Here is a 143870-nt window from a genome sequence, read left to right as displayed (position 1 = left end):
TGCAGTTGTTTCAAGAGCTCACTTGGAGAAAACAAGACCCGATGGCCTCAGAGAGGATGTGGCTCTGACCCCTCAAGGTGGACAGTGGAACTGGGAGGTGTACCAGTATTCCTCGTCCCTTGCAGAAACAGTCAACCACTTTGGGGCATAGTTTAGCTCTGGTTTAGATGGGAATGAATCACGAGGAAGTGGTGGAGGCAAAGGGAATGGTACATTAGCATCTTAGAAACCAGCAGACGCTCTCAAGGTGGCCTTTGCCTTGGTTGTTAGGACTTGTTAAATAGGACCGGAGTTAATGCAGGTGTATTGTCTCCCTGGGCGGAGATGGATCAGTACCTCCCATCAGTACTGCTCTTATTGGCAGACACAGGGAAAGAGCTCAGATCTCCCGATTCCCAGTGTAATGGTTCTCCCAATGTACCATGTTGTAGGTAACTGCATATTTAGTAAACTAAAGGACTGAGGGATTATTAACAGTAAGTTTCTAAAACTTCTTACTTAGCCAGAGCAATGATACAGTTCCATTATAGACTGAGATTCCTACTCTAATGAAGTTAATGATAAAAATTCTAAGAGCCCTGGCGGTAAAGTCCACGTAATCCAGCCCACTGCACGGCGGCTGGATGCTCGGTGGCAACCGGAAGGGAGATGGTGACATCGATGCTGTGCTGTGCTTCTCGGAGGATGCCACTCTGCCCTGCCCAGGGACTGTAAATGGCTCTCCCAGGTGTTGCTGGGTTTCTTTCCTTTCCACAATCAGCCAACGGTCCCTGGACTACAGAACTGTGGACTGAGTCAAAGGAGGAGAGGAAGACAATGTTGGGCTAAGAGGGTGGTGTGGGAATGAGAGGGGCCCGGGCACACATCCAGACTGACAGGGTGCCCTGCGTGACCTGACTTGCCGTATGACTTCTCTATGCCTGTTCCCTTATTTTTAAAATGATGATGAGGTTCGTGATGTTAATGATACCTTCCTTGCAGGATTGTTGTAAGGTTTAAATTGATTTACTTGCTCAATAAATTATTTATTATTGATTGTGTTCCAGATCCTGTTCTAGGTACTGGGGGTAGAGCAGCAACTGAGACAGGAAAAGGCCTGTCTTCATTTGGGGGGATGGACAATATGCAGATAAGTGTATAATGAAACTTCAGATGGTGATGAATGTGGTAAGAGACATAAAGCAGGTGCAAGGCACAAAGGAGTGGGGTAGGCTATTTAGGTAAGGAATTCGAGGAAGATGTCCCTGAGGAGGTGAGACCAGAGCAGAGACCAGGAAGAAGTGAGAGAGTGAACAAGACAGTGGGTGACAGTCCTGGCTGTCAAATGCGAACAGAAGGACCCTCCAGGGTGGCCATTCCTCACAGGCCTCTGGACCCTCTGACAACTAGCAAAGAAGTGGGAAGCCACAGAAAGACAGTGTTCAACTTGACATTTCCAAAGGTCTGGGTCCCACCCTTGAGCACCACTGCAGGAAGAGGCAGAGAGAAAAAGAGAACACTTTCTTCCTGCTTCTGTTAGAGCCAGGAAAACCTTACGTTTCACGATCTGTTTACAAGCCCATCTCTCCCCTGGGATGTGGCTTCTGTAGGTAGGACTGCCTCTCACTTCTCAGGTGCCCCAAGGGGCCGTGGTGAGCCACACAGCCACTGGAATCCTGATTCTGTCAGGTACTTGCTGTGTGAATTCAGGCATGCTTCTTACCTTTCTGAGCCTCAGTTTCCTCATCTGTGAAATGGGGCATTTTTATAGCTAACCCACAGGGCTGTGGTGAGAATGAACAGGTCCTACATAATAAGTGCAAAATTATAAATTGCTCATTGTCAACGCCGGCACATAGTAAGTGCTCAATACATTTTGTGGAACGAAAGCTCTAAAGTAAGAAAATGCTGCGTGAAGAATTTCACATTAAGAATCGTGCCTTGGGGACTTCCCTGGTGGTCCAGTGGTTAAGACTCTGTGCTTCTACTGCAGGAGGCACAGGTTCGATCCCTGGTCAGGGAACTAAGATCCCGCATGCCCGTGCAGTGCAGCAAAAAAAGAAAAAAAGAAGAATTGTGCATTGCTCCCAGGAGGGACACAGCCATCATCTTGGAACACCTGTGAGACAGGCAAGTGAGCTAAACCCTGAATCTAACTCCTTGCTTCCGAGCCTCTTTTAATGTCTTGGTCTCAGATGGCAAACATGTCAAGCCATTAACTTGATAAGAACAGATATAGCACCTGACCTTGGCCTGAAGCTAAAAAGTGGCCCGTTTGCTTCGCGTCCTAGGCGTTGACTGTCTTCCAGCTCCTGCACATGGGGTCTCCCCCACCCCTCTCTGGAGCCATGTGTGGGCCCTGTGCTCCCCCCACCTCCACTGCTGGTGCTTGGTTGTAGTTGTTGCTGTGATTTATGGAAAGTGGTCTGAGAATCAGGTGAGCCAGGTAGAAGATAAAGCAGAGATCTGAGGATTTAGCCAGAGGCAAAATGTACCTTAAGTTCACGTGTTGCAAAGGTGAGACCAGCAAGAACCATCTTGGTTCACAATTACCCATGTAATTGTATAGGTTAGAAACAAGCAGCTCATGGTCCTGGCAGAGAGAGAATTTGAGGGGACAAGGGGAGAACACCTTAAGTGGCAGAACTTGTTGCTTGTGTGGGCTGGGCCTGTGGCTGGGGAGTGGGAGTGGATTTTGAGGGGCTGGCAGGAGTATCTGGTGGCCGAGGCCTAGGAAAGTGCCTCCCAGGGATCTCCTCCTTGCCTTCTCTAATTCCAAGCAAGCAACAGCATTTTATTTGCTTTCCTAAGACTCGACCCTGGCATGAAGAAATAATGGTGACCTTGAGACCCTGCGCTCACTCTGTCCGCCTTTATCTTGCTGTGCAAGCTGATGTAATGCAGATCGAATGTGTTGTCCACCTCCTGGCAACCCAGGCCCTCTCTGAGTCGGGGGGTGGGGGAAGCAGAGAGTGTTTACTGTCTTCTAAAAGATGGGGAGGTGACGGGAGGGCTGGTCCCCTCTACTTCTGCTCCTTGGGCACCTTGTCCAGGCAGTCCAGACTCAACTGAGTGACCCTGAGCAAGCTGAATTACTAATAAATCAATGTCAGGAATTGGTGTGTTTAGCTGGAGTGGGCAGCAGATCCAGGCCAAAGTGGTGTTTTACACTGGAGGTCTCTTTTAAATTTAACACTGTGTCTGTGAAATCAGCGTAAAAGTAAGGTGTCAGGATCCAAAGAGCTGGCTGACACTCCTTGGCTGTGTGGCTGTGAGCAAGTGCCTTAACCTTTCTCAGCATCCGTTTTCTTATCTGCAAAATGGGGATCATAATTCCTGCCACACCTAACACACAGGGTTCTTACGAGACTCACGTTTGGGCAAATCCACAACACATGATACCAAGTTAGAAAGTACATGGCTTCTCATGTATTTCCCTCAGACAGTGGTTGTGAGGTTCACCTGAGCTGTTAATGCAATGAGCAGCACATAGTAGACACTCGATAAATCATTATAAATAATTCTCATTGTTGTTTGGAAGAATTCTGTATGTGCAAATGTGATCTTGCACATGAGATGAGATGAGACCACAGAGCCATATAAAATATAAATCATTATCTTCATATTTTATTGATCTGCTAGGAGGTAGGGTGAACAGATGGGCACACTGCCATCTGTCTCAGCCCAGGCAAATGTCTCCCATCCAGGTGAATTTAGAAATCCCCCTGCCATCCTCCTTGCATTTGGTGGGTCGCTAATTCAGACCTACACACAGTCTCTTCCTCAAATATCATTTCCATCGCATTGTCCCTCTTGAAGCACAAGTGTCTTTTATGGGATATGACCTCAGCACCTTCCAATGTGGTGTTTGAAGAAACCTCCCTTCTCTGCGCCCAGGATCAGCACCTCTTCTCTATACCTCTGCTTATTCCTGGAGCCATCTCTGCTGGGTGGAACACCCTTGTCTCCTCTCTTTTTTCTTCAGACTCAACCCTTCTTCAACGTCCATATCAACTCCTTCCTTTAAGGAAACTTCCTCTAACTTCCCCGCCCCACAGATCACTCAGCTCGTATGGGGGGCTCAGTTTGTGTTCTGTGACTTTGCCTTTGCCTAAACATAACTTTCTAAACATTCTTTGAACCACGTGGCAGGGACCAGGTTTTCCATTTCTTTCGGATTCCTGGCCAGCGCTTAGTGGGATGTGCCGTGCAGAGGAGACCCACACTTCATTATCTACCTCCTTAGGCTCCTCTTTAGCAGCAGAAGCTCCCTGAGGAGCGGTGCTGTCCTTCAGTGAAACATCCTGTGTCAGATGCCAAAGTAGGTTCCTATACCTCCCGCCACACGCGGGTGGGGAGCCTGACCGGGACAAACCCTGCGTGACACACAGCTTCCCTACGCAGGTGTAATAGCTCTGGTTCTCCAATTTGGCAGAGACCTTGCAGCCAAAAGAAACCCATGCAAGGAGTACATCGGAGTCTTGGGTCAGCGTCTCTGCAGCAAACTAAAATTGTTCCCCTAGTTTATGTTTCTGATGTACCTGTAGACCAATGCGCAGGCTGTGTATCCCCTGCACACACATCTCCAGTTCTACTTCGTTTCTAGGCCGCCCTGAGAGTCCCAGAATCTAAGACATCTGAAAGGATGCTATGTTGTCACTGGTGGGCAGGCCCTTAGGAAGAAAGAGCAGTCCTGAGCTTGCTTCAATGTGCACATTTGCTCCCAAGTTTCTCTTCTCTCCTTTGGGTCTGTTCACTCAGCATTTGTGTGTGTGCTTGGCAACCGGGGATATAAGATAAATAAGATCCTATCTCCTCTGGAAAATCTCACAATCTAGTGGAGCTTCCTACCCCACTGGTAGGAGGCCTCTAAGAGGGCCCCTGGGTTCCTGTTCTTCTCTCTTGCTCCCCTAAGTATTTGGGGTTAAAGACCATTTTGAGAATTTTCTTTTTTGGCCATGCCATGCGGCATGCAGGATCTTAGTTCCCCGACCAGGGGTCAAACCTGTGCCCCCTGCAGTGGAAGCTCGGAGTCCTAACCACTGGACCACCAGGGAAGTCCCCAGAATATTTTTAAAGCTATGGATTCTGCCCCCAGAAAAAAGTGCACACATAATTTGCATAAAACTCCAGTGGCTTTACAGACCTCATGATGCCATCCATAAACCCTACAGGCCCTAGGCGAGGAATACTTCTACTAGTATTCCTAGTGAGGAATCCTAGTGAGGAATACTTCTGCTTTTTTAAAAAAATCAACAAGGATGAGGAGAGGAGAAACATACAAATAGGAACAGATGAACCTAACTCTATTTCAAATAAATCATATTGCCACACTGAAAGGAGAGTAAATAAACAAACAGAAATGAACAAATATTGAATTCTAGTTAGAAGGAATTTTTCCTGTAGTGGTATGGGTTAGCAGTTCTGAAATACTTTTTGTGTGTTGTAGAACTGAGCAAATGAATAATATACTGGGGCTAATGAGAGCCACTTCTTGCTGTTAGAGAAGAGAGTTACAAACATGGAGAAAGGGAAGATTAAAATGAGTCTTGTGGTGCTGAATTGGAATGGAGGTATCTGTATGAGTTCATGACTGTGTGCATGTGTGTGTGCGTACAGATAGAGAAATAAATTAAGATATAAACTTATTATTTATATTTCTTAGTTCTGTGTACTAAAGGGCTTAGAAGAATACCCAGTAGCATTGAGCACACCTGGCACCCAGATCTTGGTTTCTAAATACCATTCTCCACTAAAAGGAACCAGGGCTCCTTGGATAAATGGCTGGTTTTAGGGCTGAGAGAGGGAAGGTGCAGATGAGCCTAGAATATCATGAGCCTAGAATACCAGAAGACAAGGAAGTGCTAAAAATGTAATGGCGATATGTCAAAAAGAACAGAGGAGTCAGAAGGGGCCCTCATTGATCAAATCTTGGACCATCTGAACATCGACATAAATAAGAATGGCACCGGAAATTCCCTGGTGGGCCAGTGGCTAGGACTTCATGCTTCCACAGCAGGGAGCACAGGTTCGATCCCTGGTTGGGAACTAAGATCCCTCAAGCTGCATGGTGTGGCCAAAAGAAAAAGCATTTTTTAAAAGTAAGAATGGTACTATTACAGTACAATATTCATAGAATAAAATAAAAACCTATGAGCTCATACTAATGTAAATAATTAAATAGAGAAGAAGGGATAGCTCTCCCTTATAGCAGAATAGCAACTAATAAATACAGAGACAATGATGAAGTTAGAATATTATCATTGTGCAACCATTAGTAGTAAGAATTGATTCAAACAAGAATTATCAATGGATCATAAAACTTGGAAGTTTGGTGAAGAATAGGATACCTACATAAACTAAAAGCACCTCCCTGCAAATTACTTATTAACTACAAAGGGAAAATTAGTAATTCTACAATGGTTTAGCCTGGTGAACACAACCATAAACATTTAATTAAAGTTAACAATACCAATAAAGACACAAACTGACCTCATATGCCTCCTGCTATATTGCTCTGAGGACTCGGAGTCATTTCCATGGTACACCTGCCAAAACAGCACAACCTGAATCTAATTGTGAGGAACCATCAAGAAAACCAAACTGAAGGGTGTTCTACAAAATAACTAGCCTGTAATATCCACACACACAAAATCAGGTTCATAAAAGATAAAGGAAGGCTAAGGACCTAATCTGGATTAATGAAGACTAAAAAGATATGGACAGTAAATGCAATGTGTGATCCTGGATTGGATGCTGGATCAGAAAAGGAAATAGCTCTAAAATAGGACATTGTCAGAGCAGTTGGTGAAATTGAACATGAACTGTGGATCAGGATAATAATTTTGTGTCAATGTTACATTACCTGATTTTGATAAATGTGCTGTGGTTAATATAAGAGAAATTTCTTGTTCTTATGAAATATACACTGAAGTATTTATGAATAAAGGGGACATAAACGGTTCAGGAAAAAATGTATGTGTGTGAGTAGATTAGATACATAGATATAGCTAGATAGATGATATATATCTATATCTATATCTATTCATCTATCTAGATGAATAGATAAAATGATAAACCCCATGGGAAAGAATGTTAGCAACTAGAGCATCTGGGTAAAGAATATATGGGAGTTCTTTATACTTTTTTTTGCCAACATTTCTAAAATTGTGAAATTATATACAAATTAAAAGTAGAAAAATATTTGCACTAAACTGGAACTCTCATGCATTGCTGGTAGGAGCATAAATTGATACAACTTTGGAACGAAAACTAAACATATACATTCCTAGGACCCAGCAAGTCCACTTTTATGTTTTACAGAAAAGAGTGCTTATGTCCACTAAAGGACAGGTACCAGAATGTTTATAGTAGTAAAAATGAGCAATGGAAAAAAATTAGAAGCAAGCTAAACATCCGTCAACAAGAGAATGGATAAATCCATTGTGGTGTATCCAAACTCCACAGCAATGGAAGAACCAACAGCTGACTGCAACAACACGGATGAATCTTCAAGACATCATGTTAAGCCAAAGAAACCAGACACAAAAGAGTATATATACCATGAATCTGTTTTCCTGAAGTTCAGGCACAGGCAAAACTAATCTATAGTAACAGAAGTAAGAATAGTGGTTACCTTTGGGAGATGGTACTGTGAGAGGACACGATGGAACCTTCTGGATTTTTGGAAACATTCTCAGTGTAGTAGTTACACAGGTGCATACCTATGTAAAAATTCATCAAGATATGCACTTTATGTGTATTATTTAAGCATTTTACATATGCTACTTTGAAAGGTTTTAAAAAAGAAAGAACTAAGTAAAGTCAGAAAAAGACAAATACCATATGATATCACTTATATGTGGAATCTAATATATGACACAGGGACTTCCCTGCTGGTCCAGTGGTAAAGAATCCGCCTTCCAATGCAGGGGATGTGGGTTCGATCCCTGGTCGGGGAATTAAGATCCCATATGCCTTGGGGCAACTAAGCCTGTGTGCCACAACTACTGAGCTCCCACCCCTCAGTGAGACAGCCCGCATGCTGCAAACTACAGAGCCCACGCGCCCTGGAGCCTGCACGCCACAACTAGAGAGAAGACCGCGCCACAACAAAGACCCCGCATGCTGCGACTAAGACCCGACGCAGCCAAAAAAATAAATAAATAAACAAAAACAGACACAAATGAATACATCTATGAAACAAAAACAGACTTACAGACATAGAGAACAGACTTGTGGTTGCCAAGGGGGAGCATTGGGGGAGGGAAGGACTAGGAGTTTGGGATTAGAAAAGAAAAAAGAAGAAAGAGTACTTACTCTAACTCTCACTTTCTCCACCCAGTCTATGGCTTTAGCTGTAACCTCTGTGCAGTTAACTCATTAATCCATATTGCAGATCCCCAAAATCTACTCAGGCCTCAAATACATGTTCATAACTATATTATTCCTCCCCAGAAAATTTGCCTTCCTTTCCAGAAATGTGCAAGCTGTTCAAGACGACTCCTGTCTGGGACCCTAAGCACCACTGATCTCCAGGTTCAGTCCATTCAGCTCCCTGTATGTCCCTCCAGTTTGTCTCTTCCTCTCCTCACCGTCAGTGCCTTCGCTTAGGCTTAGGCTCCCATAATTTCCACTTGGGCCCCATCATCAGCCTCCTCACTGGTCTCCTTGCCTCCTTTCCTACAATCTCTGTATTAACTCCCCGAGGCTGCTGTAACAAAGTACCACAAACAGGGTGGCTTCAGAAATGTACTCTTTCACAGTTCTGGAGGCCAGAAGTCTGAAAGCTAAGGTGTCTACAAGGCCACGCTCCCTCTGAAAGCTGGGGAAGAATCTACCAGCCACTTCTGGGTTGCGGCCGTCCATGGCTTCCTTGGCTTGTAGCTGCACAACTCCACTCTCTGCCTCCGTCTTTACATGCCTTCTCCTCCCTGTGTCTCTGTTTCCTTTTCTTAAAAGGACACGAGCAATTTAATTTAGGGCCCTCCCTAATCCAGTATGATCTCATCTGAATCCTAACTAATTACATCTGCAAAGACCCTATTTCCAAATAAGGTCACGTTCTGAGGTTTTAGGTAGACACAAATTTTAGGGAGGACACCGTTCGACCCACTACACTCCCCCTTCATAAAGCCATTCTCTGGCTTCCAGAATAACCTTTTAAAAACCCAAAGCTGACTATGATCCTCCCTGCATTAAATCTCTTGGTGACTTACCATTAGGCCAGATGACAAAATAAAACCCAGATTCCTTAATATTAGGAAACGAGCTCAAAAAGACTTTGGCTTCTGTCCTCAAGAAGTCTATAACCTGGGGCTTCCTTGGTGGCACAGTGGTTAAGAATCTGCCTGCCAGTGCAGGGGACACAGGTTCAATCCCTGCTCCAGGAAGATCCCACATGCCACGGAGCACCTAAGCCCGTGTGCTATGGCTACTGAGCCTGCGCTCTAGAGCCTGCATGCCACAACTACTGAAACCCGCGTGCCTAGAGCCCGTGCTCTGCTACAAGAGAAGCCACCGCAATGAGAAGCCCACATACCGCAACGAAGAGTAGCCCCCGCTCGCAGCAACTAGAGAAAGCCCGCGTGCAGCAACAAAGACCCATCGTAGCCAAAAATAAATAAATTAAAAAAAAAAGAAGTTTATAACCTAATTGGTAGACAATCGTTAACATACCATGGAGTGAATAGTGAGTCTAACATCTAGTTATAGGGGACACTAGTAATAATAGCACATGCTTACACAGTGCCTGCTGTGTGTCAGGCCTGGTTTTAAACACTACCTACATTTTAGCCCCGTTAATCTTCAAAAACAGTATCATAAGATAATACAGCTATTATAAGATAGCTACTGTTGTTACTTCCAGTTCACAGATGAGGAAATGGAGGCAAGAGGGGCCAGGACCTGTCCAGAGTTACACACTCATCAGTAAAGGGTGTGCTGGGAGTTGAACCCAGTAAGAGCAACACCAGAGAGTGTGCTCTTAACCACAATATTACACAGCCCCAAGGGCATCACGCCTGATTCAAAGTGAGCATTCCGACTTCTGTGAGCATCACGACTTGCATCAGATCTCAGTTTCCCACTGCACAGTTTCCATGTTGCTATTTATTTCTCTCTATTATCCAGTGGACTTTGAGTTCTTTGGCAGCAGGAGTTGAGTCCAGTTAAGGAATTAAATCATTTATTTAACAGTTTTTCAGTGCTAGCCTACTAAGTGTGCAGCACTGTTCCAGGCCCCAGTGAAGTCACGAAGAATAAGACCAGAGTAAAGAAAGCACCTGCTCTCATGAAATTGACATCCTGCTTGGGAAGGAGGCTGGTGCTGAAACAAGGAACGGTTAGAATGACCATCATATAGTCAAATACCCTGTTTTATTTTATTTTTCGTACACGTTATTACTATTTGATAACGTGTATGAAAAATAAAACAGGGTGACATGAGAGTGACTGAGGACATTGCTTTAGATTGGGTGGCCAGGGAAGACTGTTTGAGGAGGTGACATCTGAGCACAGACTCAAACGCTCAGAAGCACCCCACCATCCAAAGGTCCAGGCAAAAATGTTGTAAATAGAGGAAACAGGATGTGGGAAGAACATGGGACGGGCAAATTACCAAACTCCTTCAAGTCTCAGTATTCCCATCTGAAAAATGGGAACAATAGTGCCCGCCTCTTAGTATTGTTAGGAGGATTGTGTGAGGACTGAGTGAGCCAGAGGAAGTGAGGGGTCTGGCCAGCAGTAAGTAATGGTTTCTTCTTGTGTGTGTGCACACTTACACACTGCATCAGTCAGGGCTCTACCAGAGAAACAGAACCAGTAGGAGATGTGTGTGTGTGTGTGTGTGTACACACTCTTGAGCACAAGCTGAAGCTACAGCCCACACGTGGAATTTCTTCTTCAAGGAAACTTCAGTTCTGCTCTTAAGACCTTTCAACTACTTAAAGCAGTGCCTCCCCCCCAGATTATCTAGGATAATCTTTCTTACTTCAAATAAACTGATTATAGACTTTAATCATATCGTCATATCCACAAAATACCTTCACAGCAATGTCTAGATTAGTGTTTGATTGAAAACCTGGGGACTGTAGCTGTACCATGTTGACACCAAAAGCTGACCATCACATTGGCCCAGCATCTACCCCAGTGCCCCCACCTGCTCAATACACGTTTGTGAAGTGAAGTGGCTCATTCCTAACCCTGGTACCATCATTCTCCCAGACAGACCTCAGTGTGTGACCACAACCATTCCATTGTCAGCAGGTAGTTATCAAGCACCTGTTATGAGTACTGGGGTGCAGGGGGTAATACCAAAAAGGCACAATTCTGGGCCCCAGTCTAACGAAGGAGATGAAACACAGCCAGATGAGTGCAAACAACCTATAGGTAAGTTCCCACGTGAATGTCTAAACCATCATCAAGTCCCTTTCATCTTCCAGTAATGAGATTTCTCAGGGTCCTCTTTTTCTTTTTAAAAAATTATTATTATTATTATTACTATTTTTTGGCCACGCCACACAGCATGTGGGATCTTAGTTCCCTGACCAGGGATCGAACCCGTGCCCCCTGCAGTGGAAGCACAGACTCTTAACCACTAGACCTGCAGGGAAGTCCCGAGGGTCCTCTTTTTCTAAATGGGGACAGTAGCCCCTCAGCTAGAGTCCCTGTCTCCAGTGTCCTACCCTCCAGGTTGTCCTATATCCGGGCTGTTGCTTGCATCATCCTCAGACATTGCTTTAGTCATGTCCCTCCCTGCTTAAGAACCACGAGAGCTCCTCATTAGCTGCCAGGTCTAAACTCCTCTGCCTCGCTTTCAGCCTCTCCAGAATATGACCCTCCCCGAGTGACATGATAGCCGTCTTAATATTTTTGAAGGGTTGTCAGAGAGAAGGATTAGTGTGATTCTTTGCTGCTCCAGCAGGCAGAAGGAGATCACAGGTGGAAATTACAGGGAGACCTATGTGCCTCAATAGAAAGAATTGTTCTTTCTTTTCAGTGTGTGAGTGTGGGCAGCGGGAGTGGTGGCGGTGAAAAAAGCTTGCGTTACGGAACCCTGATAATGCAGGGAGTATTGTGTGCGGCGCTCATAGCATTGCTCTCTGCTCACCAAGCTAAGGTAGCAGGAGGTAACAGGTATTGCACATCCAGTCTGAACAGCGATCGTGTGAGGTTTCTGATAGTTTAGACAGAATATTGTTTATCAAGCCTCCTATATCAGTGACCGAAGGCAACAGAAGGAATATTTTAGATTTTCACGAAAATATGTGTTTGTTTTGAATGCCTCATGTTCATGTTGTAGGTTTGGGTTGGAAAGACAGGCAGGGGCCAAATTATGTAAAGCCCTGCGGCCGTAAGTGAGGAATTTGGCCACAGGAGCAGAGGAGTGACATGATTCTAGAATGGAAGCAGAAGACTAAAGAATGAACTTTCTAACCAGCGAACTTTGCAGCGATGACACAGATGGCTTTGGGCAGCAGTGTGCTCCCAGACCCGGGAGTGGGTCTGTCAGGGATGCTGTAGAGTGAAGTGGGGCTCAAGGAGGGATGACTTCTAAGAACCCTCCTACCTCTGACATTCTCGCTGGCCAGCCTTACCCCTTCCATCCCTTAACTTGCACCCTGGTCTCCAGTCAGGATCTCTTCAGCTCCTGCTGGGAGGTGGCACCAAACTGTCTCCCCACTCTGAACCTTCTCTCTGTAACTACCCTGCTCTCCTTTTTGTCATTCATATTCTACCTCCCATGGCAATGCTCTTGAGAATAACTTAGTATAAAGGCACACCAAGGGACTGACTGAATAAGCCACTGTACATTTGTACAATGGAATGTTGTGTGGCCATTTACATTGAGGTGATGGAAGAAAATTTAATAATGTGGAAAGATGGGCATCATATACTGTTAGTAGAAGAAGCTGTTTACGGTGTGGTCCGATTTTTGAAAATTAACAAAAACTAATGCATAGAAAAAGTACTAGATGATGTGCACATCAAAATGTCATATTCTCTGGGTAATAGGATTGGAGGTATTTTCTTTTACTCTATGTTTTCTAAATTTTATAAAATTAGCGTGACCTTTGATTGGCTTTTACAAAAGTTTTTTTTTTTTTTCATTTTACTATTCATCGAAGCCACCTCTTCCTCATTAACTCTGACCTACACTAATCTCATCTTTTCTGTCTCTCAATCTCATTGTTGATTCCATGTAGTCTAGTATTGGGTTGGCCAAAAGGTTCCTTCGGTTTTTAAAGTAAAAATAAAAGACACATTTTTCATTTTCACCAAGAACTTTATTGAACAACATATTCACCATTTTGTTCCCCTACCTTCCACCATTTTTCAGGCAGCTTCATAATCCCATCTTCCCAAAACTTTTTATCTTTTTGAGCAAAGAACTGTTCCAGGTACCTTTTACAGTCTTCCAGGGAATTGAATTTTTTTCCGTTAAGAGAATTTTGTAAAGACAGAAGTAAATGGAAATCCAGAGGTGCAATGTCTGGTGAATATGGCGGATGAATCAGAACTTCCCAGCCAAGCTGTAACAGTTTTTGCCTGGTCATCAAAGAAACATGCAGTCTTGCAGTATCTTGATGGAAGATTATGTGTTTTCTGTTAACTAATTCCAGGTGCTTCTCGTCAAGTGCTGCTTTCAGTTGGTCTAATTGGGAGCAGTACTTGTTTGAATTAATCGTTTGGTTTTCCATAAAAAGCTCATAATAGAAGACTCCTGGGACTTCCCTGGTGGTGTAGTGGTTAAGAATCCGCCTGCCAATGCAGGGGACATGGGTTCAATCCCTGGTCCGGGAAGATCCCACATGCTGTGGAGCAACTAAGCCCGTGCACCACAACTACTGAGCCTGTGCTCTAGAGCCCACGAGCCACAACTACTGAAGCCCGCGCGCCTAGAGCCTGTGCTCTGCAAGAAGAGAAGCCATCGTGCTGAGAAGCCCACTTGCTGCAATGAAGAGTAGCCCCCACTTGATACAACTAGAGAAAGCCCACGCACAGCAACGAAGACCCAACACAACCAAAAATAAATAAATAAAATCGATTCTTAAAAATAAATGCCTCCCTTCCAACTCCACCATATATACAACATCACCTTCTTTGGATGAAGACCGGCCTTTGGTGTGGTTGGTGGTGGTTCATTTCGCTTGCCCCACGATCTCTTCTGTTCCACATTATTGTACAGTATCCACTTTTCATTGCCCGTCACAATTTGTTTTAAAAACAGAACGTTTTCCTTCCGTTTAAGTAGAGAATTGCATGTGGAAACATGGTCAAGAAGGTTTTTTTCACTTAACTTATGTGGAACCCAAACACCAAAGCGATTAGCATAACTAAGCTGGTGCAAATGATTTTCAGCGCTTGATTTGGATATTTTGAGTATGTCGTCTGTTTCCCGTGTGATGTAACGTTGATTATTCTCAACTATGTCTCGATTTAATTGCTATCAACTTCAACTGGTCTACCCAACTCTGGAGCATCGTCCAGCAGGAAATCTCCAGCACGAAACTTCACAAACCATTTTTGACATGTTTGATCAGTCACAGCACCTTCTCAATACACTGCACAAATCTTTTTTTGCATTTCAGTTGCATTTTTACCTTTCTTGGAATAATAAAGCATGGTATGCCAAAAACGTTGCTTCCTTTCTCCCTCTTCAATATGAAAATGGCTACACAAAAATTCACCAATTTTGATAATTTTTTTTTAAATGCACACTGATATGACAGCTGTCACAATACAGTCTAACAAAATTGTTTCGAATGAAGTTAAAGACAACTAAGCACTACTGGAGTCATCTTATGGAAAAAACCAAATGAACTTTTTGGCCAACCCAATACATGACTATATACTGCTTTGTGTTAATACAAGACTGTTTCATTCACATTGGTCTTGTATGTCAGATTAAGAAAAGTTTTCTCTGGCCAAATTGTGACTTATTTTCTCACTTTCTGCTTCGGATGGCACTGTGCAGGAATTGACCCCTTGATGGTGGTTTGGAGCTGGGTCTTCCTGGTGCCACAATAACCTACCTGGCTTTCCAGGAAGACTCTGGGCTTGGAGATACCCCCAAAGCCCACAGTTCTCATGGGTGTGGTGAGCCCATGAAAGTGAGGCTTGGTTCCTGACCCAGGTACCCATTCACTGGCATCCAGACTCTCGAGTCCATCACGGTGTTCTGCCTCTGTCTTCTCTAGTGATTGGGCCCAGAGACCTACAGAATCTAATGCCCTGTCCAAATTCCAAACTCATCCAGCAGCTAGAACACAGTTGGAGACTGGAAGGTCACTTTGCACTCTTTTCTCATTATTTGTTATTAAAGCATTAGAGCTGAGGGGGTCTTTAGTGACTTCCATTCTTTCTGAAAATACCCCGTGTCCTTTTCTTGAAAAGTGGGCCTTATTGCCACAGTGTCTGCTGTGGTCCGGGTACCACGCCAGGCAGTAACTCTGGACAGCTCACTACAGGGCTAAGGTTTGGGGAAGCATCCCTTTGTTCTCATGCTTACTCCATGCTGGGAGGCAGCTGTTCTCTTAAACTTTACAAGCATACCCTCTGAAATGACCTCTGCAATGACTTCATCACGCTCTTGTTACTCCACAGGCGATTCAAACTCCAGTGGCCACCGTTTGGCACTGTTAACATTTCTTCAGCGCTAAATCAGAGGGCCAGGAGAGCTTACTTAAGGCTTAGAAATGGAGACCCTGCTGTTTTCTTGACAGTTTGTTTCAAGTGCATTCAGACATGATTCTCCATAGATACTTGAAGGGCTGTCAGGTGGAAGGAGAACGAGATTTACTCTGTAACCGAACCCTGCTGATCTGCAACCCTAACCTAGCTCCAGTCAGGCACTTTTCTCTGTCTCCCTCACCACCGTCCCTGCACAGACCACCATGCAGCCTTGCCTGGATGCAGACTGCAACAGCCTCCTCCCCAGGTCTGCCTGCCTGTCCAGTCTTGCTCCTATAATCCTTTCTCAGAGCCTAAGTGATGTTTCAGTTGTAAATCTCATCACACCACACCTCTGCTTAAAGCCCTGTAATGCCTCTGCACTGCCTTCAGGATAAAGTCTAAACTCCTTAGCATTGCTTTTAACACCCCAGCCCCCACTTGGCTTTCCAGCTGCATGCGTTGCCCAGGCTGTCAGCCCCACTGAACCCCTTGCACACTGAACCCCAAATGCTTCTCATTCTCTTACCTCCAGGTCTTTGCCTAGAACATCTCTCCACCCTCCTTCACAGTTAGCTCATTTGCCTTCCAGGTGTCACCTCAGATGTCACTTTCCTCCAAAAGCCTACCCATCACCCACGGCCAGGCTGGGTATTCTTCTGTCCTCCAAACGGCTGTCTAGTTTTACCCTATCACATTTCTTGTCATTTTATCTTGTAATTGCCTGTTTATATGTATCTTCCACGCTCCTTGAGGGCTGGAATGTTGTTTTTTGGATTTTTTTAAATCTTTTTTTTGGGGGGGCGGTTATTTATCACCGTGTGCCCAACACCAGCGCCTGACGCAGACACTCAGTAGTTACTGAATGAATGACAGATGCAAAGACGATAGAAGTTTCAGGGGGTAACTTCCACTCTATGTACTGAAGAACTTGCCAATAACTGGTTCAGTTACACAAAAAGGAACAGACTGACCCCCAAAGCACAGTGAAAGCCCCGTGCCTGTAAGTACCCAGAGCCCAAGTGGCCGTCGGCAGGGAGCTCCTTCAGATGGCAGGTGGAGTACATGCCCTCTGCTCATTTCCTATCTGCAGGAAGGCACAATTAGATTCACTTCTGGGGACAAAAGATCTGGGTCGGGGTCCCAGTTCTGTATTTACTGTGAGACCTTGAGCCAGTCACGGCCTCTCTGAGCTTTCCTTACCTGTAAAATAGAGATGACACCTGCACTGCCTACTTCAGATTTTGTGAGAACCAAAGGAGATCACGTATATGGGAGTACTTTGTAAAAGCCTTAAAATGAGAGGTACTGTTATTATTTACCACAGCATCTTCAGGACTTGCAGCTGCACTAATCTTAGCTTTACAACTGCATTAGAAAACCAAGAGCCATGTGGAAAGTTTTACTGCTGCAGGCAGAGCTGAGAATTAGAGCAGAGAGATCTCCCTCTTCTGTGCCACGCCACTGCCCTAGGGAAAAGGCAATAGTGGGGGTCAAGAGCACCTGTTTAGCTGGGATCTGCCAAAGGCCCATCGTTCCTGCCGTCAGGGAGACTCCTTGGAGCCTATTACTAAATAAGGGGGAGTAGGGCCCAAAGTCTTAAATCACCATGAAAACAGCAGAAACAAAAACTACAGACATACGCAATAAACCTTCCCCGTGGGCCCCTTGATTTACGCTTAGGCAAGAACAGTTGACAGCATTTCACTTCCCCTTTGGCAAGACAAACCCAATGAAACCGTTTAATTTAAAGGCTTTTATTAGGAACCAGGGGAATGAGCTGCTTATCCCTCTGTAACAGTCTAGAGCAGGTCACCAGGCCCAGGAAGGAGAGAGTGTCAGAGATGCTGTGCTGTGACTTGCTGCACTTGCTTAGGGCCCGGAAGGAAAGGCGGCGACGACGGAGGGCGGCAGGAACTGGCGTCAGCCAACACACCAAGAGCCTGGGGGAGAGAGCCCTCTGCCTTCCTTCCCACCCCGCTCGAGGCTGGAGTGTGCCGGGAGACAGAGAACGTGGCTGGAGTGGGCAGAGCAGCAGTGCTGGCCGAACCCTGGCTCCACTGAGTGCCGCTTCACTTGGCTGCCCTCCACTCTTCTTGCCGTTTAGTGATTAGGTATTTGAAGAACTCATACACAGACCATGCGATGGCTGTGGAGGGGATCTGGTAAATTACTCTCGCCTGCACCCCTCGGAAGTAGGCGGTCACCCCGCCGACTTGATACACCGTCCTGAAGGCACTAGCCATGCCTGTGATGTGTCCTGTAATGTTTGAGTTCAAAGCCAGGGATTCCTGGGTGTTGAGCAGTGTTTTGCAAACGTCCAGTGGGGTTGTGGCAGCGGCAGCTACAGCTCCTGCACAGGCTCCGGAGAGGACATGGGAGCTGGGGTTGTACCGTCTCTGGGGGTTAAAGTGCTCCTGCAGGAATTCATAGGTCATGAAATGAATGGCTTGGAAGGGAACGTTCATGGTTAGCTGCGTGGTGTAGCTGCGGTAAAAGGCCCCGGCCCCTTCATTTTGCCACACTGCCCGTACACAGTCTGTCACCCGGTGGTACGGTGAGTTGTACATTTGCATCCTCTGCTTCACCACTGGCGGTGCCGTCAATGAGAAGAAGGGAACGGTGACAGCAATCAGCCGGTGAGCAGGAGTGTCCAGATTCGGAGTCCCAAGTCAGTAGATCAGCCAATGGATTGGAGAGAGGAAAAAGTATGAGTGAATTGTCAGTCTGATTAGTGAAGGTTTCCCTTTTTTGAGAGGAGGGGATAGGAGAGGGTGATAAAGGGCTAAAAAATAATGGACCCAATTCTAGTAAGATTTCTTTAATACCGGCCAATTAACATACAGGATATATCTACAGTTTAGACTCCAGAGGGTTTCCTTGAAATAAGTACCTACCTATTATTGTTACCATCTTACCCTTTCGTAACTCTTAAGACAAGAAGTGATTCAGTGGCAGTGAACATAATAATGAACACATAGCCCTAAAATCCCAGTCGTCAGGTACACAACACTGAACTCTTACAACATGAGGATCTCATCCTTCCATAGGAAGAGGAGAAGGGCTACCAAAAACACAATTCTTAGTCAAGAAGGGTACGGCTTTAGTTTCCAGACATCTCCTACCCCCTCAAGTAGATACATGTATAAGCTCAGGTATAATCTTCAGTTTAGCTTTGGCTCTTTCCTTGCCATGGCCTTGCCCAGACAGGTAAAGAACTGGAACTTTAAGGAACCTGGCAACTGTGCTATCCTTTCATATTTGTTTGGGTACCTCATTCTCCAACTGAAAAGCCAAGATCCAAGCAGCAGTGCAGGGACTAAGCTCTACCAATGTACCTTTCATTCCTATCTCAACCATTCTTCATTCCAACAAGATAGGCAGTATTTTCAAATGTCAGAATCCATCTTCACCTTTTTGAAGAAAAGTGAAATAATCTGCTAAATTTTTTACATCAAATCCACTATAAAGCGGACTTCCAGGAAGGCCCAGGAATAGGCCACATAGAGCCATACCTTTTTCCAGGGAAGCCCCAGGTGAATAAATCTCACTGAATATGCTTCCTGTCTAAGGGAATCCTCCTAAGCACGGACAACATGCAGGGAGTGCCCTCTAGTGGTAAGACAATGTAACACGCCAGGATTTCCCACCAAAACTGATGGGGTGCTCCCTGGCTTTCTCCTGCAAACCAAAAATAAAGGAAAAGCCCAGAGATGTAGATGCAGCTGCCCATAGAGGGAAAGGGTGAGGAATCATTACCTTCTGCTGGATTCATGGCTGCATCATGAAGTAATGTTGCCACACACCCGGCCGCGCCTGCAAAGGAAAAAACAACTGCCACATGTAAGGCCAGGAAAGGGTGACTGACTCATGGAGGACCCAGAGTGAAGGGGCGTAGCTGTGATAAACCACAGCAGGGAGAGGGAATGTTAAGAGCCAGTTTTAAAGATGGAACCCACTGCTTCTAAATGCCTGTTCAGAGAAATGAAGATACTTGTTCCCTCTAACTTAGTAAGGCCATCAATCTACCTTCCACAGCTACGATAGGAAGGCCAGGAAGAGTCTGAGAAACAGCCCAGACTTTTTTCAACAAAGATGGCTCTGAGAATAAGTGCAGTTCATGCTCCAGACAGGAAGCAGATACACTGTGGCCAAGGGATGCCAGCACATCACCTGCTTCCAGTGGCGGGAGAGCACGAGGGGCAGGTGGTTAGATCTCCACCACAGAATCTCACCTTCTATCCTGCTGCCGCATGCTGCCCAACCCCAGTCTCCAAATCCTAACATCTGTCCATCTAGACCTTTCCCTCAGGTCCTGAACTACCGTATTCCTCACCCTCTCCTCTCCACTTTCACTTTGGTTTTCTCCAGGCTGCCATCCCTTCCATTACTTCCACACAACCTCCAACCCTCTGGTTTCTTTGTACAGAAGCCCCCCGGCCCCAGCACCATTCACTTGTTGAGGGCTTGTCCTGTCCTCCATGATACAAACTGCCTGTGGGCAGCTGGGATCCTGAAAAGGTGAGGCGAAGAGCTGAAGCTCCACTGATGTCTTCCTTGGGTGGCTGGGTTACCTCCAATCCTGCCCCGAGGAGCGGGATACCACCCAACTACCAAGAAACACACAACGGGGGCAGTTCAGTGTGTGTCTCCACATTACCAGGGCATCAGAAGCTGATACCAGGGAGAGAATGAGAGGAAAGGGTCAAGCTGGTACGTAAGGGAGGATATTGTAACCCTTTGCTGAGATGCCCCAAAGAAGAGGTGGGGTTGACGCAGCCCACTGTCTGAGAACATCAGGTTTGGAAGTCCCTCCCCTATAATCTGGCCTACTCCAGCCCAAAGCTTCAGCTTCAAATCATGCTGAGACTGGAAAGCACTGACAACAGCAAAGCCCAAAGAGTTGGGAAAGTGGGAGAACCAGCACAGGAAGGCTCAATACCATTGGCAATATGGCTATTGCCCCCAGGGTGGATTACATCACTCAGTGTCTTTTTTAACTTTTCATAGCAGGCAAAATAGAGGGCGTGGGCGGGCCCTGCGCCAGTTGCTGTGACGTTCAGGCCTCGCATGGGCCTCCACAGCCCCTCCGTTCTTATAATCCTCCAGAGGGCCTCCAACACGTTGCGATAGCGGGCAGCTGGATCAGGCTGTAGGCTCTGCATCCGAGTCTGAAAGTACAGAAGGGAGAAGTGCAATGTCAGTGGTGCTGACTGCGCACCCAATCTCAACACTCAGGCTTGGGCACTGGGCAGACCTACGTGAAATCACGCCAATATGCGGAAGTGACACCTGGCATCCAGTGTTACTGCCTTCCAAATCTATGTGCCGTCTTTCCAAGCCTCGGCTGGACCTTTCTTTTTCTGGTCACCTATGACCCTACGGGTGGAACACCATTATTTTCCCTCAAAAAATCGCCCCCTGGTAAGCGTTCTTGAACCCAGCAACAAATATTAAGCCTGTGTTTCAGGAGAAGTTGCTTTTGTGTCTTAATAAACTCAGGCTAAGAGTTCTTTACAAGTGGATTCTAAAGTCAACTATTTACTGTCTACAACATACTTTATTACTTCTGAAGACTGATCCTGGGCCTGCTTCCTGGCCACATACTACACTGACTAATGAGATGACAGCTCATCCTTCGATATAACCTTGATGATAATCTGGCTTCTTCAGACTATTTGGCATTGGCAGCTGGGCCTGTAAGTTAAAATTTTGGCAGAAGTAGTACTCCTAATAGATGCTGCTCTAATTTCCTGGAAAAGAAAGTTTACCCTCAAACTATGAAGGTGGAAACCAATCTATTCTCTAAAACTGAGGGAGATTCCAGATTTCTAATCTAAACTGACTGAATCCCAAAACTGGCATCAATGAATAAAATTAGTCTCAGTGAAACATAACCCTTGGAATCTCTAGAGGATTCAGTGACTGGAATGAATGTATATGGTAGATACTGAAATTTGGGAAATTAATCTTACTTGAAATACTTCCCAAATCACAGACCTTCTCTGAAGGATGAGTCTCCAATGCAGATCTCTTGTCTATTGATCTATTTCAAGGTTAGGGTGGCATGGAGACTACCAGATAGTATAAAATCAATGTCCAGGGACTTCCCTGGTGGTCCAGTGGTAAAGAATCCGCCTTCCAATGCAGGGGACGCAGGTTTGATCCCTGGTCAAGGAACTAAGATCCCACATGCCGCAGGGCAACTGAGCCCACGCGCCTCAACTAGAGCACCCATGTGCCACAAACTAAAGAGCCCATGTGCTCTGGACTCCGCGCACCACAACTATAGAGCCCACGTGCCCTGGAGCCCGCGCACCACAACTAGAGAGAGAAAACCCGCACGCCACAACTAGAGAGAAGCCTGCATGGCAACAAAGAGCTTGTGCTGCAACAAAAAGATCCCATGTACCACAACTAAGACCCGACGCAGCCAAAATAATTAATTAATTAATTGATTAAATACTAAAAAAAAAAAAAATCAATGTCCAGTGCCTGGACCACAGTAGGCACTCAAGATTTGTTTGTTGAATGAATGAATGAATGAATGAATGAATCTTAGCTTTGTCTGCACCAGTTCAAAAAGGCCATTAGTGAGCCAACAGGGGCAACTAACGCCCAAGTACAGTTTAAATTCCTACTTCATTCCTGTCACTGATTCAATCTGGATTTAAAAGCTTGAACCTTCCTGTTGGCCATCTGAAATCCAAGAGTAATGCCTCTTCTCCAAAGCATGGGAAAAAAAGAACTAACCAGATTAATAAATCCTGGTTAGCTGCAAGCAATCCACATTCCTCTAGTTATCTTCCCCTTCCTGCTACCAACAAAGAACTGGTAGCCTAAAAGATTACTGAAGTTCAATCAGAAATATACAATATCACTTATCACAATGTGACACATTCTTTTCTACTTCTCAATTTTAAAAAAAAAAGGGACTTCCCTGGTAGTGCAGTGGTTAAGAATCCGCCTGCCAATCAGGAGACGCGGGTTCGAGCCCTGGTCCGGGAAGATCCCACATGCTGTGGAGCAACTAAGCCCGTGCGCCACAACTACTGAGCCTGCGCTCTAGAGCCCGCACACCTACAGCCCGTGCTCTGCAACAAGAGAAGCCACCGCAATGAGAAGCCTGCACACCACAATGAAGAGTAGCCCCTGCTCGCCGCAACTAGAGAAAGCCCACGCACAGCAATGAAGACCCAAAACAGCCAAAAATAAATAATTAAATTAAAAAAACAACAACTAACTAATCTTGTATTGGGGGAATGTTTAGAAATTGCACTGTTCTGCTGGAGTCAATAGCATATTTGGGTAACTAGTCTTAAAGGTCTGGCCTCAGAGTCCTGGAACCGTTTACCCACAAGAGAAACCTGGACTGTGTGTAAGTTACAATGAAAATTTTACACACACGTCTAAATCTAACTCACAATTCTAACTCAATGAAAATACACCCTCATGGAGAGGACCCAGGCATAAGCCACACCAAATATACAAATATGGCTCCCCAAATTTGTGGGCCAATAAATCTCTTTCACAGAAAGATGAAAACCTCTTAAGGATGAAATCTCTAAGTAAGAATTAGTGAATAGTCTTCAACATAAAAAATACCACTGCCCGACTTTGAAGAAAAGCCAAACGGGGCTTCCCTGGTGGCGCAGTGGTTGAGAGTCCACCTGCCGATGCAGGGGATGCGGGTTCGTGCCCCGGTCTGGGAAGATCCCACATGCTGCAGAGCGGCTGGGCTCCTGAGCCATGGCCGCTGAGCCTGCGTGTCCGGAGCCTGTGCTCCACAATGGGACAGGCCACAATAGTGAGAGGCCCGTGTACCGCAAAAAAAAAAGCCAAACAGGTAAGTAGTTTGGTGAGACAAGTCACATTTGAGTCAGAAAGGCTGAGTGGGAGACCCAGCTTTGCTAGCTATGTGGTCTTGGGTATGTCACTTAACCTCTGAGCTTCAGCAATGTCATCTGTAACATGAGACTAAGAATGGCTGACTCAGAGTGCTGTTGTGGAGATTCAGAGTTAAGGCAAGTAAAAGCCGTTGCTAATTTATGTGGTGCTAGAAATATAAGGCTTTTTATTGTATTCAACTATGTTTCTGAGAAATATTAGTTCATATCTCAGAATTTACAGATCACAGCAGTGTTGTCTCGTGTATAAGTCATTTTGCAAATATGCATGGGCAACTAACTGGTCTTTAACCACTAACAAATCAGGATTGATTTTGTATTTTTTGTTTTCATTTTAAAGTTCCTCTGTGTCTATGATTTATATGTCCAGCTGTTCATCTAAAGGTCATGTTTAGGAAGGAGCACAATTGTGAAATTCTGTGCCTTGCTTGGTTCTGGAAATCTGCTTTTGGGCGCCTGTATGGAAGGCTTGGGAGTCAGACTGGGTTTAAATCATGACTCTGCCACTAACTATGTGACCTTGGGCAAGTTACTTGCCTGTTTTCTTCATCTATAAAGTAATGAAAATGGTATCTACTTCATGAAGTTGTTCCAGTGATTAAATCAGTAAATATTAAGGCACATCACATAGTGCTTGACAAACATGAGCAATTGCCATTTACTGAATGCTCATTATTAGATATAAGAACATCAAATAAGCCAATGTTTCCATTTCCTAGCTGTCCACTGGTGAATGTATATAGATAACCATTTACATCTGGAGTTTGGAAAAGATTTACTTCCCTTTGTTCTTTCCCTCCTTAACTTATTATATAAGTAGATTATTTGCTTCACGACTACAAAGCCAAAAAGCAGCACCTTGGTGACAGGTGCTTAGCCAGATGATTTTGAGAAGAGTTTTGACTGCTTTACGCTGTAGAAACTATCCCTTTAGATAAAGTCTGGTGCTTGTCTCTGAAGCCCAGAAAAGGAATACTGGGATTCACTTGGGCTCCCAAACCTCCCTATTATGACCATGAAAATCACTGGTTGACTAACTATAGCCTAGCAAGGCTATGCTGACTTCCCATGGTCCTTCCCAAGGATATTTTAAGTCGACTTGACCCTGATAAGCGGTTTGGGGGTGCACAGGCTTGCATGCCAAGAGTCACTATCAGCTTTCACTTGCAAACACTGTGGTTGACCTTTAGGCTCCAACACAGATACCTGCCTCTAGTCTTAGGGTATGTTGGGCTGCTCTTCCTCTCCACCACCTATTTATGGTGGAAGAGGAAGAATAGCTACGCAAGGACAAGTGAACTGCAAAGCCCTTTCTGAAGGAAGAGATTTGAATTTTACTTTCATGCCTGCACAACAGTGTCTACTGTAAACAGTGTTTACTGACACTAAATCTTGATAGGCTCACCTACTTTTTCCCTCTAATCATTTAAATGCCAGCGTTAATGGCAAATGAAAATGATTCTTCTAAAACACGCTTTTGTGTTTTTGAAGACTCCTGAGCATTTTTTCCTCCAGATGAAATAATTATTTCTTTAATGTAGTGCTTTGAGGCATGACTGTAATGTTGTATTAGTAATCTTTTAAAAACAAAAATTCCAAAGCTTATGCAAATGAATAAGAACTGTTCTTCAAAACAGTTATCTTGAAAGGCTACAAGCGACTTATTCCAGCAATGCTGCTGCAGTTATGCAAAACATTTCTGGAACTCCTCTTTCCAAAATGTTCCCTCAGTGGGTTTATCAAGCTCAGGAGTAAATCAGTCTCCTTGCTTTCTCCAGTCCTACCTTATCTTTGACCCCAATCATCATTACCCATTTTGATCTCCCACCTGAGCTGCCATATTTGATTCTGAATGGTCTCAATTACTAAAACATCAACTCTGTCTTGTCACAGGACAAACACTTGCCCCATTTAAGGATACGTAGCCAAGTATTCTAGAGGCATTTCTAACAGAGTAAGTTATAAAATGTTCACAACAACATTAGCATTATGTAAATATATGGAGTAAGGAGATAGTCTCCTAAGGTAGTGGGACAACATTTAAATTGATAAGCTGAGGTAATATTTCTGAGGTAATATTTCTAAGTCAGTCACATTATTACATTGTACTTTTCAAGCCATTCAATAATTTTCATTACTCTCCTTGATCTAGTTTTCATTTGATACCCATCCTGAAAGACAGCACCCTAGACTATCTTGGACTTTACTCACAGTCCAAGTATAGTGAGGTTACTTTGCAGTTAGATCATGTTAACTTTTGGATATACAGCATTAACAACTCACAGTTGGATATACAGCATTAACGACTCACAGTCATTCAACCTAGACTCTGTTACATACATGTCTGAATCTTTTTTATTTGTACTTATACATATGACATTTCAATATTGTTAGAGCATTAGCCATCCTCTTATTTCTCTCTCATGGATTTTACTATTTATTTCTATTCCTCACAATTGACATGCGTATTTAAAATTCTAGGAACTTCCCTGGCGGTCCAGTGGTTAAGACTTGGCCTTCCAATGCAGGGGGTGCAGGTTCAATCCCTGGTTGGCGAGCTAAGATCCCACATGCCTCGGGGCCAAAAAACCAAAACATAAAACAGGTGTGATATTGTAACAAATTCAATAAGGAATTTAAAAACGGTCTACATCAAAAAAAAAAATCTTAAAAAAATAAAATAAAATTCTAATATCCATTTTAGCCAAGTGCATTTACCACAGTTTCAAGGGTATGAACCTTGGTAGGAGTTACCTTGCAATGTGCTAGGATACTCCTACCAACTCGGTGTCATTCACAAAGCTTAAGGAGCACTTTCTCCATTTCCTCATCCACCTTACTAATGAAAACATGAAACGGTACTGGAACCAGGGAGCAGAAGAGAAAGACTTTGCATCTTCCAAGTAGATATTCTCCTCCTGAATATGTAACTTTTTCCTAATTTGAGAAGAAAGCATACATCCAAGAGCTGTGAGGATATTGTTTAACTATATTACCCTTAACATGTAAATGAGGAACCAGTCTGTCATTATATTTATTTCAACAGTCCCCTTGGTTGTTCCTTTGCTAATGCACAAGAATAAGAACTGTAAAGAACAATGTGTTCCCCTCGTCACCCAGCTTTCTTCAGAAACATGACTTCTTGTACCCACTCATCAGCCTGCTTGGTGTGGCTGAAATTAGTTTTACTTTCACATGAATCACGCCCTCTTGTTGATCCCATTTTATTTTCTTCACAGTAACATCTACTTTCCAGTATTGTCATGCTTCCCTTCTAGACAACTTTTGCCTTTTTGTCAACTTCAAGTGGCCAAAGAAATACACTATGAGGTCCATCTCTCCTTGGAGGGCTGATGTGCTCCCTGCATTTACACAATCCCAATCCCAGCTCAATTTTCATGTTCAGGAAATAGGTGGAGTATCATGCTTGCTGCACAGAGAAACCGAAACTTTTTCCTGAACATGGTCTTTCCCATATTATTTCCAGTCAGGAACTCTGAATTCTGACTGCACAATCATTTCCAATCACTCATGGGTTAAGATTTAATAAGTAAATACTTCCTCTAGCTGAGAGATCCCAGATTCTGGTTCCTGCCCCATCACTTTTAAGGGAAAACACAGCAAGGAGCTTGTAAAAGCACTGGCCAGAGAACATCTCTAGCCATTAAGATCCTTTTGAGGGTGTTCAGTAAGCTTTACCTTAATCAAGTTAGTAGCACTTACCTGTTCCCTTCCCATCCCACCCTATTCCTATTTAGTCCCAGTTGGGATCCAGGGTTCTGGCTGACAGATTTTCTTTCCAGAGTCCCAATTTAGATCTCACTGACGGTGAGAAATTGGTCCTGGCTTCTGAGTGGGATCAGTTCCCGGCCGGGACCTTTCTTGCATAGGTGTGTGCTTCGAATAGTGTGGTGGCAGGAGCCAGAAAGGGACTTTGGTCGGCTCCGGCTCTCGGCTGGGATCCTGGCTCCGGGCATGGCCCAGGGGTCGGGTCAGCCCCAGGTGAAGTTCGGAGCAGGGCCAGGTCTCACCTTGACGCAGTCGATGGGGTACATCACGCAGTGCTCCAGGATCCCTGCCACGGCGCCCGCCACCATGTGCGTGGTGACAGTGGCTCCAGCCGGCAGCGCCTCGTAGTCCGGGCCGGAGTCAGGATCCTGCCGTACCGGGGGCCTGCAGGCCCCGGCCTCCCCGCCGCTGGCCCCCCGGCCCACGCCCCGCTGCAGCCACCCGTCCAGCAGCGCCGACTCCCCGGGGCTCCGCCCCGGCCCAGCCGCCGGCCCCCCCGCCACACCGCCAGCACCCCGCCCCTCCAACTCCATCCACCCGGGCCAGCTGCAGCGCCCACCCCCGCCGCCGCCGCCGTCGCTGCCGCCGCTGCCGTCGCCGCCCCCCAGCCCCGTTGCGTCTGCCTCAGGCGCGGCCCAGAGAGCCCGGGGCCTCGGGCTCCCGCTTGGCCCCGAGGACACGCCCCTCAGTCAGCCATTGGTGCAGCCGTCAATATAGCCCCGCCCCCAGATTACGTAGAAAATATAGGTCTGTGGTATTAGTGAATTTGCCTGTCATTCCTCCGCCCCGCGGCGTTGAGACAGCTTAGATCCCACCCCTTCCCCTTTGATCTTGGAAGCGTCTTGTTTATTGGCTACTTGATTGGCCAACATGTAAGATCAACCCGCCCTCCGACTTTTCTGGAGGGCGGGAGAGACTTAAGGCTGAACTTTGATAGGCTCAACGACTCTTGATACTTTGAGCGCGGGCATTGGCCAGTTTTATGTCGGGATCCGATTGGCTACAGGAAGAGAGCGAAGCGCCCAGGGGCTATCGAGGGGGAATTTCGGGCCCTGAGTGGCGCCAGTAGAGCTGTGGGTGCTGCAGGCTGGATCGTGTCGGGGGAGGAGGGGAGGGCGGTGCCTGGCCTTCAAGGTCAAACCGCTGACGGATGCAGTTAGGCCCCTTCTAGAGCGCCCACCCCGAATCCCGGGACTCGCGGGTCGTATGCTGGCGGGTGGCCTTGGCCCGAGAACTCTGTTCCCGCGGGATCTCGGACTGGCGTTGGGTGGAGCGGGCCGGGGCCGGGCATCCCCTGGCGAGGCCCGCCGGCATGTCGGGAAAGCTTGCGACATGCAGGAGGAGGCCCGTTAAACTCCGGTCAGGTCGGGAGAATTGACCCCTCCGTGCTGCGCGCGGGCGGACTCCTTAGGGCCTGATGCTCCTCAGGCCCTAGCGCCCGGCACTGGGCTTGCCCCGGAGTCGCCAAGCAAACCCCGCAGTTGTTGAGTGAACGAGTTCTCCGGGGGCATGCTGTCGCTCGGCCCTCCGCCAGGCCGAGAGCTGGAGGCGGGGAAGGGAGATGTCGAAATGGGGCGGGACGATTCAGAGACGATGACAGGTGGGGAGGCTGGGCAGGAGGTAGCTGCCCAAACACAGCAGGAAAGTACGGCAAATTTGGGGAAGCTTGTCGGACGCACAGCTTGTCCCTGAGCTGACTCACTGATGAGCTCCCCTGCCCGGTGATGATGCTTTTTGTGGTAAGACTGCTCTCGATCCCAGGCGCTTCGGCTGGGGTCTCAGAGGGGCGCTTACTGATTAAAGAACAATACCAGCAGTTCCCAGCCTTGAGCACCACCTCCTGGGCGGTGACGTTGCACAGATGGTGCTTTGCTAGGGCCGCGGGCTCGGTTGAGGAACACAGGCTTTCCCCACTCCGTCTTCCCGGCGTCTTCAGTCTCCCTTAACTGGAGCGTGTTTGCACAAGTCTCCCCAGTGTTTCCAGATCTGTCTTTACTCCCCCTTTTACTGAGATGATGATGTAATTGTGAACTTTTAAAAATCTGTTTCTAGCTTTTCCTTAGATAAGAAAGAGGTTTTTCTTTTTCTCTCTAAAGCTTAGCCCTTTTATGGGTCTCCGTTTTTTGTTGTTTTTTTTTTAAACTTATTTTCTTCCTATTCAGCATTGGCTATTTAACCTTTGGGTCTCGACCTTTTGGAAAATAATGAAACTACAAATCCTCTTCCCCCTACCCCCATGCACACACAAAATTTTGCCTATAATTTCTAAATTTGCAGTGTCCCTGACAGTGACTCGTGGACCCCCTAGGGATCCATTAACTTAAAGTTAAGAACCATAGGTTTCACAAAAAGAAACCCACTCAATCCTGCTGGAGTACTAATTCCCTTTACTGCCAAACCTACTCCAGTAATGAGCTATACCTGCCAAGTCCTTTCTCTCCTTAAGCCCTACATTTTTACTCCTTTATTCTTTGGTCACAAATGACCTTTCCAAATCCAATGGTCTTTTTCTTATTCCCATTTTTCTTGACTAAGAGATAACACTTGCCCCCCATTGACCCATCCCTCACTGAAACTTTTTCCTCGCTTCAGGAGACACTCTGTTCTACCCTTTAGACTTCTGAGTCTGCTACGCTTCTCTACCCACTGAGGGGGGAACATTCCTGAAGGTTTAATGCTTCTTGTTCATCTTTAATACTTTAGAGAACTTCACTACTCCAAATCTGTTTTCCTCATTGGAGCCCTATCTATATGTCCCTTATTGCATACCTGTTAACTGAAATTTCCATGTGAATATTCAGTTAAGTATTTATTGAGTACCAACTTTGCTTGGCACTGTACTTGAAGCTGGTGATACAGGATAGACAGAGTCTATGACCTCATGGAGCTTACTTTTTAATGGGGGGAGAGGGATAGACGAATAAAAATATCGGTTAGCTCTAGGTACTATGCTGATAACTGTAGTAAGGAGGTGTGATAACGTATGACAGGGTGGCTACACTTGTATGACCAGGAAAGGCCTTTCTGAGGAGGTGACACTATGGTTAAGTTCTGAATGACAGGCAGGAGCTCATGTTAGGCCCAGAGAAGAGCATTCCAGAAGGAACTGTAGGTACAACAATCCTAAGGTGAGAACAAGGTTGGTGTATGAAGGGACAGAAAGGTCAGTGTGGCCGGAGCACGGTGGGGGGTTGGAAAGATAGGCAGAGGGTGAATATCCACCTTAATTTCTGATTTAGCACGTCCGTTCCAAACTCAGCCTTTCCACTCCCCACTGCAACCAATTCCTCCACAATTTTTCATTTCTACCCAATCAATCAGACTCTAAAGCTGGGAGTCTTCCTTGACTACCTCTTCAGACTAATTATCCTGAAATGTTTTTGTTGTTGTTGTTCATGCTCTTCTCCTTCCTATGGATATTATACTCTCCCAGTGTCTGATAATTTTACATCTATATTGTGATAACCTTTGAAAGGCCACCCTACCTCTGGTATCTCCTGGCTTCACCAGTATTTTGAGTCCTCTCCTTCCAGGGACATGGTAGAATTGTTCTTCCCACCTCCTTGAAGATAGGCATGGCCATGAGATTTGTCTGACCAAGGAAGTGTGGGCGAAGCATGAGAGCCACACATTACCTTCTCTTGCCACCTGACTGGTGACGTTCAGATGGTAGAGGCACCGTCAGGCTGGGGCCCAGGTGAGGATGATGAAGCAGTCACGTATTTGCCACCCTCTTCCTCCCAGATGGACTTTCAGCATGAGTAAGAAAGAAATCTCTGTGGTTTTAAGATACAGATTTTAGGATTATTCCATACCATAACATAATCTAGCACAGCACTTCTCAGACTTTAATGTGATATTAATCACCTAAAGAATTTGTAAAAATGCCACATTATAATTCTGTAGATCTCGGTGGGGGGCTGAGATTCTGCATTTCTGACAAGCTCCCAGGTGATTCTGATGCTATGAGACCCTGGACCACACTTCAAATAATAAGGACCTTACCCATCCTATCTGATATACCCTCTCAACACATCTACACACACTCTGTCCTACATCTCACCAGCACTTAAACCCTTCTAGAAAACAAACAAATTAGCAAGCAAAGAAACGACTTCCTTGGTGATATTCTTTTTTTTTTTTTAATATTTATTTATTTGGCTGTGCTGGGTCTTAATGTGGCACGCAGGATCTTCGTTGCCGCGTGCGGGATCTATTTCCCTGACCAGGGATCGAACCCGGGTCCCCTGCATTGGGAGCATGGAGTCTTAACCACTGGACCACCAGGGAAGTCCCTCTTGGTGGTATTCTTTTTTTTTTTTTTTTTTGCGGTACGTGGACCTCTCACTGTTGTGGCCTCTCCCGTTGCGGAGCACAGGCTCCGGACGCGCAGGCTCAGCGGCCATGGCTCACGGGCCCAGCCGCTCCGCGACATGTGGGATCTTCCCGGACCGGGGCACGACCTCGTGTCCCCTGAATCGGCAGGCGGACTCTCAACCACTGCGCCACCAGGGAAGCCCAGTGATATTCTTTATAAACCCTGAATAGCTTCCCACGCCTGCAACTCCTCAGTCGGGCACTGTAGAATCTTAATTTCTTATATTCTTAGGACAGTTGTTTTCCCCATTCTCCCTTCTATCTCCTGGCATTTTCTTTTCTGCATTAATCTATGAGACCACTAGTTCTCTCAATGTTGTCTCAGTTATTTTCTTTAGTAATAGAAATTGCAAGTTTTAGCTTGGGCCCATGGCTTCCCAGCAGAAGTCTATACTTTCCCCAGCTTCTCTTACAGCTAGCATTGTCTGTGTGACTAAGTTCTGGTGAGTGGGATGTGAGTGTAATTGATATGAAACATCTGGGTTCTGCTTTAAAAGGAAAGATTATGTCCTCTTTGAGTATTTTCCTCATTTTCTCCCTTCTTGTCATCTAGCATACAGACCCAAAATGTCAACCATTTTTGGCCATGAGGACAAGGCCTCTACCTTAGCAGGCAGCAGAGCAAAAGGTAAAGGAAACCTGCTACCTTATGGACTACAGTAGTACCTCTGGACTATGCATGCTCTGGTACATGAGAGAACCTGTTTAGGTAGTTGCTGTTAGTCTGAATCTTTATTACAGCAGCTGATTTGTATCCTAACCAGCATATGTTCTTCCCGAGAATGCATTTCTCTCTTATAAAAATCTCATCTTGAAGGTCTAAAACAGGTCCCACTACTTATTCCAGCTTACATTACCCTTTTTCCCTGAACTGCCATTGTACATGACCAGACATGAGGTATGAGTATAATATAGAATGGGGTTGATTCTGGCAGCCACACTTGAAAATAAGACTGATTTCTTTACAGTCACTTAAAGAGAAATTGATTCCTAAATTATCAAGAATAGACAATAAGAGCTGTAGGAATTCAGAGAGGGGGCAATCAGTAAGGGCTGAAGGGATAAGAAGATAGAATTATTTTAGCAGTTTCAAACTGGAGAATGTGTATAGGAAGACTTTCCAACAGGTATGTGGGGAACAGTTTAAGGGAATCAATTTGCTGTTCCTCATTTTCCGTATCTTTCATAAAATTCATCTTCCTAAGAAAGCTGATGAAGCAGTTCTCCTTTCCTTCCTCCCGTTTCTCACTCTGTCCTCCCACCTTATGAAAGACAAGTGTGGGCTTCCCTGGTGGCGCAGTGGTTGAGAGTCTGCCTGCCGATGCAGGGGCCACGAGTTCGTGCCCCAGTCCTGGAAGATCCCACATGCCGCGGAGCGGCTGGGCCCGTGAGCCACGGCCACTGAGCCCGTGCGTCCGGATCCTGTGCTCCGCAACGGGAGAGGCCACAGCAGTGAGAGCCCTGCGTACCACAAAAAAAAAAAAAAAAGACAAGTGTGCCTTTGCCAGTCCTATATCTTGTTATAATTCATTGCCCTGGTGTGTAAAAACCTCCAGGTAGCCAGATGACCGAAAGAGCATCTTCTTTTGGAACTTTAGTTAGTTGCATCATCCTTTAAGCAATAAACTGTTTCCCTTTGCACATTTTTTTTTCGGGTGGTGGCAGTTACTGCAATCACACCACCTTTTTAAATTTTTTTGTTTGTTTGTTTCTCCTAAAGGGTCTTATTTCTAAAAGAAAAAAAGGCAAAACAAGGAAAATCACTAATTTTGATCAGGCTAAGAAACAAACATCATGTCATCTCTGGCTCATAGGCAAAAATCCCCCCAAATTACTTTAGCTTCACTGGTTCTTGTCTAGTAGGAAGTTTCAGTTCATTTCGTACTCAAGTTGAAACAGACACAGGAAAAAAATATTATTTGATATGGTAAATCCATATTATTTGGGCACAAATCTCACTGCCACTCATTTTCCCCCTTCATTTATGCATTTCTATTATATCCTTATTACCTTGACAGGAACATGTTGTAAATAATCCCCCTAAACAATTATTTTTACACCATTTTGTAAACTCTACCTACTAGTCATATAAAACCTTCTCTTCTTTTTGCTGTTTATTTTCACAAACTAGATAAAACTGCACTCTTTTTTTTTCTTGGCTGCATTGGGTCTTTGTTGCTGCATGCAGGCTTTCTCTAGTTGTGGCAAGCAGGGGCTACCCTTTGTTGTGGTGCGCAGGCTTCTCATTGCTGTGGCTTCTCTTGTTGTGGAGCATGGGCTCTAGGCATGTGGGCCCAGTAGTTGTGGCACGTGGGATCTCCCCGGACCAGGGATCTAACCCATGTCCCCTGCATTGGCAGGCAGATTCTTAACCACTGCGCCACCAGGGAAGTCCAAAACTGCAGTCTTAAAAGCATCTACTTATGTACCTGGTAAAATAAAAATGTTCCCAAAATATAACCTAAGATATAATGCCCTGAGCTTTTGGAAACCATTTCATTTAATTAGAATTAATATCTTCATCTCAGATGGTGACATGTTCTTTTAATTCTGTCAAATGTATAATTTTAAACTTGTTTAAATCTTGAAATGAGATTAAAAAACCTGTATATAATATTTTTATTATACCAATTTCTGCCCATCTGTAATGTCTTCTTACGGCACTTTAACATGACCTAAATAATTGAAGTAGGTCTTTATTCACAATCAACAAGAAAAATCATGAAACACATTTTTAAGGGGTTTTCAGCTCCAAAACCAAAATGCCTTTAAGTGAAAGAGAAATAAGAACAATTAGTAGTCACTTGATAAGCCTTTTTGGGTTTATTTCCAGAGATTAAGTGATTACTCAAATGAATAACACATCCTTTTGCAAATGAGATGGTTTCTAATCCCTTAACAAATCTTAAGGATATGGAAAAATTGTGACAAAGATTTGGCAAAATGCCATTCATTTATTTGTGTAAAAAATTCTTTGGTACCTACCTATAATAATAAAATATAGGAGTAGAATTGGTGATGATCTCTATTTCACTTTACCAAAAAATGAGTCATCTAGTGATCTAGTCATCTAATTACATTAAATGATATAATTTAAAATGTTTTTAAAGCTCCATCCATCTATTAAGAGGTACAGTCCAATAAAGTTTTACTTTTTATGTAGGTAGTGATTCATCAAAATCTAATTTATAGTTATATTGTTTTCATATCCCAGTTCAATAATTATTTCCCTGATCTCCCTGACTTGATCAGTTCCCCCATCATGTCTCAGGTCCTGTATCTTACAGAGCTTAGATAGTTGTAATTTTGCATATGTTTATAAAATTATTTCATTACTGTCTATATCACCGGTAGATGGTAAGCCCCATCAGAAAGGAGTATCTTTTTTACTTTTTTTCCCTGTGTCATTATATTTTCAGAATAGCTTAGTACCTGAAACACTAAGAATTTGGTAGAATTTATTTGCATAAATAAATAAATAATGAGTGAGACACTCATGAATCTTGGGCCTGAGCTGCTATTCCTCCCCTTAGGCAGTAGCAGTGACTGACTCATCCAGTAAGTTCCAGTTCCTTCACCCCTCAACCCTCCCCAGTGTCCTACAGTTGTCACCAGAGACACCACCCAACAGGATGCTAGCAAAGCTCATCCCTTTCCTAATCATGGCCTTGATTCTGGGAAGCTGCCTCAGAAGCAACAAGCCCAGCAGTGAATTCAGAAGCCAGGACTGGAAACAGTCCTGTCATTACTTTATCAGAGTTTACTAAGGTAGTGAGACTATGAATTAGCTTCTTCCTCTCCTTTCCTTTCTTTCCTTCCTTTCTTACCAGTGGTTCTCAAGTCACCCTGAGGACTTGTTAGACATGCAAATTCCAAACCCTATCCTAGACCTATCAACTCATATCTCTGAGAATGAGGCATGGGAATCTGCATTTTCCAAGCAGATTCTCACTGTTTGATAAATACTGCTTTGTTATCACCATACTAATTCTAAACACCTAGGTGGTGCTTGTTTCATAGGCTAAAATTATACTCATAGCAGGGGCAGTGAAGCTTAATAGTGCTAGCCAATTCAAGTGTTCTTTCAGATGATATGTGCCAGGCCCTGAACTAGGTGCTAGGGAGACAAAGATGAGTAAAACTAGACATGGTCTCTTTTCTGGTGGCGCTTAGGGTCTAGCGAAGAGCACAGGCATTAACCAGAGACTCACAAATGTAACATTACAACTGGGATGTATGCTATGAGGGGAAAACACATGACGCGCTAAAAGCATATGTTAGAGGGACTTGACTTAGTCTAGGGAGTTATGTTACACAGGGAAAGTGGCATTTGAAATAAGATCTGAAAGATAAGAGTTAATTAAGCTAAGTCAGATGGCGAGCAGCAGAAGGGGTAAGGGAAGCAGAACTTTCTGGACAAAGAGACCGTCATATTGCAAAAGTCCTGTAGTGAGAGGCTTAAGCCAGTGTTTGGGGTAGAGGAAGCATAGATTGAGATGCAGCCTGGGAGGTGAATTAGGGGCCAGACCATGAGAGGCTTTGAAAGTCATGTTAAGGGTATCAATTTATATATCTTAAGAACAATGGGATCTCATTTTGAGTTGAAATTAGATAACATGGTCAATTTTGCATTTTGAAAACCTCTCTGGCTGCTGTGGAGAAAGATTGAGGGCAGCAACCCTAGAAGTGTTGTCATTATTGTTATTTTATGGATAAGAAAATGAGCTTTAACGAAAATAACTTCCTCAAGGTCACGCAGCTAGTAAGTTGTGAAACCAGCTTTCAAACACTTATCTCCCTGACATCGGAGTATAAACTTAACCACACAGTGCTGTCGCTCCAGATCAAGGTAATAAACCCCAAAATAGAGTTAGTTACAATGATTTAAGAAAGGAAGAAACAAAGAGACTTATCTCTGACTCATTCTGACATTGCCTTGGTCATGACTGTCAGAGATCAAGGAGGGAAGCATAGGGTAGCTGAAGTTCCATGACTTAATCCAAACTTCAGTTACCTAATCTGTAAAATGGTAATAGTAATAATATGTACTTCATTGCATTGTTTCAGGATTCAATCAGAAAAAGAAGGTTAAATTCTTACTATACTATAGGTTAGTTAGAAGCCAACAAATGTTGATTATTATTACTATTATTATAATTATTATTACCTATTTTTCTTTATGACTGTCCACCCACCCACTGCAGAAATCGATGGCATCATGTTACCTAACTGCCAGTCAAGAAACCAAGATGCCCATGACTAGTTACTGTCCTTTGCTTCTTTGCACAATCAACTTGTTTCTAGACTAGCACACCAAATTTGGGATATCTCACAAATAAGCCTGACAATAATATCCTGACCTCAGGTCCATGGCATGTATGACTTCAATTACTGTATGAGCTTTGTATCATAAAGAGTAGATTTAAATATTTTTAATTTCTTAAGTAAAATTACAAAACTTTCCTTGAATATTATCAAAGACTGTAATGGTCTGTTGTCTTTGACATACAAAGAAGATAAGCTATTAGCAGGGAATGACACTTGGGTTATTTATCTAAGTAGATGTCATGTATTTTTAATGCTCTGTGGTATTGAATCCTTTATAAATATGGGATATCTTCTCAAAGCAACTAGCCAGAGTTACGGAGGCAGCAAACATTATGAACAATAAAAACATCATCATTAGCAAAAAACAGCAGATGTGGGCCTCAAAACCATGAACCTTGAAGCCCTGAATTATATATGTAATTTTCCTGGCTGTTCTCCAGGTCCAATTCCCATTTTTACTCTTTTTATTACAGGTACATCCCTGACCGTCTTACCTGGTCCTCTGCCTTATCCAATGTGCATTTCTTCATTGCCTCCTTTTAGTCAACCAAGCCTTCCCTTTACACCCCTTGGCCTTTACAGCTTAGTCATTACAAACTAGCATATAAAAGTCCAAGCATTTACATTAACTGCACCAAAAGGTAGTCAGATATTTTAGGAAGTGGAAAGTTATCCTCACGGTGACAAAGGGAAATTGTTTCACCTTCGGATTTAACTCCCTCTTTGAGAGTTACTTACTGGGCTTCTGTTGTATGTGTGCCCAGCACTATGCTAAAGGGCTGAGAGGGCTGAGGAGAGGCAGAGAGTGCAAAAACGGGAATGAGCTGCAGTCCTTTTCAAGAAGATTGCAACTGTTGGTGAAAAGGACATGCATGCATTTACACAACAACAGTTATAACAGCTAACTTTTATGAAGGGCTTACTGTGTGCCAGGCAAGGTATATATTATTTCTTTTAATCCTCTTTGGTTGTTTATTAGTTATCTACTGCTCAGTGAACAAATTACTATAAAACACAGTGGCTTAAAACAGCAATAAACATTCACTATCAGTTTCTGCAGGTGAGGAATTTGATAGTGGCTTAGATGAGTGGTTACGGTGTAGGTTATCTCATGAAGTTGCAGTCAAGAGGTTGGCTGGGGCTGCAGCTATCTGAAGGCTTGACTGGGATTGGAGAATCCACTTCCACAATGGCTCGCTTACACAGCTGTCACGTTGTTGCTGGCTGTTGGCAGGAGGCCTCAGATGTTCTCCTTGTGGGTTTCTCCAGAGAGCTGCTTAAGGGTCCTTATGACATAGCAGCACATTGTACCACATTCTTGGCAAATTATTTTCTGCCTTTTTGCTTATAGCCATACTAGTGGGTATATAGTAGCATCTCATTGTAGTTGTTTTGTTTGTTTGTTTGTTTGTTTTGCAGTACGCGGGCCTCTCACTGTTGTGGCCTCTCCCGTTGCGGAGCACAGGCTCCGGATGCGCAGGCTCAGTGGCCATGGCTCACGGGCCCAGCCGCTCCGCGGCATGTGGGATCTTCCCGGACCGGGGCACGAACCTGCGTCCCCTGCATCGGCAGGCGGACTCCCAACCACTGCGCCACCAGGGAAGCCCCTCGTTGTAGTTTTAATTTGCATTTCCCTAGTGACTAATGATGTTGAATACCTCATTTGCTTATTTGCCATCTGTATATCTTTTTTTGATGAGGTGTGTAAATCTTTTGTCCGTTTATAAATGTTTTTTGTTGTTGTTGTTTTCTTATTATTTAGTTTTGAGGATTGTTTTTATATTCTGGATACAAGTCCTTTAACAGATAGATTATTTGCAAATATTTTCTCTGCCAGTGTGTAGCCCATCTTTTCATTTTTTTCAGTGTCTCTTGAAGAACAGTTCTTAGTTTTAGTGAGTACCAATTTATTAAGTTTTTCTTTTGTAGATCATGCTTTTGCTGCTGAATATAAGAAATCTTTGCTAAGCTCAAGGTCACTAAGATTTTCATCTAGTTTTTTCTTTTACAAGTTTTATAGTTTCACCACTTACATTTAGGACTATGATCTATTTCAAGTTAATTTTCATATGTGAGATGAGGTTTTTTGTTAGCTGTCAGTTTATTTCACAATATTTCTTAGAGATCTTCTCATATCTGTACATAAAGAGCTTCTTTATTCATTTTTTGAGCCAAATTCCTGCTCTGATGGAGCTTATATTCTAGTTGCAGGAAGATAGACAATAAAACATATTGTATGTAAAATGGTGATACAGGAAGTGTGGGTGGGAAGGACAGTTATTATTTTTTTTTTAACATCTTTATTGGGGTATAATTGCTTTACAATGGTATGTTAGTTTCTGCTTTATAACAAAGTGAATCAGTTATACATATACATATGTTCGCATATCTCTTCCCTCTTGCGTCTCCCTCCCTCGAAGGACAGTTATAATTAGGGTGGTTAAGTGAGTCTCACTGAGAAGTTGATATTTTAATAAAGACTGAAGGAGGTAAGGGTCTGGGTAAAGCACTGGGTAGGGAGAACAGATGCATAAAAACTCTGGCAAAGGGAACACTAATTACAAAAATCTTAAATCAAGACAGGGCCTGTCGTAAGGTAGAAACTGTAAGGAGGCCCCTGTGGCTGACGTAAAGTGAGTGAAGGGAATAACAGTGAGAAGTGAAGTTAGAGAGGTAAGAGGTATGTGACTTGTAGGCTATTGTGAGGACTAGGGCTTTTCCTCTGAGATGAGGAGCTACTAGAGAGTTTGGAGGAGTGACAAGATCTGGCTTATACTTGAAAGGATCCCACTGACTGCAGTGTTCAGAATAGACTATAAGGGGCAAGGGTAGAGACAGAAAGACCGGGAAGAAGGCTACTGCAATAATTCAGTAAGAAATGGTATAGACATTTCTCCAAAGAAGATATACAGATTGCCAACAAACACATGAAAGGATGCTCAACATCACTAATCATTAGAGAAATGCAAATCAAAACTACAATGAGGTATCACCTCACACCGGTCAGAATGGCCATCGTCAAAAAATCTACAAACAATAAATGCTGGAGAGGGTGTGGAGAAAAGGGAACCCTCTTGCACTGTTGGTGCGAGTGTAAATTGATACAGCCACTATGGAGAACAGTATGGAGGTTCCTTAAAGAACTAAAAATAGAACTACCATGTGACCCAGCAATCCCACTACTGGGCATATACAGTGAGAAAACCATAATTAAAAAAGAGACGTGCAGGCTTCCCTGGTGGCGCAGTGGTTGAGAGTCTGCCTGCCGATGCAGCGGACACGGGTTCGTGCCCCGGTCCGGGGGGATCCCACATGCCGCGGAGCGGCTGGGCCCATGAGCCATGGCCGCTGGGCCTGCGCGTCCGGAGCCTGTGCTCCGCGGTGGGAGAGGCCACAACAGTGAGAGGTCCACTTCAAATAAAAAAAAAAAAAAAAAAAAAAAAAAAGAGACGTGTACCACAATGTTCATTGCAGCACTATTTACAATAGCCAGGACATGGAACGAACCTAAGTGTCCATCAACAGAGAAATGGATAAAGAAGATGTGGCACATATGTACGATGGAATATTATTCAGCCATAAAACGAGACGAAATTGAGTTATTTGTAGTGAGGTGGACGGACCTAGAGTCTGTCGTACAGAGTGAAGTAAGAAAGCAAAACAAATACCGTATGCTAATGCATATTTACGGAATCTAAAAAAAAAAAAATGGTAGTGATGAACCTAGGTGCAGGACAGGAATAAAGACGCAGGCGTAGAGAATGGACTTGAGGACATGGGGAGGGGGAAGGGTAAGCTGGGATGAAGTGAGAGAGTGGCGTGGACATATATACACTACCAGATGTAAAATAGATAGCTAGTGGGAAGCAGCCGCATAGCACAGGGAGATCAGCTTGGTGCTTTGTGACCACCTAGAGAGGTGGGATAGGGAGGGTGGGAGGGAGATGCAAGAGAGAGGAGATATGGGGATATAGGTATACATAAAGCTGATTCACGTTGTTATACAGCAGAAACTAACACAACAATGTAAAGCAATTATGCTCCAATAAAGATGTTAAAAAAAAAATGGTAGTAGTTCAGACCAGTGTGGTAGCAATGAGGTTAGTGAGAAATGGCTGGCTTTTGGATGCATTCTTAAGGTAGCGCTAATGGGCTTTGCTCATGGTCTCGATGGAGGGTGGGGAGTGGGTATGGGAGCAAGAGAAAGGTTAGGGGAACTCCAAGCTTTTGGGCCTGAGCATCTGGAAGAATGGAGTGTTTCTTACTCCTTTACTACCATAGTGTGTCATCAAACATTTTAATCTTTGCCAGATTGGTAGCTGAAAAAATGGTATCTAATGTAGTTTTTCCCCTATATTTTAACTGTGAAAATTGTCAAACATACAAAAAATTGAAAGAATAGTACCCACTTCATACTGACTTAATAAAGGATATTTATTAGCTCAAATAATTGGCTATCCAGAGATACAATGGAATTCAGGTTTCATTTGACTCAGTAACTTAACCATGTCATCAAGAATTTAGGAAGGAGGGGAAAGAGAGAGAGACAGACAGACAGAGAGAGAGATAGAGAGGCTCCCTCACTACACTCCGTAAGAAAAGCGAATAAACTTTTTATTTGCCCCGGCAAATATGTCTCTTTATCTGGAACTGGACTATATGCCCACTCCTGAAAACACAGCTGTGGCCAAGGGATAGGATTTTGCCCAATACCTTAGACCTGGCTTGCATGTCCCACTCTAGAGCCAGGGTGAAAGAATCCTCAAGTACACACGGCCTATGCCTGGGGAAGGTGCCCACACTCAAAATCGGAATGGATGCCAAGAGAAAGGGATCAGTATCTTCCCCATGCCTTCGTCCCAAGTACTATGGGAATTTTAAACTTTGCCATACTGCACCCCACCTCCCCAGCTGGAATCTCTGAAGAGTGGCCTTTCATTTCTCTGAATGACCTATGGCATTGATTTCCTGCGTTTGTCAAATTTTCAATCATCCTACTTGTTAATTCACTTCCTACAGTTGCTGTCATCTTTTTTGCACTGCTATGCCATCATTTCTCAAGATACTCCGACACATGGCAGTAGTGTTATCAGACTTTTACTGAAGGTTTAGGGTCATGGAGAGGATTATAACATAGCGCAGAATTCAAAATTGAACCCTAGATGTCAATGCTATTATCTGAAATTTCCCTGACCACCGTGTCTTGGGGACTAGTGATTTAAAAATATGTCTGCAAATTGTTTGATACTTCTCTCTTCAAAAAGTGGAGCCTAATTGCCCTACCCTTGAATGTGGACTGAGAGTTAGTGACTCGCTTTTAACAAATAATATGTGGCATAAGTGAAGACATGGCTTCTGAGGCTAGGTCATCAAAAGAATAAAGCTTCTGGGCTTCCCTGGTGGCGCAGTGGTTGAGAGTCCGCCTGCCGATGCAGGGGACACGGGTTCGTGCCCCGGTCCGGAAAGATCCCATATGCCGTGGAGCGGCTGGGCCCGTGAGCCATGGCCGCTGAGCCTGCGCGTCCGGAGCCTGTGCTCGGCAACGGGAGAGGCCACAGCAGTGAGAGGCCCGCGTACCGCAAGCAAAAAAAAAAAGAATAAAGCTTCTACCTGGCACTCACACTCTCCCTCTCTCTCAGATCACTCTGGGAGAAGCCAGCTTCCACGTCATGAAGACACTCAAGGATCCCTAGAAAAGTCCCACGTGAGAAGGCACAGAGGCCTCCCACCAATAGACAGCATCAACTTGCCAGCCATCACTTAGCAGCGCATACTTCAGTGCCAGTTAAGATGTTAGATGACTAGAACCCCAGCTGACATCTTTTTTTTTTTTTTTTAATGTTTATTTGGTTGCACCAGACCTTAGTTGAGGCATGTGAACTCTTAGCTGCGGCATGCATGTGGGATCTAGTTCCCTGACCAGGGATCGAACCCAGGGCTCCTGCATTGGGAGCATGGAGTCTTATCCACTGTGCCACCAGGGAAATCCCCCCAGCTGACATTTTTTTTTTTTTAATATTTATTTTTATTTTTTAAAATTCATGTATTTATTTTTTTGGTTGTGTTGGGTCTTCGTTGCTGCGCGTGGGCTTTCTCTAGTTGCAGCAAGCTGGGGCTACTCTTCGTTGTGGTGTGCGGGCTTCTCATTGCAGTGGCTTCTCTTGTTGTGGAGCAGGAGCTATAGAGCGCAGGCTCAGTCGTGTGGCATACAGGCTTAGCTGCCCTGAGGCATGTGGGAATCTTCCTGGACCAGGGATCAAACCCACGTCCCCTGCATTGGTAGGCGGATTTTCAACCACTGTGCCACCAGGGAAGTCCCCCAGCTGACATCTTGATTGCAACCTCATGAGAGACACTGAGCCAAGCTGCTCCTAAATTCCTGACCCACGAAAACTGGGAGAGATAATAATTTGTTATGCAACTATAGACAAAGAATACAGGGACTCTCTCATGTGCTCTTCTCTCCAGTCCCAACTGTCACCATCTTGCAGAGGTCCCTCATCTTTCTTTTATCTCATTTGTTTTTTCCTTTACCAGAGCTCCCTGAACCTAGTTTCTAGAGGGAATGCTCAAAATTCCTGTATCTTATTTGGAGAGTAATTGAAGTCTTCTTGGTCTAAACCTCTCCCATCTAGACTAAGCCCAGGGGATCCCACTTTCCCTGACCAAACATACCCATTATGTTCCAAAACCTAGATATTCTGTCTTCCTACCTGGCCAGCTGGTATCAGGTCCACTCAAACAGCTGCCAGCTTTTAAAACAAGTATTCTTGCCCTAATAGAAGTATGCATGAGCAAAGTGCTACAAGAGCAGAGAGGAAGCACCTAAGCTGACTGGGGGAGCTCATAGAGAGAAGGTGACATTTGAGCTGAGTTTTGAAGGATAAGTAGGAGTTCATTTGGTAGAGAATTGAAAGAAAGTCATTTAAGCAGAAGTAATAACAAGTACAAGGGCTCAGAGGTAAGAAAAGGCATAATTCTGAGAGCTGTAAATATGTCAGGGTTGTGCATGAGAATACCTGTTGAGGAGCTTGGTTGATGTTGGGGGCTAGATCATATCAGGCATTGTATATGTATATACATATATACATGTATATGTATATGTTATACATATGTATATGTATAACATATATCAGTTAGGAGACCAAAGCTAACAGAATCCCCTGATTCAACTGACTTAAAAATAAGAACAATAATGAATTTAGTATCTCAAATAGTAAGTCCGTAAGTAGGGCTGCTCCCATGTTGGTTACCTTCACAGCTTAATGATGTTATCAAGGACCCAGGTTTTTTCCATATTTCTATTCTGTTATTCCCAGGCTTGTCCCCTATCCCCCACCCCAACCCTACCCCCGTGGTTGTAAGATGACTAAAGCAGCTCCAGGTACCCTTAAGATTACTTCTGGAGGTAGAAAAGGGGCCTTTTCTTCTCTCTCGTTATGTAAACTTTTGATTGACATACTCCTTTTAAGATGGAGAAAGCCTTTCCCAGAAATGTCTTCCCTCCTCCTCCCATTCCTCCCAACAGCTGACTTCCCTTTAGTATCATTGGCTAGAATTGCATCATATGCCCAGGCTCAGTATTTGGTAAGGGAATAGGCCACCATGATTGATATAGACCAGTCACAGTTTACTCCCTAGGGCTGAGGTGGGAGCTAGCACTCTTGAAGCACATGGTGAAGCATAGCAGTGTGGTTACTAGAATAAAATTGGGATTCTGTTAACAAGGTGGAAGAGAGATCGTTGGCGTTTTGGCTAGGCAGTCAGCAGAATCTGCCACACCATGCCAAGGAATTTGAACTATCTCCCACTGGGATGGAAAACCACAGAAGATTTTAAAACAGGAAATAGCATGATTATATTTCACTATGTCAGAATAGAGGGGTGCTCAAGAGGGGCATGGGTCTGGAGGTAGGGCCACCAGTTTCATCAGAAGATATTAGAGAGGATTTTAGGCATTTGAATTAAGAACACCTAGTGACTAATTGGAATGGGAAAAGGAAGTAGGAGGGATAGATTCAAGAATGACTTGCATGTAAACTAGACAGCTACATGTCAAAGAATGAAATTAGAACACTACCTAACACCATACACAAAAATAAACTCCAAATGGATTGACCTAAATGTAAGACCAGACACTCTAAAACTCTTAGAGGAAAACATAGGAAAAACACTCTTAGACATAAACCACAGCAAGATCTTTTTTGACCCACCTCCTAGAGTAATGAAAATAAAAACAAAAGTAAACAGCTGGGACCTAATTAAACTTAAAAGCTTTTGCACAGCAAAGGAAACCATAAACAAGATGAAAAGACAACCCTCAGAATGGGAGAAAATATTTGCAAATGAAACAACGGACAAAGGATTAATCTCCAAAATATACAAACAGCTCATGGAGCTCAATATCAAAAAAAACAAACAATCCAGTTAAAAAATGGGTAGAAGACCTAAATAGACATTTCACCAAAGAAGACATACAGATGGCCAAGAGACACATGAAAAGACGCTGAACATCACTATTAGAATCAAAACTACAATGAGGTATCACCTCACACCGGTCAGAATGGCCATTATCAAAAAATCTAGAAAAAATGTTGGAAAGGGTGTGGTGATAAGGGAACCCTCCTGCACTGTTGGTGGGAACGTAAGTTGATACAGCCACTATGGAGAACAGTATGGAGGTTCCTTAAAAAACTAAAAATAGAACTACCATATGACCCAGCAATCCCACTACTGGGCATATACCCTGAGAAAACCATAATTCAAAAAGAGACATGTACCACAATGCTCATTGCAGCACTGTTTACAATAGCCAGGACATGGAACCAACCTAAATGTCCATCAACAGATGAATGAGTAAAGAAGATGTGGCATGTATGTACAATGGAATATTACTGAGCCATAAAAAGAAACGAAATTGGGGCTTCCCTGGTGGCACAGTGGTTGAGAGTCCGCCTGCCGTTGCAGGGGACACGGGTTCGTGCCCCGGTCCGGGAAGATCCCACATGCTGTGGAGCGGCTGGGCCCGTGAGCCATGGCCACTGAGCCTGCGCTTCCGGAGCCTGTGCTCCACAATGGGAGAGGCCACAACAGTGAGAGGCCCTCATACCGCAAAAAAAAAAAAAAAAAAAAAAAAAAGAAACGAAATTGAGTTATTCGTAGTGAGGTGGATGGACCTAGAGTCTGTCATACAGAGTGAAGTCAGAAAGCAAAACAAATACCGTATGCTAACGCATATTTATGGAATCTGAAAAATAAAAAATGGTACTGATGAACCTAGTGGCAGGGCAGGAATAAAGATGTAGACATAGAGAATGGACTTGAGGACACTGTGGCGGGGAGGGGGGAACTGGGGCAAAGTGAGAGTAGCATGGACATATATACACTACCAAATGTAAAATAGTTAGCTAGTGGGAAGCCGCAGCATAGCACAGGGAGATCAGCTTGGTGCTTTGCAATAACCTAGAGGGGTGGGATAGGAAGGGTGGGAGGGAGGCTCAAGAAGGAGGGGATATAGGGATATATGTATGCATATGGCTGATTTACTTTGCTGTACAACAAAAACTAACACAGTATTGTGAAGCAATTATACTCCAATAAAGATCCATTAAAAAAATTTAAAAAAATAACTTGCAGATACCTGCTTGGGTGAATCACAGGGTATTTTGTCAAAGTTGGGAATATGCATGGAGGAGGTTTGGGTGGATAAGGTGAGAATGGAGAGACAGTGAATTTGGTCTTCGACAGTGAGGTACCTACAGGACACATGAAGAGAGATCAGTAAACTTGGAGGGGAGAGCAAAGACCACATTAAATTCCATTAGAGGTTAGGGCAGGATGGAGTGTGGAATGAAGGAGAATTGATGAGGAGAAATAAAGCGATGCAGACAATGGACACTTAGTGTGGGACTGGTTTGACTGATTTTGCTCAGGGTGGGTAGAGTCAAGGATGCCTTGAGAAAATTGCAAATGTAATTGTAGACAAGCCTTTAAAAAGCAGTTAAAAACCTGTTTTGAAATATGGATTTCTGTAATTTGTTTCAACATGTTGAATTACAGCAAATGAGATGGAGAAATGATCTCAACCCATTTTTTTTGGCCTCCCAACTGGAAACCTCAGAACTTAGCCCTGTAGGCTGTTAATCAGATAAGCACTGCAGGCTTTACCATGCCTGAGAGCATATGGAGTGATTGAAGGAATTATTGTCCAAACCAGATGGACAAAGAAGGTATAATGAGAAAGTGTTGGGATTAAAATGTAGGTTTCTTTTCTGTTTTATAACAGTAGTTACAAAATATAAATTAGATGTTTCAATGCACCTTCAAGTTCTAAGTTAATATAGTTCATAAACCATATGAAATAAGTACTATTTAAAACATAAATAGGAATTTTATTTCCACTCAAAACCACTCATTTAGTGGAACACTGGAGTTTGAAATATACATAGATTAGATTTAGAACTGCACAGTTGGCTGGCAACTTCAAGAATTAAAAAAAAAAACAAAGCCAAAACATTTGTTGAGCTTTTCCTATGTCTACCTTGTTCCAGGCACTGAACTGGGCTCTAGAATAAAATCACCTGGTATTTTGTAATTTTTTGTGGTTAATCCTAACTTTATGCAGCTATTATACTCGATGTGGTTTCTGGGGCCTGGATAAAATATAACACTTGAAGCAGAGTAGGGACTGAGGGACAAAAAGAAAATTGAGAATTGAAGGAGAAAAGCAACCTAGGAAACCCAACAAGGTTGGGAGGGTAATGGAGGAAAAAAGAAACAGTCATGAGAGACTGAATACGCAAACTGGATAATGGCCAGACCGTACATGACAATTAAAACTCTGACCCACAGCCTCTGCAGCAATCAGCCCAGAACCCTCATGACTGGTCAATAACTGTCAGCTTCCCTAATTTTTGCCCCTGCCCTTCCAACTCAGGACCAACTGGTGAAGGTCAAATATGCTCCCCCAAAACAATCACATTAGATGCCTTGCTTCTAGTTAGACTGCCTCCAGCTTCCCCATGCCATTCGGTGCATACATGAAATCTTCCCTTTTTGTTTTTCCACCTTAAACTTCCCCACTCCCTTGACAGCCTTTGATTCTCTGCCAGATGCCAAGTGATAGTGGTTGACTGCCCTGTTATAGCAGGCATAGAATAAATAGCCTCTTTGTTCTCATTTGGGTGGTCTTCATTTATTTCCACAGTCATTCATTCACATATTTATCATATATTAGTTGTATTTTATGTGCCAGGCAGTACCCAACATTGCTATGCAAGCAGATAGTCCTTGCCCTCAAGGATATTCTGTCTACTGGGATAGACAGATACGTAAATATAATTGTAATTCAATGTGGTAAGTGAAACAACATATAAAGGAGGTGTAGATCAAGTAAGGCTTTTAGGGGAAGTGACCCTTAAATCGAGTGGTAAGGGTTGAGGACGAGTTGACCCGGTAAAGAGGCAGGGAAGGATACTCAAGACAGGTGGAGGGGAGGGGTGGAGGAGGCAGAGTGAGCAAAGCCCAAGAAGGCAGAAACCACAGAGGTGCGTTGCTGGAGCATGATAAGGGAGGTGCGGAGCAGCAGCAGATGCTGCATGGTCAGGTCGTGGACGGCCACGTGTGTGCCAAATTTGTAAGGACTTGGATTTCATCCTGTCCAAGCGGCTCCCGCCTGGACATGAGAGAAGAGGCTGGTGTAAGCAAGGTACAAAAACAACATTCAGGAAACATTACCTTTTGTGTATCACTGTTAAGGTCTGGGAGGGCAGGGACACAGCCGCTCTTAATGTTTGGCTCACAGTAGACATTAAATGAATGTTGAATGAATGGATATAAGCGCTGCGGTGTAGTCGTCATTACCCCCCAACTTGTGGTTTTTTCTCATGGGACAACACAGTGGATCCGGGGCATCTGTTTGGGAGGCTGTAGGGAAGGTTTGTGGTGGGAGAACTGCCATTCTGCAGGGCAGGATTTGTGGACACAAAACCTCCGACTGGCTTTAGGCAAGGAATGCACTTGTGTCGCGAACACCCCGAGACCCACGCACCCGAGCCGCTCCGTCCTGAAAACGGCCGCAGAGAAAACAGCCAGCAGAGAACTAGCGCCCCCGAGAGGGTAGCAGCCGCAAGGTACCTGGGCGCCGCTCCTTACTGCTCACCTGTGAGCCACAGCCGGCCCCTCCAGGCGGAGCCCCGCACGACGCCCTTCCGGATTGGACGCGCTCGAAATCCCGGGGCGGGCATTAAGGCCTAGCGCTCTAGGGGACTGGCCACCCTGGCGGACCGACGTGCGGCCGACGGAGCTGGTTCGCCCGCGGCCCCAGCTGGGCGGAAGGCGGGCCCGTCTCCGCGGGTCCCCTGTCAGTCATTGGCTCCCTGCGGTTTCCTTGGGGACGTGGCGCCGCCGGCGGCCCAGGCCTCCTTCCGGCTCGGTTAGAGGCCGCGGGGATCACCTCCGGACCTAGCAGAGCGGAGCTGAGGGAGCCGGCGGGCAGCTCGACCCGTGAGTGTGAACTCGGGAGGGCTGCGGGGCCGGGAGGGGCGGACCGCGGGTTCCTCGAGGATGTCGCTGGCCCTCTAGAATACCCCGCACCCAGGGAGCCTGGGTAGGGTCCACTGAGCCCCAGGAACAAGAGCATACGGATCTGGAGTGGGAGCCCGGGGAGTGGGTGGACGCCATGAGCTTCTCGTGGTGGGGTATGGGGTCTAGTCTCGTGGGTACTGCTGGAGGTGAGCCGGAACCCCAACCAGCTCTTTCCAGGCTGCAGACTTCGGAGATGACTGGGACGAGGAGACCACCTTCTCAAGGCAAAAGGAAAAGGAGGTGACAGGCCTTGAGACCACTGAAGGGAACCCATGGCTAGGTAAGGTTGCAGACTTTATCCTCAGCTGGGAGCTCGGTGGGGGGTGGCTGGGAGATTGTTACGAGTGAGGTTTACTCTAGGGCTGCATATGGACTTCGCAGCCTGGTCAGATGGATGCAAAGATCAAAGCTGCATTCTTTTGAAGGCAGATTCAACAATACCTTACAGCCCAGAGCCCCCGGGGTGATAGAGTGAGTGCTTGCTCAGCTCTGGTAAGTGCTAGATTGTAATGTTCTTTCAAATTTCCACTTGAGTGAGGCTAGGTGCCCCTTGGGGAGGTTAAAAAAACCCCAAAAACAAAAACAAAACAAAAAAAATTTTTTTAATGAACTTTGAAAACAGACCGAGGTCCTTCTGAATTACTATGGAAAGTGAACTTCACAGTTGAGTATGCTTATCCATACATTATAACACTCTGAAGCTTTCAGAAAAGATTAATGTGGATCTGTGGAGCAACAGGTACCAAATGAGACAGTTGTCAAATAGAGTAAGTGGAGAAAGATGCAGAACAGTAGGTATGATGTAAAACCAAAGGAATGGAGATACACACACAGACACACACACAGATATATTACCTATATGGTATGTATTTATGCTTGTGTATACAAGAATATCCCTGGGTAACAGTGGTTGCCTCTGAGAGGGAAATGATGGGGTTAAGGCACAAGACTCACTTTCCACTATATATCCTTTAAACTGTTTGATTTTTTTTTTATTGTGTGCGTATGTTACCTATTAAAATATTTTTAAAAATCAGTTGAATAAATTTTCTGGCTATCCAGTTTTTTTGACAGCATTCTTGATGGGAATGTTACAAGTGCTCTGATTCTTCAGTGTTATGAGATTGCACAGGGAGACTGGTGATCTTTTCATTAACATGAAGTTGGTTCTTTGAACTGCATCCCAAAGTGCACTCTGAAAAAAGAGCAGAGAAGCCTTTTTTTATTTATATAGTAGAAGCTCCATGAACTATATATGTCCTTTTCTAAAATTCGAGACTAAATGAACATTTAGACTTCTGGGGGCATAAATTTTTTGCCTTTATCAGGAAGCGCTTTAATTCAGCTTAAAAACCGTTTTTTAGCACTGGATTGTAGAGACTTTTCTTACTAATGTTTGTCTCATTTCAGGATCAGTTTTTCCTACCTCTGCCCAGCCTCCTGGTACTTCACTGTGCCCACAGTGAGCCCATTTCCCCGGCAGCGGGTGGCACTCCTAGGACTCTTCTTCATATCCTGTCTCCTTTTGCTTATGTTAATCATGGACTTTAGACATTGGGGTGCTTCATTACCACGAGACAGGCAATACGAAAGGTGAGTCAGCTTTACATCGCTTCGATTGGCTTTGGTGTTGAAGTCATAAATATTTTGATAAGCTGTTTAACACACTACCACCTTTGACTCTTTTGGGGAATACCGCACTTTTATTAGTAAAACTGCATGCCACTTATTACATAAAGAAGTTCTTAAGCCCCATTTCGGCAATGTTCAGTTTTGATTCAGCAATGCTGTTACAGCGTTTTAACCATGAAAGACATCTTTCTGTTCTTTTGTCTTGGTGGGCTGACTTACTGGGTGCATAAATGTTTAGGATTGTTATGTACTCTTGATGAATTGACCCTTTTATCATTCTTAAATGACTCTGTTTCTCTTTGATTATATTCTTTGCTCTGAAATCTACTAGTCTGGTATTAATATATCAATAGCAACTTCAGCTTTCTTGTGTCAGTGTTAGCATGATAGATGTTTTTCCATTCTTTTAGTTTTAGCCTATTTGTGTCTTTATGTTTAAAGTGAGCTTCTTGTAGGCAGAGTTTAGTTGAGTCTTTCTACCCAATCTGACAATGTCTGCCTTTTATTTGGGCCCTTCAGGCTATTTACATTTATCAATTGTTTAGATTTTAATCTGTCTTGCTATTTGTTTTCTGCTTGTCACATCTGTTCTTTGTTTGTCTTTCCTCTTTTTTTCCCTTCTTTTGAATTGAGTACATTTTTTATGATTCCATTTTAGCCCCTTTCTTGGCTTATTAGCTATAACTCTGTTTTTATTTTTTCAGTGGTTGCTTTAGGGTTTAGAGTATACATCTTTAACTTATTACTTCAAGTAATATTATACCTCTTCACACACAGTGTAAGAACCTAACAACAGTGTACTTTCATTCCTCTCTTTCCCCTTGGCCTTGGTGCTATTGTTGTCATATCTTTTACTTCTACATATGTTATAAGCTCCACCATGTGTTATTATTTTTGCTTTAAGCATTCAGTTATTTTTTAAAGAGGTTTTTAAAAATAATAAAAAAAGGCTTGTATATTTACCATTTCTGGGCCTCTTCATTCCTTTGTGTAGATTTCATATTTCCATCTGGTATCATTTTCCTTTTGCCTAAAGGTCTTCCTTTAACATTTCTAGTAGTGTGAGTTTGTGGTTGGTGAATTCTTTAAACTTTTATGTGACTGGAAAAGTCTTTATTTTGTTTTCCCTTTAAAAGAAATGTTCACTGAGTATGGAACTCTAGGTTGATGGTTTTCTTCTTTCATTACTTTACAGACGATGCTTCACTGTCTTCTGGCTTGTCTTAGGAGAAGTCTGCTGCCATTTTTATCTTTGTTCTCTCTGTACATAATATGTCTTCCTCTGGCTGCTTTTAAGATTTTCTCTTTATCACTGGTTTTAAACAATTCGATCATGATGTGCCTTGGTGTAGTTTTCTCCATGATTCTTTTTTCTTTTTTTTAAGATTTTTTTAAAAATTATTTTTATTTTTTAAAATTTATTTTATTTTATTTTTGGTTGTGTTGGGTCTTCGTTGCTGCGCACGGGCTTTTCTCTGGTTGTGGCAAGCGGGGGCTACTCTTCATTGGGGTGCACAGGCTTCTCATTGCAGTGGCTTGTCTTGTTGTGGAGCATGGGCTCTAGGCACGTGGGCTTCAGTAGTTGTGGCATGTGGGCTCAGTAGTTGTGGCTCGCGGGCTCCAGAGTGCAGGTTTAGTAGTTGTGACACACAGACTTAGTTGCTCCATGGCATGTGGGGTCTTCCTGGACCAGTGAGTCCAGTAAGTGGTGATCTATATAGCTGGAGAGGTAGATCAGGCTGGGCCTATTAAGCCATTTTAGGGGGTTTAGACTTTATCTTAAGGGCAGAGGGAAGACTTTGAAAGGCTTTGAAAAGTGATATGATCAGAAATGCTTTTTACAGAAAGGTCATTTTGATGGCATGGTGGAGAATGAATTGGAATCCTCCAGTAGAGAGATGATGGTGGCCTAGACTTGGGTGGCAGCAATGATGATGAAGAGAAGTAAATGCATCTGAGGGATACGTGGGAGGTGGAGTGATCTGATAGTTCTTATCTACCACTAAACTCAGGTGGCCAGATTCAATAAATACTTATGCTGAATTAATTGAAACAAGTTAGCCACAGAGCTAAGGAACACACAGACTGTGCCTGTGTAATGAGCGTAACAAAATCCTCACACCCTGTAATGCTCTGGCTGAGCAGCCAGCAGCCATATAGCCTAGAGCTCCTTGTTCTTTAATGAAATGTTATGTGCATATGGCCACAAATTACCATGTGTCCTTAAACTTCACTCATGGCTGCCTACATGAGTCATTTAGGAAGCAAACATCTGTTGAGAGCTTGCTGTGTGTGTGACTCCGTGCTAGGCGCTAGGGTACAAAGATGAATAAAACGTGGCCCCTGAACTCATGCAGTTAATAATCTAGTTAGAGAGGCAGATGTGAAGGAATAATTGTTTCCTAATGAGATAATAGTTTAAGTATAACTATGTAGAATCAGGAATAAAGAATCAGGAACTGTACATAGTCAAGAATGAGGAATAAAGTTAAGAATCAGAACTTAATAAGAAGAGGCTCATGAGTAACCAAATTTTGTATCACTGAGTTCATGTACTAAGCGCTTATGTACTATACTGATAAGAAAGGCTCTCACATAGAGGCTGTTTACTTTTGTTTTACATACTGTTTTTTTTTTTCAGCTTTTTATTTTATATTGGAGTGTAGTTTGTTAACAATGTTGTGTTAGTTTCAGGTGTACAGCAAAGCGATTCAGTTATTCATATACATATATCTATTCTTTTTCAAATTCTTGCCCCATTTAGGTTGTTACATAATATTGAGCAGAGTTTCTTGTGCTGTATAGTAGGTCCTTGTTGGTTATCCATTTTATTTTATTTATTTATTTATTTTATTTATTTATTTTTGGCTGCGTTGGGTCTTCGTTGCTGCACATGGACCTTCTCTAGTTGCGGGGAGCGGGGGCTACTCTTCGTTGTGGTGCGCAGGCTTCTCATTGCGGTGGCTTCTCTTGTTGTAGAGCACGGGCTCTAGGGTGCGCAGGCTTCAGTAGTTGTGGCACACGGGCTTAGTAGTTGTGGCTCACAGGCTCTAGAGCGCAGGCTCAGTAGTTGTGGCGCATGGGCTTAGTCGCTCCGCGGCATGTGGGATCCTCCCGGACCAGGGCTCGAACCCATGTCCCCCGCATTGGCAGGCGGATTCTTAACCACTATGCCACCAGGGAAGTCCCTATCCATTTTAAATATAGTACTGTGTACTTGTGCATACTGTTGTAATTAGCTTGGTTCTCTCTCGTCTCAGAACACAGCAAATAATAGCAAGTTAGAATGGTGGTAGTGGGAAGGGTGTGATGGTCATTAGATGCGGGCACACTGATGACAGTAATTAATAACGTACTGACATCTTGACAGTGAGGCAGGAGAGGGGAAATTTATTAAAAGTAGACTCAGGGGCTTCCCTGGTGGCGCAGTGGTTAAGAATCCGCCTGCCAATGCAGGGGACCTGGGTTCGAGCCCTGGTCTGGGAAGATCCCACATGCCGCAGAGCAACTAAGCCCATGCACCACAACTACTGAGCCTGAGCTCTAGAGCCTGCAAGCCACAACTACTGAGACTGCGTGCCACAACTACTGAAGCCCGCACATCTAGAGCCAGTGCTCCGCAACAAGACAAGCCACCACAGTGAGAAGCCTGTGCACCTCAACGAAGAGTAGGCCCTGCTTGCCGCAACTAGAGAAAAGCCCGTGCTCAGCAGCTAAGACCCAACACAGCCAAAAAAAAAAAAAAGTAGACTCAGTAACTCAGAATTTCTACAGACCATTTCTATAGTGCTGAACAGTTCTACACATTTTGTTAAAACTATTTTATTATACAGTCTAATTATTTGTGTTAACGATGACCTTAAGTCAGTGGTTTTCAACTTTATGTAACCGAATTACTTGGGGACCTTTAAAAAATGCAAATAACTGGACTTTTTCTCAAGGTGATTCTAATATGCAGCCTAAGTTGGGAACCATTGCTCTACAGTTTAGTTATATTTATCTGGGAACGAAGTATTGTGGTATAGGGGAAAGAGATTGATTTTAGAGCTAATCAGCCCGTCATTCTCTAGTTGGGTTATCTCAGACAGGTGCTCTATTCTGGGATCTCATTTCTTTAAGTATAAAGTGGAGGTAAAATGCCTGCCTTGTCTTGTCATTTGGATTAAAAAAGAAAAACACCTAGCACTGCTTGGTACATCACAGATATTAGTCTTATTAGTATTATTTGGAATAATCTTGATTTTTCTGTTCTCTAATTCTGTTTTGTGCCCTGCAAATATGCAGTGAAGATAAGGGGAAGCATTATCTCCATTTAAATTTTTTTCCTTCCAGAATTTCTTTTCTGTGGCAGCTGTTACTACTTAGGCACTGGTAAGCACTAGCTGATGATAAAATGGTTAAACAAATAATTAGGAATTGATGAAAACACCTAGCACTCAAGTTCAACAGCTTATAAAAAATTAGGACAAGTGCTTGTGGTTGTGATTTTTATATTACATACATTGAATATAGTCTTATTTTTTCCAACTTAAATTGTTCTTAATTCACATGATGAAATTATATCAATATTTTATATAGAAAAAATGTTTTAATTTGAATTTTTTCAGCCATTGGTAGAACCTAGCATATCACTTCTTTTTTTTAATTTTTAAATTTTATTTTATTTATTTTTTTATACAGCAGGTTCTTATTAATTATCTATTTTATACATATTAGTATATATATAGCATATCACTTCTGAGGTGATATGGCCCAGGATTTTAGAAGCCTGCATGGGGGTTTTCCCTCAGTAGTTTCAAAACTGAAGAGCTGTTGTTTTACAAACATATACCCACATTGCTTCTGGAAGGAGAAAGCAGAAGGTTTGCATCAGAACTAGAATTTAGGAAAAGGTAAATTTACAGATTGATGGGTGTCAGTAAGGATAGAATCCAGAATTTTTTTTTAAATTTATATTTCTAAAACAAACTTTATTTTTTAGAGCAGTTTTAGGTTCACAGCTAAATTGAGCAGAAGGACAGAGAGGTTTCCCATAAACCTCTTGCCTTCCCCCCACCAACACACACAGCAAAGCTGTTTTTAAGAATAATTTTTGTTAGATGTGTTTTAATCAACTATTTATCTAGCATGTGGCATATAAGATGGGCTCCAACAACTTCATCATACTTAATTCATATTTTACACCCATTTATTCATTCATCTATTCACTTACTCAACAAACACTGTCTACACTGTGGTATCCAATAGGGTAGCCACTACCCACAGAGGCTATTTAAATATAAATTAATTTAAATTAAATAAAATAAAAATTCAGTTCCTTATTTGTACTAGTCACATTTCGAGTGTTCACTGGCCACATGTGGCTAGTAGCTATCCTATTAGACAGTGCAGAAAGGGGATATTTCCATCATATCAGAAAGTTCTGCTGGAACGTGCTAGTCCTGGATACTGGGTAAATTGTTAAAATTTATTAATAATTCTTAGTATAAGGGGTGCTTTTAGCATGTATTCATACATGTTGTGCAAGACAAACAGTGAACCGTTCTTACTTAAATGTTCTGTATATTCAGTACATTTCTTTTTCACCTTAATGTTTAATATTGTTCACTTTTTGGTAACCCCACTACTGTCTTTATTAGTGGGGAAATATTTGTCTGGTTGACTTATTGTCCTGAAGAATGTAGCTATTGAAAGGTGGTGCCTCATGTTCCTTTGCCATCTGGGAATAACTGAATGAGCGCTACTGTGTCAGCAATCAGCTCAATACTGACCTTCCTTAGGAGTTTTAATTCTGTTTAAAGCAAGTGAAAAAGAGCCATTACTTATGGTTAGAATAAAAATGATAAACAGATATACAGGTGAAGCTAAGGGTTCTTATGTACAGTGGAAAAATTCAGAGATTTTGCTGGTGAAATTGAAGGCATTTATTTGCATTTATTCGTTTACTTGTCCTTAATGGTGTTTATAATGTTTATAAGCAGAGCTTCAAATTATAAATGTTCCTGACTGCTCTGATTAATCTTGTTAGGAGATAAGTAGTAACCTTACAAGATGCTTTTCTGGGTATGTATTGCTATCATCAGTCATGCACAGCTACTTTGGCTATAACGTCATTATATTTGGTTTTGAGCCTTGAACAGAGTTGGGATATGATGACATTCATCAAAGAGGTGGTAGTTCCATGCTGATGGGGGACCACTTTAATGGACTTTTGGCATATTACTGAGTTCTTTTTGAACTCTAGAAGTGGTAATTAGTGTTGATTTTGTAAGCTAGGTAATGGTTTGGTTAGTTATAGCTCTAATGCTGTTAATGTCTTGAGGATAATGGCAATGAAAAGCAATGTCTTCCAGTTCTACCTTGGGTGATGTATATGTGGGTATCTTTCTTTTCATTGACTCAGCAGTGACCAGAGGGAAATCATGTTTCTCAAATAGAGGGGATATATGTGTGTGAGGCGGGGGTAAGTGCATGTGATGGTGAATCAGATCTCTCCTGGGATGGTGGATGTGAGGGATCCAAAGCTTTTGGAACTTTTCTCTTGGGCTTTAGGTCTTCTTTAGGGGTTGACAGTGCAGTATCAGCAAAGCAGAAGGATCCAGAAATGCAAGTAATTAACCATGATGGCTAAGGCTGGGACTGCAAATCAGAAATGAAAATATCCGAGAAAGGACCAGTGATCCATCCACGTTAGGAGCCTAGACAGAGGAAGACCTTCAGGTGGTTGAAAAGTGTAAGAAGCCTGATTAGGTCATAAGAGGTCAGAATTCCAGAACTTTCTGCGGCCTGAAGCAACTGATCAAGGATTCAAGTGGGAAGTGTAACATAAATGTCATCTGGTCCTATCTTTCTCCCTTGTATTCTAGTGTCAGCTGACTTTTTTCTGCCAATGCACACATGGCGACTTCTAAGAGAAGAGAAAGCAAAGTTGAGTTGTACCCAAATGAGAGGTGTAAAGTTGCTTATCTTGACAGGAACCAAAGAGGATGACAGGATGCTTTGGAAAGCCATTGAAATTTTCTAAGGAGACCAACTGATTTTGAATATAGCTATACAAAGACATAGATGAATTATTAACAAACTAGCAGCTTCATATTGTGAGCTCTAGGCCCAAGCCAATCAGGATTGACTGATACATATCAGAGAAATGTGAGGAACATTGTGTCTGTATTGAGGTATGCAGATAAGGTAATTGCTCTTGAGACGCTGAGAGTCTAAATGGAGAGGTGGAGCAAACATATGAAAGAACTCTTAGGGCTCATACTGAAATGTAAGCAAACTGCTTAAAGAGAATGACACTCCACATGCTAGAACAGAAGGAGGAGGCCTTTTTTAGATCATTACAAGAATCAGCTTGTTGAGGGGAGGCTTCTGGAGAACTGGGAAGCCATATCAAAGAAGGGAAAGGGGGAGGAATAGGTAGAGAAGCAAACGGATGTTAGAAAAAAGGTCGCGTTAGAGTAGTGGTTCTCAAAGTGCTTACTGACGCTTGGGAGTCTCTGAGACCCTTTCAGGGAGTGTGTGAGGCCAAAGCTATTTTGATGATAATACTAAGATGTTGTTTGCCCTTTTAAAAAATTGTGTTTAAAAACGCATAACACAATTTACCCATCTTAACCATTTTTAAGTGTATAGTTCAGTACCCTTAAGTATATTCACATGGCTATGAAGCCAATCTCCAGAACTTTTTCATCTTGCAAATCTGAAACTCTATACCCATTAGACAACAACCCTTAATTTTTCCCTGTCCCCAGCCCCTGGTAACCACTATTCCATTTTCTGTTTCTATGAATTTGCTTACTTTACATACTTCATATAAGTGGAATTATCTAGTATTTGTCTTTTGTGACTGGCTTATTTCACTTAGCATAATGTCCTCAAGGTTCACCCATGTTGTAGCGTACGGCAGGATTTCCTTCTTTTTTTTTAAGGCTGAAGCATATTCCATTGTATGTATATATCACATTTTGTTTATCCATTCATCTGTCATGGACCTCCGAGTTGCTTCTACCTTTTGGCTATGGTGATACTATTTGCCTTTTTCACTGAGTTGACATTTACACTGATGATGCAAAAGCGATGGTGGGTAAAACTGCTGGTGCCTTAGCACAAATCAAGATAGAGCACCAAATTTTACTAGTAGTTATGGCAGTCTTCACTGTCACACAATTGCAGTGGGAAGAAAAGTCTAATTCCACTTAAGAATATCTTTTTAATATTCTGTGTGACAAAATGGGAAATAGGAATTAATCACTTCTGTTGCCTACTCAGGTTGTCTCAAGGAAAAGCACTTAGGCAATTGTTTGAGTTGTGAGCTGAACACAGTCATGGAATACTATTTTTCACTTGAAAGAATAACTGTCAGAAAAACTGTAGATTTCAGATGTGGGTATTTCATAGACATTTTCTTGAAAATGAATGAAGTAAAAACCTGTCACTTCAAGGAAAATAACTGTCAGTATTTATTGCCAGTGATAAAATTTGAGCTTTTAAGTGAAAATTAGAAGTTTGGGAAGTTTGTATCTGCCACTGTGAGTTTGATAGCTTCCCAATACTTAAAAGACTTTTTTGATAAAATTGGTAGTGATATTCATGAATGTGTGTGGTTTTTTGGTAGAATGAAATGTGTCAACATTAAGAAGATTTGCATAGCTCAGCGAACCAGTATTTTCCAGTATACGATGTGACAACATTACGCATGGGTAAAAGCAATTTAAAGTGAAAGATAGACCAGTGCATTTTAATGTAACAGTATGAAAAGTTCTTAGAGTTTAGATTCCACATTGCAACCAACCTTTAAGAAACTCCACTTGTCGAGTTTCAGTGCAGTACCAATGATCTAAAAAGTACTCTTCCCTTTTCCAACAACGTACCTGGGTGAAGCTTGATTTTCTTCATATACTTCAATCAAAACAACTTATCGTAACAGACTGAATACAGAAGCAAATATGAGAATCTAGTTATCTTCTATTAATCCAGACACAAAAGAGATTTGCAGAACTCTAAAACAATGCCACTCTTCTAACTTTTTTGTTTTAGAAGATAGTTGTTTTTCATAAAATATGTTAATATGTAATGAGTTTGCTATTGTGTCTAAATAAATAAATAAGTATTTTTAAATGTTCTGTTTTATTTTCTAACATGGTAAATGTAGACAGATGTACCACAAAAGCTCTTTGGGGTCCAATAATTTTTTTAAGGCTATAAAGTGGTCCTGAGCCCCCAAATTTTGAGAACCAATGTACTGGAAAAAGTTATTCATTAAGCAGGAGGGGACAGGATCCAGAATCTTGTCAAAGAGAAGTAGAAGGGGTGGTTTTCAGAGAAGGAAAGCAGATAAAGATCTGTGAAGTAGAAAGATTGCTGATGAGAAATGAAAAGTCACTTTGGGCTGGAGATGGATTATCTTGCCTATTTCTTCTCTATCTGTGGCCCACAGATGTCTGCCCAGCTTTCCTGTGATAGAAGTGAGCTGTTATGAGTTGACTGGTGGGTTGTGAGCCCATTTTAGCCCAATCATTTGATTAGAATGGGAAAGTCTGTGGTGGAATGGAATCTTTAGGACTGTAAACTTTCTAGTGTGTAACAGACTTTTACCATCTGCTTCACTTCCTGCAACTCACTCTCATATCAGATCCAGAAAAAAGTTCTACCTGAACCCTATCCTATGCAATAATTTACAGCATTGTATTGAAGCTCAAATATATGTTCTCCTCTTTTTAAAATAATGCATTTTGTGTTATAGAATAGGAAAGGTACTCAGCTCTACTTTTTTGATTTCAGAGCTGTTTCTACACGGTCTTCTTTTCATCGGGTTTGCTTTTCTCTCCAAAGTAAGGAACTCTGTAGTCTGTGTAGCAATGTGAAATCACCAGTAAACACAGGCTAGATTGTTCTGAGAGGTATGACACATGGCTTACTTTTCTGGATTTACTGTGAAGGGAATGTTACCTGCAATTCAAGGCCCCTCACTTGCATGGGCCCCTTTTGTATTTGTAATGTTGAATATTTTGTGTAAAAGAACCTTCCTCCCCCATTATATTAGTTTCAGGCTCCACAAAAGCTAGTTCTAATGTTCTATGTAAGGGTCTTGGGGATCTGGGCATTACCGCTAAAGACAATGTTGGATGATAGGGCAGAAGGGAGTTTAGGTGTATTACTTGAAAAAATTCACAACATTACTTTCAGAATATTCATTCAATTATTAGCTCAACCTATGGTAATATTTATTCAAATTTAATAGAATCTAGAAGGCAAAATTTTAGTCTGCCTACCATGCATTATATATTAGCGTCAAGAAAGAGCTCTCCGGGCTTCCCTGGTGGCGCAGTGGTTGGGAGTCCGCCTGCCGATGCAGGGGACACGGGTTTGTGCCCTGGTCTGGGAAGATCCCACATGCCGCGGAGCGGCTGGGCCCGTGAGCCATGGCCACTGAGCCTGCGCGTCCAGAGCCTGTGCTCCGCAACAGGAGAGGCCACAACAGTGAGAGGCCCACGTACCGCAAAAAAAAAAAAAAAAAAAGAAAAAGAAAGAAAGAGCTGTCCTTTTTCGAGTAATAAGCTAAAAGCCATTCTCATTCTCACCGGGCTGCTCTTCAGGTGAAGGCTTTGAAGAGGAGTCATCAGTGACGTTTGTACTTTTCAGACCTGTATGCTCTGAGGAAACTTTAATATTTATTAAAGCCTCATCACTCAGAAGAAGGGTTTTACCAGCTTTTAGCCTTCTTTTCTTTCTGGATATTTCAGCCCTTTTCTCCAGAGAGTCTTCTGCTATTTGTTCTCCCAATAGTTATGTAACAAACACAGCACTGAGCTAACTGCTCAACATACATTTTGGCCTCTCTGAGAGTAGAGACTCCTAACTACCCTCATTTCACAGACGAGGGAACAGCTTGAGAGAAGTAATTTCCTGAAGGTCACAAAACATAGGAAGTGCTAGAGCTGAGACTCAAACCTTGGGGTTTTGGTGGTAACATCTTTACTTGTTCCATCTTCCTGCTGTCAGCCAGATATCATTCCGCCATGTTCTTCATGTTTATATACAGAAAGGATAGATAAATAGAGAAGAAATTGTTAGAACTGCTTTAGTTATCTAGTGTGCATAGCAAACCACCCTCAAATTTTGTGGCTTAGTATTTACTGAGGCCTAGAAGCCCTTTAATGCTTAGTAAAAGATTTGCTACCCTGGCCAGTTTCAGAACTACCCCCAAACTTAGGGTAGTCTTTTGGTTACCTAATTTCAGTATAAACCAGCTGTTGCCTCATATACATCAGTAAATATGGTCAATATTGTTTCATTCCTTTGTTAGGATGTGTAGTCCCATGTGCCTGGCACATGTAGGCACTTAATGAAGACTCACGAACAGATGAATTAAGTGGTGGTGCTATTTGCTTAACACTAGTTTCTCTTTTTGCCCGGCTTAGGTATTTGGCTCGAGTAGGAGATCTTGAAGCTACTGACACTGAAGACCCAAATCTAAATTATGGACTTGTTGTGGACTGTGGCAGCAGTGGCTCTCGGATTTTTGTTTATTTCTGGCCAAGACATAATGGGAATCCTCATGACTTGTTGGACATCAAACAGATGAGAGACCGTAACAGCCAACCAGTGGTTAAAAAAATCAAGCCAGGTACTAAATGGAATATATTTCATTGTCAGTCTCTCTTATCTGCTACAGAAATGAGAGGACAGAAGAGAAGAGGGAGAAAGAAAGCTACCCTTTTCTTCTGGACGTTCTGGATAATGGGAGGGATTCATTGCTACCCTACTCTTACGAAATAAATGTTTAGGACCTTAAACAGAACCTTACGGGGTATCAGTCTTCTGAGTCTATGTGATCTGCTCTTTAAAGAAAGTATTTTATCTTACTTAAGGAATCTCTGCAATGGCAGACACTCCAGAACATGCCAGCGATTACCTTCGTCCTCTGCTGAGCTTTGCTGCTGCTCATGTGCCTGTGAGGAAGCACAAGGAGACCCCCCTTTACATCCTATGCACAGCAGGCATGAGGCTTCTCTCCGAGAGGTGAGATGCAGGAGAGTGGGTGGCCCAAGAGTTGAAAGTGCAGTTTCATACATTATTCTCTGTGGTTCCCTGGTCTGAAGGCAGGATGTGGGTACAGCACATAGAGTTGACAGGTGGCACTAAGAGACTTCTTGCTCAAAATAGAGCAGAGCCACTCCTACACCCCGTTATTTCACAATCAGTTGATCACACCTCCATGTCGTTTGCTTCTTTGGGATCAATATCTATTTGAGATGGTTGTAATGATTCTTAGTTTTGATTGAGGGTTGGGAGCAGTGGTGATGTAATAAATTTGGATCATGAGGCACCTAGAAGGTGAGCATAATTTCAGAAGGGTAGTAGGAGGGTCACCTGGGGGACTGGGTACCTGGGGTCTAGTAGGAGGGCTCTGGTAGGAATGGGGTTTTCTCTATAACTTTGCCTGGCTCCCTGATGATAGTTGGTGCTGCTTGCAAAGCTTAGTCTCCATTGCTTTAGACCACTTTTTCAACCCCTGCTGGTTAAGTCTTTTCCACTTGACCTTGGCAGTTTAGCCTGGCTTTTTGCCACCTGATCCTTCTTCCTTCACTGAAAGAGGAGGAAGACGAAGGGGCAGCAGCTATGCTTAGGTCAGACCCCTCCTTGTTTGTGATTTCTCCCTTTTGACACCTCCCTGACCCCTCCATACTTATTATGGTCTTGAGGTAGGAATGAGCTCCCTTAACTTGAGCACCCATCCTTCTGCAATGTTCACAGTCTCATAGTCATCGGGTGTTTTTTATTAGCTTAAATGTTTTTCCTTGTTAAATGGCAGTTCCCTTTTCCACAAAGTTTCATTTCGTATACTTGGCCAACAGCAATGAAAACCTCTGCCATGTGTGTAGGGCTCCATTCTGCTTGTGCCAGACATGTATGTCAACACTTCTTCCAGTTGACTACTTTCCTTCTGCTCAGACACAGAGTTACTGGTTTACTGTTGAGAAGCAGATTATTTTATGTAGCCATTTGTCAATCTGAAAGGCCTTCTAGTTCCTTGTTTTCCCATACATCTTGATCTTTAAATTTTTTTTTTTGGTTTGTTTTTACTTATTTTTAAAACTAAAGTTTAAAATGTTATTGCTAGAACCTTACATCATTAAAGGAAATCTTAAAATCAAAACAAAGAAGTTATAATTCTACTGCCCTATCAAAACTGTCTCATTTTGTCCTATTCCTTTCTCTCTGTATATCTATGTGTAACTTCTACAAAATTGTAATCATACTACACGTGAAATTTAGAATTTTTGTTTTTGACATAAGTAATGAATCACTCAAACTTTTAGAAACCATGTGAAGAGTATGGATGACATAGGTGGTGCCACATCACAGGGCTGTGAATGGACTAAGGTCTCACAAACAAGGAAGGAGGGTGGAGGGCCAGAGAAAAAGCTGACTCGGAGGTCAAAAAGGCAGAGCCAACCAGCAGGGTGATGAAATGGCCACAGTTTGTGTGTCTGGAGCAAAGGAGAGGATTGCCTCATCTCCTGGCACTGCCCAGCCTTTCCTCTGTTTGTCAAAGAAGTTTCTATTTAAACAAAATCAACTATGTAGCTCCACCCCATTTGTCTAAGATGTTCCCTGTCATCGTGGAAGCTCTGAATATTAGTAATTATTTTATCTTAAGAATTTTTAAAGAACTTGCCTTTAACTTTTTTTTTTTTTTTTTTTGCGGTACGCGGGCCTCTTACTGCTGTGGCCTCTCCCGTTGCGGAGTACAGGCTCCGGACGCGCAGGCTCAGCGGCCATGGCTCACGGGCCCAGCTGCTCCGCAGCATGTGGGATCTTCCTGGACCGGGGCACAAACCCGTGTCCCCTGCATCGGCAGGCGGACTCTCAACCACTGCGCCACCAGGGAAGCCCTAACTTGTTTTTTGATCAGCTCTTTTAATAATGCCTAGATCTACCCTGGGCTTATGAAATCATTGCTACCTCTAAGGTAGCTATAGTTGTTGACGTAAGTTTAACAGTCACTGCAAGAACCTGTTTTGTATAATTAATGCTTTGTTAATTTATTAGCATTTGTGAGCAATATTCAAAATGGGTTTGAATCCCCTGGACTGTATTTTGGATTTATTAGCACTAGGTTTTATTTTTTTTGCCGAAGGCCTAGACTAACAGAATTCGTTCCACTGCCTTTTTAGTTTGTGATGGAAATACCTTTAAAGAATTACGAAGTGATAATTTAAGAAAAAAAACTTTATTCTAAATGTATATAGAAGTAGAGAGAATGATGTAATGAATCCGCATTTACTTGCCACCCAGCTTCAACAATTGTCAATGTTTTGCCATAAAATGTTTTTTTTTAATAAAGAAACAATATTGAATTTTAGAAAATGAAAGTTCTGTCCTATCCTGTGTAATACATGAATAGTGTTTTGTTTATTAACATAAATTGGGATCATATTATATGTACTGTTTTGTAACCTGTTGGAACTCAAAATATATTGGACATCTTTTCATGTCAATACATGTAGATATAAATTGACCTCATTTCTTTTAACATCTGTGTACTATTACATTGCATGACTATCCCATAAATTATTTAGCCAGTCACTACTGATATACATGCATTTAGGTTATTTCCAGTTTTTCATTGTTATAAATAATGCTGTAGTATTTTTTCTCTCTGTATTCTTATCTGATGATTTCATTGCAATAAATGTCTTAAAATGTAGTTGCTGGGTCAAAGGTTAAGCACGTTAAAAACCTTGATACCTAGTCCCAGATTGCCCTTTAGAAAGGTTGTACCAGTAATTTATATTCCAAACAGCAGTGTGTGTTGGTACCCATTCTTCCATGTCATCATCAAAACCAGCAAGCCCTCTTCTTTGGGTAGTTTAGAACCATATCCAATAAGGAGGGCAAAATAGCACCTCTAGTTCCCCAAATGAAATTTTGATCATAAAAATTTCTTGTGTATAACAATGACGTTATATATTGGAAGATTATTACTTTAAATGTAATTTTCACTTTCAAGTGCTAATAACATTCTTCACCAAGTCATGCTGGCAACCAGGATAGCCAGCAGAATATTTTTATAATGAGTAATTTTAAAAATCCAAGATAACTGCTCTTATTTTTAACCAGCATTGTCTCTAGATTTATATGATTACTTCTAGCTTTGTTTCTTTGCTTGTTTTTATCTGATAATACTAATAACATAAAACTTTAGAGGACAAAACAGCGCTGTAGATACTAAGCTTCAAGCGTCATCCCCAAATTATGACCTTTGGATTTTGATCCTGGTCTGGGTTTTCCAAATGATAAGATTTTTATAAAGAAAAAAAAAATCAACCCTTGAAATATGGAAAAGGAGGTTTAAAAGTTCATTGTTAATGTAAAGGATCATGTAAAAATTTGTGGGCCAAACAGCGCTTCTTATGTGGTGATGTGAGACACTTTTTCTGTATTGTGTGAGATCTAAGGATGAGATTGTGTTCCTCAAATTAACAGCCTCCTTTCATAGTGGTTAGGAATAACGTAATTACATCTGTTTTATAGATTATGAAACTGTGTTTCAGTTTCCTGTAGCTTATCCATATTTAGCCTGTGAGAGGCATAGAACCATAGTCTCATCTTTTAATACTATTTGAATTGTAACATTGTATAAAGGATAAGTATTACTGTTACCATATTGCCTTTTAAGAAGGAGGCTATACTTTTTTTTTAAATAGATCTTTATTGGAGTATAATTGCTTCACAATACTGTGTTAGTTTCTGTTATACAACAAAGTGAATCAGCCATATGCATACATATATCCCCATATCTCCTCCCTCTTGCATCTCCCTCCCACCCTCCCTATCCCACCCCTCTAGGTCATCGCAAAGCACTGAGCTGATCTCCCTGTGCTATGCTGCTGCTTCCCACTAGCTAACTATTTTACATTCGGTAGTGTATATATGTCGATGCTACTCTCACTTTGCCCCAGCTTCCCCCCACCCTGCCCGCCCTGTGTCCACAAGTCCATTCGCTATGTCTATGTCTTTATTCCTGCCCTGAGGAGGCTATACTTTTGAGTAATTTTAAACCTTTGAAATCTCGAAGGGGGTACCAAACAGAAGCAGGGATCAAGTGTCTTGGGTAGGTGAACAGTGAGGTCTAACAAGGCTAAGTGGAAGGTCAAGTTGAGGTTGTTTGTGAGAAGAGAGTTTAACCATTAACTCAGGTTTTTTGTTCTTTCTTGCAGGAAGCAGTTGGCTATCTTGGCTGATCTAGTGAAAGATTTACCTCTGGAGTTTGACTTCCTCTTTTCTCAGTCTCAGGCAGAAGTGATCTCTGGGAAGCAGGAAGGTATTGGGCCTTGAGGAGTAAAAGCTTGCACTTGGGGTTTGTAGTTTTGGGGTGGAGTTGAATGCATGTTCTCATGTAGCCCAAATGTGGCCTGTATGATGAATTATGTTTCAATTTCTTGAAAAACAGAAAATCTTTTGTTTTCTAGTTGCAGTTCACATAAAGGAAAAGATTCACCTTTTTCAATCTCAGTATTGCCTTTTTCAGTCCTAAAATTCCCGTTTGGTTTTACTCCATTTCTTTGCTGAGACTCTATCTTTCCATTCATTGGAAGACTGCTCTTATTTCCTGGCTGTATAGCTGCTTTATTTGATAATTCCAACACCTGTGTCATCTCAGGGTCGGCATCTTTTCCCTTGAGATTGGAAAGGTTGAGATTTTCCTAGTTCTTTGTATGACAAGTCTTTTTTTTTTTTTTTTTGGTACACGGGCCTCTCACTGTTGTGGCCTCTCCCGTTGTGGAGCACAGGCTCCGGACACGCAGGCTCAGCGGCCATGGCTCACAGGCCCAGCCGCTCTGCGGCATGTGGGATCTTCCCGGACCGGGGCACGAACCCGTGTCCCCTGCATCGGCAGGCGGACTCTCAACCACTGCGCCACCAGGGAAGCCCTGACAAGTCATTTTATATTGTATCCTGGATATTTTGAATATTACATTGTTAGACCCTGGGTCTTGTTTCTATCATAAAGAGAATGTTAATTTTTGTCTTAGCAGACTGGTTAGGTTCAAGCCTTAAGTTCTGACCTGGCTTCTGTGGGCTGTGATTCTGCTGATTCATTTTTCAAAGCTTTAGCACGGCTATTTGGATTTGTCCCATGTGTGTGCCAGCCAGTGGCCCGTCTGAACCTGGGCACAGCCCATACAAATGTGTTGACTAGCCAGTATGTCAGTTCTCAAAAGCTTTGATATGTTGTTTAGGGTCAGATCATGCATGTGAGCCCAGGAGTTCCTACACCAGTTTATTCCCCACTCTCCACAGTCTCCCCAATACTTTCTGGTTCCCTGAGGTTCACTTTCATGGTCCTTAGGTCAGAAAGCCAGGGATTTAATTTGCCCACTCTGCCATGCATTTCCCATGACTGCATCTATATCCAAGGCTAAGTGGTAGAGGACAGAGGGAGAAAAAAAGAGCAATAGGGATTTGCCCCAGCTCTTGAGGCTGTAGCTCCTCTGGTCAGAAAGAAGGATTCACATCTCTCAGAGGTTTAGGCATCTACCCAGTCTCTACCTCTGCTGTTGCAGGATTGCCTGGGGTAGGAGAGAACAGAATTTTTAAAAAAGCAAGGAATTTCTTGCCACTCTTTCTGAACCTTTGGAGTCCCCTTTTCTGATCCTTGGACCACAAAGCAAGGTCTTGAAGTTCTTTCTGTCCACATCTGGTGTGTACTTTTGTATTTCAAGCTGATTTTGAGTCCAGGCCAGGCAGTATCTGAGGGGGAAGAATGGGAAACTCACTGTGGTTTTGGTGGTCCTTTAAAGTCTGATCTCTGTCCCAGTGTGCCCACTATCAGAGTTCTCAGAAAGCTGCTCCAAATATTCTATCCAGAGTTTATACTTGTAGTCAGTGGGGAGACAGGGTGAGTGTGCTTGCCCAGAACTACAACTCCAAGATTTTTATCTTTTAACGTTTATTTTTATACATTAATTCCTATTCATTGTAAGAAATTTAGAAAATGCAAATAAGTTTAAAAGGGAAAAACATCACAAGATAAAAGATTTTAAATTCATACACTGAGAGTGTGGAATAAAATACGGTTATCACTTTTTTTCCAAGAAAAGGAGGAAAAGAGCAGCCCTGGGAGAGGTATATACATGCTATAGCAGTAGAGAATTAAGCAAGGGCTTTTATATTTCTTACTTAGGGGTTTATGCATGGATTGGAATCAACTTTGTTTTGGGAAGATTCGACCATGAGGATGGTGAGTAGTATTGTCTTCTTATGACAGTTCTAAGGGCTGAAGGTTTATGTCATAACCTATCAGTAGCATGTAAGTGCTAATTTTGAGTTTTCTTTCTTTTTTTTCTTTTTTTTTCAAAACTTAAGATGCTTCATTTCCCAGTCCTAATTTGCTTTCTTTTATTTCTTTTTAACTTTTTAATATGGAAAGTTTCAGGCATTCACATAAGTAGAGTAATTCATAAAATGAACCTCCATGAACCCATTACCTAGTCTCAACAGTTATTAACAATTTGCCATTGTTTTGTTCCCACACTCCTTCCATACAACACAGGTTTTTTTCCCTACTGGATTTTGTTTTTAATATCTTTATTGGAGTATAATTGCTTTACAATGTTGTGTTATTTTCTGCTGTAACCCTACTGGATTTTTAAAAGCAAACACCACACATAATCACTTTGTCTTCATGTACTTCAGTAATACCTCTAATAGATAAGGAGTTTCAAAACAAACCAACAAAAATATCCACAGTTCCATTTTTATTTGATTTTTTTTTTTTAAATTGTTTTGCTGCACCATGCCATGCAGCTTGTGGGATCTTAGTTCCCCAACCAGGCATTGAACCTGGGCCCTCAGCAGTGAAAGCGTGGAGTCTTAACCACTGGACAGACAGGGAATTCCCCCTCAGTTCCATTTTTAAACTTAACAAAGTTAACAATTCCTAATATCATGTATTGATAACAACCATCTCATACCCAGGTAGAGAGTTCCCCGATTGTATCAAGAATATTTATTTGTAGTTGTCTTGTTCAGATCAGAATCTGAACATAGATCACAAATTACATTTGATTGATAGGTCTCTTTTAATCTATAACAGTTAACCTTCCCCCCAAACTCTTTTTTCCAAATCATTCAACAAACAACAACAACAACAAAAACCCAACAACCAAAAAACAACCAAAATGGGGTCACTTGATGGAATGAATTTGCCACATTCTGGCTTTGGTTGACTGAATCTTTGTGGGATCTTTAACATGTTTTTCCTCCCCTCCCCCGCTTTTGTTCTGTAAACTGGAGGTTAGGTATAGAAGCTTGATTAGATTCAGTTCTTTTGGCAAGAATAAATCATAGGTGGTGCTGTTTCCTGCTGTATCACATCAGGAGTTTTGTAATATCTGGTTGTCTTACTTTTAGTCATGTTAAGACTGAACAGGTGTTCAGGGTTCAGGTATTGTCAGTCTGATCTGATCTGTTATAAAAATTTTCTATCCACTTTTCACCTAATGGTTATAGCAGCCAATTGTGATCATTACTTAGATTTGTTTTCTCATTAGAGGTTGCAGAATGGTGATTTTTCTAATTCTGTCATTCTTTCTGCATTTAACAGTTAGGATTTTTATATAATGGAATTTTCTTCATTGGCCATTTGGTTATCCTGAAATATAGTTCCTACGGGAAAAACAGAATGAACCCTTGATTCTTTGCTTTTATTTATCAAGTTTTTGAATAATGAGCTGGTGTCCTAGCAACTTCCGAAGGTAACCAGTGAATTTTTTTTTTCAGTATCCTTATGAACTTGCGGATTTTAATTTATTTGATGCATTGCAGTCCATCACATCATTATTCTTTTTGGTGCTCAAATTTTACCATCATTGGCCGGTAGGAGCACATTTAAGTTGGCTCTTGTGCCCTTTTAACATGATCCCGGTAGTCTTTTCTGTTTCCCTGGCATATTGGCATACGATGGTATTCTATGCTCATCTTGTATTTTTTCTACTATTAGACCCCAGCATCAGCCATTTTTTTTTAAGGAGCCCTTGTTTCTTTTAGTGGAAAATGATGTTTAGAGATTGTGGTCTAGACAACAGCGGTGCTCGTTGCTCCTGGATTCTCATCGCTTCTAGGCCTTTTCAGTGGACAGAGCTAGGAAATTGTATTTTTTTAAAAAGAAAAATAAATCATGATCTCATAGTGATAGTTCTGATTCATATTTAAGATTATAAGATTATTGTTTAATTTCTTTCATTTTATATTAAAATCAAATCCTTTTTCTCTTATGCTGAATATTTGTTCCTAAAGCTGTTTACATAAACATTTATTTAACTTTATTTCATAATATATGTTTAATTGTTTAACAATAATAATACCAATAATGTATTACCAATAAAACTACTGGAATGCAGTTTATTTGTTTCTTTTGTCATTAAGATATATTCTACAAGAGATACATAGTCAAAATACCATGTTTTAAGTCACTTAAAGTAATTCTTTGTATAATATATAGTTGGTACAGTTAGATTAATTTATCTCAGTTTGCTTTCAATTTTTTAAGGGATTTCTGGTTTTTTTTCCCTTTAAACTTAATTTTGGCTTTTAATTACTAGACCCCTTCTGTTCTCTTATTTATTTCAGAATCAGATGCCGAGGCTCCCCAGGAATTGGCAACAGGACGCAGAAGGACAGTAGGGATACTGGATATGGGAGGAGCCTCTCTCCAAATTGCTTATGAAGTTCCTACCTCAACTTCTGTCCTTTCTCCACAACAGGTATTTTACCTTTTGGGGGAATTCAGTGGCTAGGAATGCCAGTCTTTGAGAAGGAAGGGCACTATGTTTGGACTTAGACCAAATGGCCTGGGTCCAAATGTTGGTTCAGATCATTGCTAGCTTGTGTTATCTTGGGTTGGTTACCTCTCTGAGCCTCAGTTTCCTCGTGTGTAAAAAGAGAATAATAATAGTATCTACTTCATAAAGTTGTGAGGATGAAATAATACCACGTGTATAAAGCACTTAGCAAGCTGCCTAGCACGTAATAACGTTTAATACATTGTAGCAATTATAACTATACTACTTATCTGGAAGAGTTGCCTAAGGATTAAACATGATAATATAAATCCTGGAGTACAGTATTTATTACATACTTGTTAATTAAATGTTATTCCCTTTCCTTTACTGATGATTCCATCCTTGTGCTTCTGTTATTCCTTACCTGACTAGAATGTAAAAATGTATTTTGAGGGAGAAGTTTCATCATACAGAGGAAAAAGAAATAAAACATTTTTTAGCACCTAGTATGTGCAAGAAATAAGACATGTTACACTGCCCCCAAAAGCTTATAATCTATCAGTGGAGACAGCCTGTGATAACAGGCAGACCATGACAGTGTTGTAATTTGATCTAAACCAGGGTTTCTCATCATTGGCACTATTGGCATTTGGGACTGAATAAGTCTTTGTTGTGGAGGGCTGTTCTGTGTGTTACATGATGTTCAGCAGCATCCCTGGCCTCTATCAGGTGCAGCAACGCCCGTACTTCCCCCAAACTCCCAGTTTTGACAATTAAAAGTGTCTTCAGACATTGCCAGATGCCCTTGGGGGTGCAAAATCACCTCCGGTTGAGAACCTTGGGTCTAAACAGAGAGCCACAGCAATGTGGGGACTGGCAGGGTCAACCCCATTTGCAAAGGCTTGAATAGGAGCCTTCCATGCTGCCTTCGTGGAAAGTAAGGTATTTACCTGGGCCTTGGATGATAGCAGGCTTTTGCATAGTGGAGGTTGAGGGAAGGCCATCTGCATGGAGGTGACAGTATGCACAAAGGCACAGAAAACAGCAAAGAGCCCAGAATGTCCAGGTAATGATGAATAGCCTGTTGCAGTATGGGATTTTCAAGTGTGGTAGTAGGGAAGGCTGGGAAGATAAGATGAAGTTAGATCATAAGGAGTCTTGGGTGCCATGCTAGGGGATTTGGCTTTTTTATCTGTAGACAGTGGGGAACCAGCAAAGGTTTTTGAGTAGGGCAGTCATATGGGCCTAAGTTTCATCATCTGTGAAATAATTAAACTCTGAAGGTCCCCAGCTCTGAATTTTGTGACTATATGTTAATTGTGTGACTGAGTTCCAATCTATTTTTTTTTCTTTTTTTTTTTTTAAAGTGAAAGCTTTGCTTATCTGCGGGTGCCTGACTTACATCCTCCCCTATGTGACAGAGGATGTCACAAGCCTGTATCTGACATTAATTAATTAATTTATTTTTGCTGTGTTGGGTCTTTGTTTCTGTGCAAGGGCTTTCTCTAGTTGTGGCAAGCGGGGGGGCCACTCTTTATCGCGGTGCACGGGCCTCTCACTATCGCGGCCTCTCTTGTTGCGGAGCACGGGCTCCAGACGCACAGGCTCAGTAGTTGTGGCTCACGGGCTTAGGTGCTCCGCAGCATGTGGGATCCTCCTAGACCAGGGCTCGAACCCATGTCCCCTGCATTAGCAGGCAGATTCTCAACCACTGCGCCACCAGGGAAGCCCCCCAATCTATTTTTTAAGAAAATAATTTTGGTGTCAGGAGAAAAAACTGTAGGTTGGGGAACCTTGGGTGAGAAGTGCTAAAGAGCTAAACTAGACAGTGTAAGTGGAAATGGAAGGGAGGGGACAGATTTCAAGGGATATTTTGGAGTAAAAAAACAGTGTAACATGGTGATGTGGGTAGGGCAGGAAGGGATGGCCAGATGCTGAGGGTCCAGCTTAGGTAACTGGAAGGGTGAAGAACCTAGTCACTGAGAGAGAGAGACCACGGGGGAAAGGGCAGGGTTGATGCTAAGCACACAGGTATGGTTTGGGTGAGAGTATCTTTCTGGTCTCTAGCTCTGAAGTCCTATCACCAAGCAGTTCAATTTTGGGTATGTTGAAAATGTGGGTTTGGCATTCAGAAGAGATTGTCTGTGGTGGGGTTGCAGATTTGGGGAACTAGGTTATGAGACTGTTTAGTCTATATTTGTTAGTATGTATTCAACAGGTAAAATGAAGGCATGGTTCTGATACTAAGGAATAAGTGACAGGTGGCATTGAGCCTTAAAGTCTTAAACAAATGGCTTTTTGTGTGTGTGCAGACTTAGAAAGCAACACTGGTATAGAAAGTATATTTGCAAGCAACAAGTTAGATGTGTACATAGCAATATAATGGATCTTTGTGCTTAGTAAAGAAAGGAAAGAAACAAAGAGACATAACACAATAGCACTTTAAACATTTTAAATAATCCTAAATATCTAATTTTTTGTACCGTTCACAAAGTTGTGCAATCACCACTGTCAAATTCCAGAACATTTCATCACCTCAAAAAGAAGCCCCGGGCTTCCCTGGTGGCGCAGTGGTTGAGAGTCCACCTGCCGATGCAGGGGACACGGGTTCGTGCCCCGGTCCGGGAAGATCCCACATGCCGCGGAGCAGCTGGGCCCGTGAGCCATGGCCGCTGAGCCTGTGCGTCTGGAGCCTGTGCTCCGCAACGGGAGAGGCCACAACAGTGAGAGGCCCGCGTACCGCAAAAAAAAAAAAAAAAAAAAGAAGAAGCCCCATATTCATTAGCAGTTACTCACCATTCCCCTCTCCCCAGCCCTGACAACCATTAACCTTTCTGTCCCTATGGATTTGCCTATGGAACCATAAAATATGTGGCCTTTTATGTCAGGCTTCTTTCATTTAGCAAAAGTTTTCAAGGCTTATCCATGTTGTAGCAGATATCAGTACTTTATTCCCTTTTTGGCTGAATAACATTCCATTGTGTGACCATGACACATTTTGTTTATCCATTCATCAGCTGATGGACATTTAGGTTGTTTCCAGTTTTTGGCTATTATGGATAGCGCTGCTATGAACACTCATGTACACATTTTTGTGTAGACATGTTTTCAGTTTTCTTGAGTATATACCTAGGAGTGGAATTGCTGGGCACAGTAGCATTTTCAGAAATTTAAAATAAATACATTCAAAACAATCCCATTTTGCAACAATACATACAAACAAATACTACATATTAAGCACATTAGAATGATTGCCTGTGGCAGGAGCCAGAATGGCAGTGAGTATGAGGATAAAAGGAAGTAAATAAATAAAATAAAAGTGGGGCTTTGCCATGATAGTGTGCCATGAACTGAGGAATATGACTAATTCAACCTCTGTACCTGAAGTCAAAAAAAAAACAAAAACAGAGGTACAATAAAATTGAACTTTTCTAATCCTCAAATCTGTCACAGGGAATATTAAGGCATCTTAAATAGTTTTAGAAAAAGCCATAGAATAGATCTCATGATGATCTCTCAAATTCCTTAAATTTATTTTTGTCAAAGGATTTTTTTTTTCTTTTTGGGTGAAGTAGAAAAGGATAGCAAAGGGGGACACACCAGGCTTCTGCCTCAAAAAACTAGGGGGACACACCAAGCTTCTGCCTCAAAAAACTATGTGTCTCCGGATTTTTTTTTTGATTATAAAAATAGTACCTTCCCATTTTGGAGAATTGGAAAATCAGAAAAGTACACGCCAGATAATGACATCATCTGTAATGATTCTACCTTCTGTCTAACTACAGAAAGTATTTTAGTCTCTAATTTGTTATTTAGTCTCTGATTTGTTCCTTTTTGTGTAGTCTTGTCATTTTATGTCTTTGTTTAAAATAATGCTGTGAGGATGAAAGAATGCTACAAGACGTTTTAAAGAGTAGTCATAGCAGATGAAATCTAGTGTATTAGCAATGTCACACCTTTCTAGAAGTCAACCAAAAGTAAAGTTCCCTTTACATCGTATTACAGGAAGAAGCTGCGAAGATCTTGCTGGCCGAGTTCAACCTGGGCTGTGATGTGCAACACACTGAACATGTGTATAGGGTTTACGTCACAACCTTTCTGGGATTCGGGGGCAACTTTGCCCGGCAGCGCTATGAAGACCTTGTGATGAATGAAACTCTTAACAAAAACAGGTATGTTTGACATGGGATCTGTGATTCTGAAATAGAATGTTGTCAGGCTGCAGATATTAGGAAAAAATGGTTACATCCTACTAGATAGATACGTCCTTGCTTCCTCCTTTCTGACCACCCCTGCCAATGGGGTAGCATCTTTTAGAGACCCTCTATTAGTAGTCCCACTTGATCTGCTTGAGAGTGCCTTCTAATCTTTGTTATTAAGACTCAAAAATGTACAGTGGCTTATTGTGGTGACTTCTTGCTGTGCCCATCTTCAGACATGGTATCACAGGATGAGTGAGATCAATTAAGTCACCAATTTAAGTTGTGCAGTGCAATGTAGCTACTGGAAGTTCATTCTATCAATACATGGAAGTGTGCAGGACATGTTTTCTGAATTACAGTGGAGTTGCATCTTACGTGGGACTTAAGGTTCCATAGTGTGCATAAAAGATTAAAAGTATCTTAATCAAAATTAGCCTTTAAAATAGTAGTTAAAATTAGCCTTTAAAATATTCTCTTTAAGTCCAGAATAGACATTTTTTCCTCTAGCATTGGACAGACCACTGATTCTTCATTGTGTACCAGATGAAGTATTTAGACCATAATGTACAAATAGTTGTGGGTTTTTTAGCATTTAAAATTATTTTTATCATTATGCACATTAAAGGAAAGCATAATAGAGAGCAGAGTTCTTTTCCACCATAAAACTATTTACCCCCATTTGTTTAGCTGGAAACAGTGGCTTGAAGAGCTACTGGTTTATCCCATTTGTAATAATTTCTCTACAGTAGTCAATTGCCTTATATTGGGAGCATGTTAAAGAAAATATTGTCTCATAAGTCTTTTTTGTTTTTCTGAGTCTAAACTCCTAAGAGTTCAAGGTGCTTTGGGAGAATCCTGTTATCTGGATGATTGATGAATGCATTAAAACCAAGCAGTGTGTTTGTATTCTGAAAGTACTCTTAAATCCATACAAATGTTGCTTGGGTTATGGAGTTCAGGTCACTCCTGCTGACACTATGGCATCTGAAGAACAATTACTATGAAAGTTTCACACCAACTTTAGCCACTGTGCTTCCTCTTCCATTTCCTTCCTTTGTTGTTTTGCTGCTCTTTTATCTCTGTATCATGTTTTTTGCTGCCTCGGAAGAGGCTGCATCATCTTCTTCTCATGCATTGGTATTTTTTTTTACCATGTATCTAAGTTACCTAGTTCAGAAGATTGATTACTCATCTTGTGTATCTACTAATCTATAGAGAAACCTGTGCTTCCTGGGATGTTAAAACTTAATGTTTCTCTCTTTTTAATAATTTTCTGAGTTTTCCTTATGGGTGGTGTCACATCTTTAAAGTAGGTTCCACTTGTTCCAAAGCATTTTGTTGTGTTGCCACATTCCCATTCCCTCCTTCAGTCTCTACACTTGTGGGTGCATCTTCATCCCACGAAGTCCACTCTTCAACATTTGTCTTAGGAACTCATGAGTAATTAACTGTAGTTGGCCAAGTTATTTGGTCTCTACTTAATTTCCATCTTTGGCCAGATCTGCATATTAATCTCTTTAGGAATGAGAATACTGTTGCTAGACAAGTACAGACTTTAATTAATCAGAGCTGTGTGATGGCCGTGATGGGAATCAAAACCTGCCCCTCCCTTCCCCCTCAGAACTGGGCATGTACTCGGTCACTTTTGCCACCTATCGCCACTGCACCACTGCCATGGTCCCTGCCTCAGGACACTCCTCAGCCCTTCCCACTTCACCTCCTCCCAGTTGTTTTTTTAAACATTAGAATTGCGCTCAGAATGGTGAGATCTTTTCACTTTTAAGAGGCAAATGGGAATGAAGACCAGAGGGAGAACAGCAGATTCACATCTCCAATTTCACTATACATTGGGAAATATACATGTTGACTAAAAGGTTGAACAAAATCACTGCCATATTTCTTTCTTTTTCTAAATTGAATTTGCATAATTTAAATGTTCACGTGACACAACTACGTGGTAACACTCCATCCTTGTTTTTAGGGGTGTCATGTAGAAAGATAACAAGATATCTGGGAAGCATCTTAGAGGAGGCTGAGTACAGTAGTGATGTGTTTTGTTTGTTCTTGTGATTGTGACAGGTTGCTGGGCCAGAAGACAGGTCTGAGTCCTGACAATCCATTTCTCGATCCCTGCCTGCCTGTGGGACTCACAGATGTGGTGGAAAGGAACAGCCAGGTCCTTCATGTCCGAGGAAGAGGGGACTGGGTGGCTTGTGGGGCCATGCTGAGCCCCCTGTTGGCTCGCTCCAGCACCAGCCAGGCCTCACTGAACGGCATCTACCAGTCACCCATTGACTTCAACAACAGCGAGTTCTACGGTTTCTCCGAGTTCTTTTACTGTACAGAGGATGTGTTACGCATCGGTGGCCGCTACCACGGGCCAACGTTTGCCAAGGCTGCTCAGGTAAATTATTAATAATAAAGTGACTCATCCTGGCAGCAGCCATTTATTGTACGCCTGACTTTGTACCAGATGCCGTGTGAAGGGCTTTGCATGCATGATCTCACTGGATTCTTGGCAGGAGCCCTGTGAGCCCTCATTTTACAGATGAGGAGGTGGACTTCGAGAAGTTAAGGAACCTGCTGTGCTATACTGCCTTCTAATTAATTAAGCTTAGGTTTCCACGGGTGTCCTATTACCCAAATTATCACCCAGGTCTAATATTGTCATGGTGGTTAATGGTTTTTCCTCCAGCTTTCCAATACTCTTAATTACTGTTTGTGGCCAAAAGTGTCATCTCCAGGTATTTTTCCCTTACTGGTTGCTCCCAGGTGTAATGTGCTTTTGGAGATGATGTCACACAGGTGGGCAAGTGCACTTTCATTTTCTTACCTTGAGTTTTAAGGATGGTATAAGGTCACTTAGAATATTAAAAAGATGTTGCAAAAAGCAATGATAGTGCATTTAAATTGCAGAAGAAGTAAACATGCACTTAGAGCACATTTAGGACTTAAGCATCTTATAGGTTTAAAACATTAGTTATTTGGACAGGTAAAAGTTTAGCTAGCTTTCTACAGTGTCTGCTTTAATTTGGATTCATCTCTTTTTAATTTTTGTATATCTGTCTCTCTTTTTTTTTTTTTTTTTTTTTTGCGGTACGCGGGCCTCTTTCTGCTGTGGCCTCTCCCGTTGCGGAGCACGGGCTCCGGATGCACAGGCTCAGCAGCCATGGCTCACGGGCCCAGCCGCACCGTGGCACGTGGGATCCTCCTGGACCGGGGCACGAACCTGTGTCCCCTGCATTGGCAGGCGGACTCTCAACCACTGCGCCACCAGGGAAGCCCTGTTTCTTTTATCAGAAAAATTTATGGGGAGATCTGTCCTCTCTTATATTTTTTATTCTTTCCCTTCTGCTTTCTTAGAATTCTCTAAGGTTCGCTTGGTATAAGGCTTCCAAAAGGAATAATATCTGCAGTGTTTGTACTATTCTGTTCTCTAAAGGCAGTCTCTAAGAAATATTGAGGAAAACCTGGTTTGTATTTGCCCTTGCCTCTAGGAATACCCTCATATTCCCTTTCCTTTCCAGCGTCCCCTAAGCGTCCATAGCCTGAATCTTTCTCTCATTTTAAAACTTCCTCAAATCCTATTCTCTTGAACATCAAAGGGCTCAAGTTATTACTTGCCCAAACTGCTAGTGGCTTAATATGTTTTCTTTCCTAGGTAAAAGATGATTTCGTTCGCCCTTTTTTTTTTTTAACTTTGACTCAACTGTTATCGTCCCAGTGACACCTTCCTTGGCCATCCTATACAAAATTGCAGGTCTCCCCAATATTACCTATTTCCCTTTCCTGCTTTATTTTTCCCACGAGCACTTACATCATCTAACCCACTCTGTGTATGTATGTGTATATGTATGTATGTATGCATGTATATTTGGTTATTGTCTGTCCCCCACCACTAGAAAGTAAGCTTCGTAAGGAACGAAATTTTTGTCTGTTTTATTCACTGCTGGATCCCCCCTGGCACCTAGAATAGCACCTGGCATACAGTAGACATGCAGGAAATGTTAGTTCACTGAACAAACCAAAAGGAATGATTCCTTTGGTGAGAATTACAACACAGAGGCAGGCCAGTGATAGATCTTTTTGTTTTTAATATAAATTTATTTTATTTATTTTATTTTTGGCTGCATTGGGTCTTCATTGCTGCAAGCGGGCTTTCTCTAGTTGCGGCGAGCAGGGGCTACTCTTCGTTGCGGTGCACGGGCTTCTCATTGCGGTGGCTTCTCTTGTTGCAGAGCACAGGCTCTAGGCACGCAGGCTTCAGTAGTTGTGGCACACGGGCTCAGTAGTTGTGGCTCACGGGCTCTAGAGCGCAGGCTCAGTAGTTGTGGTGCACGGGCTTAGTTGCTCCACGGCGTGTGGGATCTTCCCGGACCAAGGCTTGAACCTGTGTTCCCTGCATTGGCAGGCGGAGTCTTAACCACTGTGCCACCAGGGAAGTCCCAGTGATAGATCTTTGACCATTTTCTGTTCTATCTGTTTGACCTACTCATGTCAGTCCTACATAGGATAGAATGAAGCTCTGTTTGGCTTTTGATGTTGCTACTCCTGGTCCTAACCTTACCCATATCTGAAGCCTAAGAGGCTCAGGAGCCATGTCAGGCAGGCTTCGTAGTGAATGTGGAGGCAATAGGAATAAAAAGGACTATTCCCAGGTAACTCAAGTCACTCAGTGGCCTGAGTTCAGGGACTTGCCTTGCCCAGGACCTGGCACTGTGTTTGGTGAATGAATATGCCATTTCTGTTTTCCTTTGTCAACTAGTATCCCACAAGTAACTTTAGAAACGGAACAGCTATGACTGTGGCGGATTTACAGTTTGCCTCCCATTTCATGTTGCACCATTTCTCTGTGGTTGTTCCAGGATTACTGTGGCATGGCTTGGTCAGTACTCACTCAGAGATTCAAGAATGGCCTCTTTTCATCACATGCAGATGAGCATCGACTCAAGTAAGTAACTTCCTTTTCTCCCTTAGATGTGGCCTTAAAATGTATGAACGGGACTTCCTTGGTGGTGCAGTGGTTAAGAATCCGCCTGCCAATGCAGGGGACGTGGGTTCGAGCCCTGGTCCGGAAAGATCCCACATGCCACGGAGCAACTAAGCCTGTGCACCACAGCTACTGAGCCTGCGCCCTAGAGCCTACGAGCCACAACTACTGAGCCCGTGCACCACAACTACTGAAGCCCACGCACCCTAGAGCCTGCGCGCCACAGCTACTGAGCCCACACGCTGCAACTACTGAAGCCCATGCACTCTAGGACCCGCCTGTCACAACTATTGAGCCCCCGTGCTACAGCTACTGAAGCCTATGTGCCTAGAGCCCGTGCTCCACAACAAGAAAAGCCACCACAATGAGAAGCCCAAGCACCGTGACAAAGAGTAGACCCTGCTTGCCGCAACTAGAGAAAGGCTGTGCGCAGCAATGAAGATGCAACACAGCCAAAAAAATAAAATTAAATTAAATTTTTTAAAAAAGTGTATGAACAATGAATGAAAGAGAACGAGTGATAGTACAGATTGGATTTTATGTTGAAGGAGGATTTGGTTATTTCAGATTTTGATTTTCTGAAGGGTAGAGGCCAAAATAGTGAGCTTATTTTAGTGAAGCCAAGGGAAACTGGTGGTTACCAAAAAGTGTTCTCTCCAAGTGGTTTTAAATCAAAAGTGGTGGTCTTTTTATTTTTTAATTTTTATTAAAATATCAAACATGCAGAAAAGTAGAAAGAACAGTAACAGAAACCCACGTGTAACTGTCACCCAGCTTCAACACATATCAATATTTTGCCAGTTTGGTTCATCAGTTCTCCCATTTTGTAAATGTTTTAGTTAAAAAAAATTTAAACATAAACAAAAATAGAACAGTTTAATGAACTCTTGAATGTCTGTCACCCAGCTTCTCTCCTAATAGCTGTCAGCTTCCAGCCCTCTTGTTTCATCTGTTTTCCCACCCCACAATTCAGTCATTTTGAAGCAAATCCAAAACATCATATTTGTAGATATTTCAGCATTCTCCCTGAAAATAAGAGCTGTTAGAAAAAAAAGAAAGAAAAAGAAAAGTAAAACGTACTCACAATAGTGTTGTTACATTGCATAGAGGTGTTCTTCCCTTTTGTGGTAAACGTTAACATAGAGGAGGCTCAGATTTGGCTCCACCTAGAGGTGAGGAAGGTGAAACAGGGAAAGAGAGGTCTTTTTGACATCTAGTGGGAATATGCAGAAAGCATTTGAATTCTTTTTTTTTTTTTCTTCTTTTTTTTAAAAAAATTTATTTTTATTTTTGGCTGCATTGGGTCTTCGTTGCTGCGTGCGGGCTCTCTCTAGTTGCGGCGTGCGGGGGCTACTCTTCGTTGCGGTGCGCAGGCTTCTCATTGCGGTGGCTTCCCTTATTGTGGAGCACGGGCTCTAGGCGTGCGGGCTTCAGTAGTTGTGGCACACAGGCTCAGTAGTTGTGGCTTGCAGGCTCTAGAGCACAGGCTCAGTAGTTGTGGCTCACAGGCTTAGCTGCTCCGCGGCATGTGGGATCTTCCCGGACCAGGGCTCAAACCCACGTCCTCTGCGTTGGCAGGCAAATTCTTAACCACTGCACCACCAGGGAAGTCCCTCTTTTCCTTCTTTAAAAAAAATTAATTATTTTTTGTCACACAGATATCAGTGTTTTAAGTCAGCTTGGATGTACCAAGTTCTTCATGAAGGATTCCACTTTCCCTATGACTACCCAAATCTGCAGACAGCCCAACTGGTGTATGACCGAGAGGTTCAGTGGACACTGGGAGCCATTTTATATAAAACACGCTTCTTACCACTCAGGTAAAGGGGACTGACCAAGCTGGCATCTTGAACTCAGAGGATGTTAGTTGGTGCCTCAAAATAGATTTCTTAAGTAAACTCCCCCTCAAAAAGACAAAACAAAAAACCCACCCAAACGCCCCTTATTACTGCCACGTGAAACTACTATTACTTACCAGGCATGTTGAAACAGAAAGAAGTCTGAGAATTATTGGTCTGGAGTATGTTCTTCTTTGCAATTTCAGGAATTCAGTGGGTTTTTTTTGGCCGTGCCACGTGGCTTGTGAGATCTTAGTTCCCTGACCAGGGATTGAACCCACGGCCTCGACAGTGAAACCGCCAAGTCCTAACCACTGGACCGCCAGGGAGTTCCCAGGAATTCAGTTTTGTTTATCTACAACAAATCAATCTTTAGAATTGAGCTCTTACTAACAACTTCTAAGATATTGACTGATGAACTAAAGTTACTCTGGAACTATCTCTATCTGACTGGAGGACTGGGATATGTTGTTCCTATACAGCAATCTTTCCTAATGGGTAGAGTCACTCTAGAGATCATGTCATTGACTTGGAAGGCTTTTTGGTGGGCCAGAATTAGAACAAAGGACCTGAGATGCTTTTAGGGGATGTCTTGCTCTTATGTACCATAAGATATTTGGGATAATTTTTAGGTGCTCTCTCCTCTGGACTATTTTAAATAAACTAAGATGAACTCTTAATCTTTGGTGCCTGTTTCTTTAAACTCAGTATAGAAGCCAGGTGGGTGAGAGAAGTGGGGAACTGGAGAGTATGTGCCCCAAACAAAAGGCTGATTACGTCATGCAAAAGTGCTGTCCCAGCATCTGCCAGCTCTCCTTTGTCGAGAAGCCAGAAACCCATATTTTATATGTGGTCTTTCTGTTTGGAGATTCACATTTTTAAAAAACACTGCAGGTCAAACAGAATGAAAATGGATCTGGTATCTGGACCATGAGAGAAGGGCTTCTGTTCTAGACAGATCACTGCACTTAGGTTTACATGTCTATTTTTTCTTCGGTTTATAATACAATTGATTAAGTGACAGCTTTCTCTAGATAAATCCTAAATGCTCAGGAAGCACAGCAACTTTTTTTTTTAAGATTTAGATATACTCTGATTTCTTGATTAGATTCAGGGGCCACCCTACTCATTCGCACCATATTTACAAACTGTGTAGGCCAGGGTGGTATGGGGTCACTGTTAAGACTTATTTGACAGGTGACCAGTCTTGTCTTACTGTTCATTTCTTTGGCTTCTAATTTTGCCTCCAGATTCTAGAGGGGGTAGGCCTGTGAGGCTCCCTCTAGGCCGGGGAAAGGAAGGTATAGAAGGAATCACACACACCAGCTCTGGGCCTGGGGACATGCTTCAGCTTTGCTTGCTCTGTGGAGCTGGTATTATAGCATGTTTACATGGATGGAGTAAATGGGTAAAACCTCTGGGCCTTTTAAATTGGCATAAATACTTCTCTCCTAAACTAACATTTCTTTCCACCTTCTTCCTTAGGGAGCTACGGCAGGAAGGTGCCCGACAAGCCCATGGTAGCTGGTTCCGTCTCTCCTTTGTGTACAACCACTATCTTTTCTTCGCCTGTATCCTGGTGGTGCTACTGGCCATCATCCTGTACCTTCTGCGGCTACGCCGAATTCACCACCGACAAAGTCGAGCCTCAACCCCACTGGACTTACTGTGGATCGAGGAGGTGGTGCCCATGATTGGGGTACAGGTTGGGCCATGAGGCTGGACAGGTTCTAGGGGAACTCAAGTATTCAGAATTGCTGCCCATTGAATTCCACCACTTTCTGGTACTGGCCTCAGATGCTGCTTTGCCTGACTTTGTGGATATTTGGCCTTGAAATTTCTACTTTAATACCTACTTTAATTCATTCTCAATATCCAGGTCCTCTTCTCTGAGAGAAGCTGTAATTTAGTCTGTGAAGAACTAAATGAGAGATTGGTGCTAACAAAGGGAACCAACTTTAGTCCAATTGAAGCATGCTTCTGCTCCTTTATCTGAGTGATTGGGTGTGCTCCTGGGATCTAGACTTTTCTCCCCTTGCTTAAAGCTTGAAGTTTGGCATTGGGCACACTGGAAGTCTGGTTGAAACCAAACTTGGAGCATCTGATTCAAAGCCGAAGACATTCTAGCAAGTGCAGCAGCCCCTTCTTTCTCTGTAACAGAGATATCACTTATGTGGAGATCCACAGCCTTTAATAGGGATCCAAGATCTTTGCAGTTCAGCGGAACAAATAAGAATTTCCAGGCAACCAAAATAACACAGCTTCTTTGCTTACTCGACAAAGAAGCCATTGTGCGTGTGGTCCAAGATCCCCGACATACTGTTGCTGATGTTAGTTCGTGATTTTAAAAGGTTAGAACCCTTTCTAAATGAATGGTCCATTGACGATTTTAACAATGTGTTATCTGATGCCTGGTAAGACCAGGATAGAAAATTTTTCCATGTCTATGTGCCTCACAGGCTGTTTGGGCATTAATTTTTCTTTTTGAACCTTAAGTGTGCTTGTAGGGTTGGAGAGACTATGATGGGAATTGGAGACCTAGATTTTTCTGGTTTCAGGTCACTGTCCTCTAGGCCTATTTTTATGAGTCCTTATGTGGGAAGATTCAAAAAAAAAGAGTTCCTGTATTTCACTGTTAAGATCAATATGTATTTTGGGTAGGGATGCATTTGGATTGTTTTTCAAGAAGGAAAGAACAGTATCAGGAGAGTGGACAAAGGCCATAAATCCAAGCTCTTATTTATTAATGTTTTTCTGAGAAACAGACGTTCTCTCAGTTTGACTCTTGGAATATTTGAAAAGAAGCAAATCCCAAACTTTGGAATAAACAGATAAATCTGTTAATAATCTACCTGGCAACTTTCAGAATATTTTTAAAGAGATTTCTCAGTCATAAACAGCATTTCCATTCATGGGGAGAGAGGAAAAGCCATAGTAATTACAGTTTTATCTCCTACCCTTCAGGAGCTTTGCTTTTTCTCTGCATTTAGCCTTCAAATTGCACAAGGATTTCTTTTTCATCCCCGTGGAACCTTCTTTATACGTTAATAACCATTCCTCTATGTAGCCTTAAATGTCCTGCCCAAGAATATGCTCCCAGAGTTAAAACAGTTTTCTTTTTTGTCAGCTTTGAGTTCTAGAATTACATGAGTAGGGGAAAGGTCCTTGACTTCAAAGGGAAAAGAAAGTGGAATTCTTAAAAAATAAATTCCATACTGGGAGCAGAAAGGAATTAAGTGCTTCATAAAACCAAGAAAAATAAATCCAAATCCTCCTAGAACTATACTGGGTTGAAAATAAGTATACTGACTCTTGGTTGGTAGGTGAAAAGATCATGAGTCTTGAATTGTTTTCAAATTAGATAAAAATGGTTCCAGCAAAGAGTCTTACAGGTTCCTTTGGAAGTACTTTTTACTTTTCATTAGGGCTTATGTCACAGCTTCCTTTAATTTTTAAGATTTCTAAATTGCCTTGATTTTCTTTGACTTCTTATCTTTGTACTGTGAGTGACCCCTTGCCTTATGAATGCTGCTTATAAATAATGTCATAACATGTTTTGCTAGCCATTGCCTACTCAGGTAACTCTTTTCCCCTCACCTTGGTTTCCAAATACTATTTTTGGTTTTCTTGTGTGATCTAGTCAAAGATCTCAGAAGCTGCCTAGTTGGCTAACAGTGATCACATCTGCATGCTCAGAATGAAACTGAAGCATGGAGGAGGTGGTGATTAGTCCAGTCTAATTAGCTCAGAACTTATTCTTCATCCTGGCTATGATAATAGCTACCATTTGCAAAGCACTCATTGTGTACCAGACACATCTTTAAGAATTTTATGTATATTATTTGCTCATCATGATAACCTTTCAGATTATTGTGTTCTTTTTATAGTTGAGAAACTCAGGATACCTGTTTATCATTTTTTTCCATATAAATGTATTTCTTAATTTATTTTAATTAGTCTTTGATTTTTTTTTTTTTTTGCGGTACGCGGGCCTCTCACTGTTGTGGCCTCTCCCTTTGCGGAGCACAGGCTCCAGACGCGCAGGCTCAGCGGCCATGGCTCACGGGCCCAGCGGCTCCGCGGCATGTGGGATCTTCCCAGACCGGGGCACGAACCTGTGTCGTATGCGTCAGCAGGCGAACTCTCAACCACTGCGCCACCAGGGAAGCCCTGAATTTTTTTAGTGTTATATCCTTTTATTATTTTAATATTATAGGATCTAGGCTTGTCTACTGCAGTGAGTAAGGCATCTTAGAGTTCCATGGTATAAAAATAAGAAGGACGAATTTTTGTCATACCCCTCAGAAAAACTAAGTATTTGCTCTTGGTTCTGGTTCCTGAGCTTCGTCCATTGCTCCCAATTAAATATTTTAAATCAAATCTCATTAGCTAGAAACAGAAGCCATTTATCCCTTGCTGAGTGCCAGTTATATATATTACTTTCTCAAAATGAAATATTCTTACTTATAGAATCAGACAGTCTATCTTCCCTTTAACCCTGTTTTTGCCCTCAGTTTTAAAAGATTTTTAAAGACTTCTATTTGCATTTCTGCATTTTGAGCGGTTCTCATGTGAAAATAATTATGATTTCATAAAATTCACATTCCACTGGCTCCTTTGAATCTTACCAAGCAGTCTTCCTTATAACAGCAGCAGTGAACCTGAACTGTTTCAGTGCTTTAATTACTGAGATAGGTCACAAATGTCAAAGTCGAGCCAGTGGCTTACAGGAGTGAGGCTTTATTATTCTTTATGTTGGCACATCCCATCACTTTTCTCTGAATTCTTATCATGAGAACGTAATAAAAATATGTATAATACCCAATCATTTGGCATTCCATTCACTTAAGTTGCAGTTAATTCTAAGCCAAATTATACCATCTTTCTCTCTGTACCTTAGCTCCTTGAATTGATTTTCCTTGGTCTAGGAAATTTTAGGCACTTTCCCCCAACCTTGTATTTATTCTTCTAATGTTATCCAAAGTATTCTGCCTCTGCCCTCCTCAGCCTAAGAGCTTTCTTTAACTTCAGAGGCCTTAGGCAGTGATTATTAAAATGTGGTTGAGTCTGCCAAACACTTGCTAAGCTAGTCAGTTTAGGCATTAACACTTATTATCACCCCCATATTTCTATTTTTGAGATAGAATAACTTCTCACTGGTATTATCTAGGTGCCCCCCTCACCCCTATTCTCATAGTTTTGTGTTCTGCTTTTTGTCAGGGGTGAAAGACAAGTGGGTGGTGTGATTTAGGGCAAAGAACAGCAGGCTTCGAAACAGCAGATTTGGATTTTAGCCCTGGCTTTGTCATTAAGTAGCTCTGGTACCCCAGGCAAGTCACCTGTCCTCTGTGGTTCATTTCTCATCTATAAAACAAGATGGCTGGACAAGATGATCTGAGGCCAGTTCCAAAGGGAGAAAAACTGGCCTAAGGAACTGAAGGCAGAGAAGGTAGAGAAGTGATATAGTAGTTTCAAGAAGAGGATTGTGGTCTTTGGTTTAGAAGATCAGGCTGCCCAAAAGAACCAGCGGTCATTTCCTACTTTATCCATAGTCCCTGACATTAAGGTTGGTGGGAATGGACTTTCCAAAAGCAATCATCATACATCAATTTCAGAAAATGAGATTTTTTTTTTATGCTACTGACAATTATTTATTGAAATCAGTGCTTAAGAAACTCTACCTGTGAACACTTTGAAATCCCAGTTCAAATCACATTAAAATATTCCATGATTCATACTTTCAACGAATTCAGATTGGTCTGTCCCAGTTTATCCCAACTGGTGAAGTTTTACAAAATAAACATCTTTAGCTTCCTAGAGTTACACTTTTACTTGTTTGACTTACTTGCTGATTTTTGTAATGTGCTTATATGATAAAAAATTCTATGAAAGTGCTAGGACTATTGGTTAGACATTATTTTTTTTGAGTTTTATTTTATTTATTTTTTTACACAGCAGGTTCTTATTAGTTATCCATTTTATACATATTAGTGTATACATGTCAATCCCAATCTCCCAATTCATCCCCCCCCACCAAATTTCCCCCCTTGGTGTCCATATGTTTGTTCTCTGCATCTGTGTCTCAATTTCTGCCCTGCAAACCAGTTCATCTGTACCATTTTTCTAGTTTCCACATATATGCGTTAATATACCATATTTGTTATTCTCTTTCTAACTTACTTCACTATGTATGACAGTCTCTAGATCCATCCACGTCTCTACAAATGACCCAGTTTTGTTCCTTTTTATGGCTGAGTAATATTCCATTGTATATATGTGCCACATCTTCTTTATCCATTCATCTGTCGATGCGCATTTAGGTTGCGTCCATATCCTGGCTATTGTAAATAGTGCTGCAATGAACATTGGGGTGCATGTGTCTTTTTGAATTATGGATTTCTCTGGGTATATGCCTGGTAGTGGGATTGCTGGGTCATCTGGTAATTCTATTTTTAGTTTTTTAAGAAACGTCCATACTGTTCTCCATAGTGGCTATCTCAATTTACATTCCCACCAACAGTGCAAGAGGGTTCCCTTTTCTCCACAACCTTTCCAGCATTTGTTGTTTGTAGATTTTCTAATGATGCCCATTCTAACTGGTATGAGGTGATTCCTCATTGTAGTTTTTTTTTTTCTTTTTTTTTTTTTTGCAGTATGCGGGCCTCTCACTGTTGTGGCCTCTCCCGTTGCGGAGCACAGGCTCCGGACGCGCAGGCTCAGCAGCCATGGCTCGTGGGCCTAGCTGCTCCGCGGCATGTGGGATCTTCCCAGACTGGGGCAGGAACCCGTGTCCCCTGCATCGGCAGGCAGACTCTCAACCACTGTGCCACCAGGGAAGCCCCGCATTGTAGTTTTGATTTGCATTTCTCTAATAATTAGTGATGATGAGCAGCTTTTCATTTCCTTCTTGGCCATCTGTATGTCTCTTTGGAGAAATGTCTGTTTAGGTCTTCTGCCCATTTCTGGGTTGGGTTGTTTTTTTTTTTTTTTTTACTATTGAGCTGCATGAGCTGTTTATATATTTTGGAGATTAATCCTTTGTCTCTTGATTCGTTTGCAAAAATATTTTCTCAGAAATAAATATTTTCTCAAAAATAAATATTTTCTCCCATTCTGAGGGTTTCTTTTCCTCTTGTTTGTAGTTTCCCTTGCTGTGCAAGAACTTTTAAGTTTCATTAGGTCCCATTTGTTTATTTTTGTTTTTATTTCCATTACTCTAGGAGGTGGATCAAAAAAGATCTTGCTGTGATTTATGTCAAAGAGTGTTCTTCCTATGCTTTCCTCTAAGAGTTTTATAGTTTCCAGTCTTACATTTAGGTCTCTAATCCATTTTGAGTTTATTTTCATGTATGGTTTGGGGGAGTGTTTAATTTCATTCTTTTACATGCAGCTGTCCAGTTCTCCCAGCACCACTTATTGAAGAGACTGTCTTTTCTCCATTGTATATCCTTGCCTCCTTTGTCATAGATTAGTTGACCATAGGTGCGTGGGTTTACCTCTGGGCTTTCTATCCTGTTCCATTGATCTATATTTCTGTTTTTGTGCCAGTACCATACTGTCTTGATTACTCTAGCTTTGTAGTATAGTCCGAAGTCTGGGAGCCTGATTCCTCCAGCTCCGTTTTTTTCCCTCAAGACTGCCTTGGCTATTTGGGGTCTTTTGTGTGTCCATACAAATTTTAAGATTTTATGTTCTAGTTCTGTAAAAAAGGCCATTGGTAATTTAATAGGGATTGCATTGAATCTGTAGATTTCTTTGGGGAGTATAGTCATTTTCCCAATATTGATTCTTCCAATCCAAGAACACGGTATATCTCTCCATCTCTTTGTATCATCTTTAATTTCTTTCATCAGTGTCTTATAGTTTTCTGCATACAGGTCTTTTGTCTCCCTGGGTAGGTTTATTCCTAGGTATTTTATTCTTTTTGTTGCAATGGTAAATGGGAGTGTTTCCTTAATTTCTCTTTCAGATTTTTCATCACTAGTGTATAGGAATGCAAAAGATTTCTGTGCATTAATTTTGTATCCTGCAACTTTACCAAATTCATTGATTAACTCTAGTAGTTTTCTGGTGGCATCTTTAGGATTCTCTATGTATAGTATCATGTCATCTGCAAACAGTGACAGTTTTACTTCTTCTTTTCCAATTTGGATTCCTTTTATTTCTTTTTCTTCTCTGATTGCCACGGCTAGGACTTGCAAAACTATGTTGAATACTAGTGGTGAGAGTGGACATCCTTGTCTTTTTCCTGATCTTAGAGGAAATGCTTTCAGGTTTTTACCATTGAGAATTATGTTTGCTGTGGGTTTGTCATATATGGCCTTTATTATGTTGAGGTAGTTTCCCTGTATGCCTACTTTCTGTAGAGCTTTTATCATAAATGGGTGTTGAATTTTTTTTTTTTTTTTTTTTTTTTTTTTTTTGCGGTACGCGGGTCTCTCACTGTTGTGGCCTCTCCCATTGCGGAGCACAGGCTCCAGACGTGCAGGCTCAGCGGCCATCGCTCACGGGCCCAGCCGCTCCATGGCATGTGGGATCTTCCCGGATCAGGGCATGAACCCATGTCCCCTGCATCGGCAGGCGGACTCTCAACCACTGTGCCATCAGGGAAGCCCCCTGGGTGTTGAATTTTTTCAAAAGCTTTTTCTGCATCTATTGAGATGATCATATGGTTTTCATTCTTCAATTTGTTAATATGGTATATCACGTAGATTAATTTGTGTATATTTAAGAATCCTTGCATGTCTGGGTTAAATCCCACTTGGTCATGGTGTATGATCCTTTTAATGTGTTGTAGGATTCTATTTGCTAGTATTTTGTTGAGGATTTCTGCATCTATATTCATCAGTGATATTGGTCTGTAATTTTCTTTTTTTGGAGTATCTTTGCCTGATTTTGGTATCGGGGTGATGGTGGCCTCATAGAATGAGTTTGGGAGTTCCTTCCTCCGAAATTTTTTGGAAGAATTTGAGAAGGATGGGTGTTAGCTCTTCTCTAAATGTTTGATAGAATTCACCTGTGAAGCCATCTGGTCCTGGACTTTTTTTTGTTGGAATATTTTTAATCACAGTTTCAATTTCATTGCCTGTGATTGGTCTATTCATATTTTGTATTTCTTCCTGGTTCAGTCTTGGAAGGTTATCCCTTTCTAAGAATTTGTCCATTTCTTCCAGATTGTCCATTTTATTGGCATACGGTTGCTTGTAGTAGTCTCTTAGAATGCTTTGTATTTCTGTGGTGTCTGTTGTAACTTCTATTTCATTTCTAATTTTATTGACTTGAGTCCTCTCCCTCTTTTTCTTGATGAGTCTGGCTAATGGTTTATCAATTTTGTTTATCTTCTCAGAGAAGCAGCTTTTAGTTTTATTGATCTTTGCTATTGTTTTCTTAGTTTCTATTTCATTTATTTCTGCTCTGATCTTTATGATTTCTTTCCTTCTACTAACTTGGGGTTTTGTTCTTCTTCCTCTAGTTCTTTTAGGTATAAGGTTAGATTGTTTATTTGACATGTTTGTTGTTTCTTGAGGTAGGATTGTATTGCTATAAACTTCCCTCTTAGAACTGCTTTTGCTGTATCCCATAGGTTTTGGATCATCGTGTTTTCATTGTCATTTGTTTCTAAGTATTTTTTGATTTTCTCTTTGATTTCTTCAGTGATCTCTTTGTTATTTAGTAACGTATTGTTTGGCCTCCATGTGTTTGTGCTTTTTACGTTTTTTTCCCTATAATTGATTTCTAATCTCATAGCATTTGGTCACAAAAGATGCTTGATATGATTTCGATTTTCTTAAATTTACTGAGGTTTGATTTGTGACCCAAGATGTGATCAATCCTGGAGAATGTTCTGTGTGCACTTGAGAAGAAAGTGTAATCTGCTGTTTTTGGATGGAATGTCCTATAAATATCAATTCAATCTATCTGGTCTGTTGTATCATTTAAAGCTTTTGTTTCCTTATTAATTTTCTGTCTGGATGATCTGTCCATTGCTGTAAGTGAGGTGTTAAAGTCCCCCACTATTATTGTGTTACTGTCAATTTCCTCTTTTACAGCTGTTAGCAGTTGCCTTATGTATTGAGGTGCTCCTATGTTGGGTGCATATATATCTATAATTGTTATATCTTCTTCTTGGATTGATCCCTTGATCATTATGTAGTGTCCTTCCTTGTCTCTTGTAACATTCTTTATTTTAAAATCTATTTTATCTGATATGAGTATTGCTACTCCAGCTTTCTTTTGATTTCCATTTGCATGGAATATCTTTTTCCATCCCCTCACTTTCAGTCTGTATGTGTCCCTAGGTCTGAAGTGGGTCTCTTGTAGACAGCATATATATGGGTCATGTTTTTGTATCCATTCAGCAAGCCTGTGTCTTTTGGTTGGAGCATTTAATCCATTCACGTTTAAGGTAATTATCAATATGTATGTTTCTGTTACCATTTTCTTAATTGTTTTGGGTTTGTTTTTATAGGTCCTTTTCTTCTCTAGTGTTTCCCACTTAGAGAAGTTCCTTTAGCATTTGTTGTAGAGCTGGTTTGGTGGTGCTGAATTCTCTTAGCTTTTGCTTGTCTGTAAAGCTTTTGATTTCTCCGTCGAATCTGAATGAGATCCTTGCTGGGTAGAGTAATCTTGGTTGTATATTCTTCCCTTTCATCACTTAAAATATGTCATGCCACTCCCTTCCGGCTTGTAGAGTTTCTGCTGAGAAATCAGCTGTTAACCTTATGGGAGTTCCCTTGTATGTTATTTGTCATTTTCCCTTGCTGCTTTCAATAATTTTTTTTTGTCTTTAATTTTTACCAATTTGATTACTATGTGTCTCAGCATGTTTCTCCTTGGGTTTATCCTGTATGGGACTCTGTGCTTCCTGGACTTGGGCGGCCATTTCCTTTCCCATGTTAGGGAAGTTTTTGACTATAATCTCTTCAAATATTTTCTTGGGTCCTTTGTCTGTCTCTTCTCCTTCTCGGACCCCTATAATGCGAATGTTGTTGGATTTAATGTTGTTCCAGAGGTCTCTTAGGCTGTCTTCATTTCTTTTCATTCTTTTTTCTTTATTCTGTTCTGGAGCAGCGAATTCCACCATTCTGTCTTCCAGGTCACTTATCCGTTCTTCTGCCTCAGTTATTCTGCTATTGATTCCTTCTAGTGTAGTTTTCATTTCAGTTATTGTATTGTTCGTCTCTGTTTGTTTGTTCTTTAATTCTTCTAGGTCTTTGTTAAACATTTCTTGCATCTTCTCAATCTCTGCCTCCATTCTTTTTCTGAGGTCCTGGATCATCTTCACTATCATTATTCTGAATTCTTTTTCTGGAAGGTTGCCTATCTCCACTTCATTTAGTTGTTTTTCTGGGGTTTTATCTTGTTCCTTCATCTGGTACATAGCCCTCTGCCTTTTCATCTTGTCTCTCTTTCTGTGAATGTGGTTTTTGTTCCACAGGCTGCAGGATTGTAGTTCTTCTTGCTTCTGCTGTCTGCCCTCTGGTGGATTAGGCTATCTAAGTGGCTTGTACAAGTTTCCTGATGGGAGGGACTGGTGGTGGGTAGAACTGGCTGTTGCTCTGGTGGGCAGAGCTCAGTAAAACTTTAATCCAGTTGTCTGCTGATGGGTGGGGCTGGGTTTCCTCCTTGTTGGTTGTTTGGCCTAAGGTGACCCAACACTGGAGCTTACCCGGGCTCTTTGGTGGGGCTAATGGTGGACTCAGGGAGGGCTCACGCCAAGGAGTACTTCTCAGAACTTCTGCTGCCAGTGCCCTTGTCCTCACGGTGAGACACAGCCACCTCCCACCTCTGCAGGAGACTCTCCAACACTAGCAGGTAGGTCTGGTTTAGTCTTCTGTGGGGTCACTGCTCCTTCCCCTGGGTCCTGATGCACACACTACTTTGTGTGTGCCCTCTAAGAGTGGAGTCTCTGTTTCCCCCAGTCCTGTCGAGGTCCTTTAATCAAATCCCACTAGCCTTCAAAGTCTGATTCTCTAGGAATTCCTCCTTCTGTTGCTGGACCCCCAGGTTGGGAAGCCTGACGTGGGGCTCAGAACCTTCACTCCAGTGGGGGACTTTTGTGGTATAAGTGTTCTCCAGTTTGTGAATCACCCATCCAGCAGTTATGGAATTTGATTTTATTATGATTGTGCCCCTCCTACCGTCTCATTGTGGCTTCTCCTTTGTTTTTGGGTATGGGATATCTTTTTTTGGTGAGTTCCAGTGTCCTCCTGTCGATGCTTGTTCAGCAGTTAGTTTTGTTTCTGGTGCTCTTGCAAGAGGGAGTGACAGCAGGTCTTTCTACTCCATCTTGAACCAATCTCCAGAAAATGAGATTTTTAAAGCTGAGACTTTAGAGATTTCTGGTTAACCCCCATGATTTTACGGATGATGAAATTGACACCCAGAACAGTAGTAATACAATGAAATGATCATTGACAGAATCTTCTTGCAAGACTGTGTGTTTCACACAGCTGACTGCAACTAACCATGCGCAGTCTTTATAACTGCTTCTGATACTCATTTGTGATTGCTCACATTTAGGAATAAAATATGAAAGAAATGCTTTGTTAAAAATAGTATCAGGTTTTCACTACGTCCATTCTAGCTTCATATCTTTCAATAATTTAAAATTTTAGACATCTCTTTTTTAAACAATTTGCTTAATTTTGTGCAATTTTCTTAACCACAGCATCCAAGCAATTCATGTTATGGTTACAATCTAAATTATTTAAGATATAAATGTTTATTAGAGCTACCTCATTAAGGAACTTGGTTGTAATTATTGGGCAGTTCCTAGACTCCCTTACAGAAACAGAGTGCTGTTTCTTCTTGCTGTTTTTAGACTTCTTTTCAAACGAATTCAGAACTAGCATCTAATTTCCCTTTTTGCTGTGGTATGTGATGAAACTTCAGTTGGAATTAAGAATTAAGGTAGAAGTAGCAGCAAATGTTTCAAATTCTCCCAAACTAGTCTCAGGTTATGCTAATCTCAAGTCCTGCCACTAGGGCCATATGCTCTGACAAATTTGTGAGGATTTGTTGGTATTATAAAATATATTTGTTAAAAAATGAGGACTCTTTTTTTTTAATATCCGAATACACTTCTCTTATATTATTACATGTTTCCTTTTCCCCCTAATATTTCATTATTTCTCAGTACCATTATTAGAGGGACAGAGGAGGAATACATCCATTGACCATTTTGTTTCTCTGGAAGTCTGAGCAATAATACCGTTTTATTTGTAAAATTGAATCATTACCCATACTTTTAAAGGGCTTTCTACTTTTAAAATGTATTTAATCGTTGCTTGCCATTTTTATAAAGACCAAAATGGAAAAAAATTTCAGAATCACGGGATGATTATAGCCACGTACGCATCACTTCAGGCAAGCTGAGACTCTCCTTTTTAAGTAGTGAAGCCACTCATATGCCCTGTGGCAGCCTACCACTCCTCTCCACTCTCCACTTCTCCAGTGTAAAGTAGCCCTGATACTTTCCTAAGCAGCCCCTCCTACAGAGCACCTGCCAGAGTTTAGCCTCTAACGACTGCTGATGGTGAAGGCTCTGGCCCTAACTACCTTCATAAAAATCTTTCTCTGCTAGCAAGGGTCCCAAACACTTTGATTTCTGGAATTTGTCATTATGCTGTGTTTGAAATTCTTATCCTACAATTCCCCTTTAGTTGCAGTCCTGAAGTATATGCCTTGTCTCCTCCATGATTTCTGCCTTGAGCATTGGATCCTGCAGTGTTGAAAGACATCTTTTTATTATGATCCACAACTAAGAACTCCCTTTTTGCTTTAAAAAACCAAAGGCTGCCTGCATGGCATCACTTTTGGGGGTTGCTAAGCTTGTATGTTTTTCTAACACTTCACATTAAATAATAGTTTTACTGAACAGTTCTTGAAATTCTGATAAATACTGTTAAATCAGTGTTGAACAAAATGTGCAATGCATATTAGAGAGGGGATGCATTCTTATGCAGGGACATGGGTATATATGTGAAACATGCCAGTATACAACCCACCATTCATGCCAGGACTGGAAGGATTGCTGAAGATAAACTGGCTATCCTGCTATTATGATCATCAGTGTTGGTCTTTGCAGCCAGCATCACTTTAGGCAGTGGCTAATATTACCCCTGCCAAAATGGACAGCATTTGTCAGTCTAAGTTAAAGACAAAGCTATTCTGGGTTGATTAAGAAAGCCAGGTGTATTAATCTCCTTTGATGTTTTAAAAACAACTGACAGAATTGTTGAGAGACTTTTGAAAATATTAAGGGAAATCCATTTCATCTTCTAGGTATGATGACTTATTTTGAAAGCAGTGTCTGGGACATCAGTTTGTAATCATTTTCCATTCATTCGTGCAATATTTGGTATGTGTCTGGTGCTGGGAATAATGCAAACAAAAATAATTCCGATAATATCCAGGAGCTCATAGATGGGCATAATACAGTTATATAACTCAATGCAACCAGATCTGTTTTTCCAAACTTATTCATCTTTAATAAAAGAAACAATGAAGTAAAACATCTGCAACTTAAACTTATTGAATTCATTCAGTGCTCCTTTTTTGGAGGGAACAGTAGCAGCATTAGCATGTGGTTCTTTGAGTTGGATCAGGCTGCCCTCTGCAGACTCTGTTATTAACTAAGAACAACCTTAATTTGGGGATCAGGAGATGATGGTATGGCAACCTGCCCCAGTGACTGCAGCTCCCCTTCTTTAGAGAATTCTATCTAGAAGAGGTGATACCCCATTAGCACACTAACGGGATCAACAAAGCAGATTAAATGAGATGATAGGGTGGGGTGGAAATTTGGAGGGAATGGGAATAAAGTGGTCAAAACTTTCTAAGGTAACTAGGCTATTAAGGCCTAGGGCAGTGGTTCACAAACTTTGCACATCAGAATCACCTGGGGAATTCACTTATTACTGCTTTCAGAGATTGTGATTTAATTGGTCTTGACTGAGGCTGGGGATAGGATTCTGAAAGATTCTAACATGAGAGAAGTTGGGAACCAGCTCCAGGGGGCAGGACTTTTTAAGAATCAAACTAATTGTATTTTGCTAAGAACCATTTGAGAATGATACACTGTTGGTCACACTGAAACCCAGAGAATATTGGAGTTGAAAGGGAACTGAGATCATTAGTCCAGCGATTGTACAGGGGCAAATCTTAGGTCATTTATGGCTCCCAGATCTGTTTAGCCTGCATAATGTTCTAAAAGACTTGACAGCATTCACATAAAAATCTGGATGTTTAGTTTCTTTGAAAAATCAGATCTGACAACTCTGGACCTGCAGAGCAGCAAGAGGCCAGCACTCAGCAGCAGTGTAGTCCCTTATTCAGGTACGTGCTCTCCAGTTTGCCACTCAGCACCAGCCTGACCCTCGTGGGCATTTGATTTGGTCCAATTGACTCTTGCCTTCTACAAAACTAAAAACTAACTTTCTGCAACTTTCACCCACTGCTCCCAGCTCTGCAGCACAAAGGAAGCTCATTCCTTCTTCTGCATGAAGGAGCTTCAACTTCTCAAGGGCAGGATTCTTGTTTTCTCTCCGAACGTTCTCCTCCAGCTGAATATCCCTAGTTCCTTCAAGTATTCCCTGTGTGACACACGTTCTGGACTCCTCACCATCCTGGTCCCTTTGTCTGGATATATATCCTCCTTAAAAAATGTGGTACCCAGAGTGAAATGCAGCATTTGCATTGAGGTCTTCTGACCATGGCTGTGACACTTCTATTGATAAAATCTGAAACACCACTAATTTTTATCAGTGTCATCCCATGGCTGGTTCATGTCGAGCCTGTGTCCAACTGAAGTCCCTCCCCTAAGTTTTTTTTATATAAAATGATAAGCCAGTTTTCTCTACCCCAAATTTATACAAGCTATTTATAATTTAAATGAAGATGCTACATTTATGACCTGTTTAATTTCATCTTCATGGTGCCATTCTGGAACTGTTTTGAGTTGTAATTGTCTTCTATTACATCAGCAATGTTGGGTTGCTCCACTCTCAAATCTTTCTGATGCCTTCATTCAAACTGCTGATTTAAAAAATAAAGTTGAATAAGAGCCCTGTGAAATATCAATAGAGGCCAAAATCACACATTCATTAATCAACAGTTTGTTTAAATACCTGAATAGATGTCCATGTACTATACCATCAAGGCCATATTTTTCTTATCCATGAGGCTGTTGAGAAACCCTTTCAGGAACTGATTTATACTGTATTCCATTCATCTCACCTAGTAATGTAACAGCCCTATCTCAGGAGGATCTAGGTTAGTGCTTTCCCCAGTTTTGAAAATCAGAACACTAGAAGACAGCAGCTATTTCTTGCTGAAGGCTATCTGGCTACTTTAGGGTATGCCAATCTATCCCTTTGAATCTTTACGTGATGGAAGTGAAGTTGAGACCATAAAGAATTTCTACATAGGCAGAATCCAGGACTCGGGAAGTCAAGGAGACAGAGATTATGCATGTAGAACCAACAGCTTGTCAACATTTAAGAATCCTGAGACAGAGGCTGTTAAGAAGCAAATGACAGACAATTCTTTCTCTACATTAAATCCGAATTTCAACACAAAAAGTAATGGATTTAAAAAGGAACCTTTAGCATAATCATACTTAATGACTTTCTTGATTCAGTGACTGTCCCAAAAACAGGCAAACAATTTAAATAACTTGATCAATTTGGAAACCACTTGGTATACCAAGGTCATCCTCTCAGAAAAGTTCAAGTTCTTGTGTTCTCTGATGATAATCTCTCAGAAGCACAGTTTCAGTCCTAGGAAGCTGATCCTTGAGAATTATTTTGGGACTCTTCGGAGTTCACTCATGAGCCAAAGGGCAGCACTGAGAACAGCCAGGGAGCCCGACTGGTGAGTGGCAGCCAAAGGAGTTGGCACGTACATCAGCAGAGTGCTAATGCCCAAGCCCACCTGTTACAAAGGAAAGAAAGCAGTAAGCCAAGTAGGAACCACATATGCAGAGCTGAAATGACTGGCATGGATAACCAGATACACAAATCCTCCACATTCTCCCATCAGAACATTAAAACATATATTGTTAAATTTCACAAGTAGACTTAAAACAAAGGAAATTCAAACAAATTAGATAAAGCTAAAATTCCTTTTAATTATCCTTCATCTAGCCCAGTTCTCCTCCCCAAAGCTAGCCACTGTTATCAGTTTCTACACACCTATACTTTTGTATACATGTTTATAGAAAAACAGCTTGGTGCTTTTAAAAAAATATATTGTTCTGTCACTTGCTTTTTTCCACTTAATGTATGTCTTGAGATCTTATTATTTTAAACTACAGTACAGTATTCCACAGTATGGATATACCATAGATGTTTATTTAGGCTGTTTCCAATTTTTCACTATCACAGTAATTCCACAATGAATTTCCTTGGACAGAGCAGGCATTAATAAGTCAATATGCTTGATGAAAGGATTAAACATTTAACACTTCAAAAGATATTGCCAAACGCCAACTAAAAAGATCTATACCAACTCATGCTCTCGCTAAGAATATACAAAGGTATCTATTTTCCTATACCCATGCCAACATCTGCTTACCTTTTTTTTTCATTTTTTTCCAATCTGACAGGTACAAAATGGCACACATTGCTTTAATTTGTTCCTCTCTGATCATAGGTGAGGCTAAACAGCTTTTCATATTTATTGGCCATTCATCATTCCTCTTGTGAGAATTGTGTATCAATATCCTTTACTTATTTTCTGGTTGTTAACCTTTTAGTCTACTATAAATATTGAAAATATTTTCTCCTAGTCTGTCACCTTTCTTCCTAAATTTTGTTTTGAAGACACCTTCAGAACAAAAAGAAGTGGTTTATACCTGTGTGTAAGCCAAAGCTAGCAGAGTCACTGCTGCTATCTTGGTCCTTCGAGGAAGGGGAATTCTCCGGGAGAGGAAGTAGAGTGCTGTAATGGCAGCAACTGAAGTGATTCCCTGCAGGGAGGAAAGTGTCTCATCAAGTGCCAGGAAGAAATGTCCCACCCTCCTGGTTTCTGCTCACCTTACAGGTAACTCCACCAGATCCACTGAATAACCACTAAGCACTTTCCCCTCCCAGGCAGAGGACCACCTGATTACTCCTCCTCAGCTTCTTCCACGCTCCTCTTCTGTTTGCCACTTCAATGCCAGCCAGGCATGGCTCCACCTAAAGTTTCTGCACGTACCACTTTATACACACTCAGCAATCTTATCCACCTTCCAATGTGGGTGTCCCCCACGTGTGGCCCTCGGTTTTTAAATTATTCTTTTCATCCTTATCCCTAATTTTATCTCTACTCCAATCCTGTATTTTTAAAACAGGGCTAACACCAGCACACGAGGGTTATTGTTTCCCTGGGCTGTGACTAGAGGAGGTGGTGGTGCTGCCAGCTAGGGCTAAAAATGATCTGAAGTCTCCTTTTCATTTCCACCTCTTCAGAAAGAGTCTGCAGCTGGCAGGAAGGTTTCCATCCCCCTTCCATGATGTCAAGCAGAATGTTTTTCTATCATTTTCTATACCAATTTCATTTCTTTTCCTTTTCAGAGCTGTCCACGATGACAATTTCAACCAGACCTGACTTATTCCAAAATGCTGTGTGGCAGTGGGGACTGAGCCCACACAAGGTAACTTGCCCAAGCCCCAGCATTCCATCTGGATATGAGGCCCCTGGGCCCCTGGGCCTCTCTCTCATCTCACACTCAACGTACCTCAGTCTGATGACATCCTCTGTCTCTAGCTCAACACTCGTTCCAATAGTCCCATTTCTGCTGGTGTGTTTTAAACATGCCACAGAAGAAACTCTGGGATCTCCTTTGATCCTTCCTTACCTTTATTCCTGCAGCCAGTCTTCTATTCCCTACAACCTCTCTCAGATTCACCAAGCTTCTCAATCCCAGTCCCACCATTAAGCCCTGAACCCCATCATTCTCACGGCATTACTACAATAGCACTACTGCTTCTCCCGGGTCTCCTTGCTGCTGATCTTTCCCTGCTCCAATTTATCGTGCCCAGGCCACCAAGCTGATCTTACAGCAGGCCCTTAATAAATATTAGCTTAAATAAAATGAGTATTTATGATGCTCTTAGCTTCCTGGGGTCTTGGTTCAGCCCTGACAGCTGTGTGTTCAGCAACCACTGTCTTTGTACTCTCTTCTCTACTCGGCCTCAGTTTTGCTAAAATGACTCTCCTATGCATGTGCAGGATTGAGGGGAGTTAATCATTTGCCAGATGATAAAAGGCATATTTGAACTTTTAGAAGGTGGCAGTATCCTGAAAGTCAGAATTTGGCTAGAGGGGTGTGGGTAATTAAGACAAAAACGTCACATCAGAAAACTGGTACTAAATTTCTTCTAAAAAGAAAAGGAAATCTGATTCCCACTCTACCGTCTCAGCGTTGCCATCAGTGCTTCAGACACCGCAGAGTCTGTAAGAGGCTCCCTGTCCTTAGTAGCCAGTAACCACCAGCCAGACTTACCAGAATCCGGTGATCAAACTGCACCGTGGTGGGATTCTCGAAAACATTCCGCAGGAGAGGGGAGAAGGTAAAGAGATCCTCTGGGATCCAAGATTCTCCCATCTTGGGGAAGGAGTTGTAAACAAGCCCAGCATCCAGCCCTGCCACAAAAGCCCCTGTATTCCAAGGTAAAAAGTATTTATTAAAATGAAAGAAAGAAGAGATCAAAGATCAAATACTAGTTCTGACATAGAAAATGTTTATTATCCCAGAGTTAGACAAAAGGAATAGTCAGAGAATAGAAAGATCAATAGCACAGGTTCTCAAAACAGGGAATATATATCACAATCACCATGGAAACTTAAAAAAAAACAAAAAACCCCTGCATCCTTACCTATTCCCACCCCAAGATTCTGGGATGCCTCCCCTGGAGGGGTGGACTAGAAGCTCTAGAGGAGGCATATTAGTTTAGAAAAGTTCCCTTAGTGATTGTGATGTCCTGCTTACCTCCCCAACTGAGAACTACTCATCTATTCTGGAACTAGTTAATTTACTCCTTCACTTCCTCAAGTCTCCACTCAAATGTCACCTTATCAAAGAGATCTCCCCAGTTATCCTATACTGCATAAGATAGCCCTCCCCCAGCCCACCTCTATCCCCTTATCTTGCTTTATTTTTCTTCGAAGCACCAAACATTATCTGACATGTTATGTTTTGTTGTTTATTATCTGTCTTCCTCAAGTGCTCAAAAAAATCTTATAAACTAAATCCTGGGTAAACACACAAAGAATGTATGCATGAATTTAATGGATAACTGATCCATTAGTTATGATCAAAGATTCAGGTATGTTAAGTCACATTCCTTATTTTTATAAATGGCATTTATAAAGTCAAAATTCATGTTCTTCCACCAAAAAAAGGGGAGGAGGTTTGGGTGGATCACTGGTTTGATGGTTTTATTTAGAGCTGTGCTGTCCAATCAAACTTTCTAAGATGATGGAAATGTTCTATATCTGTCATCCATCCAGTACAGTGGCTGCTAGCCACCCACGTGGCTACTGAGCACTTGAAATGTGGCTAATGTGAATGAGAAACTAAACTTTAAATTTTATTTACTTTTAAGTAACTTAAGTTTAAATAGTCACATGAGGCTACTGATAATTGTATAGGGCAGTTCCAGAGTAAGAGAGGTAGAGGTGTGATTTGAAGAATGATAAAGATCTGTGTTAGTCTCTTTGCCCCAGTAAACTCCCCATCTAAGGCCATCTTTGAGGACAGGCTTTTGTCGGACCCATCTTGGTGTAGTGTAATAATAACAATAATGTCGGGACTTCCCTGGTGGCGCAGTGGTTAAGAATCCGCCTGCCAATGCAGGGGACACGGGTTCAATCCCTGCTCCAGGAAGGTCCCACATGCTGCGGAACAACTAAGCCCATGAGCCACAACTACTGAAGCCCACGCGCCCTACAGCCTGCGCACCGCAGCTACTGAAGTCCACGCACTCTAGGGCCCACGTGCTGCAACTACTGAAGCCCGCATACCGATAGCCTATGCTCTGCAACAAGAGAAGCCACTGCAATAAGAAGCCCGTGCATTGCAATGAAGAGTAGCCCCTGCTCGCTGCAACTAGAGAAAGCCCACGCACAGCAACAGAGACCCAACGCAGCCAAAAATAATAATAATAACAATAATGTATATATAATAACAACAGCTAACACTTACATAGCCTTTGCTACATGTGAGGTGCTAAGCACTTCACATATATTACTCAAACTATTATCATCTTCCCCATTTTATAGATGAGGTCATGAAGCCCAGAGAGGTTACATAGCTTGTCCAAGGTCATGTAGTTCACAAGTGGTAAAGCCAGGATTTGAACCTAGACAGTCTGGATCCAGATAGATACTCAATATTTTTGTTCAACCAACTGGAAAGCAGGATTTGGGGAAGGGAGGAGGGAATAAGAAACAAGAGGATGAAGATGGTGGTATATGACAGAGGCAGGTATGAAAAGGAAATATAAAGATACAGGAGGAAAGCTTTAGGCAAGAAATCCCACCTGAATGTGGAATGAAGCTAGGCCATCTTTGATAAGAAGAGTCCTACCTGAGAGAGCCGTAAGGAACACCAGGCCTGCAGTTCCATGAGCAAATCGTCTCAACCTCAGGAGTTGACGTGTTTCAGGCAACTAAATAAGAAAAAATCACACAGATAAACAATGCAGGAACTATGAAAGGCAGCAAAGATCTCCAAGGCCAAACCCCAGAGACAATCTGAGGTCAGATCTTCTCTGACCCCTAGACTAGGTTAAGTACTCCCAGCAGATATTCTATTTTATTCTATCTAAATTTTATTAAATTTATACATTTACTATTTGTCTTCCCTGCTACCTTGTAAGTTTTGTGAAGGCAGGAACTGCCATCTGACTTGCTTATTATAGTAATCCTAGCCCAGTAGTTGGCATATAGGTATTCAATATATATCTGTTCAGTAACTGAATGATCTGCATTGTTCACGGGAAAACACTTCACCATGGTTAAAGTGATGTGACTTAAGGTACAGAACTGGATTTTCATGCTGTGTGTAATAATTCATGTTTAGCAAATATAATCAGAATCGAAACTGCATAAAATGCCTAGAGTAGAGATTCTTGCACTTAGTGTTTTGGGTAAAGCCAAAATTTGTTTTTATTTTTACTGTAGCCAACTTGTGATAATAATCAGTGAATCAACAAATATTTAGTAAGAACTTTATACTAAGATTTTGTAGGACGGTGTATCAGCACTGTCCATTGGAATTTTCTGTGATGACGGAAATGTTCTGTTATCTGTGCTGTCCAATATGTGGCTAATGAGGATCTAAAATGAGGCTAGAGCAACTGAAAATTTTTTAAAAAGTTAATTTTATTTAAAGTTTAAGTCGATAACAAGTTTGTTTATATAAAGTTAATTTTATTTAATTTTAATTAGAATTTAAATAGCCACATGTGGCTAGCAGCTCCTGTGCTGGACAGCACAGTTCTATGTGGTTGACTAGCATCTCAAATCCTTTCTGTAATTAGTGCAGAATATAAATAAACAAAAAGAGAAAAACAATTAATAATTAAAAAGTCATTGGTAACCTTTAAGAGTACCATTCAGTACAGAGTATTTAGGAGAGTATGGGCATGTGTATAAGTGTGGAGGTGAATGTGTGGCTGGGTATATATAGGGGTGGGTGGGGAAGCCAGATGACAAGAACTGGAAAACAAGAATGCGTTGTTAGGATGTACAGCTACGGATGTAGTCAATTCATTTTAGAAGTCTGCCTTTGAAAGTAAGAGGAACAGGAACTGCTCAGGTGTGGATTATCTACTATACCAATGTTTCAGCCCCACCTGGCTTCCCTGTGGGATGACTGCCAAGTCAACATCTCCTGTCCTTATTGGGATCCAGACCACTGGCTCCAAGTACCTACTGGATGATTCTATTTAAAAGTCCTACTATCATCCTAAACTTCACTCCATGAACAGGTTATCCAGGCCAACCATGACTTTAATACCTAAAATAATACTCATTTTAAAAATACCTAGTGTTTTCCTTTAATCAGCATACAGAGAAAATACTTTTAAGCAAGATCACTACGGTTTACTATTTTGTTAGATTTGCTGAATGGTAGGGTCCCCACATAAAGAACAAACAACTCAACGTCACTCTTGCACACCACTAAAGGTCTACAAATAGCTCTCGTTCTGGTCTTCCTCACCTCTCCATCCATCATCCCTCTGGGAGTCAGAAGTAAAGTGGTTGGGGTATCTCTTGTTGTTGGTACTCTTTCCTTTTTCTAAAATTCATCTTTTCATCTTTCTTGATAGGCAATGCTGACAAAATATTTGGCACCTATACTAATTCTCCTTTGAATAAGCTGCTCCAGCCCAAAAGAATAATTGCAGTTTTTACTTTGCCGTCCCACAGCTATCCAGAGTCCCAAAGTTCAGTGTTTCTCTAAACTTTGATTATCTCTAGCTTCTGGTAAAACTGATAGGTGTTACTAAGGGAATGCATGCATTTTGACAAATAACTTCCCATTAGTACCAGAATTTCCATTTCTCTGACCCTGTCAGCATCTGTACAGATGTGGTAAACAATACAGACTGACTTCACCTTGTGCTGAGGTAGCAGCAGCGAGAACGAGGTCCACAAGCTGGTGCAATAAAGCACAAGGGCCGATCCCAGGTGGGCGGCAAGGCGGTACTGACTGACCCGAGGGATGTCATGGGAATCTGGTTTCTCTGCTAAGCCACTTTTCACCATATACCATCCCAACAGGCCCTGCAACCAAAAAGAGAAGAGGCAAACAAAACAAGGTTGAAGCTGTTTATTCAACTTTACTCTCTGAGAAAGTGAGTACTCCCACCTAACTCCTCCTTTCCATACCCTCCCATATCCCCAGTATCCCAGGAATTGAGACCTACCCAGTTTCCACATACAGCACCAAAAATACTACACCACTGTTTAGAATAACATTTTATTGAAGTAGAAGCCAAATATAGAAAAGTACACAAAAGTGTATTTGGCCAAAAGCTTACAAATACTTGGCGTAATTTAACATTATGTAAACCAGTGAAATATGAAAGTAAAAAGACAGCTGATTTTACAAAAACTAGATGCTTTGGAGAAACCTGACAAAGATAACTCCTTAAAAACAATTACTGTCATGTTAGGTGGAAAAAGACAATTCTAAAGGTTTGGGGGGAAGTCATAAAAATCTATAAGGCTTTTCAGGCAAATTGGTTTGAAAGTGTCTAAATTTCTACTCCTCTTTTAAAAAAATGGTAATGAAAGTACATGTTTAAGTTGAAAAGTTTAAGGTATGTATTATTATTCTATGATTCCCTGTTTTAACTGACTTTTTCAAGTAACCAAACAACTGTCAGTTCTAGTCATATCAGATAAGGTACCCTTTCACTCTGACTCTCCCCAGCCAATAATCATGTTAAAGAGATGGGAGAATCCCGCCTTTTCTAAATATATACTCCTCAGGAAGTCTTTTTGGGTATTTCTTTCCCCCTTCAAGACTACCCTAGATGTTCTAATTATTGTGATTTCATCTGCACAGGACACTGGAAGATGAGGGAGTATACAGTGTGATTTGCCAGCCCTCACTTTCCTCCTCTTGCCATCTTCAAATTTTTGCCTCCCTGGAAGTCTATCTTAAGTAGGTTTTATTTTTCTTTTTAATTCTGAAACAAACTTTCACTTTGTTTCACCAATCCTCCCTAGTTTCTATTAGATTTTTATTAATGTCTAACTCTTTATTATCTTTTTCTATCGCCTTTATTTTGTCTCTTACATCTCCCTCCTTAATTCCTTTTCATTGGTTCGTATTCTTACCACTTTGAGTTAAATCAACCAATTAGCTTCCTCCTGATCAAATTTTGGTATTTCTTTGATGCTCTGAGACTCTCCCTTAGGGCCTGTATACCTTGACCCAAATACTCACATGTGTCTTCTCTAACACTCCTTTCCTTGGCTCTCAGGCTTCCCTAACCCCTTAACTGTGGGAGTCATTCAAAGCTCTTTTCCTTAAGAAAAGAGAGAAGTTCAACTTATATAATTTTAATCACCATTTATACTTTCAGCTCTCAGCTACATCTGTATTCTAAGATTCTTTATCCCACAGAATGTTTCTCTCTTCTGGAATTTCCCTGTTTGCTTCTATAGCCATTCTAGTATAGGGATCCCACTTCCCCATAGAGCAGGCAAGTTAGAAAAAGGGAGGATACAAGAACCCCAGGAAGAAAGCCATAATGGAAAAGAAACTCTAATTCTTGTGACATAAAAACATATTTACTGAGTGCTTACTGATTCCAGGCACTACTCTAAGCACTTTACATGCATGATCTCACTTAATATTCACAGAACCTAAGTGGTAGTTTCTATTATTGTCCCCATTTACAGGTAAGGAAAGCACAGCCTACAGAGGTTAGACAACATGCCCTACTAAGTGACAGAGCTGGGCCTTCAAACCAGGCCTGTGACACTAAAATCCATGCTCTTACCCACTCTGTTACACTGTTTCAAAGATTACTTCATTAAAAACAATGCCAGCTTGGAGGCTCCTGAGAATATCTCTGGTTTCCCAAACTTGAGTAAATCTCACCTGGAAGCAAACTAAACCACAGAGGGCAAGAACACGTCCTTTCAGGCCATGCGTGAGCCAGCCCTTTCTCCAAAAGTAGGCAGCAGGCAGGATGTATACGAGGCCTACAAGGCGACCCCACATTCGGTGTGAGTACTCCATGTACCAGATGAACTTGAATTCTGCCAGCGTCATATCATGATTCAAGCTGGGTGAAAAGGGACGTCAAAAATAAGAAAGAGAAAAAAGTTCATCTAATTTTTATTTCCTGACAGAATGCAGGAACATTCTCGGTTTTAAAGCTTGACTGGTCTGCCCTCTTCCTCATCGGCCACCTCAGAATCACTTTGGAATTGGAGATTTAGCGTAGGGAGCTCGCTAAACATAACTGAACCAAATATCGAAAAATCGTGGAACCTAAACATTCTGAAATGTTTAAATAAGCAAAAGATTGCGTGGGCCCACTGGGAAGTTTACCCGATTTTCTCTAATACTTACATTTTAAATTCTGGAAACTGCTGATATTTTTGGAATTCTGCTTCCCATTCTTCCTGGCTTGTAGGTGGCTTCATCCCCTTTATTAAATGCCAATCTACCATTGAGAGGCCAGACTCCGTCAACCTTAAGATAGGAAAGAAATCTGAGTGTATTAAACTTGAGTGTGTATATGTGTGTGCACCACACTGGATTATTCATAAATGGTTTACAGCAGCAAGTGGATCTGAACTTGACCCCTATAAAGGTAAACACATCGTTTCATCGTTTCCTCTTTTGACAACTTGCTCTCTTCTTACTGCTTAGAATTTTGTCAGAAGCAGCTATCAGGTACAAATTTCTTTACTCCTTGTACTATTTCATTAAATTCTCCTTACTTCTTTCACTAGCATTCCTTAACAGATAAAACCAACCCTTAGACGAAAGAAATGTGTCCTAAATGCATAACCAATATTATTTTATTTTTTAAATTAATTAATTAATTTTTTGGCTGCGCTGGGTCTTCGTTGCTGCACGCGGGCTTTCTCTAGTTGCAGTGAGCGTAGGCTACTCTTGGTTGCAGTGCGCGGGCTTCCATTGCGGAGGCTTCTCTTGTTGCGAAGCACGGGCTCTAGGCGCGCGAGCTTAGTAGTTGTGGCATGCGGGCTCAGTAGTCGTGGCTTGCGGGCTCTAGAGTGCAGGCTCAGTAGTTGTGGCGCACGGGCTTAGCTGCTCCACGGCATGTGGGATCTTCCCGAACCAGGGCTCGAACCTGTGCCCCCCACATTGGCAGGCAGATTCTTAACCACTGCACCACCAGGGAAGCCCCAACCAATATCATTTACACAGGGAGAAAAGACTGCTACAGATATAAATCGGTTTAGGTTATTGAGTGAATTTAAAGACAATACAACTCAAATTTGTTGCAGTTTCCCATAACAGCCTATGTAACACATAGGTATTTTGAAATAAGGGCACAGGGAATGTGGAGAGAATTTGAGGAACACATACTTTATTAACACTATAAAGTATTTTCACCAAAAGGGGTCAGGATTCCAAAAGTAAAAAAGCTGATTTCTGGTCTGAGGCAGGAAATGTACACGACAAACCTGGAACATCTTAACAGAAAGCAAGGAATCAAAGGTTACTAGGGTCCTGTCAAAAAGACTCTGGAGCCAGTCTGAAGAGGTTCCCACTGACTAAAGATGGGACAATTTGGGCAAATCTCAGTACAACGGATTGAAACATATCAAATATATTTAAAACTAGGAGCTCCTAATACTTAAAAACTCACTTTACTGGTCGCCTTTGGAGAGTGCTTAGGAACCAATTTCTTATTTTGAAAATTGGTAAATAAAAGGAAAGGAATCAAGTGTTTATCTTGCCTTTCCTAATACATTGTACCTTAGGATAACCAAATTGCTGATGAAAGTTTCTCTTTATAGTTGAGCTAATAAAATACCTATTACAATTTTGCAACTCTAGTGAAATAATGTATTTAGGCAATGATCATCAATGGCTGTTGACATCTCTAATAGACACCAGATATTTATGAATGTTCTAATAACCTATGTATTTTGCCCCCTGCCCCCCAACCTGAATCTGATCAAGCAACAAGTTGTTTACAGGAAATACAGGGGACAATGGAACATGTTAAACAACATAAGTATGCAATCAGAAAAATCTAGACTGTGAGAAAATCCAAAAGGACAAATGACTTGGGTTTCTTCTACAACAAAAAAACTGCAAAGGGGGTGGGAGAGATAGAGGGAGTAGAATCCAAATCTATAAAATCTCTTTATAGATTTAAAGAGACCTAACAGGCATGCATAGGAACCAACTGAGAGGTATGGAACTTATCTGCACTTAATTCAAACAAACTGTACAAAAATTTTTGTGACAAATTTGAACTCTGATTGTAGGGGGAAATATACACAAACAATGCACAGCTAACAGGTAAGACCTGAACCAGTCTTTATGAAGGGCTTCTACTAGTAAAACCCTAAACTGTTCTAGGGCTGGGCAAGCCATCAGACCTGTTCCCTCTGTAGGCCTCAGTTTCTGCATACGTAAAATGAGGGAGCTAGATGAAATGATTTCTAAGGTCCCTTCCCCCTCCGTCATCCTGCACTTTAATGATGACTCAAATAGCTGACTCACTATGAACAAACTACTCACCTAGTTACTCCACCAAGAATAACTGCTCCAGCCACTGTTCCACTGCAGACCAGGAGCCATCGGCCCACCACCCGCTCAGCAGCTTTTGAAGGTTGGGACACTGTACCCCTTCCAGGTTGCAAAGCTACTTCAGAGATGGTGCTGTATTGCCCTGGCCTCAAGGGGCGCCTGAACCCACAGCTGCAACCACACTAAGGATCAAGACAGACAAATTACAACTGGAGAAAGAGGGAAAGGCTTCACTCCACTGCTACTCACACTCAATCTCTGTCTGGTGTGGAGTACCCTGAATGGCCCCATTTCCACTGCTACTGCCCTGCTAAATCATCATCTCTTATCTGGACTACATCCACTCCCAACTGCCTCCAATCCATCCCCACATCACCTGAACCTTCTGGTCTCTGCATATTTCCCCCAGACTTAACTCTACACCTAAATAAGGATTATTTTATTTCTCCTATGGGTCTTTTTTTTTTTTTTTTTGCTGTACACGGGCCTCTCACTGTTGTGGCCTCTCCCGTTGCAGAGCACAGGCTCCGGACGCACAGGCTCAGCGGCCATGGCTCGTGGGCCCAGCCGCTCCACGGCATGTGGGACCTTCCCGGACCAGGGCACGAACCCGTCTCTCCTGCATCGGCAGGCGGACTCCCAACCATGGAGCCACCAAGGAAGCCCTCTCCTATGGGTCTTTAAATATGATTTTTCTCTGACCGGGGCACTACTGGTCCCCTGACTGATAATACCTCCTGCAGATCTCAGCTTAGATGTCACCTCCTCTAGGAAGTATTCCCAGACTCCCCCACATCTGCAACAGGTCACTCTCCCAGCACACTATACCTCTCCATCACACACTGTAATGTACCACTCAGTACACAGAGGTTTGTCTCCATCTCCCACTAAGCTATGAGCTGTGGGACAGCAATGTCTAGTCAGTCTGGCTCTTTCCCTCTTGCACACTTCATTTCAAACACAGTCCCCTTACATAACAAGACCTTAATAAAGATTTGACAAATCAGTTACAAATGAATGAACTGTGACTTCCTCTAAGGCAGGAAACTTTTGGTATTTTATCTTTTCTTTAACAGTTCCTAACGCATATTAATCACGCAATAATTATTAGTTCAGCAAATAAACGCCCTCTCCTGACTCTATCCCTAAAAGTCCAAACACCCATGTTTTCCCTATCCTGCTTCTAATTAACTAAGTAACTTTAGACAAGTTAAGCCTCAATTTACTTTTCTCTGTAGAATGGGGTTATAGTCCCTAACCTGACTATCCGGGAGCTTTGAGCAAAAATCAAATATATGGGTAAAAATCACTGAGCTTTTACTATGTGCTAAGCCTCTATGTATATTAAATTATTTAATGCAACAACCCTTATGAAGTAGGTGCTATTATCCCCATTTTGCAGATGAATAAATTGAGGCACAGAAAGGTTACCCAACTTGGCTAATAGCCCACAGCTACTAAGTGGTAAGTCCAGATCCGAACTCAGGGGCCCTAGACATAAGTAAATGCGTCGTGAACTCCAAGGAGCTACGGAAACGTGACATGTGAGAATTATTCTCTCTGTACTGGCCCTTTCACCCCATGCCAGCTTCCGCGACTCAGTCCGCTGCTGTGCGGTACCTGTGTTCTAGGCGCCGCCCCAGGAATCAAGAGCCGGAGACACGGGCTCCCCATCACTGCCTTCAAGGGCGGAAAGAGTAATCGCTGCATACTATGAGCAGTGCACAACTGCCACCTCCACACTCCTGCACTCCCTGGTCTCCTTTCTCCGCCACCGACTGGAGAAGCACTACCGGGTCACGCAGAACGAGCCCCTCCTTTTCAGAAGGCCGGGGCGAGCAGTGACTGCGCCTGCGCTAGCTCCTGGGCTTTCGCGGGGGCTGCTGGGGCGTGGAAATCGGGGACGCGCTGGGGTGTGCGCAGCCGTGAGGACGCGCCTGTCTGCTTGCGCGCGCTGGAACCCGGACTCTTGAGTGGAAACCGAAGACGCACGTGGGAGGAACGCGTGGAGCATGAAGAGGCAGGGAGCCTCGTCCGGGCGGAAGCGAGCGCGGATACCGTCCGGGAAGGCGGGTGCGGAAGGGGGCGGGGAGGGGGCGGTCGGCCGACTTCGCTCCCGGGTGAGGGCTGGGCCCGGCGGTGGTTCTGGCCAGTGGATTAATCGCGATTTCCCTGGAAGTACTTTCCCCTCTCCTCTCAGCACCCCCCCCTTCGCCCCCGTTTGGTATATTCTGTCATTCCGGCTTTAAACGTGTGGAAACCCGGGGGCTGGTGGCGATAGTGGCCCGGCTCTGGAGCCAGATATATAGGTTCGAATCCCGGCGCCACCACATCTCGTCGTGCGACCGTATTCAAGTTGGTTAACTTCTCTCCGCCTGGCTTTTCCCTTCTCCACTGAGGATACCAGTACGCCCTCACGGCACCGCTGTGATGGTTCAGTGTCGAGCGCTGAGCTCAGTGCCAAACCTGTGGGGACCGCTTAATAGCCTGTAGCTTCTACGGCGGGGTCGAGGATTGTCCCTAAAGCCACACCCCTCCCAAGTGGCAGAGCTTAGCTGCCCCAAGCCCGGAGTTCTTCCTAACGGGCCAGGGTGCGCTGGCATGGCAGGTGTTAGGGAATTTGGCAGGTCCGTCCTCCGTAAACTCTTGGTTCCTCCAAACTAGCAGTTCTCAAACTTTTAAATCTCAAGACCCCTCGGCCCTCTTAAAATTATTCAGACCCTCAAAGACCTTTTATTTGTATAGGTTAAATCTATCGATATTGTCCACGTTAGAAATTAAAACAGGAAATTTTTAAAATTTATTTTATCAAACAGGAATTTAAAAAATATTTATTAACTAGAAAAAAACATAATAAACCCATTACATGTTAACATTTTTTATGAAAAAATATCACCATTTTCCTGAGCAAACAAAAAATAGTGAGAATAGTGCCAATGTTTTTGTATTTTTGCAGATCTCTTTAACATCTGGCTAAATGGAATTCTCATACCGGCTTCTGCATTCAATCTGACAGGTCAAGTAGCCTCCCCAAAATTCCACTCCACTTGTGAGAGAATGAGAGTGAAAAAGGCAAAGTCTCAGTATTACTATGAAAATAATTTTCACTGTACGGACTCTGAAAGTGTGTTAGAGTGCCCTAGTTCAGAGTTAACTGGACTACCCCACTTTGAGAACTGCTGCTCCAAACAAATGTTCTCTTCTTTGATCCCTACAAATAACTTCCTTTTTTAGGACAATTGCCTTACTCTTTTTTTTTTAATTTTTATTTTATATTGGAGTAGAGTAGATTAACAATGTTGTGTTAGTTTCAGGTGTACAGCAGAGTGATTCAGCTATACATTTTCATGTATCTATTCTTTTCAAATTCTTTTCCCATTTATATTATTACAGAGTATTGAGCAGAGTTCCCTGTGCGATACAGTAGGTCCTGTTGGTTATCTATTTTAAATATAGCAGTGTGTACATGTCAATCCCAAACTTCCAGTCTGTCCCTCCCCCCCATCCTTCTCCCCTGGTAACTGTAAGTTTGTTCTGTAAGTGTGCATCCCCACCCTGGGGATGGCCCCCCATCCTTCTCCCCTGGTAACTGTAAGTTTGTTCTGTAAGTGTGCATCCCCACCCTGGCCAAGGTTGAGCCACGAGATTTCGGGATCTTAGTTCCCCTACCAGGTATTGAACCCGGGCCCTGGCAGTGAAAAGGTTGAGTCCTAACCACTGGACTGCCAGGGAATTCCCACCAAGGTGTTTTCTTGTGTGAGGCAAATGGTACCCCTGCAGCACTGTTCAGTTAGATTGATCTGACAGCTGGTGTGGGTGGCTATCAGGAAAACCATGGAATTAATGCAGTGTTGTTGGTTAAGAGCACAGAGTGTCACTTAGCTCTTTCTGATAGTCTTCTCCTAAATAAATGAGGCAGTTACAGTTTGATGTTAGTGGATGATAGACTTTTGTTTTTCAAGTTGAAAATTGATTTTAAAAAAAACTATAAAAGCAACATCGGGTAGAAAAATCAAGCAATATAGAAAAGTAAAAAGAAGAAAGTAAAAGTAACTTTAAATCTCACCACCTAGTAGTAACAGTTATCAGTATGTGGTGAACATTCTTTTAGGCATTATTAAATATGCATTCAGTAGTTTTAATTTTTTTAAAAACAGTATGTGCTTAACTTACAGAAAAAATTCAAAACTCTGTTTTCATCACACTCTTTAGTGTAAATACATGAATTTTTATGAATTTATAAATATTCAGCCTTTAGTAAATCTTTGTGTGTCTATTGTGTACTGTGGTAGACAATGTACTTACTGTGGGTAATAATAAAGATTTCTCACATAAAGACTTTACTTAGGAAGTTTCGGTCAAGTAAGAGTGATCAGACACCTATCTACATAAATAATAATATGAGAAAATAATGTTTTAAAGAGATGAGTTAGTGCTTTAAAGAGGAACATATAGTTTATGAAGAGTTATATGAGTTCAGAAAAGGGAGATACAATTTCCTACTTTGGGAGAGAGAAAATATCATGGAAATGTGATTTGACATGAACCTTGGAAGATTTTAGCATTCAAAGATAGAGCTGGAAGCACTGTGGATTGAGGAGATGGCATAACCAAGAGCAGGGATGGGGATCAGGGGGAATTTGAGGCATATAGAGGAAATAATGTATAGTTAATTAATGACAACTAGTACTTTTTGTATACTTAGTGGGTACTATACACTTGAAATGAATTATCTCATTTTATCCTCACTACTCTGAGGTAGGTACTAAAACCTACTCTGTTTTATAGAAAACTTAGGCCAAGTAATTTGTCTAGAATCACGCAAATCAGTTGTCTGGTCAGGATTTGGGATCCATCCCTGCTCTTAAATATACATACCTTATGAAGAAGTTTAAACATATTCTGCAGGTGTTGAGAAGCCATCGAAAGAATCTTGACCTGGAATGTGATGATGAGGTCTGTGTTTTAGGAAGATTAACTTGGCATTCAGTGTATATTTTTCTCAGTATAATTTCTTTTTTTTTAATTTAATTTATTTTTTTATACAGCAGGTTTTTATTAGTTATGTTTTATACATATTAGTGTATACGTGTCAACCCCAATCTCCCAATTCATCGCACCACCACCCCAACCCCCGCCGCTTCCCCCCTTGGTGTCCATGCGTTTGTTCTCTACATCTGTGTCTCTATTTCTGCCTTGCAAACCAGTTCATGTGTACCATTTTTCTAGGTTCCACATATATGCATTAATATATGATATTTGTTTTTCTCTTTCTGACTTACTTCACTCTGTTTGACAGTCTCTAGGTCCATTAGACATTTGGATTTTGGCAGCAAAATGTAAAATATCTGTGGTCGCGTGGTCTGGATGGATAGTATCATCATGAAATTTCATTGTTCTCTGTATATTTTAGGAGCAGCAAATGGGTTTCTTATGGAAGTGTGTGTTGATTCAGTGGAGTCAGCTGTAAATGCAGAAAGAGGAGGTAAGAGAAATTAGAAAATCATGGCAATTGGCAGTCCTTTTAAAAGTCTGAAAATGAATCCTGTGAACTGACCTTAGGAACCTTTGTGATCTCTAAGGATCCCAGTAATCCTTTTGGAAACAACCAACCAACTAGAAAACCTACTGATCGTCTAGTCCTACTTCCCCAGTAGGTTACATTTTGAGTCAGGTGTCCATAATAGTGCTTACTAACCAACTTTTTTTTTTTTTTAATTTTTATTTTTGGCTGCGTTGGGTCTTTGTTGCTGCATGCGGGCTTTCTCTAGTTGCGGCGAGCAGGGGCTACTCTTCGTTGTGGTCCACGGGCTTCTCATTGCGGTGGCTTCTCTTGTTGTGGAGCACGGGCTCTAGGTGTGCGGGCTTCAGTAGTTGTGGCGCATAGACTTAGTTGCTCCACAGCATGTGGGATCTTCCCAGACCAGGGATCTAACCTGTGTCCCCTGCATTTGCAGGCAGATCTTTAACCACTGCACCACCAGGGAAGCCCTAACCAACTTTTTTAAAATTGAACTTAGCAAAGATTTAATTTTTTTCAGGCCACTGATTTTAGAGATTTGATGCTTTTTTCATTGTGAGGACTTTTATCATAATCTTTTTTTTTTTTTGAACATCATATATTTTACCTCATGGTTTCTTTTGCACCCTGGACTTGCTTTAACAGGAAGCACAGGAATTCCCATCATCTCAGGATCAGAAAATTTTTTAAACTTTATTATAGAAAATTTCAAACATATACAGAAGTAGAGAGAATAGTATAATGAATCACCATGTACCCATCAGCTTTAATCATTTTCAGTACATGGCCAATCTTTCATTTATATTGGGGGTGAGCAAATGTTTTTGTTAAGAGCAAGACAGAATATATTTCTGACTTTGCTGGCCACATTTGGTCTCTGTCATATATTCTTTGTTTTTTTTAAAAATCCTTTGAAAATGTAAAAACCATTCTCAATTTGGCAATAAAAAAAGGGTGAAGTACTGATGTAGCTACAACATAGATGAATCTTGAAATATTATTCTAAGTGGAAGAAAGCAGTCAAAAAATACCACATATTGTATGATTCGACTGTATGAAATATCCAGAATAGGCAATTTTCTTATAGACAAAGTAGATTGGTGGTTGCCAAGGACTGCGGAGCATGGGGAGAAGGGAAAGTGACTGCTGAAGGGTGTGAGGTTTCTTTTTGGGGTTATGAAAACGTTCTAAAATTGGTGACAATGGTTGCAAAATTCTGTGAGCATACTAAAAACTATTGAATTATACACTGTAAAAGGGTGAATTGTATGATATGCGTCAGTTGTATGAAATGTAAGTTTTTTAAAAATACACGAAAACAGGACTTCCCTGGTGGCACAGTGGTTAAGACTCCACCTGTCAGTGCAGGGGACATGGGTTCGAGCCCTGGTCCGGGAAGATGCCAGGTGCCGCGGAGCAACTGAGCCCATGCGCCACAACTTCTGAGCCTGCGCTCTAGAGCCCACAAGCCATTACTACTGAGCCCACATGCCACAACTACTGAAGCCCGCGCGCCTAGAGCCCATGCTGCACAAAAAGAAAAGCCACCACAATGAGAAGCCCATGCACTGCAATAAAGTGTAGCCCCCGCTCGACACAACTAGAGAAAACCCGTGTGCAGCAACGAAGACCCAACATGACCATAAATAAATTAATTAATTACTTAATTAATTAATTTTTAAAAATACACGAAAACATGTTAAACTTGAATGCCATAACAAAAAGAAGCTTGTGAGCCTTTGGCCTGCAGACCATCATTTACTGACCTCTGATCTATATTCCTACCTTCCCTCTCCCATCCCCAAATTATTTTGAAGCAAATCCCAGACATTATGTCATTTCATCCACAAATATTTCAGTATCTCTAAAAGGCTTTAAAAATAATAATAACCTTTAAAAATAATAATAATAGGGCTTCCCTGGTGGCGCAGTGGTTGAGAGTCCGCCTGCGATGCAGGGGACATGGGTTCGTGCCCGGTCTGGGAAGATCCCACATGCCGCGGAGCGGCTGGGCCCGTGAGCCATGACCGCTGAGCCTGCGCGTCCAGAGCCTGTGCTCTGCAACGGGAGAGGCCACAACAGTCAGAGGCCCGCGTACCGCAAAAAAAAAATAATAATAATAATAACCAAAATATCATTAACATCTTTTAAAAATAATATTTATTAATATCATCAAAAATACCCAGTTAGTTTTCAGCTTCCCCCAATTGGCTCACACAGTTTTGTTTTGTTTTACAGTTCTTTGAATCAAGATATAAACATATTTTTTTGATATGTCTGTTTCAGTCTATGTTTCCCTTTTTTCTTTCTTTAATTCTTTCTTTTCTTTCCTTATAGTTTGTTAAAGAAACTGTGATTTTCATCTTTTATTTTAATTTAATTTAATTTTTTTAATTTATTTATTTTTGGCTGCATTGGGTCTTCATGACTGCACACGGGCTTTTCCCTAGTTGCAGTGAGCAGGGGCTACTCTTCGTTGTGGTGTGCAGGCTTCTCATTGCGGTGGCTTCTCTTGTTGCAGAGCACGGGCTCTAGGCATGCGGGCTTCAGTATTGTGGCACGTGGGCTCGGTAGTTGTGGCTCGTGGGCTCTAGAGCGCAGGCTCAGTAGTTGTGGTGCACAGGCTTAGTTGCTCCGTTGCATGTGGGATCTTCCCGGACCAGGGCTCAAACCCGTCTCCCCTGCACTGGCAGGAGGATTCCCAACCACTGCGCCACAAGGGAAGTCCCTAGATGGCTTTTTTTTTTTTTTTGCGGTACGCGGGCTTCTCACTGTTGTGACCTCTCCCGTTGTGGAGCACAGGCTCTGGACGCGCAGGCTCAGCGGCCATGGCTCACGGGCCCAGCCGCTCCGCGGCATGTGGGATCTTCCCGGACCGGGGCACGAACCCGTGTCCCCTGCATCGGCAGGCGGACTCTCAACCACTGCACCACCAGGGAAGCCCCCGAGATTGCTATTTTTTTAATCAATGAAGAGTCTGTTCCACTGTGCTCAATCCAGAAACTTCTTTATTCTAAATCACTTCCTTGTACGTGGAGAAGCAACCCTATAATACAAAATTTTAAGAGACCTAGCTTAACTTGAATTAACTCTTAAATTTGACTATCAGTAACAATGTGGGTTGCAGAATATAGTTGGGTTTAAAAATAGAGTTTTACTCTAGTTTTATAATTTGATTTCTCTCAGTTTCTAAGACTCTGTTCTATATTTAGAAAAAAAATGTTGTTTGCTGTTTAATAAGAGTTTATTTTGGACAATAACTTTTGAACAATGCTTTTGAAAATTTTTCTTAAGTTTTTTAATTAAAAAAATTATTATGGGCTTCCCTGGTGGTGCAGTGGTTGAGAGTCCGCCTGCCGATGCAGGGGACACGGGTTCGTGCCCCAGTCCGGGAAGATCCCACATGACGCGGAGCAGCTGGGCCTGTGAGCCATGGCCGCTGAGCCTGCGCGTCCGGAGCCTGTGCTCCGCAATGGGAGAGGCCACAACAGTGAGAGGCCCGCGTAACACAAAACAACAACAACAACAACAAAATTATTATGCTTAGCAATGCTTTTCTTATTACAGGTGCTGATCGCATTGAATTATGTTCTGGCTTAGTGGAAGGAGGAACCACACCCAGCATGGGTAAGTGTCCATTTTTCAGATTTTCTCATAGAGCCTGGAGACAATTGATAATCTGTTTCATTGGGATATTTTACTGAAGTTCCTAACATGTTAACTATGCCATGGATATTGTATCAGTTAGAAACGTTTATGGTTGCAAATAAACTTGTCTATCACAGATGTGATCAAATAGATATTTTTTTCCCTTATATATCATAAAGTTGAGATTAAGTTACTGTTAATATTGGTTCATATGCTCTACAGTAATGTCAAGGACTGTGTTTTTTTTTATCTTTCCATTCTGGCATCCTTGGTATACTGACTTTTGTCTTCATTTCACCCCTCTTAGTCTTTGTGCTGTTGTCATACATTTTTCTTTTACATATGTTAAAAACCCCACACTGCATTGTTATTATTTTTGTTTAAAGAGCCAGTTATCTTTTAAAGAGGTTGAAATAATAAGAAGACATCATATTTACCCATGTGTAATTAACCATTTCTGATGCTCTTCCTTTGTATAGATCTATATTTCATCTGGTTTCATTTTCCTTCTGCCTGAAGTAATTCTTCTAACATTTTTTGTAGTACAATGTGCTGGTGATGAATTCTTTCAGCTTTTGTGTATCTGAAAACACCTTTCCCCATTTTTGAAAGATATTTTTGCTGGGTGTAGAATTCTAGGTTGACAGTTTTATTCTGCCAGGACTTTAAAGATGCTTCTCCACTGTCTTCTTGCTTGTATTGTTTCTGACAGGAAATCTGTCATCCAAACCTTTGTTCTTTTCTGTGTAATTTGTCTTTCTCTTGGTTATTTTTAAGATTTTGTTCTTTACTCTTGGTTTTGAACAATTTGAGTATGATGTACCTGAGTGTAGTTTTTTCATGTTTCTTGGACATGTACATTTATACTTTTCATCACATTTGCAAATTTTTCAGCATTTAATGTCCTCCACTCCCTCCTTCAAAGACTTCAACTAACTTACTTAAGGCTGCTTAAAGTTGTTCCACAGCTCACTGCTGAACTACTCTTAAAAAAAACTTTTTCTCTGTTTCATTTTCTATAGATCCTATTCCTTTGTTTTCAAGTTTACTGATCTTTTCTCTGCAATGTCTAATTGCTGTTAATCCCACCTAGTGTATTTTTCATCTCACACACTGTAGTTTTCATCCCTAGATATTTGAGATTGTTGTTATATCTCTCATGTCACTTTTTAGCTTTTTTGAACACGTAGAATAAAGTTACAATAGCTATTTTAATGACTTGGCTGCTAATTCTAACATCTGTATCAGTTCTAGGTTGGTTTTGTTTGATTGATTTTCGCCTAATGATGCATCTTGTTTTCCTGCCTGATAATTTTTCATTGTATGTAAGACATTATGAATTTTGCTTTGCTGGGTACTGGATATTTTTATATTCCTATAAATATTCTTGAGCAGTTAGGTATTGGAAACAGTTTGTTCATTTTGGATTGGGTTTTTAAAATTTGTTAAGTGGGTCTGGAATAGTGTTATTCCCCACTACTGAGGCAAGACCTTCTGTGTACTCTACCCAGTGCCCCATGAATCTTGAAATTTTCCTGTGTGTGGCTGGTGGGAACAGGCATTATTCCTGTCCTGGTGTGAATGACAGGCACTATTTCTTCTAATTCTTTTCAGTGGGTCTTTCTCTGGCTTTGTGTAGTTTCCTTGCGTGCATACGCCGATCGGTACTCAGCTGAATATTAGCGGGAAGGGGGTGTGTGGTTCTGTGCAGATCTCCAGGATTCTTTTTCTCTCCTCCCTGCTATTCTCTGCTGTGAAATCTAGCCACTTGGTCTTCCTGGACTCTCAGCTTTGTCTCCTCAACTCAGAGAATTCTCTGGCCTCTGCCTGGGTTCCGTCTCCCTATTCTGTGGCCTGGAAAACTCTCAAGGTAGTAATCTGGGTCATTCAGAGAGCTCACCTCATTTGTTTCCCATCTCTCAGGCAACATTATCCTTTGTTGCAAACCATTGTTTCATATGTTTTGTCTGTTTTTTGGTTTTATGGGTGGAAGGGTAAATCCAGTTCCTGTTACTCTGTCTTGGTCAAAAGCCCAAGTCCCTATATGAAACTTTGACTCCTATATTTTACTCTGAGATGGATGATAGCGTTATTTAGTATAAAAGGCTTATATATGCAATGGCCTTTTGGACTCCTCTCTCTAAAATAAAGGAGGGCATTCCCTGGCCACTTTGTGAAATACCTAGAACATACCTGTTATTTGAGTGCAGTCTGTTTTTTGCAACAGCAGTCATGTATGATTCATTACTTGGTGATGGGCACATTACTATCCCATGCAGAATTGGGGTTCTTGTAGCAAGGAAAAAGACGTAAATTCACATTGGGTAAACACTAATGGTGCTTGCCACAGATCTTATACCACTGAGTGTTTCTGAACTAGCCACGAATTGTGTCAAATTTGGGTACTTTTATTCATAGATCTCCTCATAAAATCACAAATAAGTTCAACTTTGCTCCCTTTTGCATATCTCTTATTTAAAAAAAAGGCTTTGCTAAATATCTTTTTCCATTAAGGAATCATAAACTTTAGAACTATGTAACCATCTCTATAGTAGGTTTTAAATAGAGCTGTAATCATTATGAAGGAGAAACCGGATCTTAGGGAATACACTGGCAGAACATAGAGCCTGGTAGTTATTACACTTTCAAATGTCACATTCCAGTAAAAGAATTTAGTTGAGTCAACTGACAAGTGCTTTTAAAATGTGGTAACTTCCTTCTATTTTCTAAATTGCTTTTTTATTTACCCTTAATTTTCTTATTACGTAACTTCTACTATATGTACGTTTTTCTTCTCAGTGTCTCCTTTTTCCTTTAGATCCATCTTTCTTTGGTTTATTCCATCAACTCTTCCATTTCTTGTAGAAGTGATACACTAGAGCAAATGTAAAAGACCAGTACAGTAATATTTTATTGACTTCCTTGAGCTTTTAGCTCACATTTGAATTTTAATTAGTCTGCTCTATTCTTATAGGTGTCCTTCAAGTAGTGAAGCAGTATGTCCAGATACCAGTTTTTGTGATGATTCGGCCGCGTGGAGGTGATTTTTTATATTCAGACCGTGAAGTTGAGGTGATGAAGGCTGACATTCGTCTTGCCAAACTTTATGGTGCTGATGGTTTGGTATTTGGGGCACTGACTGAAGATGGACACATTGACAAAGAACTGTGTATGTCCCTTATCGGTAAGAATTTGTACTGAGACCAAAAAGCCTCTAATGATGATTGCATTGAATACTCCCAATATAGAAAAACGCAATCACAAAACTGGTTTTTCATTCACACCTGCAGGCACTTATACTAACCTATTTTAAACACTAGCTATTTAGGTGTTTTGGGTAGAGACTATGTGTGACATAGCCCTCCTGACTCTCTCAGTTACTATAGATTGGGTTCTGCTACTGTTCCTATAGGGTTTAAGGGAAATTTACCTTGATTCCTTTAATCACAGCACTGAAAAGTTGAAAAGCTATTACAGTTGGTGAGGATGGGGAGATGTAGAGAGGACAGAAGCAAACTACTTATATTACTAGACCAGAGTATTTCTTGAAGATTTTCAGAAGGGTCGTAATAGATGTAATGCTACCCTTATAGTTGCCAAATCATACAGTTTTTATTTGGTGCCTCTAAGGAGTGGATGACTTTTTTTTTTTTTTAACTGAAAATCAGAGATTAATGGAAACATAGGACTTTTGGATTTGGAAGGTTGCCCTTTTTTTATTATTTTAGTTCAGTGTCTTCACTTAAGAGAAGAAAGTATTAAAAAGTTCATTCTAACATGGAGAATTCTGTAAATAGTAATCAGTGATGATCTCTTCATTCATGTTGTCATGTGATTTTCTTTATATAGCTATTTGCCGTCCTCTGCCAGTCACTTTCCACCGAGGTGAGTCATTTCCATTTTAGAAGTTCTGTTGAACGGTGTCAGTTTTCTCAGTTCACCAAATGCCACAACCTTCTTTCTGGAACACAATTGTATAGTGTCATTACAGTGTTACCAATTGGTTTTTTTATACTGGTCATGGGACTAACAGTTGTAAATTTAGAGATGCACAATTTCTAGAAAATATGAAGCCTTAGTTATGAAAAGTTGTTAAAAGCAGAAGGTGGTGGTGGTGGCATATAATAGAGGCTCGAGAGAGTAAGCATTGCCTACAAGTGCGTGTGCTTGTCACAGCTTTCCAAGCAAGAATCCTGAGATTCATTTTTTTTTTTTTTTTTTTTTCTGAGATTCATTTTTATTAGTTTGCCTCAGGTCATGTGCAGTCTCAAAAAGGATAAATCACTGTGGCCAATGAAAGGAAATGTGCTGCTTGGCTTAAGCCAGATAAGATCATTCTGGAGCTAGGAGTGAGGTCAGCTTTCACAGATGAATATAAGATTCGTGGGCAGAGAGGGGGAGGGTATCTGATGAAGAATTGGGTACTATTAGGAAGAGGAGAGAAGAAATAGGTGCTGGATAATCAATGAACAGATGTTCACTATAGTGCACAAAATTATTGTACATTATTGATAGCTTGTCTGCATCAGAATGATTTCTAAAAAGTATCTGATAATTTTATATGAAAATACTTCTTATCTCTAAATCAGGCAGTTACAATTTCCATACATTTTTGCCTAGCATTGGTAAAATGGAGGAACAAGTGTGAATTTTGCCTTCAGAGGCACTGCCATTGCACATGAAAAGAAAGAAGTCTTCAATTTTTTTTATTTGATGATATGCATGAGAAATTATTGAATATTTTTTGTCCTTTTGAGTAAGCATCCAAAGATTAGGATGAGAGTGGACACTAGGATTTGCATCCATTTGTAGAAATTAGGTATATAGCATTTGTAATCCTTGTTTCTTTATGAAATGAGTAACACCAGAAAACTTTCTTGACTTGCTGTTTAGCAATGCTTCTCATAAACTAGCAATAACTAAAAGATGTTAGATCGCTTAAAAGTCAGAACTTTGAAGCTAGCCAAAAGAAAAAAGAAAAGTTTTAAAATATGAGGTAATTTAAATTAGTAAACATTTATCTGAAAAATATATAGTTTAAAATTTGATATGGTAAATAATTCAAAATAAACCCACCATATAGAATATATTTTTCTGTTCTTAAACTAAGAAAATCATTTCAAAGTTTTTGTCTTTTCCTTCAATAAATTTAGCAAAAATATTTCCATGTTTTTATATTGTTATATTGTCCTGTGCTCCACATTTTTTTCACTCATGTATTTAATATTATGACAGTATAATCACTGAGAAGGTACTGCCACCAAAAAAGGAAAATCCTCTGTGTTACATTTAGCTGCCTACATACACTAAAGGGTGAAAGGAAGGGGTCTACCGCCTAATCCACCATAGATTAGCACTTATGTATCATGTAGCAGTGCTGAGAACCAAAGCAGAAGTAGTTTTCTTTGGGGTTCCTATTGCCAGTTTCCTCAGTGAGGAGGAGAGAAGTCTCTTAGAAAGTAGGATGGAACTGAAACCTCATATAGTCTGTTGTAAACAACTTTCCTTATACTATGAGTCTTGAGTACATGGGATAAATGGATTAGAATAAAATTAGTCAATAATGAGAATGTGAACCAAGGCTTTTTCTAGAACTGGTGAGTGTAATGTTTTCATTCTGTTTGTCCAGTTTGTTTGAGCCCTTAGAGCAGACTCCCAAATTTGAGTCACTTGCCTGTTATGTTTACAATTTTACCATATCCAAGGGCTACTTGTGCAAATGTATTTAATAATTTTCTTAAAATCTTAAGTAAATTTATTTTAAAGAGAAACTTTATAACTAATGAAAAATGGAAACTTTTCACTTCTAATCTGCATTTAAGTAAATGCATCTGTTCAAATGCATACCATCTAAAATGATCCTGCATACCATTGGTGGCATGCTGACTGTGGTATGCTGGTAAACTGGTTCTCAGGAAAAAAGAGTCCTGATTTGTAGCATTTGTTGATTTCTGTGGTTTTGTACTTTCACCTTGACTAATTTCAGCTGCCAATGGATTGACAATCATGCTTGCAAAATTCCTGAATATTTAACAACTGACTCTTGCAAGCCAGGACAAGCTAGGTCCAGCATACCACTGTGTGTATACTACATTTTGGAAAGCACTGTATTAGAGATATCTGTTCAAAATTCAAGTCAGTTTTATTTATTTCAGCCTTTGACATGGTTCATGATCCAATGGCAGCTCTAGAGACCCTCTTAACTTTGGGATTTGAAAGAGTATTAACCAGTGGATGCGACATTTCAGCACTAGAAGGACTACCCCTAATAAAGCGACTCATAGATCAGGTACACACAATTTCCTTCCTTTCTTCCTAAGACGCTGTTGTGGTTACTTCTGATATTCTGCTGTTCAACGAGGTTGTGAAACTACATATTACTGACTTTGTGGTTACTCCATAGCAAGCAGGAAATAACATATTTTATAATTTTTATTTCTTTCACATGAGCATTTTTAGTAGCCAAGGCTCTTAAGATCAAATTATAGACAATGCCTAAATAACTGATCTAATCTGGATAACCACAGCAAATTTTACCTTTCTTCTGCCATCAGCGTTGCATAGTTTAAGCCATATCTTCTTACTGGCAACCTATGTATACTCAGGGGTTCCCACATAAAATTTGAGAAAATTATCATTTCGAGGTGAATTCTAAAACTAAAACTGGGACTTCCCTTGTGGTCCAGTGATTAAGACTCCACGCTTCCACTGCAGGGGGCACGGGTTCGATCCCTGGTGGGGGAACTAAGATCCTGCATGCCAGATGGCACAGCCAAAAAAAACCTAAAACTGTATCCTTCTCATTTCTCCCAAACTACCAAGATAGGAGGAAATACATTTTTCTCTTATATGATGTCCTCTTGTGAGTTCACATCATTTGTAGAACAGCCAGAAGATGGCTTTGTAATTGTAGTATGTCTGTGTTTTTCTGACACCCGTCCAGAGGCATTCTAAGTGAGTGAGTATGGACTTTGAGATGAGAATGTTCTGGATTTGAGACAGTTTTGACACTTGCTGTATAATGTTGAGTAGATTACTAGCGTTTAAGCCTCTGTTTCCTCATGTGAAATTGAGATAAGTTTAATATCTCCTATATAGGGTTGCTCTGAGGATTGGTAGAGATCAGGTAGGATTGGTAGAGATAAGAGATAATATAAGAGATAAGAAAGGCTCTTGGTAAGAGCCTTAGCAGAGTGCTTGATATATATTAGATTTTAATACATGTTAGTGTCTATAATTATTATTACTGCTATTATTAATAATATTATTTAGTGTTTTTGTGTAGACATCTGCTTATGTTTACTTTTCTATAACCATGAAAATAATTTTCAGAAATTTCACCTGAGGATCAGATAAATTTTTCTAGACTGGAACTTACTGGTTTTATAAATATTTATTAAGTATATATTAAGGTGCAGGACATTTGCCCTATGTTGGTGACCAAGGGGTGCCTGCGCACGCACGCGTGTGTGTGTCTGTAGTCATTGCCCTTACAAACTAGTGCACAACAGGCACTTTTAATAGAGTACTATATAAAAAAAAAAAGTGCTGTGGGAGCACATTGGAGAGGAATTAACCCCAGATTTGAGGGATTGGGATTAACAGTAGTTAGCTTCCCAGAAGAAAAGAAATCCACACTGCAATGTCTTACTCATTTGAAGGATGATTAGGAGCCATCAATGTAAAAGGGAATAGGGAGAGGGAGAGTCGGGGGGATGCTCCATGTGGACAAAACAGTATATGCAAAGGCCTAGAAACAAAAGTGAGCATCATTTATTAAGATATTGAAGAATGACTATAATGTTGAATGTGAAGAGAAGAATACTGTCCAGAGCCTTGAAAACTATTTAAGAGTTTGTATTTTATCCTTGGTGCACTGGGGAAGCCTGAAGGGTTTTAAAATAGAAGAATTGATGAGTCAGCTTTCCATTTTAAAATGGTTACTCAGTATGGAGTAGAGAATAATTGTTGTAGTCATATATTGCATTTCATAATATTTGTGTGTGTGTGTGTGTGAGAGAGAGAGAGAGAGAGAGAGAGAGAGAGATTTGTAATTTAATCACTGGTTGGCAGGAAGAGCTGGGTTAAATATGCTTATACACTAACTTTACTTTTTTTAAGTAAAAGTTATATGTATATATAACAGGTGTACAACATTGATGTTTTGATATACATATACAGAATGAAATGGTTACAGTCAAGATCATGTTCATCTGTTCATCTAGTTAACTTGTGTGGCGTGTGTGTGTGGTGAAAGTACCTGAAATCTACTCTCTTAGCAAAATTTTAGTATTCAGTACAGTTTTATTGACTGTAGTCATCATGCTATACATTTGATCTATAGACGTACTCATCCTACATAGCAACTTTGTATCCTTTTACCAACATCTCCCCATTTCCTTCACCTCCTTACCCCTGGTAACCACCATTCTATTCTCTGCTTCTCTGTGTTTTACTTTTTTAGATCCCACATAGAAGTGAGATCATGCTAACTTTACTTTTTGAAGCAGTTACTTAGTAGTATAATATACTGGTTAAAGCATAGGATTTGGGATTAGAAAGGTCTATGTTTAAATCCTGGTTTTGCCACTTATTAACAGTGACCTTGGGCAGTTTATCTAACCATCCTAAACTTCAGTTTCCTTACCTACAAAGTTAGCATAATAATAGTGCCTACCTCTTAGAATAGTTGTGGATTACTTCAGCACAAGGTCTGACACTTAGTAACTGCTCTGTATTGGTAAATCACTTTGATAGCCTCAGGTAAGCATATACTTCTAAATAATCTTTTATGGAAGGCCAAAAAAAAAGTGATAGAATTCATCTCTTTAAACATTTGTCCATGTTTTAGAAAGCTTTCAGTTGGAAGAAACAGTTACAGTAAGTATGACTTTTTTGCTCCTAAACTCATTTCAGCGTTCTAGATAGTAAATATTTAGTTTTGTGGGTATTTTGCTGTAGTCTGTTTGAGGATACTAAACAGCCTTGTTTCACTTATTTCTCTAACAATTATTAAATTTTGTGAAATAGCCCCCTCTCCCTTTTACTCTCTATTTCATTTCCTTGCTTTTTTATTCATTGTATGTTTAAATATTTATATTTTATAAATATACCTATCTGTTGTCTGTTTTCGTTGAACGTGAAAGCCCCATGAGAATAGGAACTTTCTCTTGCTCATGATGTCAGAGAGGAAAAACTTTTTCTTTACCCTCTTTTTAAAAAGAAAAGTGAACCCTCCTAGGTTCAGTATTAGAGATCCTGCAAATTAAACTGACAAAAGATAGATTTGCAAGAAAACAAGATTGTAATCACGTGTATATGTATGTATGGGAGTTCACAAAGAAATGTGACTCAAAGAGGTGCTTAGAATTGGGGGCTTATATACCATCTTCTAATAGGTAAAGGAGGGGGAAGAGAGCACTTAGGGACTTAGAAGTGGAAGGAGAAAGGGCCCTTATGGGAAAACAAATGACTTTTTGGAAAGATTATTGTATCCTTAGAAGAATAGATGGGAGATAGGATAGTTTTATGATATTGTCTGCCTGGGTGTGGTACTGATGAGCTGCTTCCAGAGAGGGGATTTATGACGGTTGAGTTCTTTTTCAGTTCTTTTGGGAGGCTCTGCTTTTAGGCAGATAAGGAATTTCAGCCTTTAGCTCAAAATAATTTTTATGCCACAGTGACATATTTTGGACCCCTTCAGTCACAGTGTTCTTCATACCTACAACAGAGTCTGGTACACGGTAGGCACTTAATAAATATTTGTTGGATGGATGGAGGAGCGAGTAAAGTGACATTTGATAAACACTTTCATGATAGAGCAATTTGATCAGGGTATTATTCTGCAAGTTAGTGAGCTTGTTATAACATTATATGTTATTTTTATTCTGTCATTATTACCTACTGCCACTAGAGTTTCTACTGAGTATGCATTTGTAAAAAGGTGATTTCCTTTTGACTTTCAGTGATACTGAGTATATCACCAAAATTTATTTAGGAAATGGGATGAAAATTAGAATAAAAGTAAGGAAATTTCAATACCTATTATCAGAAATTAAATCAATTCATGTAGTTCAGTTTTATTACTTAATATCCAATAAAATGGACCTATGGTTTTATTTAATTAGTATAATAAGCTAGGGAATTTAGTTGAGGACACATGATTTGAACAGATTTTTTTTCTAGTAATTTACGATTATGCTATTCTCTTTCTTTTCTGCTGAAATCTTACTTAAATTCAACTACTTCCATTCCATCGCATGCCAAGAACTCAGAATTAGTGTTATTTTTCAGTAGTGGCTTTTTTTTTTTTTTTTTTTGGGGGGGGTACATAGACCTCTCACTGTTGTGGCCTTTCCCGTTGCGGAGCACAGGCTCCGGACGCACAGGCCCAACGGCCATGGCTCATGGGCATAGCCGCTCATGGCATGTGGGATCTTCCCGGACCAGGGCACGAACCCGTGTCCCCTGCATTGGCAGGCGGACTCTCAACCACTGCACCACCAGGGAAGCCCTCTTTTTTTCTTTTTTAAAAATTTTATTTTATTTATTATTTTTGGCTGTGTTGGGTCTTCGTTGCTGCGTGCACACTTTCTCTAGCTGCGTTCGTTGCGGTGCAGGGGCTTCTCTTGTTGCGGAGCACAGGCTCTAGGCATGCAGGCTTCAGTAGTTGTGGCACATGGGCTCGGTACTTGTGGCTTGTGGGCTCTAGAGCACAGGCTCAGTAGTTGTGGTGCATGGCCTTATTTGCTCCGCGGCATGTGGGATCCTCCCAGACCAGGACTTAAACCCGTGTCCCCTGCATTGGCTGGTGGATTCTTAACCACTGCGCCACCAGGGAAGCCCCCAGTAATGGGTTTTCTTAAGATGGTGTGATTATTTAGTATTTATATTTTATTCTCCTATTCTTTGTGTTTATAACAGTACAAGTCTTTAAAGCAATAAAATAAAATAACCTTTCTGGGCAGAAAGAGTTACTACTCTGAACATTTTACTTACCCAAGATCCCAAAGAAATAGAAAGATCTATTGAAAATTAGATACTAGTAGTAACTTAATAAATTTAATATAATTATGTTTCTGTTTTGCTGCCTTATTATCCCATGTAAGAGAAGGATATTAAAATTGTTTATTTTTTTCTTTTTTCAGGCAAAAGGCAGGATTGTGGTAATGCCAGGTATTTATTTATCTATCCGTTTACTAGTGTAACACTATAGTGAGGAAGAGCAAAAGAGGCAGGACAGTATGGGGGGTAGTATTAGTACATGGTGTTCAGAAAGAATATATAATTTGATTAAAATGTTTAAGATTGGGGGATCTGTGCTGCAATTTAAAACTACATGAGGAACACTCTAGTAGGGTTTCACTCAGAGAAGAGCAAATAAGGATTGGGGTTTCTCCATGTTTGCTTTCCCATAGTATACAATTTTGTGAATGTAGATGTTCATTTCTGGTGAGGCACACCAAGTTTGATGCCGCTACACTGCATTAGGGCCAAATGTCCTAGTTGTTGATAAGGTATAAGCAAACATAGGTAACGCCCCTGGATAATGTAATACTCAGTTTCTGAAAATCTTTGATCACAAAATTCTTCCTTGTAGTCAGAACAGTTGGATCACATACTTCTAATGATAACTCTAAGATCAATGAAGTACATAATGGCTCATTAGAAGTCAACAGTTTTTTAAGAATTAGATAAGATGACCTAGATCCAGAATGAGATTAATATAAAGACAATCTTAATTTTTTCTTATTAAATTTCTCAAACGTATAAAAAAGAAAACAGCATTATGAATACTCATGTACTCAATTTCTATATTTAACATTTTATCACATTTGTTTCATCTTTTTTTTATCCTGAGGTATTTTAAAATTAAATTAAAGGCATTATAACATTTTCTCTTTATACGTCTCTAAAAAAATAAGGGCATTTTACTCTAACCGCAATATCATTATCACATCTATCAAAATAAACACTAAATCCCTAATACCATTTAATACTCAGCCAATACTCTCCTTTCTCTAATTGTACCCAGAATGTTTTTTATAGCTGATATGTTCAAACCAGGATCCAATCAAGGAACAAGTATTGCACTTGGTTTTTATCTTTCTTAATATCTTTTAATATAGAAGTTTTCCTTTTCTTCTTCTGCTTTAAAAAAAATGACATTTAAAAAGTTTGAACTACTTACCCAGTAAAATGTCCTAGTTTCTGGATTTATCAGATTGTTTCCTTTTGATATTGTTTAGCATGTATTTCCTAGACTAGCCTCTGTATTTTCCTATAAACTGCTTGTTTAGATTCTGGTTAAATATTTTTGGTAGGAATACTTCATGGATAATTCTGAATACTTCATATTTCATCACATCAGAAGGCATACAATGTCTGGTTGTCTTAATACCAGTGATGCCAAGACTGACCAGAGGTCAAAATGGTGATAGTGAGATATAGGCCAACTTTTAAAAAGAGGCCAAACAGACAGACAGTGTCAGAAATTTAGGAAAGCTTTGACTTGTAGCAAGTTCCTGAAACATGAGCAAAAAGAAAGCATATATTATTTGTTAAGTTGAGACCCTTAGTAGATTAATCAGGGAATGTTAAAGAAACTTAATTGAGTCTGATGCATTTCCATTTAAGACTAAATATATTTATACTTGACAACTAATACCCAGACTTAAAGACAGTTGTTAACGTAAGATTGCCTTTGCTTTATATGTAATTATTAAGTTATGTGCTATGTGCAAGGCACTACTTGGGATACAGATTTACACAAGAAACTACTTCCTCAAGAGGCTTACAGTCTTAGGTGAAAAGATGTTATATCCAAAAATATTTGTGATTATTTAACAAACCTCACCAAGAAAATGCTAATTATATGACAGGTTCTGTGGTAGGTGTAAAAACACAGAAATGTATATGAAGTAATCCTTCTACTTGAGGAGCTCACCAAATAGATCTATAAACAAATTATAACGATTTCATGTAAGTAATTACCAGCAAGTAAAAATTCCTGGGTAAGTCAACCTGAATGCCTAATGAGTGTCCATTATTGGGAAATATAAAGATAACTAGAACATAGTAGCTCCCCTCTAGGGACTTTCATAATGAAGCTTACAATATAATTTAAGCTCCAGTTTCCTTATCTTTATAAAGAGCGGATATTGAACTAGCTGTTCTTTCAAGTCCCACCTGTTAGTCTATGTTTGGAAAATGTATTACTTATGTTCTGATAACTGAGCAACGTGTGTTTCAGTGGCCAGATATTTTGTTATTTATTAGAAGGAAATAATGTATTTGTCTTTTAATCCTTACAAGTTTGTGAAGTAGGCAATACTATCCCTCTTTGGTGAAAAAATTGAGGCTCAGTGGATTTAAGTAATTTATCTAAGATCACATAGCTGTGAAGGGCCACAGTGGTAAAGCCAGGATTCCAATCTAAATCTGACTTCTCAGTCTGTTCTTTCTGCTTCTTAGGGCTCAGTGATATTACTGTACCACCAAGAAAAAGAGTTAATGAGTCTGAAAGAGTGTGTAAGTCAAGTTATTTTAGTAGCTTGAATAGCTTGAGATAAAAAGTACATATTTTAATGGTCATTTAAAAATATGTATTGAATATGTCCTATATAGTAGGAGAGAATGATATCAAGATGAATAAGCTGATTTTATATTTATAATCTGGTATCAGTTCAGAATATTATTCTTTATATACAGACATTTAAGAGATTGTTCATTAAAACAAATGAGTCATAAAATACTTGATTGTGCAGTTTTAATAAAGTAGAATCAAAATGAATCTGAATCTTCTTCTGTAAAATGAAACAAAAAGTTGATATTATAATAAATAAGCTGTATAACACCTTGCATTATTCCCATTGCCAGTGAGATCTGTGTGTTCATCAAATCCTGGGCCAGAGAAAGAACCTTGGAGGTTTTCTCTTTGAGATACATTTCTGAGGCTTTGCTTTTGTGACTTCTTCCTCAAGTCTATCTTACCTTTCATTTCAATTTGATTTTGCTTTAATTGAGGGGAAGCAGGGCTAGAGCACTCAGTGATTTTCCTTGCCCTGGAGTAATCTTTATAGATTTAAAATCGGTAACATATAGCATTGTTATATAAACCAGTGGGCATGTAAAATTCTGTCATAAAGGTGCTTTGACCTTATCTTTTGTTCTTCAGAGTCTGTAGTCTTGCCTTTTCATCATTTTTTTTCTAAATTCATTCTAGCTGAGTAAAGAGAGAATAATTCTCAAATCAATGAGAAATTTCAGTATGGAGGTTCCAGGTAGAGTTGGCAGTCATATTATTCATTAAATCTTATATGAAAATATATTCTATTTAATATATTACTTATTCTTTCCAACAGGGGGTGGCATAACAGACAGAAATCTACAAAGGATCCTTGAGGGTTCAGGTGCTACAGAATTCCACTGTTCCGCTCGGTTGGCTAGAGATTCAGGAATGAAGTTTCGGTAAAAATATATTCTTTGACTCCTACAAAAATGAATGCAGTTAATCTTTACTTCCCCAAACAGGAAAACCTTAGTTGATGGCATGATTAATGAATGGAATGTTGTGATTAGTATGTAAGTATTACAGTCATTTTTGAAGTTTTTTAACTGCAGAGTGGTTCTTTTCCTGCCTTAAATAAGCAGGCTCTTCTGAACACAGGCTAACCTTCAAAGCCTTAAGGCATTGCTGAACTTAGACCAGTTAATAATAAATTCTAATTCAGCAGCTAAGCTTCAAATGAATCAGATATGTATGTGTGGCCATTCACCTGTGATTTCCTTTAGCAAAGTTAATAACTATGGTGTAAGGATTGAAGAGCCGTAGTCATTTTTATCTTTCCTACTGTTAATACTTAAGTCTTTCCTCACCTTTGCTCTCTATTTTCAGTTATTTTATTTTTATTTTTCAATTTCTTTAAATTTTATTGTTTTTGGCCACGCCGCACAGCTTGTGGGGTCTTAGTTCCCCCAACCAGGGATTGAACCTGCACCCTTGGCAGTGAAAGTATGGAGTCCTAACCACTGGACTGCCAGGGAATTCCCTATTTTCAGTTATTTGGAAATTATATCACTATTAAGGAATTTAAACTATTATGTGTTCTTTTTATTATACTTGAGAGGACTCCTATATTTAATAGTTAATTGTTGATTATTTCTAAGTTGGAAAAAATGAAATGTAAAAGAAGCAAGAGCCTTAGAATTTACAACTCCAGATATAAAATCAAGTATACTATCTGATAGATTTAGATACTAGATGTTTCAAGTAATTAATAAAAATTATAAAATATAGTAGTTCAGGGTCCTTGACCTAACTTTGTTCTTGAGCCTTGAAATTGCCTGTAAAATGAAGTGCCAGTAGGAGGGCTCATTTAACAACTTATGTAATTATCTGTTCCTTTATTACTTCTATTGCAGAAATTCCTCTGTTGCTATGGGAGCCTCTCTTTCTAGATCAGAATATTCTCTAAAGGTAACAGATGTGACCCTAGTAAGGACTTTGAATGCTATTGCAAAGAATATTCTGGTTTAGCCAGACCTCTCTGAGAGAGATGGATATCACTGGACAAAGGTAGAAGAATAGTCTACAGTTCTCTATGACACAGCTTTAACCTTCTCTGGCCAGGACAGTCACAGTCTTTGTTTTAAGTCTTACATTACCATGGAGAATGTTTCCAAGAAGAAAAAGAACTTGAAACAGATTACAGTCATTTCCTTTGCTTAATCTTGTCGACCATCTCCATCATCATGGTTAAATCTGGCCTACGCTTCTTCCACAAATGGAGGCTTAGTCTGTTTTCAGTGGAATTAACTGATGAACTGGGAAAATTCAACTGCAAAGTATGAACATTCAACTCAGATGTGACTTCATGGTCAACTCAGTAGCAGTATTTTGCCTTTTCATTTGTAAAATAAAAATTGCCATTCTATTATGGTAGTAGAGTCTCTTACTCATCTGTAGCCAAGTATTAAAGGGAGGATTTTTTTTTTAATTTTATTTTCTCTTTTTATTATGTACCTTTTGGATCCTGGGCAGGATACTAAGGATATAGAGTAAATGGTATAGCATAAAAATTCCTAGACTTGGGAAGTAGGATGTAAAAGTTCCCAGACTTAGAAAGGCAGAAGTGATCTCTGTTGTTCATCAGGTTACTTCTACCTCTGCTCCCAGATAGAGAAATGGCTTAACTATGAGGTTCATCTGACAATGTACAAAGATCTATAGAGAACTGGAGGAGGTTAGGAAGGTTATCAGAATAGCTGTTTCTTTCAGCTGAGGCCACAGATATGGAGACTGGATTCTAGTGATGAAAATTGCTTTTCCTATGGGCAGGTCCCAAATGGTGAGGTTCATTTCTAGTTTTTTCTGTCACTTCCATATTTATTATCTCATTTTACACAGACACCGCTCTGGTAATAGAACTGATGCTTCTGTATTAGGAAAGTAACTGAATCATAATACGAAGAGCTTGCCCTTGGTCATGAGGCTAGTTAGTGGAGCCTCTATAAATAGCATGCACAAACTTGGGTACCAATGAATGTGTATACCAAAAGTCTTCCCTTTCTTTTAATGTGCCCCTTCCCTCACTTTTATTTATTTATTTTTAAAAGATTTATTTATTATTTATTTATTTATTTTGGCTGCGTCAGGTCTTAGCTGTGGCACGTGGGATCTTGTTGAGGCATGTGGGATCTTTTGGTGTGGTGCGCAGGCTCTTCGGTGTGGTGCACAGGCACCTCTCTAGTTGTGGCGTGCAGGTTTTCTCTTCTCTAGTTGTGGCGTGCGGGTTCCAGAGCGTGTGGGCTCCATAGTTTGTGGCATGCAGGCTCTCTAATTGAGGTACGTGAGCTCAGTAGTTGTGGCACGCGGGCTTGGTTGCCCTGCAGCGTGTGTGATCTTAGTTCCCCGACCAGGGATCGATCCTGCGTCCCCTGCATTGTAAGGTGGATTCCTTACCACTGGACCACCAGGCAAGTCCCCCTTCCCTCACTTTTAAATCTTAACTTCTTTCCTCACTTTCTCAGGTACGATTTCAACATAGAATATTTGCCAAGGAATTTATGAGAAATGAGAGGCAAACTATTTAAAAACTAATAATAACCTCAGTGGTTTCTGTTAATATTGGTTTCTGTTAATATTGGTTTCTGTTAATATTGGTTTCTGTTAATAGTTTTAATATTGGCTTTGGAATATAGAAAGAGACATGTAAGTATCATGTACACATGCACGCACATCATGTTTAGTATTTTGGCCTAACCCTCCCCCATGCTTGGACTTCACTGTATGATCTTCCAGAGATAAGAGCAGGCTATGTTATTATCTCTATTTTATTTAGACAGATTAGCTAGGGATCTGAGAGGTGCTATGAATTGCTCAAAATTTAGTAACAAATGAATGTTGTTTACAAGACTTGAATGCTAGGCTACTAACCTCTAAGTCTTATGCTTAAGGATGCTTCTGGTATCTGGATGTAGTACAGAGAGCAATACTCCTGGGCAAATCAGACACACCTGGAATCATATCCTCACTTCCAGTTTAAGTTAACTTAATTTTTTGAACTTTAATTCCTTTATCTTTAAATCAGTACTAATAACTAAACTATGGCTTCTGTTTTAAGGATATATTAAAACACCAAGTACATAGTATGTACCCATTAAAGTTCTTTTCTTCTAGGTTAGTTTCCTAGTATCAGTCTTTGATAGTTTAAAAGTCCTCCCAGGAAGCTAGGCATTGAGTACTGAAACCGATAGTTTGTGCCCTCCACTATGTGACTATAAAAGCATAAGGTAACCCCTTACCTTGAGTTTTTTTTCTACACATTGTCCTGTTTTAAAATATTTACTCATTATTTCATGTATATATGTCTTCTCATCAATATTATAAGCATTTTGAGACTAGGGAACCATGTCTTCATATTTTTATATATTTCTCATTACAACCATCAATTGTGTACTCATACTGTTGATTTACTTTGCTAGTGGAAAAAAAGCACTGGATTGAGAATCAGGATTACTGACTTCAGGAACTATGCTAGATATCTTCAGTTTGCCCCATCGAGATCCACTTTTCACTTTGTTCTGTAAACTGAGTCCAGCAACATAAAAAAGATTACAGTAAGTCCCCTACATATACGAGTTGTAGGTCCAGTTTGTTCATAATTCCAGCAAAGTTAGCCTAGGTACCCAACTAACACAATCGGCTATATAGTACTATACTGTAATAGGTTTATAACACTTTTCATACAAATAATACATAAAAAAACAAACAAATATAAAAAATAAAGAGAACGTTTTAAATCTTACAGTACAGTACCTTGAAAAGTACAGTTGTACAGTACAACAGCTGGCATACAGGGGCTGGCATCGAGTGAACACCAGGCAAGAAGAGTTACTGACTGGAGGAAGGAGAGGAGGTGGGAGATGGAAGAGCTGAAAGATCATCAGCAATAGGAGACAAAGGGCAAGCTGCAAATTCACTCACACGTGACATTGATGGCACAGGTTCTGGTTCCTTGCTGGATTCAATTTTATCTACCCTCCTGAAAAAACAATCCAGTTATGTCTGGGTAGTAGCTCTTTTTTTCTCATCATACCAGTACCAGCTACATCACCACTGCTTTTATGCTTGCTTCCAGACATCCTGGGCTTGAAATAAAGATACTGTACTACTATACTCTAAACAGAACTGTACTGTACAGTAAAGTACACAAAAGCACAACCACTTGTAGAGGATGCACGCATGTGACAATGTACACCGGACAGGTAAACTAATTTACGTGATTAGACATGCGAATGCATGTTCACATCTTTGAAAGTTTGCAACTTGAAGGTTTATATATAGGGGACTTACTGTGTACTCTATGACCAAATAGGATTTATACCAGGAATGCAAGGCTGGTTCAATATCCAAAATCAATCAATGTAATGCACCATATTGATAGAATAAAGCACAAAAGTCACATGGTCATCTCAACACTTAAAAAGCATTTGACAAAATCTAACACCCTTTCATAATAAAAACACTCAGCAAACTTGGAATAGAAAGGAACTTCCTCAACCTGAAAAAGATCATCTGTAAGAAAACAGAATATATAGCTAACATCAAACTTAATATTTTCTCCCTAAGATCAGGAACAAGACAGGGTGTCCACCCTTACCACTTCTACTTAACATTGTGCTAGAGGTCCTAGCCAGGGCAATTAAGCAAGAAAAAGAAATAAAAAGCATCCAGATTAAAAAGGAAGAAGTAAAACGTCTTCTATTTATAGGTGACACAATCTTATATATGGAAAATACTTTTGTGTGGAAAAGAATCCACACAAAAATTTTTTAAAGTTGAGCAAGGTTGCAGGATATAAAAATCAATACACAAAATCAGTTGTATTGCTGCACTAGCAACTAACAATCCTAAAATGCAATTAAGAAAATAGTTCCATTTATGATAGCATCAAAAATGACAAAATGCTTAGGAAAAAATTTAATCAAGTGCGAGACCGTACATTGAAAGCTACAAAGCTTTTTTTTTTTTTTTTAAATTTTTTGGCCACACCCAATGGCATGTGGGATCCTAGTTCCCTGAACAGGGATCATACCTACACCTCCTGCATTGGAAGGCACAGTCTTAACCACTGAACCACCAGGGAAGTCCCTACAAAGCATTTTTTAAAGAAATTTTTAAAGATCTAACAATAAATAAATAGATGGAATGACATCCCATGATCATAGATTGGAAGACTTGATATTGTTAAGATAGCAATATTCTCCCATTGGTCTACGGATTCAAGGCAATCCCTATTAACATCCCAACGGCCTTTGTGGCAGAAATTAACAAGCCGATCCTAAAATTCATCTGGAAATGCAAGGAACCCAAAATAGCCAAACAATCTTAAAAAGGAACAAAGTTGGAGGACTTACACTTCCTGATTTCAAAACTTACTACAAAGCTACAATAATTGAGACAATGTGTTACTGGCATAAAGATGAATATATAGCTCAATGCAATAGAATTGAGAGTCCAGAAATAAACCCTTTTACTATAGGCAATTGATTCTTGACCAGGGTGGCAAGATAATTCCCTGGGGAAAGAATAGTCTTTTTAACAAATGGTGCTGGACCACTGGATATACACTTGCAAAGGAATGAAGTGGGACCTTACATCATGTACAAAAGTTAATTCAAATGCATCATAGACCTAAGTAAAAGAGCTAAAACATAAAATTCTTAGAAGAAAACTAATAAATCTGTGTGAGCTTGGGTTAGGCAAAGCCTTAGATACGACAAGAAAAGCACAAGTCACGAAAGAAAAAATAATGCTTCAAAGGGTAACATCAAGAAAGTGAAAAGACAGCCTACAGAATGGGAGAAAATATTTGCAAATCATATATCTGATTAGGGGCTTGTATCCAGAATGTATAAAAATACTTAGAATTCAACAATAAAAAGACAACCCAGTTTTAAAAATGGATAAGGATTTGTGTAGACATTTCTCCAAAGAAGGTGTACAGTTGGCCAACAAGCACATGGAAAGATGCTCAAAATCATTAGTCATTAGGGAAATGCAAATGAAAATCCCACTGAGCTGCCACTTCCCACCCACTAGAATGACTATACCCACCAAAAGACTGACCATTATCAAATGCTGGCAAGGATGTGTAGCAAGTAGAACTTTTGTGTGCTGCTGATGGGATTGTAAAATGGTGGAGCTGCTTTGTAAAATAGTCTGAGAGTTTCTCAAATGCTAAACATAGAGTTGCTATATGGCCCAGCAATTCCATTCTTAGGTTAATATAATATATAGTATAATATAATATAATATAATATAATATAATATAATATATATATCTCCAAGAGAATTGAAAATATGTCCACGCAAAAATTTGTACATGAATATTCCCAGCAACATTACTCATCTTTCCGAATTAGAGAATAACCATTTTGCAACCCCTAATGAAATAAATCAGTCAGAGACTATTAATGCTGAAACCATTAGGTAAAAGGTTGATTGGGGACTGAATATCCAAATGGTGCCAAAGTATCACCCTATGGGTTATTTGCTAGTCATGAACATAGAAACTTGACATTATAATGGAGCTATATGGTTGTTACCATCTTAACCCAGTAATCAAATTTAACATTACCAGCAATGGAAGAGTATACTGCTGAAAGACAGGATTTGAGGGGGGAAGAGGTCAGCCAGTGTGTATAACCTGTGTTAGGAAATTGCAATTGGGAAGTCACCCAGGTGCCTCAAAGAAGAGCTAAGGGTTGGACCACCTGGAAAGTGGCTGTAACAAAGTGTGATGGTTAGCTATTGATCAAACAAGAGTGAACTATAAACAGCACCAGCTCAATACGGTGACTAACCATCCCAATTTTCTTGGAACTTTTTCAATTTTACCATTGAAAGTCCCATATCCTAGGAAATTCCTCTGTGCCAGGCAAACTGGGCAAGTTTGGTCATCCTACCAGATCAGTAAAATTACCTTTGCCTCTTTTCCCCGGGTCCTCACCTCCCTGCCCCAATCCTGGAATTTATAGGGGAGAAATTGAATAACAAGGAAAAATGATAAAAAGAATGACACTTCCCTCCCCAGCAGTAGCTGGTCCCTGAGCCAAGAAAGAGGAAGGACTTTAAATTGGGTGTGAGTTTCTTTTGTGGGTGGTAAAAATGTTCTAAAATTGATTGTAGTGATGGTTGCACAACTCTGTGAATATGCTAAAAACCACTGAATTGTACACTTTAAGTGGGTGAATTGTATGTAATTTATATGTTAATAAAGCTGCTTTTTAAAAGTAAATGTGAGAGAGTTTTAAATTAGATTAAATTAGCTTGGACCTTTTAAACCTGAGATGTGGTCAAGGGCAGAGAAGGAGTTTTGATACAGCATGGTTGAAGACAATGGTAGAAGCAAGATATCATTTCTTATTCGTTTTGTATTTAGTTTACATCTTTCAGTAAGATGGCTACACTGGTTGAATGGATTTCTGTTCCCTGCAACTGAGAGTTGTGACTAAGACACCTGAAGAATATTCATTCCATCTGTTCCTGTATAGATGCTAAATTTTATCCTTGGATAAAATCACAAAGAGCTCTGTGTTTGGATTGCATTGCTCTAGTCCCTCATAGAATTAAAAAAAAAGAAAATCAAACCACATTGGCATTATGCCACTGGTCTATATTGGAAATGTAATAGAAGACAGTTGTATAAAATACAACTGTGTTGTTGAGGCCCTAGAGGACATTTTTTCTTAAGTGTTAGTCTGGGGAGTAGCTGGGCTTCTGAACAATTGGTTTGTTTATATCTTATGTATATGGAATTACGTTGTTATCAAGACATTTTATTTGCCTATCTTTTCCTTTCTGAAGCTGCCACTGAAAGATAATGCTTTCCTGATAGGATTGTCAATCATATAGCTCTCCCTGCTCATGGGAGAGGGCACGTTTACCCAGGCTAACCAGTTAGAGTGCCTCATTCCTTTGTCCATATTGTTTAGTCTAGAGATGGGAACACAACACAAAGAGGGCCAAACAGAATCCAACCAAGGATTTTTTTCTGGTGTTCTCTTTTCACTAGAATCACTGGCTGTAAGATCTGTGAAACCATAGAGCTTTTGAGGCCATCTTTGCCAGCAAGTGAAAAGAGGCCACCTGAGAATGAAACCAACACACAAGTAAATGTCCTGAGAACCTTGTTTGAGTTTTTGGACCCATCTGTGCCTAAAGCTAGTTCCATTCACAGAGTGTTCTATTAAATGAGCCAATAAATTTCCTTTTTGTATTTATGCCTGTTTGATTTGGGTCTTTGACACTTGCAACCAGAAGAGGCCTGACTGATACAGCTACTGATTCAGAGTTCCTCTTTCGACTGATGGAAGCTCCGAGTCAAACTTGTATCCCACAGGTAAACAGGATCATATTGAATAAATTTTGTGTAGTGGGCTTGTCCCTTGTTTTATCTTTTTCTATCCTTTTTTTCCTTTACTCATTTTATCTTGTTATATTTTGTGTATTTTTGTAAGTTGCTTAAAATCCTTTTTATAATAAGACACTAAATAGTAGACATTGTTTCCCATATTATCCTGAATCTGAATTGGAAAAAAAACTAAGAGTTTATTCCTAGTGGACATCATTGATTTCCTACCGAAACTTTCTCTCTCATTTCTTCTCCCAGTTCTGATTTTGTTGTAGCAATCACTCTGCATGTAGCCCATGTAATTTAGGAAAGGCTTACCTCACCCACAACTTCAGGTATGGGCCTGAGTAATCTAGGGATAACCTTATTTTCCTTGTCAGGAATTGATTCAGAAATTTGGGCCATTGGGATGCCAGGAGAAGGTTGCTAGTGGCTT

General features: G+C 41.1%; 4 protein-coding genes and 1 pseudogene across 14 annotated transcripts; 2 read left to right on the top strand and 3 right to left on the bottom strand.

Moving 5' to 3' along the window:
- Positions 1 to 17397: 17397 nt before the first annotated feature.
- On the bottom strand, positions 17398 to 27995 carry SLC25A28 (solute carrier family 25 member 28). Of its 2 annotated transcripts, XM_079899763.1 has the most exons (4): positions 27590 to 27995; positions 20594 to 20822; positions 19411 to 19467; positions 17398 to 18241 (listed from the first exon to the last, which is right to left on the bottom strand). In XM_079899763.1, the coding sequence occupies exons 1-4, from the start codon at positions 27878 to 27880 to the stop codon at positions 17724 to 17726; spliced, it is 1095 nt and encodes a 364-aa protein (XP_079755889.1). In that variant the 5' UTR covers positions 27881 to 27995; the 3' UTR covers positions 17398 to 17723. The 2 variants fall into 2 exon arrangements, with proteins under 2 accessions (XP_079755889.1, XP_079755890.1); XM_079899764.1 differs by lacking the exon at positions 27590 to 27995 and having other exon boundaries at positions 20631 to 20696.
- Positions 27996 to 49441: 21446 nt separating this feature from the next.
- Positions 49442 to 101798, top strand: ENTPD7 (ectonucleoside triphosphate diphosphohydrolase 7). 5 transcript variants are annotated; one of them, XR_013824346.1, is made up of 15 exons: positions 49442 to 49556; positions 49815 to 49917; positions 51048 to 51230; positions 62693 to 62898; positions 63143 to 63293; positions 67499 to 67602; positions 69466 to 69522; positions 71913 to 72046; positions 76070 to 76236; positions 78346 to 78670; positions 81132 to 81217; positions 82915 to 83076; positions 84580 to 85445; positions 100930 to 101139; positions 101655 to 101798. XR_013824346.1 is itself a non-coding variant. In XM_079900649.1 (14 exons), exons 4-14 carry the CDS (start codon positions 51169 to 51171, stop codon positions 84809 to 84811), a joined length of 1686 nt encoding a protein of 561 aa, XP_079756775.1. In that variant the 5' UTR covers positions 49442 to 49556; positions 49815 to 49917; positions 49998 to 50129; positions 51048 to 51168; the 3' UTR covers positions 84812 to 89905. The 5 variants fall into 5 exon arrangements, 3 of the variants coding, with proteins under 3 accessions (XP_079756775.1, XP_079756773.1, XP_079756774.1); XR_013824347.1 differs by having other exon boundaries at positions 100930 to 101798; XM_079900649.1 differs by lacking the exons at positions 100930 to 101139; positions 101655 to 101798 and adding an exon at positions 49998 to 50129 and having other exon boundaries at positions 84580 to 89905.
- Positions 77276 to 78235, bottom strand: LOC307175132 (receptor-binding cancer antigen expressed on SiSo cells-like; annotated as a pseudogene). Its single transcript has 2 exons — positions 78221 to 78235; positions 77276 to 77865 (listed from the first exon to the last, which is right to left on the bottom strand). The product of its transcript is annotated as a receptor-binding cancer antigen expressed on SiSo cells-like (transcript).
- On the bottom strand, positions 94560 to 113097 carry COX15 (cytochrome c oxidase assembly homolog COX15). Of its 2 annotated transcripts, XM_079900650.1 has the most exons (9): positions 112967 to 113097; positions 111338 to 111528; positions 109184 to 109306; positions 108707 to 108893; positions 106708 to 106875; positions 104672 to 104753; positions 102587 to 102741; positions 100952 to 101065; positions 94560 to 100029 (listed from the first exon to the last, which is right to left on the bottom strand). In XM_079900650.1, the coding sequence occupies exons 1-9, from the start codon at positions 113054 to 113056 to the stop codon at positions 99898 to 99900; spliced, it is 1242 nt and encodes a 413-aa protein (XP_079756776.1). In that variant the 5' UTR covers positions 113057 to 113097; the 3' UTR covers positions 94560 to 99897. The 2 variants fall into 2 exon arrangements, with proteins under 2 accessions (XP_079756776.1, XP_079756777.1); XM_079900651.1 differs by lacking the exons at positions 94560 to 100029; positions 102587 to 102741 and having other exon boundaries at positions 100548 to 101065.
- Positions 113098 to 113217: 120 nt separating this feature from the next.
- On the top strand, positions 113218 to 143273 carry CUTC (cutC copper transporter; the record flags this gene model as incomplete). 4 transcript variants are annotated; one of them, XM_079900652.1, is made up of 10 exons in its annotated part: positions 113281 to 113419; positions 116760 to 116831; positions 120435 to 120494; positions 123490 to 123699; positions 124365 to 124400; positions 126671 to 126804; positions 131663 to 131690; positions 133989 to 134045; positions 134879 to 134984; positions 143096 to 143273. In XM_079900652.1, the coding sequence occupies exons 1-10, from the start codon at positions 113359 to 113361 to the stop codon at positions 143271 to 143273; spliced, it is 942 nt and encodes a 313-aa protein (XP_079756778.1). In that variant the 5' UTR covers positions 113281 to 113358. The 4 variants fall into 4 exon arrangements, with proteins under 4 accessions (XP_079756781.1, XP_079756778.1, XP_079756780.1 ...); XM_079900654.1 differs by lacking the exon at positions 143096 to 143273 and adding an exon at positions 135939 to 137246; XM_079900655.1 differs by lacking the exons at positions 133989 to 134045; positions 143096 to 143273 and adding an exon at positions 135939 to 137246 and having other exon boundaries at positions 113218 to 113419.
- Positions 143274 to 143870: the final 597 nt, after the last annotated feature.

This window comes from Stenella coeruleoalba (genome assembly GCF_951394435.1).
Source record: "Stenella coeruleoalba genome assembly, chromosome: 16".
Classification (NCBI taxonomy): domain Eukaryota; kingdom Metazoa; phylum Chordata; class Mammalia; order Artiodactyla; family Delphinidae; genus Stenella; species Stenella coeruleoalba.
The sequence above is the reverse complement of the archived record's forward strand: the minus strand, read 5'-3'. Positions and strand labels throughout refer to the sequence as shown.

Excerpts from the sequence above, each read along its gene's own strand:
- SLC25A28 (XM_079899763.1), bottom strand. The coding sequence starts at position 27,880 with ATGGAGTTGGAGGGGCGGGGTGCTGGCGGTGTGGCGGGGGGGCCGGCG. Across the intron at positions 20,823-27,589 it reads ACCCCATCGACTGCGTCAAG|ACTCGGATGCAGAGCCTACA; the intron begins GTGAGACCTGGC and ends CTGTACTTTCAG. Across the intron at positions 18,242-19,410 it reads AGCCATGAATCCAGCAGAAG|TGGTGAAGCAGAGGATGCAA; the intron begins GTAATGATTCCT and ends CGGCACCGCCAG.
- ENTPD7 (XM_079900647.1), top strand. Across the intron at positions 67,603-69,465 it reads GATCTCTGGGAAGCAGGAAG|GGGTTTATGCATGGATTGGA; the intron begins GTATTGGGCCTT and ends TTTCTTACTTAG. Across the intron at positions 81,218-82,914 it reads GCAGATGAGCATCGACTCAA|ATATCAGTGTTTTAAGTCAG; the intron begins GTAAGTAACTTC and ends TTTGTCACACAG.
- COX15 (XM_079900650.1), bottom strand. The coding sequence starts at position 113,056 with ATGCAGCGATTACTCTTTCCGCCCTTGAAGGCAGTGATGGGGAGCCCG. Across the intron at positions 108,894-109,183 it reads CAGTTTCCAGAATTTAAAAT|CTTGAATCATGATATGACGC; the intron begins GTAAGTATTAGA and ends CTTTTCACCCAG. Across the intron at positions 102,742-104,671 it reads GTTCCTTACGGCTCTCTCAG|GGGCTTTTGTGGCAGGGCTG; the intron begins GTAGGACTCTTC and ends CTTGGAATACAG.